Source organism: Bos grunniens, chromosome 19, assembly GCF_055505025.1.
Source record: "Bos grunniens cultivar Pamir isolate PY7600 chromosome 19, Bosgru_T2T1.0, whole genome shotgun sequence".
Lineage (NCBI taxonomy): Eukaryota > Metazoa > Chordata > Mammalia > Artiodactyla > Bovidae > Bos > Bos grunniens.
The window spans coordinates 19,435,477-19,575,372 of record NC_141183.1 but is presented as its reverse complement, the minus strand read 5'-3'; the positions used below and the strand labels follow the sequence as shown (position 1 = coordinate 19,575,372).

General features: G+C 50.9%; 5 protein-coding genes and 3 long non-coding RNA genes across 24 annotated transcripts; 3 read left to right on the top strand and 5 right to left on the bottom strand.

Moving 5' to 3' along the window:
• Window positions 1-1,322: 1,322 nt before the first annotated feature.
• On the bottom strand, window positions 1,323-1,791 carry LOC147351485 (uncharacterized). The gene is made up of 2 exons (XR_015147542.1): window positions 1,677-1,791; window positions 1,323-1,533 (listed from the first exon to the last, which is right to left on the bottom strand). It is a non-coding gene; the product is annotated as an uncharacterized LOC147351485 (long non-coding RNA).
• A 28,395-nt stretch (window positions 1,792-30,186) lies between these two features.
• On the top strand, window positions 30,187-35,995 carry NAGS (N-acetylglutamate synthase). Its single transcript, XM_086357447.1, has 7 exons — window positions 30,187-30,769; window positions 31,344-31,618; window positions 31,733-31,946; window positions 32,248-32,428; window positions 33,254-33,425; window positions 33,522-33,704; window positions 35,381-35,995. Exons 1-7 carry the CDS (start codon window positions 30,344-30,346, stop codon window positions 35,532-35,534), a joined length of 1,605 nt encoding a protein of 534 aa, XP_086213573.1. The 5' UTR covers window positions 30,187-30,343; the 3' UTR covers window positions 35,535-35,995.
• Window positions 35,996-36,935: 940 nt separating this feature from the next.
• TMEM101 (transmembrane protein 101) lies at window positions 36,936-40,449 on the bottom strand. Of its 2 annotated transcripts, none has more exons than XM_086357454.1 (4): window positions 40,282-40,449; window positions 39,784-39,964; window positions 38,769-38,915; window positions 36,936-37,988 (listed from the first exon to the last, which is right to left on the bottom strand). In XM_086357454.1, the coding sequence occupies exons 2-4, from the start codon at window positions 39,925-39,927 to the stop codon at window positions 37,680-37,682; spliced, it is 600 nt and encodes a 199-aa protein (XP_086213580.1). In that variant the 5' UTR covers window positions 39,928-39,964; window positions 40,282-40,449; the 3' UTR covers window positions 36,936-37,679. The 2 variants fall into 2 exon arrangements, with proteins under 2 accessions (XP_086213580.1, XP_086213579.1); XM_086357453.1 differs by having other exon boundaries at window positions 40,290-40,449.
• Window positions 40,450-42,404: 1,955 nt separating this feature from the next.
• Window positions 42,405-43,468, bottom strand: LOC147351482 (uncharacterized). The gene is made up of 2 exons (XR_015147541.1): window positions 43,343-43,468; window positions 42,405-42,687 (listed from the first exon to the last, which is right to left on the bottom strand). It is a non-coding gene; the product is annotated as an uncharacterized LOC147351482 (long non-coding RNA).
• Window positions 43,469-53,429: 9,961 nt separating this feature from the next.
• LSM12 (LSM12 homolog) lies at window positions 53,430-73,370 on the bottom strand. Its single transcript, XM_086357455.1, has 5 exons — window positions 73,183-73,370; window positions 71,236-71,369; window positions 57,394-57,503; window positions 55,862-55,988; window positions 53,430-55,071 (listed from the first exon to the last, which is right to left on the bottom strand). Exons 1-5 carry the CDS (start codon window positions 73,304-73,306, stop codon window positions 54,979-54,981), a joined length of 588 nt encoding a protein of 195 aa, XP_086213581.1. The 5' UTR covers window positions 73,307-73,370; the 3' UTR covers window positions 53,430-54,978.
• Window positions 73,371-75,887: 2,517 nt separating this feature from the next.
• On the top strand, window positions 75,888-80,688 carry G6PC3 (glucose-6-phosphatase catalytic subunit 3). Of its 4 annotated transcripts, none has more exons than XM_086357448.1 (6): window positions 75,888-76,233; window positions 78,587-78,693; window positions 79,097-79,187; window positions 79,376-79,494; window positions 79,674-79,815; window positions 80,034-80,688. In XM_086357448.1, exons 1-6 carry the CDS (start codon window positions 76,016-76,018, stop codon window positions 80,395-80,397), a joined length of 1,041 nt encoding a protein of 346 aa, XP_086213574.1. In that variant the 5' UTR covers window positions 75,888-76,015; the 3' UTR covers window positions 80,398-80,688. The 4 variants fall into 4 exon arrangements, with proteins under 4 accessions (XP_086213574.1, XP_086213575.1, XP_086213577.1 ...); XM_086357449.1 differs by having other exon boundaries at window positions 78,426-78,693; XM_086357451.1 differs by lacking the exon at window positions 79,376-79,494.
• A 1,864-nt stretch (window positions 80,689-82,552) lies between these two features.
• On the bottom strand, window positions 82,553-119,768 carry HDAC5 (histone deacetylase 5). 13 transcript variants are annotated; one of them, XM_086357439.1, is made up of 28 exons: window positions 119,634-119,768; window positions 119,382-119,402; window positions 113,688-113,898; window positions 106,789-106,863; window positions 94,571-94,830; window positions 94,345-94,489; window positions 94,118-94,232; window positions 93,594-93,724; window positions 93,318-93,464; window positions 93,116-93,228; window positions 92,687-92,818; window positions 92,247-92,469; window positions 90,783-90,994; window positions 89,826-90,119; window positions 88,921-89,086; window positions 87,920-88,053; window positions 87,256-87,376; window positions 86,749-86,798; window positions 86,500-86,607; window positions 86,064-86,119; window positions 85,848-85,935; window positions 84,874-84,993; window positions 84,519-84,616; window positions 84,240-84,358; window positions 83,439-83,572; window positions 83,071-83,155; window positions 82,762-82,927; window positions 82,553-82,674 (listed from the first exon to the last, which is right to left on the bottom strand). In XM_086357439.1, the coding sequence occupies exons 3-28, from the start codon at window positions 113,707-113,709 to the stop codon at window positions 82,635-82,637; spliced, it is 3,354 nt and encodes a 1,117-aa protein (XP_086213565.1). In that variant the 5' UTR covers window positions 113,710-113,898; window positions 119,382-119,402; window positions 119,634-119,768; the 3' UTR covers window positions 82,553-82,634. The 13 variants fall into 13 exon arrangements, 12 of the variants coding, with proteins under 12 accessions (XP_086213565.1, XP_086213569.1, XP_086213568.1 ...); XM_086357443.1 differs by having other exon boundaries at window positions 94,571-94,827; XM_086357442.1 differs by having other exon boundaries at window positions 106,789-106,860.
• Window positions 119,769-133,689: 13,921 nt separating this feature from the next.
• LOC147351478 (uncharacterized) lies at window positions 133,690-134,958 on the top strand. Its single transcript, XR_015147539.1, has 2 exons — window positions 133,690-134,343; window positions 134,431-134,958. It is a non-coding gene; the product is annotated as an uncharacterized LOC147351478 (long non-coding RNA).
• Window positions 134,959-139,896: the final 4,938 nt, after the last annotated feature.

Here is a 139,896-nt window from a genome sequence, read left to right as displayed (position 1 = left end):
CCTTAATATTGGTTAAATCTGATCAGCAATGGATTAACCACCTCTCAACAATCCCCACAGTGGACTTGAGGCAAACCCATGTCACGCTGGGCAGAAATTGTCCGTGGTTATATAATTTATACCAGGGTTCTCATCTACAAGCCTCAAACTGACCACAGCTCTTCCATGCAGACCAACAGACAGAAAACCACGGACACCAACACAGATTCACATCGTCTCACGCCTCCAACCACAAAATGAACCAAAACTTGAGGCAGCCATGGCATGGAGTGGTTTTAGGGGTTGGTTAGAGTAGAGGAAAGAAGACAGAGGAATAATGACAGGAAATGGGTCTCAGACAGTGGAATGCTTTAGGAAGAGGAAACCAGAGAAAAGAACTAACTCTACCTTTCAAAGTAATCAGGGCAGGCTTCAAGGAGGAGGTAGCCACTACCCTGAAACTGATCTCCAGACTGAAATGAGAAAGGGATCTACAGCAGGGGGAGTGATCAGGCCAAAGGCTTAGAGCATTGGAGTCTACACGGCCTGTGACCTGACCAGGCCCTCGACCTGCTTCCATCTCCCCTTTCCACCCTACCTTCTGGGAGACTAGAGGGCAGTGCAGGGAAGGGAAAGTGGTAGAGCCCAGAGACCCCAGGGCAGGTGGTGTCTGACCAGGGGTCTCTCCTCCCGTGATGGCAGAGCCAGCTTGAGGCTCCTCTCCGAGTCACCTCAGGAGGGCATCTCTCTCATGACCTTGTCCCCAGGACACCATGCTTGGTGACTTACCTCCTGAGTGTGAATTCAGAAAGGGGAGGGTGGCAGCAGAGAGAAAGGGCGTCCTCCACACTCCCATTGCTCCTGCTGGGGGAAGGGGTCACTTCCAACACCCCCATTGCCTGGGCAGGGGTAATCTGGGGTGTTGGTACCAAGCCCATTCTCCAGACACTTCCCTCTTGGGGGATGGCGCAGCTCTGTCCCCAGCTACTCTCCTGGGCTGCCTAGCCTGCTCCTTTCCACACCCTTCACCCTCCAGCAGCAATTCTTCCTGCTCCTCCCTAACCCTTTGGAAGAACTTTCAACCTGCCCCCACCCCACCTGACTAGAGCGCCAGAGGACCCTTGTCTGGGTGCCATGCACTCCCCTTGCAAGGCGGTAGCATTTTCTCTTAGCTCAGAACAGAGAGAGACCCAGCCTGAACTCTGCCCCAGCCCTAAGCTCCTTTTGTCTTAGGCATCATCTTCTACCCTCTCAACTCTATCCTCCTCTCCACACTACAACTCCCACCTGGATGCCACCTCCACGAAGGATTAGGTAAAGCAAATAGATAAGCACACTTTCCATTTCAAAGAAATTTGCACTTTATTTAGGGAACAAGGAAGGACCATTCACAGCCCTCCAGCCCAAGGGAAGGGACACACTCCTCAGACATAGCCAGCCTGGAGAAGAATCCAGGTTCCGGGGTCAGGAGCAAACATGGAAATGGGGTCGGTGTCTTGGCATATTTCTCTCTGGAGGCCGTAGCGGTCTTCACCACAGTTAGGCTCCTCTGGCCTGCAGGAGGGAAAGGAAAGGAGCCAAGCTCGGCGTCGGATCTGGGTAGATGAGACTGGGGGAAAGTACTAGGTGGCGGGGCTAGGGTGGCAGGAGGATCAGGCCGCGCTCCAGGGGACAGCCACGTGGCGGGGCACTTTTACCGCTACTTGACTGAGCGATTCCCGCGATCACTGATCCATTTGGAGAGGAAAGTTTCTAAGAGTTTAGGATTCGCAAGTCTGTGGGGCGGGGCCAGAGAAGGGCAAGATCATGAGTGATCACGCCCCTGTCGTAGACCCTGCCCCGCCCACCCCGCGCACTCGCTCACGCTACCGATTGGCCAGCTTGGCATAGCGGCTCAGCGAGAAACGATGATGCTTATCCGGTGAGGCTTTTTCATCTGAAGGCTGGGGTTTGGAGTCGACCAGCTCTCCCAGGCAGACAAGCAAGGCCAGCAGCACTGTGGCCATGGCGGGCCACGATCTGCGCCCCGCCATCATCTGGAGAGGGGCACTAGATTCAGCTAGAGCAACTACTCCTGAGGCGGGAGTCTGAGGCTGCCATCTGGTCCAAGCTTCAGCGACCTGTCTGGTCGCGCTGGTTCCCGACCAAGGCTTAGCCGTCTGCTGGCTGTGTGTTCTCAGGCACTGCACCATCTCTGGCCTCAGTTTCCTCATCTGTTAAAAGGGCATAAGCCCTGCCTGCCTCCACCATGTTTACCCAGAAGGGCAGATGGAGGAAAAAGACTATGCTGGCAGCAGGGACTCCCTGGCTTCTCTGCTTCCCACTTCCGCTGACCCCCTTCCAAACCAGCTTCTCACCACTCAGTCCGTTTCCACCTTGCTAGCCTCAGTTTCCCCACAAACTAGCCTGGGATCCCCCGACCAGACCATTGCTGGGTCCCAGGCCACTCACAGCGACAGCTCTAGAGGCAGAGTGGTCAGGAGATGGAAGGCCAGAGGAGTCCGAAGGGCTGGACTTCTACAGGTGGGGCTGTGGCCTCCTCAGCTCAGTGCATTCCGTGTGGGGCTTATATCCTGGTCTGAAAGGGGAGGGGAGTTGAAGGGAGGGGGCCCTTCCTCTTCCCCCCCCCCCCCACAGCAGATCGCTGTGATTACACTCAGACAGTACATGATATCTCCACCTCCAAGGAGCCGAGGAGGGAGCCCCCACACTTTTACTCAGGGTACCTCTGGACAGGATGTCTAGTCAGAACCCCATCTTCACCCTACAGCCCTCCCCCAGCAGGTGTAGCCTCCTGAGGAAGTTAACCATTCTGTCTAGATTTCTGGGACGACCCCTAGGACCAGGGTTGACATTCTGTCTTTTCTAGCCTGTCCATGGTGGGGGAGAGGAGATGCAGGCAGGAAGCCAGAATATTTTTTCCAGTCTGTGGGACCTGTAGCTGCATCTTCCAAAAGCCAGTCTTTTCAGCCTCTGCTTCATAATATGTTGGAGGAGAACTGAGGAGTGACAAGACCTGTGGGGGGAAAATCTCTCTCCACTGGAGGCAGGATGGGAGAGATAACCTTGGCTCTTGACCTGCTGTCTGTGAAGTCTTGGACGAGGGACCCCTCTGGACACTCCACTATGTCTCCCTCTGTTCAAGAGTTGGGAGAGGGGTGGGAGGAGGCCAAGGTCAGTCCCCTCCCCAGAAGCAGCTGAGTCAGCCACCTGTACACCCAGCCTGACACATACACATTCAGGTCCAGCAGGCCTGGTATACAGACCCCTTGCAAGGCAATGTGCCCCCATTTCCATCCAGGGGTCACTTGGGCACTGATGTCTTACAGGACTGAGTGATGCCAGGAATGCCCAACAACATGCCACCATCCCTAGCCCGTTACAATCTCCACTGGGCTCAGGGTCAAAGATCCCCAGCAAGGGAAAGACTCCTGTTTGTTAAGCACCTACTGTGTACTGGGCAGTACATGATTTCAGGCACAACAACACAATGAGCTGAGTTTCTCCCCACATTACAGATGAGGAAACTAATGCTCTGAGAGGTAAGGAAGCAACAGCCAAGGTCACCCAGGATTCAAACCAGAGAAAAGGGCTGAGGCTGACCCCAGGGAGAGGCCCACTCAATCATGATGGACAGAAAGGCTTACTATCTTTTATAACCATGGGGCTTAGGAGTCAGGTATGGGAGTAGAATTAGGGAAGCTAAGTAAGTATGGGGTCTACCAACCCCATCCGACCCACCTGCCCATACCACTAAAAGAGAGGAAAAGAGCCAGACTGCCACTCCACAATTACAGGACCAACCTATTGATTCATTAATCACCACTGCCTCACTGAAGAGTATTAACTTTCTGATTAGTGGAGAGGATGTCCTAGCACTTGATCAATGGGCTCAGCTGCCCCACACACACACTCAACGCCACTATTGACCCATGATTCAGTCACTATGAGATATGTCTGGAGGATGGGGGACTGACATCTGTGAGTGGAGAAACTTCCAAATGGTTGTTATTATAGACTTGTATCCAGCACCTGCCTCCAACTTGTCCTCAAAGGGAAGTAGGGACAGAATCACTAGAGTTCCCTTGATCCCCATTTTCAGAACACCTAGCAAGGCCACCTTAGGGGTCAAGGAGGCCATGGTCTTAGACCCCAGTTGACCATTGCTCTTGCCCAGTGGACTCAAGGGCTACTCATCAGGAGAGTGTCCATGCCACCCCTGCCCTAAGTCTTAATTTTGTGTATCCCACCACCTGCCCACCCTCCCCTGTCTCCCCGACTCTCTGATATCCCAACCATTGAGCAGCACTAATCTACTACCGTCCACCCTCAGGCAGGACCTCATGCCCAAGGATCTAAACACAGCAAATGGCCATGCAGCAAAAGTGACCAATCCTCACTCAATGAGCACTTATTGGGCCCCTACTCTGTGCCAGACACTCTTCTAAGCACCCAGGACTGAGCAGTGAATGAACAGGCAAATCCATACCCTCTTGGAGTTTGCATTCTAGTGGCAGGTATCACCTATATGGCACTTGCCATCTGCACTTGACATTTACCTCTACAAGGATTTAAATCATGTACTGCTGCAGCTGCTGACCTTCAACACCCCCCGGAAAGGAATTCAGGGTGGAGCAGATATGAGGCACTCTGTACTCTGGGAAAATCTGGCAGAACAGATCTTCAGATAGTTAGATATTTTCAGGAGCCGATTTTATGAGCCCAATTCTCCTATCTCCTTATATCTAGAAAAGCACGAAAAATCCTTCATGGTGACAACTGTGTCTTGTGACTAACAGAAACCTTCTGCAAAAAAAGATGTGCTTGATCATATCTACTCCCTTTTTACCAAAATCACATACTTACTGACCTCCCCCTCCTACCTCTTTGGAGCAGTTTCTAAGAGCTACCTGAAATGTTGCCTCCCAGGCTATAGTCTTCATTTTGCCCCAGTATAAGGTAACTTGCAAATCTCATGTTGTGCATTTTTTTAAAGTTAGCCCAGGAAACGAATAAACAAGAAATCATGTATTAATAGTATGTCTGATTTCAATAAGTGCTGTAAAGTAATTAGCCTCCAATTAAAATAAATTTTAAAAAGAGAGAGAGAAAATAAGTGCTATAGAAAAAAAATCCAGGTAAGGATAGAGTGCTGGGTGCAGGGGACTTGTTTTATGTTGGATGGTCAGGGAAGACCTCACCATCAGATGGCATTTGAAGGATGTAAGGAAGCAAACCATGAGTCTACCTTAGGAGGAATGTTCTAGGTGGGGGAAAGAGCAAGTGCTAAGGCCCTGAGGTTGAAGTCAGGTTGACAGTTTGAGGAATGGTGAGGAAGCCTGTAGGGCTGGAGTAGAATGAGCAATGAGAAGAGTCAGAAGGAGCTGAGCTAGGGAGGCTATTTCAGACCTTGTATCTGTGATTCCTGAAGTTTCACGTGGAACTGGCACATCATGGGCATCTAGGAAATGGTCATTGAATCAATCAGTGATTCAATTGGTTAAGATGAATGCATGCTCAGTCGCTTCCCTCGTGTCTGATTTTTTTCGACCTATGGACTGTAGCCTGCCAAGCTCCTCTGTCAATAGGATTCCCCAGGCAAGAATACTGGAGTGGGTTGCCATGCCCTCCTCAACCAACGTCTCCTGCGGCTCCTGCATTCCCGGCAGATTCATTACTGCTGAACCACCAGGGAAGCCCGTTAGTTAAGATACAGCTGCCTTATAGAGACCAAATAACCGTAGCTTAAATACCACCGAGGTTTATTTGTCTCTGACATAAGAATCCAAGCTGTACACCTGAAACTAACACATCATTGTAAATCAACTATGAAGTGAAGCAAAGTGAAAGTCACTCAGTTGCGTCCGACTCTTTGTGATCCCATGGACTATACAGTCCAGGGAGTTCTCCAGGCCAGAATACTGGAGTGAGTAGCCTTTCCCTTCTCCAGGGGATCTTCCCAATCCAGGGACTAAACCCAGGTCTCCTGCCTTGCAGGCAGATTCTTTTACCAGCTGAGCCACCAGGGAAGCCCAAGAACACTGGAGTGAGTAGCCTATCCCTTCCGCAGAGGATCTTCCAAACCCAGGAACTGAACCAGGGTTGCAGGTGGATTCTTTACCAGCTGAGCTACCAGGGAAGCCTTGCCTTAATAGAGACCAAATAACAGTAGCTTAAATACCACCAAGGTTTATTTTTCTCTTTCATAAGAATCCAAGCTGTACACCTGAAACTAACACATCATTGTAAGTCAACTCTACCTTAATTTAAAAAAAAAGAAGAAGAAGAATTTAAAGTCTTTCCTGACCTACAGGATATACCAAAACATGTCCACAGACTATAGTTTGCTGACCCTCGGTGTGAAAAAACAGAACTCTCTCTGTACTGAGTTGTCTGTTTACCAAGAGTAAGCCGGGTGTGTTCTCTTGCTGTTTATACCAGGTATACTTTCACTGATGCCATGTAACACTATAATCTATTACTACACACACAGATGAAATGTGAGTGCATAAACAATCAGTTCCTAGAAAACTAAGTTGAATGCTTTGGAAAGACTCAACAAAGGGAATGACTGAAATGTGAGATTAGGTGTGAAAGATGACTGTAAAACAGGGAAAGTCCTAACAAATTAAGGCAATTCTGTGTGGGAGAATTTCACACGGGTTTTTAAGTTCTCAGCCCATTTAGTGAAACAGGAAATAGTAATGATAGATTGTGGGACTGTCAGTGTGATTTATGCAAGAAAGACAAGGGGAGCTCGAGTCAGGAGATCCAGAGAGAGGTGGGCACCTGAATGTGCATGATATGTTTGAAGTCCAAAGGAAATGAATAAGGCCTGTTTGCATCTCTTTTTCTGATTGCCCAACTTTAACTGAGTTTTTCAAACCCAGGGTCCCAGTCTTGCTTATCTTCAAACAAGAACCTCTCCAGTATGTTATCCACTTTCTATCTATAGTTTGCCAACAAAGGTCCATCTAGTCAAAGCTATGGCTTTTCCAGTAGTCATGTGTGGATGTGAGAGTTGGACCATAAAGAAGGCTGAGCGCCGAAGAATTGATGCTTTTGAACTGTGGTGTTGGAGAAGACTCTTAAGAGTCCCTTGGACTGCAAGGCGATCCAACCAGCCCATCCTAAGGGAAATCAATCTTGAATATTCATTGGAAGGACTGATGCTGAAGCTGAAACTCCAATACTTTGGCCACCTGATGCAAAGAACTGACTCACTGGAAAAGATTCTGATGCTGGGAAAGATTGAAGACAGGAAGAGAAGGGGATAACAGAGGATGGGATGGTTGGATGGCATCACGGACTCAATGGACATGAGTTTGAGCAAGTTCTGGGAGTTGGTGATGGACAGGGAAGCCTGTCGTGTTGCAGTCCATGGGGTCACAAAGAGCCCGACACAACTGAGTGACTGAACTGACTGATCTATAGCTTTGAATGTTCTTATAGGGTGTATATACATTACTTTAATAATTTAAATCACAGTTACTTTTTTTTTAACTAAAAAACTTTTTAAATGCTGGCCTGTGTCATGAATCCTGGAACAAGATAATGTAAGGAGCCCCGGGCTCCAGCCCCGCCCCACCCCCCGGGTCCCTGTGTGCATTCCTACCATGGAAGCACTCCTGATCTTAGGAATGAGCCTCCTGTCTGAGTCTGAAACTCCTCAGGGGCCAACAGCCACAGGAAACTTGTGCTGCTGGTGCAGAAACTCACGTCCTAAAAACGGTGTGAATTGAAGGACAGTCCGCTCCCTGATCGCCCAGCATTTTCAGACCTTGTATCTGTGATTAACGATGTTTCACATGGGCTGGTATATCGTTGGCACTAGGAAATGGTCATTGAATCAATCAACAGTGAACACATTAATTAAGATATAGCTGCCTTAATAGAAATCAAATAGCAGCTTAAATACCACCAAAGTTTAATTTTCTCTCACATAAGTGTCCACACTGGCAGACAGTCCAAAGGGTAGATGCCTCTGATCCACAAGGAGCCCAGACTCCTTCTTTCTTGTTACCCCAAGACTGTTGCACCCATCTGCATGGTTGAAGAACATTCATCCCCCCACATCCCCATTCTAGCTCATGGAAATGAGAAAAGAGGAAGTAGAAGGCAAGCATTTTCCTTTTAAAAATTTGATGGGAAAGCTGCACACCTCCCTTCTGCCCCTACCCCAGTGGTCAGAACTTGGTTGCATCCACCCCAAGCTGGGAGGGAGACTGGGGTATATAGTTCCCACTATAAGGATATCATCTACCTCTATGGTTTTAACCACCTCTGGGATGTTTTCAGTACCAACAACCAATTCTCTGATTCTCCTGACACTCCCTGGATGTTCAACAATTCGATTCGATCCTGACAGTAACAACCTGAAGTTAACACAGACCCAGAACTTACGAGCTCCATCCCACAAGAATGTCCTCCCCATACCCCTTGAGAACCATCACAAGTCTTGGGCCTCCTGTACTTCTGGCCAACTGGTTGTAAATTGAGAATTCCCTCACCCCCTCCTCAGGTTTGATAATTTGATAAAAGAGCTCAAAGAACTTGGGAACACATTTCACTTCTACATACTGATTTATTATAAAGGACGTTATAAAGAACACAGATAAAGAGGTACACAGGGCGAGGTCTGGCATGTCCCAAGTGCAAGAGATTTTGTTCTATGGAGTTGGGGTGTGCCACCCTACTGGCACATGGATGCTGTCATCAACTCGGAACCTCTCCAAACCCTGTAATTTAGGGAGTTAGGAGAAGGCAATGGCAACCCACTCCAGTACTCTTGCCTGGAAAATCCCATGGATGGAGGAGCCTGGTGGGCTGCAGTCCATGGAGTCTCGAAGAGTCGGACACGACTGAACGACTTGACTTTCACTTTTCACTTTCATGCATTGGACAAGGAAATGGCAACCCACTCCGGTGTTCTTGCCTGGAGAATCCCAGGGATGGGGGAGCCTGGTGGGCTGCCGTCTCTCGGGTCGCACAGAGTCGAACACGACTGAAGCGACTTAGCAGCAGCAGCAGCAGTGACCACATTAAGAGGCGGGGGGCCTTTGGTGGGTGATGAGGTCATGAGTCATGAAGGTGGAGCTCTTATAAATGGGATCAGTGCCGTTATAAAAGTGACTCCAAAGAGCTCCCTCCCCTCTCTGCCATGTGAGGACTCAGTGAGAAGGCAGCCTTCTTTGAACTAGGAAGAGGGCCCTCACCAAATACTGAATTTGTAAGAGCCTTGATCTTGGACTTTTCAGTCTCTAGAACCATAAGAAGTTTAAAAAAAAATAATTTTTTTGGGCTGCATTGTATAGCATGTGAAGTCTTGTTCCCCTACCAGGGATCAAACCTATACCCCCTGCAGTAGAAGCACAGAGTCTGAACCACTGGACCACCAGGGAAGTCCCTACAGTTTGCTTTTTAAGCCACTAAGTTTGCAGTAATATGTTACAGGAGGCTGAACCAACTAAGATGCTATTAGAATGTTGGTCCCATGAGGAAAGAGGTTTGTCTGTTTTCTTCAGAGACATATGTGTATCTAGAGTAGGGTCTGCCACATAGTGGGGGTCTAGCAATACTTGAATGAATGAATTCACATCCTTACTTTCAGTGGCAGCACAGTTTCCACAAAACCACACATATAAATGTGTATACACCCATACATGAGTTGCTCAGGGCCCCTCCCTGTGATCCTCACAGCATAGCCCTCCACACCCCGCATCAGGAGGACAGAGGTACCTGTCCATCTGGACCCTCGACCATGGGCACCTTACATGCAATGCCTTTGACTTATTCCTCTCCATCCTGGCCACAGCCCAGTGCCAGGTCAGGGAAAAGCCTCAGTAAATGTATGTCAGATGAAGACATGAATGAGTCCCCATTTCACAAAGATATGAGACACATGGAAGTTAGCTGACTTGCATTACCTGAGGTCACCTAATCTTAGCCACTGACCCTAGGCTCCCTCTTCCTGTGCAGATAGGGCGGTGTGTGCTCTTTGACTCTTCCTGGTGACCCCCAGTTCTCTTCTTCATGAGTCAGAGAACTCCTGACTTAGCTGTCACCTGGTCATCCAGAAAAGAACAGTCTCAGCCTCATTTGCAGTTAGTTTTATACATGTAAACTAGTTCTGGCCAAACAATTGCAAATGGAAGTGCTGATTATAATTATAATTTCCAGGAAGTTTCTTTAAAGACATTTTAAGGCACCATAACGACATGGGTTTTAGGGGTTTTTTTTATTTTTGTTTTTTTTCCTGCTTCTTCCTCTTTCCTGTTTACTGGAGGAAGACCTAATGGTTGGAGCTCAATCAGCCATAATGAACCATGAGGCAGGTGACACATGAGGCAGACAGAAAGAAAAGTTTAAAGTACCCTGGGTCCCTGACAACTCACTGTCACACCACTTGGGTTCCCAACCTCTGGGGTTTTTATATGAGAGAATAAAACCCTGTGTATTTATGGCAGTCATTTTCAAAGTGCGGTTTCCAGATAATAGCAACACTATCACCTGGCAACTTGTTAAAACTATAGTCTCAAGGCCCATCCTAGACCTACTGAATCAGAATCTTAGGGTGGGGTCCAGAAATATGATTTTTTCTTTTAAAATCTCACACTGTTTATTTTATTGTTTTAACTTTTTTTTAAAAAAATTGAGACATAGTTGATTTACAATAGGTGATCTGTGTTTTAACAAATCCTCCATGTGATTCTGATGCATGCTCTAGTTTAAGGACCACTGGTTTAAGGCATTGTTGATTTGAGTTTATCTTCACTCAAAGTGAACCTAATTCCAACTGATAAAACATCAAATGGGAAATAAGACTTCCAGGCAAGGACTGCACTTGCCTATACAGCATCTTTGTGAAAAACAAATTTAAAGCATTCCTTCCTCTAACAAAAAAAAATTTAATATATTTGGATATAATTATATGACCTGAGAAACCAGAAGCAGGCTGGTCCTGGAGGAAATGAGAATGTGGGCATCTAGATGAAGTCCAAGAGTAGAAAAGGGCGAAAGGATGGGGGTGAGGACAGAACAGAGAGAGTTGAATCAGTGGTGTAGAGCTGAAATTCATCCAAACAGGAGCTCCATATGTTAAAAAAAAATCCACTTTTTATTTGAGAATAGTACCCACACATTAATATGCACAAATTGTAAATGTTCACTTCAATGTGTTTTTTTTTTTTTTTTTTTTGTCTGTGCCAGGTCTTAGTTTCAGCATGTGGGATCTCCTGTGGAATCTAGTTCCCTGAACAGAGATTGAAGCTGGGGCCCCTGCATTGGGGCCTCAGAGTCTTAGCCACTGCACCACGAGGGAAGTCCCTCGGTGGGTTCTCACCACTGTAACTTTCACCAGTATCACTTGCACCCAGCACAAGAGACAGCACGTTACCATTGCCCCCCCAGAAGTCCTACTAGCGCCCCCCCATCACGTCCCTGCCTAGTCACTTTACCTCTTACATAGCAACAGAATCACATAGGTGTTCTTTTATGTCCAGCTTCCTTCACTAAACATTATGCGTGTGACATTCATTCTTGTGTGTAATTAGTTTGTTCATTCTCATCTCTATATAATATTCTGTGAATATTGTGTGAATATGTCACAATTTATTTCTTCATTCTACTGCTGATGGGTATTTGAGTAGTTTCGAGTTTGAGGACATTATGAAAACTGAGGTTATGAACACATCCTTGGAACTGTCTTTGGGTGACTGTGTACACACATTTCTTTTTTTAATTTATTTTTGGCTGTGCTGGGTCTTCGTTATTGCACACAGGCTTTCTGTAGTTGCAGTGAGCGGGGCTACTCTCTAGCTGTGAAACAAGTGACCTAGGGTGGGCAGGATCCAACCGTTCTGGCACACAGGCTCTAGAGCACAGGCTCAGTGGTTGCAGTGCGTGGGCTTAGTTGCTCTCTGGCATGTGGAATCTCCCCAGACCAGGGATCAAACCTGTGTCCTCTGCATTGGCGGGCAGACTCTTAACCACTGGACCAGCAGGGAAGTCCTGTGTGTACACATTTCTGTTGAGTGTATATCCTTAGGAGTAGAACTGCTGGATTATAGGGTGCATATGTTAAGCTTTAGTAGATAGGGAAGACAAACAGTTTTGCCAAAATGGCTGTACCAATTTATGCTCCCACCAGCAGGATAAGAGTCCTGGTTCCTCCACATCCCTGTCAATACATAGCATTTTGGCCATTCTGATGGATGTGTAGTAGTAGCTCATTGTGGTATTAATTTGCATTTGCCTTTGACTATGCGGATCACAATAAACTGTGGAAAATTCTGAAAGAGATGGGAATACCAGACCACCTGACCTGCCTCTTGAGAAACCTTTATGCAGGTCAGGAAGCAACAGTTAGAACTGGACATGAACAACAGACTGGTTCCAAATAGGAAAAGGAGTACGTCAAGGCTGTATCTTGTCACCCTGCTTATTTAACTTATATGCAGAATACATCATGAGAAACGCTGGGCTGGAAGAAGCACAAGCTGGAATCAAGATTGCCGGGGGAAAAAAAAAAAAAAAGATTGCCGGGAGAAATATTAATAACCTCAGATATGCAGATGATACCACCCTTATGGCAGAAAGTGAAGAGGAACTAAAAAGCCTCTTGATGAAAGTGAAAGTGGAGAATGAAAAAGTTGGCTTAAAGCTCAACATGGCATCTGATCCCATCACTTCATGGGAAATAGATGGGGAAACAGTGGAAACAGTGTCAGACTTTAGTTTTTTGGGCTCCAAAATCACTGTAGATGGTGACTGCAGCCATGAAATTAAAAGACGTTTACTCTTTGGAAGAAAAGTTATGACCAACCTAGATAGCATATTCAAAAGCAGAGACATTACTTTGCCAACAAAAGTCCGTCTAGTCAAGGCTATGGTTTTTCCAGTGGTCATGTATGGATGTAAGAGTTGGACTGTGAAGAAAGCTGAGTGCCGAAGAATTGATGCTTTTGAACTGTGGTGTTGGAGAAGACTCTTGAGAGTCCCTTGGACTGCAAGGAGATCCAACCAGTCCATTCTAAAGGAGATCAGTCCTGGGTGTTCACTGGAAGGACTGATGCTGAAGCTGAAACTCCAATACTTTGGCCACCTCACGCAAAAAGTTGACTCATTGGAAAAGACCCTGATGCTGGGAGGGATTGGGGGCAGGAGGAGAAGGGGACAACAGAGGATGAGATGGCTGGATGGCATCACTGACTCAACGGACGTGAGTTTGAGTGAACTCCAGGAGCTGGTGATGGACAGGGAGGCCTGGTGTGCTGCGATTCATGGGGTCGCAAAGAGTCGGACACGACTGAGCGACTGAACTGAATGACTAATAAGGTCTTCCCCTGTGGCTCAGTGGTAAAGAATCAGCCTGCCAGTGCAGGAGACTCCAGTTCGATGCCTGAGTCAGGAAGATTCCCCTGGAAAATGAAACAACAACCCACTCCAATATTCTTGCCTGGGAAATCCCATGGACAGAGGAGCCTGGCGGGCTACAATCCATGGGGCCACAAAGAGTCGGGCACTACTTAGCAACTAAGTGACCACAACAACAATCACTAATAAAGTTGAACATCTTTTCATATGTTTATTGACTTCTTTTGTGAAATTCCTGTTCACGCCTTCTATCCAATTTTTTAAATCAAATTGTCTTTTTCTTATTGATTTGTACAAGTTCTTTATATATGTGTGGATATGAGTCCTGCACAAATCTCTTCTTCCACTCTGTGGCCTGCTTTTCCACTCTCTTAGTGGTATGATCACTACAGTCCAATGTTATCAATTTCCCTAAACATGTTAAGTCGGCAAAGAACATATGCATTCTTTAAGGAAATGGATGAAATTATCACTGCATAGACACACCTCCAGCTCTGTCTAGCTCTGCCTGGGCAGGGACGGGATCTCCAGAACCCCAGAGGATGGAAGCTCTAGCCACATGCACACTTGAACCCACTTTCTCACCCACACGCATTTTCCCAACCCTGAATCTGAATGGCAGGTCAACACTAACCGTCAAGCATCCCCACTTCAGAGTGAATGGGCTGAGAATTACATCTCAGAGTCGCAGGCTGTCAGAAAAGGCCAGAAGACTCTGGAGCACAGATTGGATGGGGTCAAAGCACTTGTGCGTGTGTGAGCCATTACTGTGTTCTCCCATGCATATACATGGCCCTGGGTACCTGTGTGGCCTCCCCTCCTGATCAAGGACTCATGGGGAGGTTGCCGCATGCTCATATACACTACTCTATGTCTACAATGTGAACGGTGCCCCTGAGAGTCAGTGCTCTTGTGCAGTGCACAACCTGGATCCTAGTACTTGGCGGTCTTGCTTTCAAGCAGAAATAGAGCAAAATCAGAGAAAGTTTGAGCCATGGCTCAAGCCAAAGTAAGGAAATACAAAGACAGACTTAAGCATGTGGCAGGCTCCTGTGTCTGCTCAGACATGACTGGACAGAATTGGACCATCTTTCAACCTAATCAGATGTCAGTAAGGCTCTGTTGCTGTTGTTTAGTCGCCAAGCTGTGTCCAGCTTTTTTGGCCAGCTTGGGCCAAACTGGATTCTGTACTCAACTGGGAATCTGGGCCATATGCCTATGACCCATCTATGTTTGGCAGGTTTCCCTGGTCTGGGGCAGCTGCTCATTTTGTTCTAGATAAGATGGTTTCTCCCGCAGACAACCCTGGGCAGGGGGTGCCCTAAGGAGGAAGAAGAGGGTGGTGGCCCCAAGTCTGAGGTCCCCAGCAGTATGTTGAGATTCTGAAGGCAGCTCAGAGTGGAAGATGGGGGCCAAAGGAGGGATATGGGGACAGAGCTGACAGCCCTGGGACAAAGGAGGACGTGAAACTTGGGGGTGGCCTTCCAGGGGCTCTCTGGCCCTGACCCCTGCCTGGTGACATCCCCAACTCTGGGGTCTGCTCAGTGTCCCCCAGTCCCAGCCCTGCTGGAACACAGGCAGCCTGAGCCTCCCACTCCTGGAAACCCAGGGGTGTGGGTGCCTGTCCCCAAGGGCAGGAAGGTGAGGCTTGTCAACGGGCAGTGGACAAGTAGGTCCCCGCAGCCTGGCTGGAGGGGACGTGCTGGATGTGAGCCTGTGCCCTGGGAGCTCACACTACATAGGAGGCCTACTAGCGCCCACTGCCAACTCCCCCGCAAGCTCGGGCACCCAGCTCTCACCCTCAGGGACATGAACACAGCACACATGCTTACACTCTGACCCACACACCCCCCACCCCGAACCCCGGACTCAGGGGGAGACACTCCAGAAACTGACAGCGCCCCGCAGTTTGCCCCATGCCCCTCCACGCTCTCCCATCCCCCACACTGCTCAGCTCCGGCCAGGAAGCCACGGTCGCGCCTGCCCAGGGTCGTGAGCAGCCAGGCGAGCGGCGCCTGTTTGTGCAGCTAAGTGGCATCTGTGTACAGAGCTTCGTGCTTATCTCTCGCAAACACGGCGCCCACTGCCTGCCTGCATTAGGCCCAGGCCGAGAACCCTTCGTCCGGCGCGCTCATCCGGCCATCACTGATAAAGAGTGGGTCGAGTGGAGGGCACCACCCCTCCCCGGCACCCCACGGCCTCCGATTGCCCTGTAGGGCCAGGAAAAGTGACCGGATCCCTATCAGTGGAGCTCCAACCCCCGGGAGGCCCGAGCCCCTCCAGCGCCTCCCCCGCAGCTACCCCATACCTGCTTGTCAGCCCTGATGCCTTCCTCTCCAGACAGCCGGGACTGTGGCCATCAGTCTGGCTGCCCCTTGGACGCCTGCCTGTGCTGGCCTCCTTCCCCTTGTGGTACCCATATCTTGACCTGGATTCTCAATGAAAGGGAGCAGGAGACTCAACAAGAATTCCTAAAAATTACCCCCCCACACCCCCAACACCCCACTGCTGCTGCTGCTGCTCCAACTACTACTACTACTACTAAATAATATCATCATCAGAATAATATCTAATGTGACCAAAGCTTAACTGGGGCACAGGCCTGCCTGAGAAGCATCACTATCATCTGATTTCATCTTCCCAGCCACTGTCCAACAATTGAGTGAGGAAGGCATTGTTATTCACCCCCCCGTTTACAGAGGTGGAAGGGTGTCCGTTGTAGCTCAGCTGGTAAAGAATTCGATTCCTGGGTTGGAAAGATCTGCTGGAGAAAGGATAGGCTACTCACTCCAGTATTCTCTGGCTTCTCTGGTGGCTCAGCTGGTGAAGAATCTGCCCACAATGTGGGAGACCTGAGTTTGATCCCTGGGTTGGGAAGATCCCCTGGAGAAGGGAATCCACTCCAGTATTCTGGTCTGGAGAATTCGAAGAGTGGGACACAACTGAGTGACTTTCACTTCACAGAAGTGGAAACTGCTGACTTAGAAAAGTTGAAAAGCTTAGCACACAGCACTCGAACCTGATGCTGCATGAATCCAGAGCCTGCACCCACCTCACAAGAAACCAGCAGGTTCATCCAGCCTCCTGAGTCTACCGATGGAGAAACTGAGGCACAATCCGGAAGGCAACTCCCAGACAGCCCGTGGTGTGCCACGTCTGTGCCCTGCCCACTGCATTCAGGCCTCAGGCAGCAGGTTGGCTCTGGGGTTGCTGATATTGATCATCTAAATCTAGATCTGGACCTGCGACATTGTTACATCTTGGTTTTGCTCTTAATTAAATCCAGTCCAGTTAAATAACTCCATGAAAAAAGTCAGAGACCCCTGTTTTAAACTGTGATGAAGGGTAATGCACAAATAACTTACAAATGGAAATTGATTCTCTTCCACTGTTAATCAAAAAATGCAAATTAAAACAAATCGATGCTTTTTTCCTATTAAAAATTTCTGGCAAAGTTTTTTGTTTTTTTTATGATAATGCTCAGTGCTGCCCAGGCCCCTTTGCAAACACTAGAGATAAGACTACAAGAGAACTTTCAGAAGGCTGGTAACATGTGTATAATCTTTCATCCAGAGTTTCCATGTCTGTGAATGTAACCAATGGATTCATCCAGGGATAAGCACCCAGGGATAAACACATCACAGCCGCAATTAACAACAGCACACACACAATAAGGGAAACACAAATCCCCAAAAATGTCCAACAACAGGCAAATTATAGTATGTAGGAAATATGTACCATTAATGGAGCCATTAAAAATTATGTTTTAGAAAAATGTTAAGTGGTATGGAAATGCTTATGACATGTGCATAAATGGGGGAAAAGCAGAGTACAAAAATCATTCATATAGAATGATTCTGAGTTTGTAAATATGTTATGTATATATATGTACTTATATATACATAACCTAGGTTCAGGACCTGGATTGGGAAGATCCCCTGGAGAAGGACATGGCAACTCACTATAGTATTCTTCCTCGGAGAATTCCATGGACAGAGGACCCTGGCAGGCTACAGTCCATGGGGTCGAAAAGAGTTGGACACAACTGAGCAACTAACACATACATATATATTTATAAAAAGAAATGTTTCTATATATCTATTTCTAGGAAGAAATCCTGCAGGGATATACTATACATTAAAATGCTCATATATGTATAAATGATTCACTTTGCTGACAGCTGAAACTAACACAATATTGTAAATCAACTATATTCCAATAAAACTTTTTTAAAAATTAAAATTAAAACAAATATTAAGAGTAAATATCTCTTGGGATGGAATTATAGATTTTTTTTCTTTACATTTCTCTACTTTTTCTAGCTTACAATGAATATATATTTAGAATCAGAAAAGTGCTAATTGAAAAAATTAAAAACAAACGAAATGAGAACAAAAAATGTGGAACTGACCACCGTCTTCCTGGCCCAGTGTCAAAGTCCAAGCCCCCCCTCCCACCTCCTCCAGTCTCTGGTCAGGAATGAGGAGCCTGAGTTAGGACCAGACCCCAGAGGGGCTGTGGTCTCAGCTGGGAAACAGTAGCGACCAGACTCCAGACTGGGGAGGAGGAGAGACCCATGATTCGCCAGGATTAGGTGACAGGGTAGGTACACCCCCAAGGCCCATAGAGAAGTGAGTATCCAGCTCTTTCTCTCCTGAAGACACATGCCCAAGTGTATGTCCAGGAAGAAGGCCTTTTGGGTGACTGAGGAGGAGGCTGGGTGCCCCATAACTCCCCATGGAAGTGATGGGGCCTTGTGAACCCCAAGTTTCTATAACCTTGCAGCCTAAAGGAAAGGGTTATTTGAGGAATATGGTACCAGACAGGCCTAAGCTAGAATCCCAGCTCACAACCCTCTGGTTTTCAGTAAACCACTTTGCCTCTCTGAGCCTCAGTTTCCTCATCTGTAAAGGGGCATGAGAACACCCTTACAAGGATCACTGCAGGGACCACACGTAATGGATGTGGTTCCATTATATTTTTCACATAATGGGAAAAAAACAAACAAACAAAAAACCACAGAGTAAGTGTCTGTTGGCAGTACCCGATGCTTTTCTTCCTGCCCCAGGACTCAGAACCACAGACCACCGTCAGGGCAGCCTGCGAGTTCCCTGCTCCCCACCCAATCATCTGCTCCCCCAGGGACTCTCACACCCAGTTGTCGCAAACTACTTTTTGGATCCCAGCTCTACATGTCTGTGCTGCTTGCTAAACACTCTGCTCATTGTTTTACCTTTAATCTGCAGAGCAGTCCTGTGAGGTCCGAGTTATTAGCTCCATTCTACTGATGAGGAAACTGAGGCTCAGAGAGGTGAAGCAACTTGCCCCAGGTCCCTCTCCAAGCAGGTGGCCATGCCAGTCTACTAGGGCCAGAGCTCATTCCTCTGCTTCAGGCCGCCTCATGGAGCCGGGTGCCAGTGCACTCCTGGACCCCTGCCCCTCTGGTGTCAGCACAATCGTGGGTGACTGAGGCCGTGAGGCCGTGTCTCTATTACCTATATTCCCAGACTGGGCAGAGCTCTGCCTTCCTGTGCCCTGATTAATTATACTGAGAGCCTCCTGAGAAAATCAGGCCCTTCTCCCCAACCCCTGCTGCTCTCTGGCTTAATTACTTCTCCTCCTGGCTGTAATGAATGTCTCGGAGCCCCCAGACAGGAAACTTCATCAGGAGCGGCTGCCTCCATGACTCAGCCCCGCCCCCCAGCCCTATCCCTTCAGACCCAGACACAGGCCCAGCCCCTGCCTCTGACCCGCTTCAGCTACAGAGAGCATCTGTGGGAGGGAGACCCCCAGCCCCTCCACCTCCCTGCCCCCGATCAAATGCAGACCTGAAAACCAGACACAATGGATCTTCCCCAGGTCGGGGGGGAGGTAGGATCTTCAGTGTGCCCTCAAACAATCTGCTCTCCAGCTTTGGAGCAGATGCTCCGAAAGGCAGCTCCTCCTGGCCCCCTACCTGCCCACACCCCCCATAGGACCAGCCCGAAGAGGCCAACCTTCCTTCATTCACCCAATATTCCCTGAGCACCTGTTTGGTGCTGATCCCTGTTCCCACCACTGGGAACACGACAAGGAGCAAGGGAGACAAGGTATGCGTGTCCTCTAGGAGCTCACAGTCTAGCAGGAACACAGTCCCAAACCAGCAAACAAACAGATAAATAAAATTATTTCTGAGGAGGTGGAGAGTGGGAGCAGAGAGAGAACGATAGCTTGGGTGGCAGGGAATGGGCAAGGACAGATGACACATACACCTCCTCCCTATCTTGCTTGATCCTTATCCTGGAAGTTCTTACAGCAGTCTGCTCTGCATCTCTCAACCTGTTAGGCCAACATGGTCTTACTGGATCATCACCTCCGATGACCCAATGCTTCAGTCACACACCCACCCCGGCTACCACCTAAAAGAACCACGGGGAGTAGAGGGTGATCTGTGGGAGCCCGGGAGCCACCATGTCAGGAATGAGGACAGGGTTCCCCGCAGCCACCCAACCTCCCCTGTCGGTCTCTTTGCCCTTCCACTGGGGTCCCTTATCCCTGCGTCAACCACCAAAATAATTTCCAGGTAGATCAGAGAGTTAAATGCAAAAATAGACTGAACCCTAGGAAACCAGGAAGAAACAGGATGATCAGAACTCTTGAGGAAAGAGCTCTTTACAAGCGAACATAAAAGCACTGGAAGAAATTACAGAGAGAAAGGTCAACAGCAGCCGTGCCCATGGAAGCATTAAGCGTGTGCACCTGTCATAAAAGCATAGCCAATATTACGGCTCAGATCACCTCCCTCTGCCAGGCTAACTCCTAATGTGTCCTAGATTCAGCCCTGCAAGGAACTGTCCCTGACCCCCACCCTACCGCTCACCCACTCTGGGTCCCTCTGGATCGGCTGTCACCCCTGACTGCTCCCTGCACCCCAGCTGCTCGACCCTCTATTAAAGCAGAGATGAAGCTGTGCTGAGAACAGTGGTTTCTACTTTGATCGTCATGGTCTGTGGGCACCTGGATGTCTTCTTGTGTTTGTTTTTATTTTTGATGTTGCTGTTCAGTTGCTAAGTCAGGTCTGACTCTTTGCAACCCTGTGGACTGCAGCATGCCAGGCTTCCCTGTCCATTGGATTCTTCAGGGAAGTCCTAGGACATTATTTATAAGTGTATGTAAATTGGATGCAAATTAGGCATTTAATAATAGAAAGCTGATTAAGTCATAAATGAGAGAATTTTACCCTTGTTGAAGTCTTAAGGAGTCACTACAAGGCACTGTTAGGAAGTGCTATGGGTTGAATTCTGTCCCAAAAAGATATGTTGAAATTCTAACCCCTGTACCTCAGAATGTGGCCTTATTGGATCACATTATAGGATGGTTATCAGTTCAGTTCAGTTCAGTTCAGTCGCTCAGTCATGTCCAACTCTTTGCGACCGCATGAACCACAGCACCCCAGGCCTCCCTGTCCATCACCAACTCCCGGAGTCCACCCAAACTCATGTCCATTGAGTCAGTGAGCCATCCAACCATCTCATCCTCTCTCGTCCCCTTCTCCTCCTGCCCTCCATCTTTCCCAGCATCAGGGTCTTTTCAAATGAGTCAGCTCTTTGCATCAGGTGGCCAAAGTACTGGAGTTTCAGCTTCAATATCAGTCCTTCCAATGAACATCCAGGACTGATCTCCTCTAGGATGGACTGGTTGGATCTCCTTGCAGTCCAAGGGACTCTCAAGAGTCTTCTCCAACACCACAATTCAAAAGCATCAATCCTTTGGTGCTCAGCTTTCTTTATAGTCCAACTCTCACATCCATACATGACCACTGGAAAACCATAGCCTTGACTAGATGGACCTTTGTTGACAAAGTAATGTTTCTGCTTTATAATATGCTGTCTAGGTTGTTATAGAGGAGAAGGCAATGGCACCCCACTCTAGTACCCTTGCCTGGAAAATCCCATGGATGAAGGAGCCTGGTAGGCTGCAGTCCATGGGATGGAGAAGAGTCGGACACAACTGAACGACTTCATTTTCACTTTTCACTTTCATGCATTGGAGAAGGAAATGGCAACCCACTCCAGTGTTCTTGCCTGGAGAATCCCAGGGACCAGGGAGCCTGGTGGGCTGCCGTCTATGGGGTAGCACAGAGTCGGACACAACTGAAGCGACTTAGCAGCAGCAGCACAGGGTGTTATAGAGGTAATTAATTAAGACAAGGTCATACTGGGTAGGGTGGCACTTAATCCAATATGATTGGTGTCCTTATAAGAAGAGGAGAAACACAGGGAGAAAGCAGCCACATGACCATGGAATCAGAGATCGGAGGGACACGTCAACAAGGCAAAGAATGTCAAGGATTGCCAGCAAACAGCAAAAGCCAGAAGAGGCAAGGAAGGCTTCTTCCCTACAAGCTTCAGACAGCCCTGGCAACACCTTGATCTTGGACTTCCAGCCATCAATACTGTGAGACAAGAAGTTTCTGCTGTTTTAAATCACCTAGTTTGTGGTACTTTTTAGGGCAATCCTAGAAAAATGAATTTGTTGTTGCTGTTCAGACCCTCAGTTGCTTATCACTCTTTGCAACCCTATGGACTGCAGCATGCCAGGCCTCCCTATCCTTCACCATCTCCCAGAGTTTGCTCAAACTATGTCCATTGGGTCGGTGATGCCACTCAACCATCTCATCCTCTGTTGTCTCCTGCCTTCAATCTTTCTCAGCATCAGGGTCTTTTCCAATGAGTTGGCTCTTCCCATCAGGTGGCCAAAGTATTGGAACCTCAGCCTTAGCCTCAGCATCAGTCCTTCCAATGAATATTCAGGATTTATTTCCTTTAGGATTAACTGGTTTGATCTCCTTGCAGAGTCTTCTCCAACACCACAGTTCTAAAGCATCAATTCTTCAGCGCTCAGCCTTCTTTATGGTCCAATTCTCACATCCATACACGACTTCTTCCAAAAGCCTGGCTAGGATCTAGCCACTTTCCTCCTCAAAAGTCCTTCACTGGCTTCTCAGGCTCTTTAATCTGCACCCACAGCACCGGCCTCAACCCACCCTCGAGCTGAGCCCTTCCCTCCCCTTCGCCGGCCCCACCACACTAACAGTCCAGGCGGCAACACTGGTACTTTCCCCAGGGTGTTTCAGTCGACCCGGACTGAGTTTTTAGGGAAGAGGGCTGGAGTAACTGGATCCGAGAGAGGCGCGCTAAGATGGGGTGGCTCTGTGAAGGTGCTGGCTTGGGGTGGGGATGGCCAGAGCTCGCGGAGAAGGGCGTAAGTCGGGCCACGAAGGACGCCGGGGTCCACCCCCAGACCCACCGCCCAAGGGTGCGCTCCCACTGGCCCCTTGCACAGATCGCTTTACTGAGGAGATCGCTACACAGGCGGATGGGACGCGGCCAGTCGGAGGCTCACTAGGATCTTGTACCGCGTGGCCGGGCCGGCGTCACCCCCTGGTGGCAACAGTGTGTAATTACAGCCTGCGGGCGCACAGGGAAATCCGCGTCCACCGCCCGCTGAGGACCAGACGCGAAGTTTGGGGTGTGGAGCTGTGCCCTGAGTTTCCTGAGTCCGGAAGGCTGACTATTCACCCTTAGGACACTTTCCTGAAACTTGCTGCCCCTTAACCCGCTACCTACACGTTAACCTCACCTCTAGACATGCACATCTCAGGATTAACCTCATGAAATTTCCATTAGTTGACCTTTTTAACGTATAATGAACACACAAAAACATCTCAGTACAAAGGACACGCATGAATTCTGTCCCACATCTCATCTTCATACATGCAACACACACACACACACACACACACACACACTCCTGTCTCCTCTGGAGAACATAAGAGCTTTCAGCCAAATGACACAGAAATACCAAGTAGTACCACAATATCTTAGCCCTGAGTGCCACACAATACCTCAGTCCCTGGACGCCCATAAGCACACACACAACACCCCTCGGTCCAGCTCCCCAGCCCCACCCTCTGCACCTCTCCCTCTCCTCCTCCTCAAACTCACTAGGGACCTCCCCAAATCGAAAACCACCACTCCTGACCTCTAGGGACCAGCCCATGTCTCTACAGCACTACTTTTCAGACTTTAATGTCTATAGAACCCCCTAGGGGTCTCGTTAAACTGCAGATTCTCACTTGGTAGGCCTAGAGTGGACCCCAGATTGGGCATCTCTAACCACCCTTTGAGTTCTGTGGCCCTGCTTCTTTCTCCAGCCTCATATTCCCCAGGACTTTCATGCTATGGTCTTATCCCATACCCCTTCCCAACTCCCTGCCACCTGACTCCCCACCCTACCTCTCCACCACCCCACTGAACAGTCACCGATGAGTGAAGCCAATGGCCCTTTCTCAGGCTTTGGGACATCTCACAGAGGGCTGCCCCTTCCTTCTTGAAACATGGATTCAGGGTGACTCCTGGTGGGCGTCCTGCCCTGCACCCCCTCTAACCTCTCCTCTTCCTACAGCCCTCCTTGGCAGCTCATGCCCAGGCCCAGGGGCTCATCTATCACCCTCTCCATGCCTCTCCAGCCCTGACCTCTCTCCTGAGTTCCAGGCCCCTTTTCCAATTGTCTGCTAGGAAGCTCTGCCTATGCCCTGAAAGCACCTTACATCCACTTGTCTGAAACTAGCCTCCTAGGATCTCTGTAATAATGGTGGAAATTCCCTGGTGGTCCAGTGGTTAGGACTCTGTGTTTTCACTGCCAAGGGCATGGGTTTAGTCACTGGTCAAGGAAATAAGTTCCCCTAAGCTGCAACCTAGATAGCATATTGAAAAGCAGAGTCATTACTTTGCCAACAAATGTCCGTCTAGTCAAGGCTATGGTTTTTCCAGTGGTCATGTATGGATGCGAGAGTTGGACTGTGAAGAAGGCTGAGTGCTGAAGAATTGATGCTTTTGAACTGTGGTGTTGGAGAAGACTCTTGAGAGTCCCCTGGACTGCAAGGAGATCCAACCAGTCCATTCTGAAGGAGATCAGCCCTGGGTGTTCTTTGGAAGGAATGATGCTAAAGCTGAAACTCCAGTACTTTGGCCACCTCATGCGAAGAGTTGATTCATTGGAAAAGACTCTGATGCTGAGAGGGATTGGGGGCAGGAGGAAAAGGGGACGACAGAGGATGAGATGGCTGGATGGCATCACCGACTCGATGGACGTGAGTTTGAGTGAACTCCAGGAGTTGGTGATGGACAGGGAGGCCTGGCGTGCTGCAGTTCATGGGGTCGCAAAGAGTCGACTGAGCGACTGAACTGAACTGAACTGAAGATGTGTGGCACCGCCAAAAAAAAGTAATGCCTAACTTCATGGCCTTGTGTGAGAATCAAGTTAATACATATCACATGCCTAGAACAGGAAGCGTTTGCCTTATTTGTTTTGCTGCACTGCACAGCTTGTGGGATCTTAGTTCCAGGCCACAGCAATGAAAGCACCAAGTCCTGACACCTGGGCTACCTGAGCATTCCCAGAATTTGCTATTACTATAGTGCATGCTCAGTCACTCAGCCGTGTCTGACTCTTGGCAACCCTATGGACTATAGCCCTCCTTTGTCCAAGTGAGAATCTATAGGGCTCCTTTGTCCATGGGATTCTCCAGGCAAGAATACTGGAGTGGGTTGTCATGCCTCCTCGAAGGGATCTTCCCGACCCAGGAAATGAACCTGCCTCCTTGTTTCCCGCATTGAGAGGCGGGGGTCTTTACCACTAGTGCCACCTAGGAAGTCCAGTATTATAGTAGCCCTTCCTGAAATAAATATCCTCAACTCCTAGAGATTATAAACTCAAGAAAGACCCTTCTTATCATAAGGTTATGGACAAATCCCTCTTTCTCCCTCTGTTTCCTTCTGTCATCTCAGATAGAAGGGCTCTATCAGATGTTAACACGTCTGCATGCCAGCCTCATCTTTCTTAAACTGCGGATAATTTATTCCTTTTAACAAATCGCCAGGACAGCAGGGTGAGCGAGGCAGAGAGTAGAGAGTCCCCTGCTGGACAAGAGGCTCATGACACACTTAGAATTGAACATCTTAAATCCACAAATCTGCGGGTTTCCTCCTCCGCCTTGTACTATGTATTTGTGGAGTATTTAGTATCTCACATATTTATGCCTTGGAGGAAAACTGCCTGGAAGGAGAAAACTAGTTTTTATTAATTGTTGACATTATGTCAGACTGGGAACATACACATGTGGGAATTCATTGAATCTTGTATTTTGCAAATGTCCAAGCATTCATAGAGAAGGCAGTGGCACCCCACTCCAGTACTCTTGCCTGGAAAATCCCATGGATGGAGGAGCCTGGTAGGCTGCAATCCATGGGGTCGCTAAGAGTTGGACACGACTGAAGTGACTTAGCAGCAGCAGCAAGCCCATAAAAGTTGAGATTGTATAGTGAATCCCCTGGAGCCATCACCCAGCTTCAACAAGTATCTAACTTGTTGAAGTATCTAACTCATGGGCAGTCTTGTGGTTTTGTTCCTCCACCCCACTTTCCATTCTTTCGGCTTTTTTGAAGCAAATTCAAGGCATCTTATCATTTCATTTATAAATATCCCATATGTACACTAAAAAACATGGAATCATTTTAAAAAACATTAATGCACAATCATGTCACACCTAAAAATTAATATACAAAATATCTTTTGTGCTCCAATTTACCTGATTGTCAAAATGCTTACTGTTTGTTTGAATCAGAATCCAAATAAGAAACAACAAGGTCCTATTGTATAGCACAAGGAACTATATTCAATACCTTATGATAAACCAGAATAGAAAAGAATATGAAAAAGAATATACACATGGCTACCCACTCCAGTATTCTTGCCTGGAGAATCCCGTGGACAGAGAAGACTGGCGGGCTACAGTCCATGGGATCACAAAGAGTTGGACATGACTAACACACATACACACATATAACTGAATCACTTTCCTGTATAGCAGAAATTAACACAACATTGTAAATCAACTATACTTCAATTTTTAAAAAAAGGAATCCAAATAAGGACAAAAAGGGACTTTCAAAATACATCTTTTGACTTATATGTTCATCCTTTCCCCTCCTCCTCTTTTCCTTGAAATTTGTTGAACAAACAAAATTTACCAGGAATTGGCTGACTGCATGCCCACCGAGAGCTTTACATCTTCACCATGATTCAGTGAGATCAAGTTTTATGCTCTTTCCCCCATTTTACAGGTGAGAAAACTGAGGCTCAAAGAATACATGCCTTGCCCAAACCTCTATAACCAAAGAAGTGGCAGAGCCCAGGCCTCCTGTCTTCCATTCAGAAAAAAAAAAATGGAACCTCATCCTCAGAGCACCTAGTTCAGTACCTGGCACGTACGTACTGAACAGTGAAGAGGGCTGCCTCAGGGCAGCCTGTGAACAGATACCACAGACCTGGCAAACCATGAAGCCAACCTTTCCTTGCCACAGGCTCTGCTTTTTATTTTTATTTTTTGCCACACTACAAGGCCTGTGGGATCTTAGTTCTCTGACCAGAATGAGATCTGCACCCCCCTGCTTTGGAAGCACGGAGTCCTTAACCACTGGACTGCCAGGGAAGTCTCATACAGCCTCTGCTTCTTTCTCTCTGTTCTCTCTTCAATAATTCATCCAATAAATAGTTGCCGGACACTTCTCACATGCCAGATGCCATCACGGCATGTGAATGAGTATGGCTGTGTGCCTCTGTACATGGGTAGATGGGTGTGGCCTCAAGGAGGAGTGGGTTGGGCTTCTAACTCTGGATGTTGTGTGTGTGTGTGTGCATGTGTGTGTACACAAGTCTGTGTACATTTGGATCTCCAGATCTACATGTCCCTGAACTTGTCCATGACTACAGCTGGGTGTATACCTACATGCTCTCAGTACCTTTGCATATATATGTGCACGTGTTTCTGTGTATGAAGGTTGCTGAGAAAAGTCTCTGCAAATATGCAAATGTGTGTCTGAGCAGAACTGTCTCTCTCTCTACATTGGTGTGTCTACACTTGTGTATCTCTCCATGTGCACATGTGTGTCTGTGAGACCGTAGATGCTGGGAGTCTCCAGGTTATGTACTCTGTGTCTGCATATCTGTGTGCATCTTAATGGATGGTGTGGGTCTCTGCTTTTGTCTGATCTGTGTTTCTTCCTGTGCTATGATTGAGACTGTCAGCTATCAACCCTGGCCCTTCACCTGCCCAGATTCCTGTTACCTCCATGTCCACTTATACTAAGTGGCAGCCAAGGAGGACTCTAACGGGAAGGAAAACCCTGACCCTTCAAACCTGCCCCTGTGCCCAGGGCTGAGGCCCCTGCTGAGGGGAGGTGTCTGGAGGAGTTGGAAGGTTGTGTCTGCTCCCTGCATCTTGAGGACCCAAGACCTGATAAGTGCCCTGGGACTTCCCTGATGGTCTAGTAGTTAAAAATCCACCTTGCATTGCAGGGGATGCAGGTTGGATCCCTGGGCAGGGAACTAAGATCCCACGTGCCTCGCGGCAACTAAGTGTAGCTTGCTGCAACTACTGAGTCCCCGTGCCACAACACCACAACACAGGCTCCCACGTGATGCAACAGAGACCCCATGTGCTGCAAGTAAGACCTGCCGCAGTCAAATAAATACATATTTTTTAAAAAAAAGATAGTAGTCCAGTTCTGAGCCCATTGACAACAGATCTTGCTCCGAAAAATGAAACATCAGCCAGCTCCAGAGGGAAAAACAAAATTCAAGCTGGAACCATAGACCAACAGTGATCCTGCAGGCTTCAGGTCAGAGGGCGGGTTAGGCGAGGGTGCTGACCCCACACACCCACAGACATCTCCTCCAGAAGGCAGGGTCAGTTCCAACCATAGGCTGGCCTGCTCCAGGGATAGTGACCCCAGGCTCATCTGGCCTGGAGTTAATCATCTACTTGGGGTATCCCTGGGTCCCATTGGCTGTCTGCGGACACAGCCCTCTGGGCTGAAGCCCAAGGAGAGGGATGGAGATCCCCAGCCAGTGTCAGCCCCACCGGTCAGGGGAAATGGGGTGGATGCTCTTGGCTACTGGGCCTGGTGGGCCCTCGGGAAGCCCCCCAGCTGAGGACGGAGACACCAACCCTGCCCTCAGGGAGCCCAGTCTGAAAAGAGAGGTCGTCCTTGCCCCTCACAGGGGCCCCAAGTTGGCAAGAGGCAGGACTCAACTGCAGCTGGGGGGAAAGGACCTGGAAGAATTGACGAGGGGCCAGGACAGAGGCAGGGATCCAGAGCAGCAAAGCGGGAGAGACCCAGAAGCGGGAAACTGAGTAGGGAGGGGTTGAGGAGGGTGGGCACTCTAAGGAGGGGCTTGGATGGAGAGACCAGGAAGGGAAAGCACATTTGAGGGTGGGGCTCTCTGAGAGCAGAAAGAAGGAAAATCAAGATGCCCCAGTGGATTCTGGGAAGTGGGGGGGGGGAGCAGTAAAGAGAGAAGAGAAAGGCGGCCCTGGAGGTGGCCCCACAGGGCAAGGTGTACAAACCCTCCCTCTCATTGCTTCACTCTCTGTTGGAATCAGAATTTCGAAGTAGGGAAATGGAAAAGTCAGCGGAGATCACAGAGGTCAGCTCCTGTCTCCTGCTGACAGGAGTCTCCTGCCCAGGACAGTACGTGCATATACTGTGCTGTGTGCGTGTGTGCCTGCTTGTGTAACATGCACCTGTTCATGGGAATGTGTCTTTTAATGGGGGAGGCCCAGGAAGGATTGGTGCATTCACCCGGCATCCTCTGCGGTACTCAGGAGAGAAGAACCCAGACTGCGCTCCCTACGCAAGCAAAGCCCCAGGAGTCTTGACTGTGCGGGGGTGGGGTGGGGGAACCCAAGGGTGCCAAGGGTCTGGCCGTGACACTAACAAGCTGTGTGACCTCAGCCAATTCGTCGCCCCTCTGCAGTTGGTTTCACCCTCCATAAGGACAGAGGGTAGGACCCCATCAGAGGATAGTGTATCCGAGGGCAGGATGTGTACCACTGATTGTGCACTGGGTGTTTTTAAGCAGCACACGTATACAGTTTTATGCAATAATGAATCACATCCTATGAAAGTTTTCAAGTCCTTTGCACATCTTGCTTAATAACATGAATCAGGAACAAAACTGCTTTGCCTCAAAGACCACCTCCACTGCTCATGAACTGAGTGACCTTGGCCCTCACACATTTCTGTGCCTCAGTCTCCTCATCTATAAAATGGGTATAATAAGAGTGTCCATTCTGGAGTCATTGTAAGGCTTCAGTGAGTTACTATTTGTGAAGTGGTTTGCCCAGGGCCTGGTGTTCTGCGTGTCAGCAGCTATTCTACCAAGGAAGAAGCCTCAAGCTTGCTATGGGATCTCTACCACCTGGCACTCCCTAACCATCTTTGTTTCCAACAGAAGTCAACACTATCCAGCTGGAATTTATAATATTTTTTAACCTGTTTATTTGTAAGGCTTTCTTAACAAGTGACATCAGCCTTCTAGTTACAGTCCTGATTTATCCTGAGGATAAATTTAAAATTTATCCACAAAGACAAAATTCTTCAAGGTGGCACCCAGTGGCTGGGGTTTGGCAAACCCTGGTAACCTCCACGTGATTCCATCTTCTTTGAGCTCAAACGAGGCAGAGGCTTCCCCGACCTCCGGGCTTTCACTCTTGCCCCATAAGCCTCCTTCCTTGGTCAGGCGGCTGCTCTGCCCTCTTGCCCTAGTCAGACTTCTCCTTGATTGTTCAAGACCCTGGAGAGCGCCAGAGCCACCTTTGGGGCCCCTGAGCCCTTCTGAAACCGGCCTTGGCAGTAGATTAGACCCTCAGCCACCCTTTATCTCGGCCTCGTGACTCTCGCTAGTGGATTCCGTCACCCCCCTCAAGGGGCGGGGGATCCTGTCAGCGCCGCCCTCTGACCCGTGGCCCGACCCGCGGGCCCCTAACCGTCGTCGCCCCGCCCCGAACGGCTCAGCCCCGCCCCGCTGCAGGTTAAGAGGCCCCTGAAGGCAGGAGCTCCTGACAGACGGTCACTTGGTGGGGGGGCGATCCGGTCTGGTTGTCATGGCGACGGTGCGGATGGCCTGGGCCCTGTGGGCAGCGCCTGCGGGCAGGAGGCTCCGGGGCCCCCGAGGCACGGGGAGCGCCCGAAGGCTGAGCTGCGGCGCGCGGCGGCAGGCGACCAGGGGTACCAGCCCGGGACGCCGGCTCAGCACGGCTTGGGGGCCGGCTCAGCTAGCCCAAGAGGAGGCCGAGGGAGGCAAGGACGACGTCCATCCGTCTGCAGCGGAGGAGCCGTTATGGACGCCGCCCCCAGCGCCCCCGGTTCCCCCCGATTCCCCGGGGCCCCCCGCCGGCCGCTCGCTGGTGCAGCGAGACATCCAGACCTTCCTGAACCAGTGCGGGGCCAGTCCCGGGGAGGCGCGCCACTGGCTCACGCAGTTCCAGGCCTGCCATCACTCCGCCGACAGGCCCTTCGCCGTCATCGAGGTGAGCCGAGCCCGGCGTCGGGCTGGGTCACAGACCGGGCTTGGGGGCTGTGTGCCAATGTGTCGCCGGGCCTGGCAGGACGGGCTGTCGATTGGGGAGGGGAACCAGGAAGGGGATCAACGGAGCCCTAACGAGCGCCCGGGACTGGGAGAGGCCGCGGCCCTCTAAAAGCCTGGCTCCCAGCCCGGGTGAGGAGTCTGGGGTCTCCAGCCCGTGGAATATGATGCGCCAGAGTAGTCCTCCCACCCTGGGCACAGTTAGGGGTTCAGTTGGCCATTGGGGAACCTGGAGAGAAGCTGCCTGTGTCACCCCTCCCCCTAAGGTGTCCTAGAGTCCAAGGTCGCAGGGAGGAGCCGAGCGAGGAACGCTAGTGTGAGATAAGAGGATGATGGTAAGACCCAACAGGGCAAAGGGCAGAGCAGGTGGGCGCAGGTGACCAGAAATGGGGTCTGATAACTCCTGGCCAGGATGGGGATCCCCCAGAGGGGACCCTGAGGACCAGGCTGGAGGAACGAGCAGGTGAGGAAGGAGTCAGGGTGGGCGTCTTGCCCCCTGAACACCCAGTTCTCCGCAGGTGGATGAGGAGGTGGTGAAGTGCCCGAAGGCCGTATCCAGCCTGGCCTTCGCCCTGGCCTTCCTGCAGCGCATGGACATGAAGCCGTTGGTGGTCTTGGGGCTGCCTGCTCCCACGGCGCCCTCGGGCTGTCTTTCCTTCTGGGAAGCCAAGGCACAGCTCGCCCAGAGATGCAAGGTGCTGGTGGACGCCCTGAGGCACAATGCGGCAGCTGCCGTGCCTTTTTTTGGCGGCGGGTCTGTGCTGAGCGCTGCTGAGCCAGCCCCTCACGCCAGGTGAGTGCCGACCCTGCCTGTCCCGGCGTCCTCGGATCACGCCACTCCGCCTGCGCAGCCCCAGCCCCGTGGGGCCCGGAGGCGATCTCCTTGAGCCCCGCGTCTGGCCCACAGCTATGGTGGCATCGTCTCCGTGGAGACCGATCTGCTCCAGTGGTGCCTGGAGTCCGGAAGCATCCCCATCCTGTGTCCCATTGGGGAGACCGCCGCGCGCCGCTCGGTGCTCCTGGACTCGCTGGAGGTGACCGCGTCTCTGGCTAAGGCGCTGCGGCCCACCAAAATCATCTTCCTCAACACCACAGGCGGCCTGCACGACGGCAGTCACAAGGTGTGTCTCTTCCTTTCGGGTTCCAGTCCCCGTGCCTCCGCACCTCCGCTGAGCATCTCTCTTGCGGCCCCTGCACGCCTCCCTTATGGGTCGCAGAGTCAGTCTCTTCGAAGCCGCAAGGGTCGGGAATGGAGTGTCAGGGAGGGATTCAGCCTACGGTGTTTAGATCTGAGCTCTCCCTGGTGGAGGACTCCGGGAAGAAGTAAGGGAAAAGGGGTTAAGTGAGGAGAGGTCCGTAGGGCGGGGACGCAGTCCTGGTGCGGCTGCAGGTCGGAGGCTCACCCCCTAGTCCGGGACACAGGTCCTGAGTAACGTCAATCTGCCCGCTGACCTGGACCTGGTGACCAATGCCGACTGGGTGAGCACTAAAGAACGCCAGCGGATTCGGCTCATCGTGGACGTACTCAGTCGCCTGCCCCATCACTCCTCCGCCGTCATCACCGCTGCCAGCATGTTGCTCACGGAGCTCTTCAGCAACAGGGGTGAGGGCGAGGGCAGGGGCGCGCCGGAGTTTGGGGGGGCGGGGGCAGGAGAAGCCACAGAAAAGGCTTCCTGCCCTTGCCAAACCTGGGGGAGGTTTGCAAGGAGGTGGACCGGCCTGGGCTGGAACTTGGGTGCAACTAGGCAGGTGGGCGGGACTTGGCTGTATGGGAGGAACCACAGACCCAGGGGACCCAAGTGGAATGGGTAGCTCAGTTGGTAAATAATCCGCCTGCAAGGCAGGAAACCCCGGTTCGATTCCTGGATCGGGAAGATACCCTGCACAAGGGATAGCCTACCCACTCCAATATTCTCGGGCTTCTCTGGTGGCTCAGATGGTAAAGAATCCGTCTGCAATGCGGGAGATCTGGGTTCGGAAGATCCCCTGGAGAGGGCATGGCAACCCATTCCAGTATTCTTGCCAGGAGAATCCCAATGGACAGAGGAGCCTGGCGGGCTACCTCCAAGGGGTCACAAAGAGTCCGACACGACTAAGCGACTAAGTACACACACAGCAGAGGAGAGGTGGGCGGGGCCAGGAGCCGGGTGGGCAGGGATGGGCGGGACTAGGGGAAGTAAGTGGAACCACAGGTGAGGGGGGAACTCCAGGGACGAACTGCCTAGGAAAAGCATCTCCCTGAGTGAAAAACACAGACAAGTCTATGCAGACCATAGGAAGCATCTCATTGTGGAGAGCTCCCAAAGAAGGTAATTGTCCCACCAGCCACCTTCCTGTCTGGAACCTCCACCAGGCTGCGCAAACGTAGGAGTGGAGGGGACCTGGATCTCGGGCTGAACGAACTGCTCCTCCTTCATCCCACCCCCAGGTTCGGGGACGCTGTTCAAGACCTGCGAGCGGACGCTGCGAGTGCGCTGCCTGGACAGCCTGGACCAGGGCCGCCTCGTGAACCTGGTCAACGCCAGCTTCGGCAAAAAGCTCCGGGACGACTACTTGGCCTCGTTGCGCCCGAGGCTGCACTCTGTCTACTTCTCTGAGGGGTGAGCCTGAGGCCCCAGAGGGCAGGGGCCACGGGACAAGCCGGAGAGCTTTGGGTCAAGAAGAGGTCCCAGCCTGCCTCTCCCCCGCTGCGCCAGGTACAACGCGGCCGCCATTCTGACCACGGAGCCGGTACTGGGGGGGACCCCGTATCTAGACAAGTTTGTGGTGAGCTCCAGCCGCAAGGGCCAAGGCTCCGGCCAGATGCTGTGGGAGTGCCTGCGGCGGGACCTGAAGACACTTTTCTGGCGCTCCCGGGTCACCAACCCCATCAATCCCTGGTAGGTTCTGCCCTTCCTGGCTCCCCTCTCCAGCTCTCACCAGCCATGCCGGGGATCCACCAGCCTGGAAGGCTGGGCATCCCCTCCTTTCATTAGCCACCCTTCCCCCATGAGAGATGGCCCGCACATCAGTGTGGCCCCACATTCCCCAGGGAGCAGACCACACATGGAGCCTGAGATTTCTCTAGAGGCAGAGCACACTTAACTCTGCTTTGTCCTGTTAAGGTAGATGCCTTGAAGACAGTCTGCACCGGGCACACAGCCTGCCTCTCCCAGGGTCTGGAGAAATTCAGCCTCTTACCATTTTAGTCCAGGCCCAGCTGCCAAGCTCTGACCCCAGAGCTCTGACCCCATTGCATCTCCAGTGGGACACCCCCTCCTCTCTTTCCTTCTGCAGCTATCTATCCCCTCATTCCCCTACTACTCTGCTCTGTGGGCACCAAGAACAGAACAAGAACCCTTCCCCAGGCTGCACAGCCAAGGCAGTGTGGAGAGAGGAAAAGGCAGCCTCACTCTAACCCTCCTAGCTGTGTGACTCTGGCTAGTTAGCTAACTTCTCCGAGCCTTAGCTGCTCCTCTGTGAAAATAGCATAACACCAGGCTATTGGCTGGTGCTATGAGAATAAAATCAGATTACAAACCTCAGGTTCTAGCAGAGTGTACAGCACATACAAGCATACCCCAGAGATATTACCAGTTTGGTTCCAGACCTCCACTATAAAGTGAATATTGCAATGAAGCAAACCACATGAATTTTTTGGTTTCCTGGTATGTATGAATGTTTACACTATATTGTAGCCTGTTAAGTGTGAAATAGCATTATATGTAAAAAAACAATGTACATACCTCAAATTTAAAATAGTTTTATTACTAAAAACTGCTAACCATCACTTGAGCCTTCAGTGAGCAGTCTTTTTGCTGGTGGAGGGTTTGAAATATTTCAAGAATTACCAAAATGCAACAAAGAGACATGAAGTGAGAAAACGTCTGTTGGAAAAATGACACTGCTAAGACTTGCTCCACACAGGGTTTCTGAAAACCTTGAATTTGTAAAAAACACAGTACCTGCAAAGCACAATGTGCTAAGTTGCTTTAGTCGTGTCTGACTGTTTGTAACCCTATGGACGGTAGCCTGCCAGGCTCCTCTGTCCTTAGGATTCTCCAGGCAAGAGTACTGGAGTGGGCTGCCATACCCTCCTCCAGGGTATCCTCCATACCCAGGGATTGAACCCAGGTCTCTTATGTCTCCTGCACTTGCAGGCGGGTTCTTTACCACTAGCGCCACCTTAGTGAAACACAAAATGTGGTGTGCCAGTAGTAGGTTCTCAATAAATGAACCAGTGAGTAGTGAGCCCTGCTGCTGCTGCTAAGTCACTTCAGTTGTGTCCGACTCTGTGCGACCCCATAGACGGCAGCCCACCAGGCTCCCCCGTCCCTGGGATTCTCAAGGCAATTACACTGGAGTGGGTTGCCATTTCCTTCTCCAGTGCATGAAAGTGAAAAGTGAAAGTGAAGTCACTCAGTCGTGTCCGACCCTCAGCGACCCCATGGACTGCAGCCTTCCAGGCTCCTCCGTCCATGGGATTTTCCAAGCAAGAATACTGGAGTGGGGTGCCATTGCCTTCTCCGGTAGTGAGCCCTGGCCTTGCCTAAAACCTATCTCCCACCCCCACCAGGTACTTCAAACACAGTGATGGCAGCTTCTCCAACAAGCAGTGGATCTTCTTCTGGTTTGGTCTGGCCGATATCCGGGACTCTTATGAGCTGGTCAACCATGCCAAGGGGATACCGGACTCCTTTTGCAAGCCAGCTTCTGACCCAGGCAGCTGACCCTCTCTACCAGCCCTTCAGGCCCTGGGACAGCCAGTGTGGACTAAAGGCCGTGCCTGCTGGAGGAGACCCAAGGCCGCCACAGGCCGGACCAGACATGCTGGCTGAGTGAACTGCAGAGGAAGCAGCAGCTGTTACTCTACCCTGCCCAGAGAAGGGTACCCAAGGGAGGACAAGCACAGGAAGGAAAAGGGCCTGCCCAAGACCCCCTACTTGCTCCAAAGCCACAACCAGATGGCTCTGAATTTTCAGTCTAGGAATTTGGAGGGAGGAGGGCTTGCCTTTAAGGGCTCTACTCAAGGCTGAGGGTGGGCCAGTGTCTTTGACCACTGTGCTGTTTTGAGGCTTCCTTGCCCAAAATATCACCCACATCTGCCTTATATTCCACCATTCATTTTAATTCCTTCAGGTCTTAAAACATCTCAGGAGGCCTTGATTAAAATGCAAGTACTTGTCTGAAAGTCAGCTCACACTTGAAATTAGCACTGACCCTCTGGGAGCAACATCTTGCGGGCTGGGGAACCAGGGGTCTCCTAGAGGAAGAGAAGAGCTAAACGAGGCCCAGGCCCCGAGATGAATGCTGCCACCACCTCCCTCAGCCAACTGTCAGCAGCCCACTGAGGGGCTACCCTACCCCTCAGTTAGGAAACACCTTCTGTTCCACAAACCGGACTGACAGCAGCCCCACCTCCCTTGCCAGGCAGGGCTCAGAGCCAAGCCCAGACTGGGAGGTCTTCCCCTTGGCCCCCCTGGAGGTTGTGTCTCCATCTTTGCAGGAGTGGGACATCTCAGACAGGCCAAAGTCCAAAGCCTGAGGTTGCATTCGGCATTTCTGACCCCTACGATGTGCCAGGCTCCACAATGGCTGCTGAGGCTACTTTCTGTCAGGAGGTGTGTGGATGTGTAGGGAGGGGACCAGGGGCTGTTGAGAGACCAACTCCCCTAGAGCAGCCTGTCTTCCCTGAAGAGAGGGGTGGCGTCGAGCACACAGCTGGGTGTGGGCTTTAGACAGACTGGGCCTGGAATCCAGATCTGTGGTTTCAGGCTAGTAGCTCAACCTCTGAGCCTCCATCTCCTCATCTGTGAAATGAAAATTCCTCGGCCTCAGAGTGGACCCTTAATCAGTCCTCTCCTTCTAGTTGCCCTCGCCAAAGATTTCTCTCAAAAGAGCTGGCACCAAATGGGGAGGAAAAGACAAGCCATGAGAGGAAGTGAGTGAAAGGTCAAAGCGTGTACTGCAGGGAGCATTTGCAGACTTGAAAAGAGAGCCCAAGGACAGGGGCAAGGTCATGGGTGGGTCAAGGTGGGCCTTACCCGGGTATGGGCTTTCAAGAAACCCAAGATCAATCCCAGCCAATAGCAAAGTGCCCCGTGGGGAGAACAGAGAAGCAAAGCCAAACGTCTATATAAAATGTTTAATTTTGGAGGACTGTGTGGTCTGGTGTTTGGGAGGGCATTCACCCACAACAGGCCAACCACGGAGCTGGAAACAGAAGGCCAGAGGCAGGAAGCTGGCCACTGCCTGCCCTACCCCTGCACACTCCAGAGTAGACTGGGGCCTGCTCTGCCCTAGAGGTGGGTGACAGCTAGTGCTGTGTCTGCTCCTGGCACACCCTGAGAGCCCACGACTTGCGTAGTGCCCAGCCCCTCTACTCCACCTGGGCCTGATCCATGTGTCAATACACACACTCGGTTTCAGTCTCAGAAAAGCACTGCAGAGCCTAGCTGCATCTGCCAGGCTCAAAGAAGGATCTTTCACACTGGCTCACTTTCAGTTCCTGGTCTTCCTCCCTGTCTCCCACTCTCAGTGTCCCCCACCCTCAACCCCTGCCCCCATAGCCCTGCCTTACTCCATTTCCTGGGACAGGAGACCCAGGAGAACAGGTGGCCTCAGCTCTCCTCAGAACAAACAGGAAAAATAAACCCGTAGGGCAGAGTCATCAGGGCTCCCACCCCACCAAGGCCTGAGCCCAGGAACTGGGGAAGAGACCTGCCTCTTGCCAACATACACACACACACATGCACATAACGCAAAGGATCAAACAGACCAAAATGCATAAATAAACATAACTGGGCCAGCAAGGAGGAACAGACGGTGGCCTTTAGTGGCTCCCTGCACCCATTCTCAGACTCGTGCTGCGCAACTCAGCCGTCAGTGGCCAGGATGACAGCGGCCCCGAAGATGCCCACACTCTCTCCAAGGAGCTTCATCTGGTTCCAGAACTCAACGCGTCGCATGTTGTGCCAGTAGGCCACATTGCCATCAATGAGCAGCATGACCGGGGGCAGCAGGACAGCCAAGATCTGGGCAGCCAGGGTCACGTAGTAGCCCGACAGGAAGGCCAGGGCCAGGACGCCATAGAGCACGAAGAAGAGCTGGACCATCAGCTCCCCGCCCGGGAGATGGTTCAGATACGCCAGCCGGTCCTCCTTGCTGTGCTGCAGTGAGTAGGCCTAGAGACACACCATCCTCTGAGGCTCTGAATAGGCTGAGAAGCCTATTCTGGGAAGGCCACCCCTGAGATGCAAGCCAGCCCCTACCAGGTGGGCTTTCGACTCCCCTCTCAGACTTGGGACTTTCTGAAAATAAGACCTGTGTCTCCCATCAGACAAGGGAGCTCCGTGAGGCCAGGGTCTCTGTCTATCCTGACCCTGGGAGCTCAGAAGGAAAGAGGGTCCACAGTCAGGCTGGGGCTCTCACCTCTGAATACAGAGCTCTTCACATGGGAGATGGTGCTCTGTATCTAAGATGAAGCTAAGTGACTTGAGGCCCGTTGACATTCCCTTCCACACTGGCCCCACTCCCAGCACCAGGGAGGATATAACCGGCTCCCCCAGGCAGCCCCATCAGCTCTAAGTGGCAAAGCCCCAGGTGGGACCTGAACTCTACCAAACCTCTCCTTTGTCCCCTCTCTCAGTCCTCTGGGGGGTGAAGCCATGAGAGGCCCAGTCCCTCTTGTCCTCCTGGCTCTCAGGCTTGGGACTGAATGGTCAATTCACCCTCTTCTCTCCCTGGTGCAATAATGTTGGAAGAAGGGACTCTCAGCCAGGTCTCAGGCACTTGAAAGGCTCCCAAGGCCCAGAAGCTGGAGAGGGCAACTGCTGGGAGTCAAGCCCTCAGGAACTACATGCAAGCCTCGTTCTGTCCACCTCCCTGGGTTCTGCCAGGCACCAGGCATCGGTTCACAGCTCACTCCCAGTGAAGCACCTCCAGTTGACAATCCCCCAACCTACCACACAGACGAGGTAGACGCCCAGGAAGACCTGGCCGGTGGACTGGAGGGAACGGCTGCGGGGTTTCCGACGGTACAGCTCCCCAGCACCGCTGGCCAGCACAAGAAAGCCACCAATGATGGCAACTGTGCGTGAGTACATACGGACCTAGGCCAAGGCGAGGGGACCCCAATCAGAAACTGAAGCCATTGCACTTCTCCTGGCTGCCCGGAGTGCAGAACTGCCCATCTCTACACATCCCGGTTCATTTGATGAACCCTCTTTACCATTACCACGAGCAGGTAGAGCAGAGAAAGATAATTCTTTTTATCAGAAGTGGAAATTGAGGCCCAGAGGAGTTAATAAACTTGTCCAAGGTCCTACAGAAAGTGGCAGAACCCAGATACCAAGCGTTGCCCCTCTCCCCATCCCCAGGTCTGCACATTCAAAGTTCAATATTCTTTCTGCCATAGGGTATACTTTGTTCCCCAAACTAACCAATGATCTCACTGTCCAGTAGCTATTCTCACACCTGCCTCCCCTAATTGACTGCCAGTCCATCCCTTGCGGGTAATGCCTTGGTCCAGGCTTATCTCCAAGCCTGTAGTACCTGGTACAGGTCCTGGAATCTACAGGATTAAATGCTGCCCTCGGATTAGATAAATTTCATAAAATCTGATAGGTGGACTAGGTTCTCTCTAAGGTTCCTTTCTCCCTGGCTCTGATAACTAAACTAATGGTGTAGAGTTCTGGGAACCAGGTGACCTGGTTTCTGGTCCCACCTGTAATGCTAACTGCGGTGTAATTTTGGGAAAGTCTGTTTCCCATCTCTGAACCTCAATTTCTGCACCCTGAGGGGGAGGTTTGCTGGTCTCCAAGGTCCTTCCATTCTTGTCGTCTGTAATAACCGCCACAAATCAAGGGGGTTCAACCTTCCCAGGCTTCGCACTGTGCTCCTGGCTAGTTTGTCCAGCCGTCCCAGGCACCGGCTCCCCCGGCACTACAGCCAAGTCCCACCTAGGGGCGAGGTGCTCACCTTCAGCCAGTCCCCGTAGTGGACGTAGCCCCCGACGTAGGCGGCATAGGTGCTAATGGCAAGCTGGAGTGCGGCCCCCAGCGCGAACCAGCGCCGCTTCACTCCAAAGGACATGAAGCTAGCGCACAGCACGGCCGCCCCCATGTCGAAGTACAGGTAGGGTACTGGGATGTCGGGCTTCCTGCGAGTAGGGAAGGGGGAAGGAACGAGGACAGAGTTGAAGCACAGGATGAAGCGGGAAGAAGAGTCTTGAGACTCCTCGGGTTCCCGCAAGCTCCATTGCTTCTGCAAACCTGAGCCCCCTCTCATGGCTAGAACCCCCGCACTAAGCTCGATGCCCACCATACTCCAGACCAGAGTCCCTAACAAGTCCGAGGTCCCAGTTCCTCCCAGTCCAAGGGTCCCAACTTCTAGGCCACAACTTCTTCCCCACCTCACCGCACCCCCATTCCTGGGACGGGCCGGACCGCCCCCACCACATTCGGCGACCGCACGGACCCGCTCACCGGCGCGCCTCGGCCCTCTCAGCATACAGCATGAGCTGGCTGAAGCAGCCCCAGAAGGGGCAGCGTGTGAGCAACACAGAACCCAACTGCATGATCAGCTGCAACATCCACCGTCGCGAACCCGTCTTCGACGCCATCTTGAGAAAGGGCAGTCCGCCGCAGCCTCACCCGGCGGCCAGGGAGGCCGGCGCGAGGATGCGACGCACAACTTCCGGGTTTCGCGGGGGTTTTTCTTTCCTCCCCGCTTCCGTCGGGAAACAAAGCTCTCACTCTCTAGTTCTGGACTGAAGAAAGTATTGTAGCTGCAGGGTTCCGTTATTCTTTCTGCCCAGGGAGGCTCAGGAGTCCTTATAGGTGCAAAATTGAAAACTAGAGTAGAGGAAGGAACAGTAAGCGAACTAGCCTTTGAATACAGCTGAACCTGGGCTCCAATTCTAACGCAACTCTGTGACTTTCAATGTATCTCCTATACTTCCCAAGATTCATCTGGGAAACTGGAATGACATCGACGTCACAGGGTTGTGAAGTTTAAATGTTGACAGTGTTGGTCCTAGCACATAGTAGGGCTTCAGTGAATGGTGTACACAACACACACACACACACACACACACACACACAGAGGAAATCACACACACGAAATCCCTCTGCTTCTGTTATAACTTTAGAGTAAGAGGGTCTCCTCAGAGCCACTTGTAGAGAACTTTGGTCTTGGTTTGCCTTTCTTCTGTCCCCCGAGAGAAGAAAGACCTGACGAGGACATACGGGTCATCTCAAGCAGTCCGTTCCTCCAGCTCTAGCGCTCCAACTCTAGCCCAATCTACCATTTTTTGTCAGTTTAGCTGCATCAGGCTTCGGACTGGTCTCCCCCTTTGGCCTTGTTTGTTCTCAGATCCTCTATTTTGTTCTCATAACCATCAGGCACCTCTCCCTTGACTCACTTAGTACATTGCTGCCTGCCAAGTCGCTTCAGTCGTGTCCGACTCTGTGCGATCCCATGGACTGCAGCCTACCAGGCTTCTCTGTCTATGGGATTCTCCAGGCAAGAACACTGGAGTGGGTTGCCATTTCCTTCTCCAATGCATGAAAGTGGAAAGTGAAAGTGAAGTCACTCAGTCGTGTCTGACTCTTAGCGACCCCATGGACTGCAGCCCACCAGGCTCCTCCATCCATGGGATTTTCCAGGCAACAGTACTGGAGTGGGGTGCCATTGCCTTCTCCCACTTAGTACATTAGCAATTGTATATTTGTGATTTGTCTATTGATGACTAGATTAACACTAGATTGTGAGCTCCATGAGGGCAAGGACAATGTCTGGTTTCTGCCTATTATATCGACAGGGCCAGGTAGATGGGATGCATTCAGGAAATGTGTGCCAAATAGATAAGTAAATGAACAAAACGTGTTGCCACTATGTCATGTCTCAGTAACTGTTTGTTGAACAAATGAGCAAAAGTTCGAGGCACTCTGGGATTGTCACCACACGGCCACCCCCACCTATCTTCCTGCACCCCCTCTACCACCCTGCAACATACAAATTCATCTTCTAATATTGAAGACTCTGTAAGCATTTTTGTAAGGTCCTTTAATTCAGGAGGTGTGTTTCTTCCCTGGGGAAGGGAGAGGGAGCTTATGTTAAAGTAGCATTTCTGAAGACAGGAATTTAAAATTCCCAATCAGCCAGTGAAAGCTGGACAACAAAACACTTTTCATATCTTTTTTTTTTTTTACAAAGTCACTATGATTAAAGTCTAGGTGTATCAGAAAGAATGTGAGAAAGGGACATATCCAGGTAAAAAACTAGGGAATAAGATTGTGTGACTGCTGGGGTGGGGAGTTGAGGGTGAGGGTGGGAAAACTTCAGTCAAAGGGAATGAGAAAAAGAATGGGTTAAAGGTTATTTTGCCTACCCTTCCTACCCCCTACCACCACATGAGACAAGTTTTTACCAAAATACAGGCACACGTGTGCGCGCGCACACACACACACACACACACACACACACAATACAGGCACATACTACAGTATCAACTTTCCAACTGTTTTTCTTTTTCCAATCTCCTCAGCTATCCCCGATTCAAATGAGACAAAATGCACAGCCATCAGGAAGGAGCAAAGTGCTGAGAACTGGGATCAGTGTATGTCCACAAAATAGTTCTAGAAGCCTGCCTGGCTTGTGCCCATGGGAACAACACCGTTACCCACCCTACCTCCATCATAACTTTAGCAACCAGCTTCTGATCAAGTCCCCAGCAGCAGAGGCCAGGAACATGTGTGAGCAAGAGAAAGGAGACAAAGATGAATGCTTTCCTTATAGGGCTTCCCTGGTGGCTCTCAGATGGTTAGGAATCTGCCTGCAATGTAGGAGGCCTGGGTTCGATCCCTGGGTCAGGAAGATCCCCTGGAGAAAGGAATGGCAACCCACTCCTGTATTCTTGCCTGGAGCATTCCATGGATAGAGGAGCCTAGTGGGCTACAGTCCATGGGGTTGCAAAGAGTCGGACATGACTGAGCAACTTTGACTGTACCTGTCCCACCCCAGTTCCCTCTGGTCTTTCTACCTTTTAGTTCCCTCTTTCCCAAAGAGGTGTTGAGGACTAGGGGCCAGACTGCTCTTCCCAGGGCTGGGAAAGATGAGAGCATTATGCTAGATCAGAGGGAAATAGGTGAGGGAGGGGTGGTCGGTCCTAGGCCCTGAGAGTTGAACACAGCCATTTCTCCCCTCCCACTACTCCACCCTGCCTGGGCAGACAATGGAGCCCCAAAGACCTCTAAGGACCATCCCTTTTCCTTTATCACAGCTCCATCTTCTCTCCCTCCCCCAGCTGCCTCTCGAGGGCTCCCCTGCTCTCTGGTTCCCCCAGGGCCTCGCCTGCACTTGCACTCAACCATAACCACGGTCACAGCCACAGTGACCAGCCCAGCTGGGAATCCACACTGCTCAGCACCACCCCACCAGCTGCCCAGGCTACAAGTCAAGTAACCCAGGCTGGCTACACACAAGTGCCATCAGGTCATCCAAGTTCCTAACGGCCTGTTGCAGGCCAGTCACATACCCAGGGGTTTGAGGCAGCAGCAGCATCATGCCTGCTATCCAGATGCCCGTCATATTTTGAACTTGAGATGCTGCAGTCGGTTGCCTACAATAGAGACGAGGCCCAGTGCTCACGGGGGTACAAAGGTCTCGGCCTCCAGCTGACTAATGTCAGTCCCAGCCAGGGAGCACTTCCAGGCTGGCATGGGGGCCAGGGCTGCACCCCTGACTTGCTGTGCTGGTTCCCAGCCAGCTCTGCCAGCACAGGTGGAAGAGGCTCCCAACCCCAGCGGTGCCCAGCTCAGCTGGGTTGTGGCTCAGGTCTGGCTGCCCCAGGTTCCCAGGCTCCACAGGCTGCAGGGGTCCAGGCTTGCAAGCAGGTTGTAAGAGGTCTAGACAGAGTAGAGAGCACGGGGTGATGGAAAAGTCGGGCCGCAGGGAGGCCAGCTGGTGTGGCTGAGATACAGCTGCTCCAGAACACCTAGGCCCCCCAGAGCTCCACCAGCCAAGTCCCACAGGATACTGGGAGACAGCAGCAGCACCCGCAGTCCACACAGGCCCTGGAAGGAGCCACCTGCTGAGTGGCCAAGACCACTGTGGCTCAGCTCTGACAGCCAAACTATCAGGGAACCTGGAAAGGGTCTAAGCAGGTGGAGGCCTCCCCAGCCCACACAATGCCCAAAGCTGGGCAGTTTCATGGTGCTGGCCACCTGCCGCCAGACCCTAAGCAAAGCTGATGCCCCACTGTGGCCGTGGCCACACCTGCTCCACCCTTGCCCCATGATGAGATGGAGTGAGGATGGCACCAGACAGTCATGGATGCTGAGAGCTTGTGTTACTCTCCTCCATCCAAGATATTGGGAAGCGTGGTGATGCTAGAAGAGAAAAATAAATGCAGACACGACTCAGGACCTCACCATATGCCAGGTCCCCAATGTGGTCTCAAGGACACCTTCCCTCCATCTCTCAAGATCTTACCTGCTTACCTAGCAGTTAACAGCTAGGAAAATAGCCAAAGCTATTTCAGCCTGAGATCCCAGCCTCCTGACCCTCCCATCCCCAGCCACCCCTCATCCTGTTATTCCTACTAGGATGAAAGGCAATCAGGGAAGATCACCCTTTTAAATTCTCTAGACCGTTTTTACTCCCACTCCACACTCCACCTCACTTATTTCCCACACGATCACAGAAACTCCCCCTCCTCCTGCAAAGAGCTTCAACTAGATCTTGGCCTAATCTGACCACCGAGGTCAAGACCTCCAGCAGAACCCGTGTACTCACCTCTATTCCTGGCACTATACTTGCAGAGTGCAGCAGCAGCAGCAGCTCAGGAATGGAAGAGGAATCTCAGCTCTAGTTACCTGCCTGCCTGCCTCCTGCCAAGCCCCACCACCCAAAGCAGGAGCAATCAGCTCTCAGGAAGCCATCATCATGAGGGTGGGGATAGGGGACAGGTTGAGGACATCTCCAAGCCCTTTTGGCCTTCTATCCAGGGGAGCAGGACCCTGCCCTGCTTTTCTAAGAGCAGGTGTTCCCCTTTCCACCTCCTTCTCTCTTCTGGAGCCCCAGCCCTCCTCTATTTCTTATCAACCATGACAACTAGGAGAAGCCTTGGATCCCTCCCTCAAGTCATAAAGCAGACAGGTGTCTCTTTTTTTCATTCCTACTTCCTGCCTAAGACAACTGGACACAAAGGAGGGGAATGTTCTCTCTTGTTCTCACTAGGCCAAAGGTCAAAGTACTCCTCTCTGGCCCTCAAGGAGTGCCCAGCCTTTCCTTCTGAAACAGGGGCCTGAGTCCAGGGTACCCAGTGCTTCTGCCTTGCCCTGGGAGGCCAAACATTTACTTTCTCTCTAGGTTCCTGAATGTGCTCAGGAGCTCTACCCAGCAAACTTTAAGAGAATAACGGCCATATGGAAGAAATGGTTACCAAGAGCCAAGCTTCATTAGAGGCTTCATTTAATCCTCAACTGAGACACTCATTTCATAGATGAGGGAACTGATGCTTGGCAAGTTTAGGTAAGTTGCCAAGTCATACTGCTCATTAGTGGCAGAGATGAAATCTGACATGACTCAGGCCTGTCTGAATCCAGGCAAGCACCTAACCACTAAGCTACAGTGACCCAAAGAGTGGGCCATCATCCCTTGTGCCGTCCAAACACCCCCCCTAAGATGTCAAGGTCACAGGTGAATAGTACATATGATGCCCAGAATGGTAAGGGCAGCTGAGCCACCACCACCAACCTAGGATATTACTCTCAGCTTGTGGTTGATTAGACTTAAGCCCCTTTGATTTAATTCAAGTGATCTTGTTCGAGCAAATTATACCAGAAAAACTTCATTATCAATAATCTTTGAGAAAACATTACAAACAGAAGGTTGACATAGACTAGAACGGAACACAAGTATCAATTTTTAAGTCAGTTGAGTTAACAAAATTCAGAGGGCTCATGAAAGTCTCACCAGTTACCTAAACATGATGGCCACTAGGTGCCCACATGAGTCCACTATGCTATGCTATGCTATGCTAAGTCGCTTCAGTCGTGTCCGACTCTGTGCGACCCCAGAGACGGCAGCCACCAGGCTCCCCTGTCCCTGGGATTCTCCAGGCAAGAACACTGGAGTGGGTTGCCATTTCCTTCTCCAATGCATGAAAGTGAAAAGTGAAAGCGAAGTCACTCAGTCGTGTCTGACTCTTAGCGACCCCATGGACTGCAGCCTACCAGGCTCCTCCATCCATGGGATTGGACTGCAGCCTACCAGGCTCCTCCATCCATGGGATTTTCCAAGCAAAAGTACTGGAGTGGGGTGCCATTGCCTTCTCCGCATGAGTCCACTAAAAACAAGTTATACCCAAACAACTTTATTTCCCTTTTTGATAGAGTTGTCAGATGGCTATCACAAACATCTGGATCCTATTAAAGTCTCTTATACTATCCCTTTGCTGCTGCTGCTGCTAAGTTGCTTCAGTCGTGTCCAACTCTGTGCAACCCCATAAACGGCAGCCCACCAGGCTCCCCCGTCCCTGGGATTCTCCAAGCAAGAACCCTGGAGTGGGTTGCCATTTCCTTCTCCAATGCATGAAAGTGAAAAATGAAAGTGAAGTCCCTGTCATGTCTCTTTGTGACCCCATGGACTATAGCCCGCCAGGCTCCTCTGCCCATGGGATTTTCCAGGCAAGAGTACTGGAGTGGGGTGCCATTGCCTTCTCCTATACTATCCCTTTCAGTTCAGTTCAGTCGCTCAGTCGTGTCCGACTCTGCAACCCCATGAATCGCAGCACGCCAGGCCTCCCTGTCCATCACCAACTCCTGGAGTTCACCCAGACTCACATTCATTGAGTCAGTGATCCCATCCAGCCATCTCACCCTTCTCCTCCTGCCCCCAATCCCTCCCAGCATCAGAGTCTTTTCCAATGAGTCAGCTCTTCGCATGAGGTGGCCAAAGTACTGGAGTTTCAGCTTTAGCATCATTCCTTCCAAAGAAATCCCAGGACTGATCTCCTTCAGAATGGACTGCTTGGATCTCCTTGCAGTCCAAGGGACTCTCAAGAGTCTTCTCCAACACCACAGTTCAAAAGCATCAATTCTTTGGCATTCAGCCTTCTTCACAGTCCAACTCTCACATCCATACATGACCACTGGAAAAACCATAGCCTTGACTAGACGGACCTTTGTTGGCAAAGTAATATCTCTGCTTTTTAATATGCTGTCTAGGTTGGTCATAACTTTTCTTCCAAGGAGTAAGTGTCTTTTAATTTCATGGCTGGAGTCACCATCTGCAGTGATTTTGGAGCCCAGAAAAATAAAGTCTGACACTGTTTCCACTGTTTCCCCATCTATTTCCCATGAAGTGGTGGGACCGGATGCCATGATCTTCGTTTTCTGAACGTTGAGCTTTAAGCCAACTTTTTCACTCTCCACTTTCACTTTCATCAAGGGGCTTTTGAGTTCCTCTTCACTTTCTGCCATAAGGGTGGTATCTGCATATCTGACGTTATTGATATTTCTCCCGGCAATCTTGATTCCAGCTTGTGCTTCTTCCAGCCCAGCGTTTCTCATGATGTACTCTGCATATGTTAAATAAGCAGGGTGACAATATACAGCCTTGATGTATTCCTTTTCCTATTTGGAACCAATCTGTTGTTCCATGTCCAGTTCTAACTGTTGCTTCCTGACCTGCATACAGATTTCTCAAGAGGCAGGTCAGGTGATCTGGTATTAACCCATCTCTTTCAGAATTTTCCCCAGTTTATTGTGATCCACACAGTCAAAGGCTTTGGCATAGTCAATAAAGCAGAAATAGATGTTTTTCTGGAACTCTCTTGCTTTTTCCATGATCCAGCGGATATTGGCAATTTGATCTCTGGTTCCTCTGCCTTTTCTAAAACCAGCTTGAACATCTGGAAGTTCATGGTTCACGTATTGATGAAACCTGGCTTGGAGAATTTTGAGCATTACTTTACTAGCGTGTGAGATGAGTGCAATTGTGCGGTATGAAAACAAAGTTTATATAAACTGGAACACAAAACTGGGATAGATAAGTTGTACACCAGATTGTAGCACCAAGATTTTTTAAAAGTTCTTAGAAGAGGCTGGAATAGTTGGCTTAAAAAGACTACTGCACTGGAGAAAACAAGACAGCTCCCAGTCATATCTGCCTGCTTGGCTGCTTCAGTGCCCCTCACTCACAGGAATGGAGAGCAAGGATCAGAGCGCAGGAGACAGGAGCTCTTGCCTCGGTTCTAGAGCCACTGCAGGGAGGACAAAAGGGCATGGTACAGCTAGTACATGTTGCTTCTCAAAGTAATGAGCTCCCCACCAATGAAGGTGTTCAAGTAGGGGCAGCCAGGCAAGGATGCTGTAAGCGAGGATATTTAAACAGTGAGGCAGTTTAAATATCCACAGAAGCTCCAAGATCGTGGTCATTTCTAAGTGCTAGGACACCTGTGCCGAGCTTCATATACACACATGGGCCACTCCTAGAACTAGAAGCATGCTGTCTGCAGTTCACATAGTGCCTTCTGGAGTTACATGGCTGCATACCCTTCCCATAGCCAGTGCATGCGACTGACAGCAAGACACTTTCATAAAGGCTAATCTGAACTAGAACTGAACTGTATTTGACACCAGCCATGCACCTGGCTTCCCTTGTAGCTCAGACAGTAAAGAGTCTGCCTGCAATGTGGAAGACTGGGTTCGATCCCTGGGTCGGGAAGATCCCCTGGAGAAGGGAATGGCAACCCACTCCAGTACTCCTGCCTGGAACATCCCATGGATGGAGGAGCCTGGCAGGCTACAGTCCATGGGGTCTCAAAAAGTTGGACACGACTGAGCGACTTCACTTTCACTTATGCACCTGGAGGGGACAAGGGGCCACTGCTATAATCACCCTCTCTTGCGAACAACCTCAGTTGAACTCCCTGATAAACCTATTCTGCTCATACCAAAGAAGCCACTTGTCTACACCAAGTCACACTCAGTACAACTCCCCCAGTGGCCACGTGGTTACAGCATAACGCATGAGCATGCACCTCTAAAGGGCACTCAGCAACTTATGGGAGTTCCCTTGTGTGTTTACTGAACCACCAGCTACATACTCGTTCACCCTCGTCTCCCTGCCAAATTCACAAACACACCTGCAATGGTACTGTCTTCTCCTTCTTTCCTGTTTATTATGGAGGAAGGGACCCATTCAATCAGAGGCCAAAACCCCTACTATGGCCATGGATCTCACCCATTTCTCAGTGTTCAGGACAAGGGCACAACTCCTAAATGTCTAGCTCGTCTGGTCCTATCCTCTGAACTCAAAGCTCGTTACCCATTTGCCATCTGTTCTTCAGCGTTTCATGGGTGAGACAAAATAACAAAACAGAACCCCATTTTCCCACAAACCTCTTCCTCTCCACTGTTCACCATTCACCGAAAAGTCATCCTTAGTTCCTCTTTCCCTGACCACCTTGTCCTCACACCCAATCCGTCAGCCAGTCCAGTCTTGCACTCACGTTTGTCACCTCTCGCCCGAACCACTGCAATGGCCTCATAGTGCCAAGAGTCTTTTTTTTTTCCTTAATTTTTATCTTGGAATATAGTTGAACGAAGTCTTTCTACTTCCACTGTTGCCACTTATCATTAGCCTAAATCCCTTGACAGCTTGAAACCCTTTAACAGCTCCCACTGTGTCAAGAACAAATTCCATTCCCTAAGACAATGGCTTCAAGGCCCTGCATAATCTGGCTCCCGCCAATTTCTTCATCTTACTCACTAGGCTTCAGCTGCCTATAGTCTGCTGCTGCTGCTGCTGCTGCTAAGTCACTTCAGTCGTATCCGACTCTGTGCAACCCCATAGACGGCAGCCCACCAGGCTCCCCCATCCATGGGATTCTCCAGGCAAGAACAATGGAGTGGGTTGCCATTTCCTTCTCCAATGCATGAAAGTGAAAAGTGGAAGTGAAGTCGCTCAGTCGTGTCCGACCCTCAGCAACCCCATGGACTGCAGCCTTCCAGGCTCCTCCATCCATGGGATTTTCCAAGCAAGAGTACAGGAGTGGGGTGCCATTGCCTTCTCTGGCCTATAGTCTAGCAGTTCCTAAACATTCCAAGGGCTTCCCAGGTGGCATAGTGGTTAAGAATCCACCTGCCAGTGCAAGAGACATAGTTTCCATCCCTGGATCAGAAAGATTCCCTGGTGGAGGAAATGACAAGCTGCTCCAGTGTTCTTATCTGGAAAATTCCATAGACAGAGGAGCCTGGAGGGCCACAGTCCATAGGATCGCAAATAATAGGATGCAACTGAGCACACACACACAAACATCCCAAATTCCTGTCAACCTCAGCTTTAGTTCCTGCTGGTCCCTCTGTCCAAGCACCCTTGGTTGGCTCCTTGTTCTTCAGATTTCAGCTTAAATCACACCTCAGAAGCCATCCCAGAATATTTTCTTTAGAGTAGTACACAGACCTCCCTATAGTAAGCATAAGCAACTACTTTAATCTAGGAGACAGACCAGAAAGGAGGCCAGATCAGAAAAAGCAGCCACCACTTTTTAGTCCCTATGCTAAAGACTAACTGCTGGAGTCAGCATGAGGATTAGTTTAGGGAAAGAGAGGCTGGCTGAAAAGTCACTAGAGAATTGCCTTACCCACACCTTACTCTATTGTCTTTTCAACAAAACTAGAAAGATGGGAGGCCACAGTCCAACCTGCCTTGGTCCTAACTGCCAGTCTCTTGAGAAACCTGCTGCTTTTGAAGCTGAAACTAGGTATACCCACCTTCCCAGTTCCTCCCATGTTCTTTACTGATCCCTCATCAGTTTTCTAAACTTGACTCCAAGCTTTCCTCAAAACTCAGTCAGCCTAGACCACTTTTCATCTTGGCTCAGGCAACTCATCCAGCTATTAAAATGACGACACTCAAAATGACTTCAGTTTCGTCAATGGCTGAATGCCAGGGAATACTACATTATCCTTATCTTAGGGCCTCAAAATTCCCCATCAGACCATTAACGATAAACCAAAATAATTACAGTGCAAGTCATAAATGCCACATGTGAGTGATATAAATTTTAGGAATCACTTTCCATTTTCACTGTCAAGGATGGCTTCACAGGTGGCACTGAAGCAAGGCATTGTAGGAAAAGAGAAGATAAAACTGAAGATTATTGAGGCTGTAAGTAATCTCAGAGGTCACCCAGCCTCCATGCCTTTCATATATGTTAATTCTAAGATGCCCAGATTACAGAGTGCACCTGTGGACTGGGGATGAGGGAATTGGTTGGCAGGCTTCTTTTGACGCAGCAAAGCGTGCTGTGTTTTCAGAAATGTAAGGGGCAGGGAGAAGGGTGTTAACATCAAGAGGATATGAAAGATGTCAATAATGTTCTGAGTGATCCTGGATGGAACGTGTTTGCCTTGCTTTCTTGTGTGCCTGTAATGAGCCATGTAAGGCTTTTATAATATTACAAAAAGAAACTCATTTTGAAACTTTATTACCCAGCAGCAGTCTATCACCAGTGGATGGCAGCCCCACAGCACCCCTTTCTCACCCGTAAGGTACTTCATGCTGTTACATTACACCCCTGAAGTTGGGGCAGTACATGGCCAATTCAAGTTTCTTAAAGGGGAATGCTCTGGTACCAGTGGCCTCCAGCAGTGATGGGAAAGCAAATCTGCTATGTAAACAATGACCATCCTCCAACCCACATGACCAATCCCAGTTCCCAAACTCTGGTCCCCACCACTCAACCCATACAGTGCAGCTCCTAGTAGCAAACATGCTCATTATACGTTCTCAGCATCTGCCACGCTGGCAGGACAGGAGTCTCCATGTATGACTGAAAGCATCCTTGATCTTCCTTTATGTCTTATGGGAAAACAGATTTTGACACAATTTATAGCTTCAAAAACGTCAAGGAGCCGTTACCTTGAATCAGTGGTTCGCAAGCTGCAGCCCTTTAACTAATATTGAAGTGCCTGAGCAACTTTCAAAACACCAAACAAAAATCAGCAATCAGTTGTTCAGACTTACACAGTACAGATTCAGTATCAACTCATTGTGGGAAGGCTGTTTATACCGTACTGACCAGATGTTCTAAATAGAAGAAAACCCAAAGGCACAGATGTGGCTGTGGGGTGGTGACCAGGCACTGGGATATAAGGGTTTGTGTGTGTGTTTGAGGAGAAAAGAGAATGCCTCAAAACCAAGCAGACACTGCAAAACCACCAGTTCGTGTTCTATCAGAGATGCAAGCCCTCAACACTGCATCATTTCTTCAAATCTAGGTGACAATTCTTACCACACTCACCAGTCTTCTCTGTACACCATCCCAAACCTGGCTAATAGAAGTGAGTAATACGAAAATGCCATCAGTTTGCCAAGTACCAGGGCAATATTAAAGAGCCCATGAGTGCATAAAGCCTGGGGTTCATTCCAGCTCTGCCACTGTGGGCAGCGGCGGTACTCTCAGCAAGTCACTTAAGCCCTGGTGGAACCAACTCACTTTCTGTAAAATGAGTGGTTTTCATATAATCAAATTCCTCAGAAGCTTCAGTGAAGAGGTAGAGATGAGACCTGAGAGACAGAGAGGGCAGGGTTCTTAGGACCCCAAATGTTTTACCTATTAGTCTCACTTAAAATGACATCTAGACAAAGACTTCTAAAACAAGTTGGAGCTTCTGAAAACCAGTTAATCCAGTCTCATCTCCAGATTTAACCATCCTAGGAACAAGCTAAAATGCATACTAACATTTATAGAAGACCTTCTAAGTAGCAACCATTTTAAACCAACCTATCTGAACCTTTACAAGCAGCTCCAGATGAGTATTATTTCATGTTCACAACTGGGGAGACCAAAGCATGGACAGGTAAAATGACTTATCCAGAGTCAGAAGTGAGGAGAGGGAAGGGTGACAATTTGAAGCCAACGTTTCTGTCTCCAAAGCCCTTGTTCTTCCTTCTACGCTGCTTGTCTTTCCCACCATACTGATCCACCTCTTGAATTGCTTTAAGTTCCCCCACATCATTTCGTAAACTGAAACCAGAGTCAAAAAGTGCTTCCTACCAGAGCTGCCTCCCATTCACAGACCTAGAGACTAATGGGGAGGAAGTGACGACATGGGACACGTGACACAGAGCTCCTTTCCAGGAATGCCATTTCCCATGTATCACATTCACTGCTTTAAATGCATCTCTCAGGTTTTCTAGACCTTGCATGGTAGGTCTCCTCTCTGTTCCCTCTTTTACCTTCTCCAGAAGTCCACACTTCCAAGCAGACTAAATCAAAGGCTTGGTACTTTAAATCAAGTTCTGGCCAATGGCAGGTGATATGAAAGTATACTTCTTAGTCTTCTCTCACTTTTCCTCCAGTCCTGGAACAAAGCTCTTACATATGTACCCACCCAATTCATTCCTCTACTCCACTTACACACAACTCCCAACCCTGGATCCCCTTCTTATACACTTGGCACTGGATTTCTGGATGAGTTCTCAGGGGTAGAAGGAAAGAGGGTAAGAGTAGGAAGCAGAGAGTTTAAAGGTAAAGTTTAACCAAACACACACATCCTCAGACACCTCCCTCTGGGGCCTCTAAAGCAGGCACAAACCCGAGACATGAGTGATGGTTAAAAAAATTTGGGTTTTATTGTTTTTGCTAAACAATACTAAAAAAAAAAATTCATTTTGAAGGCAGGGCTTGAATTATTTAATTTTGATCCATTTATTTAATTAAAAAAAAAAGGAAGGGGAAAGAGATCATGGCCAAAAAAATATTCATTAACCCCCACCCCACCCCCAAAGCTCTAGCCAGTCACATGAGCATCACCCATGTCCCACGCCACAGTACCTGATACACTCTGCCCCTCTGGACTGCCTAGGCACAGGGGCAAGGGTGCCAGGTAGCTCTCAGCAGGTTAGTCAAACCAGACAAACTGGTGGGCTAAAGTCCAGAAATTCTTCCCAGGTTTTCTGCCCATTGGCTGAGCACATACAAACTGTCGTAAGCTTGTAAAATTTCAGGGGTGGTAGGGAAGGTCGTAAGAGCAGTAGGTTGGCAGAAGAGAAACGGCAGGTCACCCAAACTTTCTCCTGGGCTAGTGGCTCTGGATACAGACTTAAAGAGGTCAGGATAGGTAGACTCTGGGTTTCTTATGAAAGAAAACCATCCTTCAAGGAAGAGCTGAGATGTGCCATGCAAAATAGTTCTTCCTACAGAGGGCACAAGAGACGGGGCAGCTGACGTTCCCATCGAGGAGATAGGAGGGTGGTGAGAAAGTTCTTCTAGTACCATGAAGTAAGAAAAAGGCAAAAGGAGAATCCTGAGGTTTTTGCCAAATGTGAGACTGGTACACGTATAGTTGAAGACTAAAAAGCCACCAGGAACCCTCAAAGCCAGATCCCATCTGCAAACACTGGCTCTACAAAGTGCTGCGGGAGATCCTCGCTGTGCACTAAGTTAGGTGCCTGGCTATGGGTGGTGGGGAGGACAATACATTTTTATTCTCAGAGGGATGAGGTGGGAAGAGTGGCCATGATCTAGTAAAAAGAGACCTGCAAGAAGCAGAAAATATTTAGAGAACATTTTAATATATATTTTCATATATATATTTAAAGTTAAGAAAAATAAAACTAATTCAAGCCATGCCCTGTGCAAAAAAAGAAAAAAAGAAAAAAAAAGAAAAATTTAAAGTGAGACCTTTGTCTGCTGCTCTAGTCTCAACTTAAGTATCACAGTCAGCTTGTTACTTTTATTTTGGAAGAGAAGATGTAAAAGTTTCTTTCAATCACTCGGAAGGCAAGTGTAGCCACTTATAAAAACAGAATGGCAGAGACAGACTGGGAAAGGAAAGTCAGAGGTGAAAGGGCAGAGCAGAAAGGAATTTTCAAAAATAAAATTAACAAGGTGACTGTTCCAGAAGGGGGCTGTGAAAAGGACATGGTGGACCGAAGTCTGTTAGTCAAGTAATGATTCAACTTTTAAATTATTCTCTTGTTCTTTTTTGTTGGGTGTTTTGTTTGTTCAAGTCTAAGATTTGGAAATGCTGACCCTCTGTTAACAAGAGCCAACCGGAAATATAGGATCCCTTCCCTCCCCCGGCCTGCCTCCGCTGAAGCCACCACCATCGCCTCCTTGGCTGGATGCTGGAAGAGTCCTCCGTACGTGTGGACTCAGGATGACAGGGCAGCCTCCTTCTGTGGTTGCTGGGCTTGTGAACGCTGCAGTATCTTTTGGCTTTCCACGTCTCTAAAATGTTTTTCAACCTGAAAGACATCAGTCAGCCTAGATCAGAAAAGCAGATGGGCACACAAGGCCTCCCACACAGTTCACTCTAGACTTCACCAGCCTTGTGCTGGCTGTCCAGCTCATGGATCATTCAGCACTGTTCCCCTTGCTTGCTGTCTGTTGGCCTTCCCAACAAGGGAGGTGGGGGTCCTCTTGTATCAGCCACATTTTTTGCAGCTTCAGATAAGACTGTCTAAAAGAAGGTAAATCTATAAAGACGATGACGAAGGGAGACTATTATAAGCCAAACTCCCTCTCCTCTCCTTACACAAGTGCAAAATGAAAACAGGTAGGGAATTACAGTCTTAAAACTTTTTACATCCACCATGTTCGGTCTACCAATACTCAAGTCTGTTTTTACAAATGCTTCAACTCAATCTAGAAAGTCAGATGACGTATGCACGGTCATGGATTCCAACAGCCACTGATGTATACCAACCAGCCCTTCCTGAGAAGAATCCAGCCTGGGAGGAGAGGAACTGCTCAGGCCCAAAACCATGGAATGCTCTGAATAATTCCAAAAAGCCACAGTGCAGAGGACGTAGGGTTGACCACTCGCTTTATTCTGCATTGCCTGGTGGTTCCATCCCCACCAGAGTATCCACACCATGGCTGCAGAGCACCAGCATGCAGGGAGGCAAGGTGGTCAAGGCTGCTCACAGGCTGACCATCAGAAGACAGGGACTGTGGCTAACATCCTGCCGTGATGCTGGAAGAGAAGGCCGAGCAGTCATTCTCTCCCTAAGGTTTCTCGGCTCCTTTACTTACTATTTTGCGTACATGGCTCAGTGCACTCCCCTCTTTGCCTTTACAGTTTTCCACTTGATATGGGGGTGTAATAACAACTTCTTCCATGACTACGATGTTTTTTTCTTGCCATTTACAGTCTTTAATGCTGGAAGGAAAAGAGAGCAGGTGAAAGTTACCTCTTGCGAGGCATCCCACACTTCCTGCCTGATGAATAAATAACTCCAGAAAGCTAACCCCAAGTTCCTAGCTTACTACTCAGTCAATAACTAGATGCCAGCAGCCCACAGAGAGAAGTAGCCAAGAAACACTTCCTGGGTACCACTGGCTAGGAAAAGCAATGGAACTGATGCACACTTATTCCAAGGATGATCCAGAGTGTTACTCTGAAGTTTCAGGAGCCTGAAAAAACACAGAAAACTTGGTGGCGACCTCAAAAGTCCAAACTAATTTAAGTTACAAATAAACAGCTAGGCTCAGGCCACTAGATCCAATTTAAACAGCAGCCTAGGACAAGAGTTGGCAAATTCTTTCTATAAAGTGTCAGGTAGCAAGTATTTCATGCTGTGCAGGCCATACACTCTCTGTCACAACTATTCTTCTGCATGCTGTACCTCAAAAGCAGCCACAGATGATACATAAGCACATCAGGAGATCTGGCCCGCTGGCTGCAGTTTGCCAACCTTTGGCCTAGGGTAATATGGCACCTTTAAAAAGATAGGAGAACAAACTCCTGCATCTTACTGCAATCTTTATACTCTGCTCCCTACTCCATAATGCCGCTCCTCAAAGAGGCCCCTCTCAATTATCAGACAGCTAGGTACTTGCCAGACTGGGAAAACCCATCCCATTTCACACTTAGGGGAACCCAGGGCAGCTGATATTACTAAGAGAGTTCCTTCACATACCTGTAAATGTTCAGATACTCACACCATGGCCTCAAATGGCTCTGATGCCAGCTGCCATCTGTGCACCAGACCCAGGTGGTTAAATAGGGTAACAGAAGGCAGCAGGGGGGAGGGGGAGTGTCAAATGTTTCAGTTTTTCAGCAGCTAGGGAAGCTAGTGGAGAATCAAATGACTTCTGCTGTGACAAAATGTCTTTTATGAGGTGGTAATAAGGTGGCCTTCTGCTCTCCCTAATTCCCTATGTTCACCCCAATGGATAATTGGGAAGACTGAGATAGATATAACTTTCCCTTACTAAAACTGCATCAGCTTTTAGAGAAAAGTACAAGATCAAAACAGTAAAAGAGAAAGAAATCACTAGTTCTAAATTACGGCACACAAGGTGTGGAAGGGACCCTCAGGGATAATCTAATCCAAAACTAAGTTCTACAGATGAAAACACAGAAGCCCAGAACAAATAACCTGTTAGTGATCTTCCAAATGGAAAAGCAACAAGCACCACATCCCTGGATGCAAGATACTGCCAACACACTACCCAACTTCCCTGGTGACATTCAGAAACACAACTACCCACAAATCAGCCACCAGACAGCTCAGCCAGGCAGCATCCCCAAGGCAAGGGACCCCTATGCTCCCCCAACTCACGTCTTGTGTATGGTCTGGAAGAGCTGCTGGCCCTCTAGGGAGACACCAGCGCTGATTGCATAGGCCTGGCTCAGCTTCTCCTCCTTCTCTGTCCGTGCTTTGCTGGCAAGCTAGGGTGGGCGAGAGGAAAGAGACTCAGAAAAACATTCACCTTCATCCTTCCCAACATCAGGACGTAAGTCGAAGAAAAGATGCTGGAAAAGACTGGTTTGGGTAGAGTCAGTTTTCTCAGAGACCAAAAGTGAAACAAACAAGGGATTTTTCCCTGACAGTCCAGTCATTAAGACTCCGCACTTCCACTGCAAGGGGCACACGTTCAATTCCTTAGTTTGGTCAGGGAACTAAGATCCCACATGCCTCACAGCATGGCCAAAAACATTTTTTTTTTTTAAATTTTAAAAAGTGAAACACACACACACACACACACACACACACACACACAATATACCTGAATAGTTTCTGCTATTCCTGGCAAATACCTATTCCTTTCAATACTTACTGAATGCCTACCATGTGCCATACATTCACTACACTAAGCCAAAGATACAGCACTGAAAGGGGCAGGGAGACAGACAATAAACAAAAACATAAACAAGATAACTTCAGACAGGGCTAAGTGCTGGGAAGAAAACAGAGCACGGCAAGGTTTTAGAGCATGACTGGGGGTGGGGTATACCTGATAGAAAGTGATGGTCAGAGACAAAAGGCAATGCATACATTTCTATGAAAGGAGAGAACTAAGGATACTTATCAGCTACTGTGCTGGAGCCTCAGGATTAGAAATTAATGTCTACCACACCTTCAAAGACCAGGATTTGAGGTTTTAAAAATTCAACCATTCTAGTACCATTATCTGTGCTCACATGGGGAGCCAGGACTCAAGGAAACCTAACCAGGCACCACTGACTTGGGCTACAGCTACCAGGCTCTTTTAAAAAAAGAATGATCCACATTCTATTTCATGTCTGTTCCTTAACTGCCCACTAGTGAAACAATCATAAGCTGACCAAGATCAAGAGTTGTAGTAAAATCTAACAGTCTACTCAAATCCAGTAAATCGCTCCCAGTAGGGGTAGGTATCATGTCAATCCCTGCTGCCCCTCTAATACATTTCTGGTCCCACCACACACTATTGGTTGCTGGATTACAAAAGAACAAATGTGTTTGAGTGTAAGACAAAAGAAATATACTGACAGTTAAAACAAAAGGCAGATAATGCATCTGAAAGTCAAACAAACGACTTGGAGATTTTTCAGATCCATGAACAAGAACATACACTTAGTATGCTGACGCTGCAGCTACTGAAGACATATGCACAAACATACACACGAGCACAGACAACCTGGCCCCAACACCAGCTCCTTAATGCAAGCAGAAATCATACCTCCAGCACATTCCCAAGTACCTAGATGCTTGGAGTTCTTAAACATTCATATTCTGCCTTAAGACTAACCCTTGACACCATAAACCAAATATAGATCCACCAGGGGGGAAACAAGCAAAGTGTCTAATTGTTGGCAAAATGAAGCACTTTATTAAGCAAGAGTTTGACTATGAAAAAGAGAGAAAGTGCCCTTCAATCAGGTTATGGGGAACTGAGGAGTCTCAACTGCCTCTGAGTTTCAAAGACTGTCTGAGAGGAGGGGGTGTGAGCACAGCTCACACATGCTGTCATTTCAGTCTCCTTAGGTAAAAGGGGGAAGAAAAGCCAAGACTCTGTAGGGATGTAAAGCCAGAGCTCCCTTTTCACTTGGTCCCCAGGATGTGGAGAGAGACAGATACAGCAGCAGTAAATAATCTTTCAAACCAGGGCCTGCCCCTCTGGATCCACCAGGCAATAACTTTACAAAGAAGGAAAAGCACGGGGCTGACGGCTTTCGGTGAGCACTGGCAATCCCAACTGCAGCAAGGAAGCCTGTGGCTGGAAAGCAGTCAGCCTCCATGGTACAAGAACAGCTAGGGGTGCATTTTTAAGCAACAACAAGCAAACCTTATTCAGTCACCAAGAAAACCCTGGTAACAAGGGGTTTCCTTGAGTCTCACTTTCCAAACAACCCTGTAGGAAGTCTGAAGTCTCCAAGTTTGAACGAAGGGAAAACTGGAGGGAAGCAGCATGCCCTTGGATTCACCAAGCTCCTGCAGACCTCCTGGGAAGTGGCTCATGGTCAGGCAGATGTTTACCCCATGAATAGGCAGAAGGGTCTCACTCTGAGGTCTTTTTAAAAATATTTGTCCCTGAAGACCAAAAACACCTCCCAATGTGGGTCAGACAGAGCTGCTTCTATAAAGCTTGTGTTAACTAGACAGTAACGTCACCCATTCAGGAAGACAAGAGTTGGTTCTGGAAAACCAGGCTCTATGCAGAATATTTAAGAGTGAAATAGACAAATTAAGCTGGGGAACCACTGGAAGAAGAACCACTTTTGAATTTTTGCCAGAGACAAAATAAAACGAATATAAATCTCAGCTGGAAGTGATCTGTTTGGATGGCCTGAGTTAAAAGCAACACAATGGTTATAGAACAATGATTTGAAAGTACACACTACCCCCTCCCCAAATACACTGCACAATCTCTTCTAAAGACTTTTAAAGCAAAGGAGAATGGACCGGATGATTTTTCATGTCAATCCACAGTGCAGACTGATCCCAAATACTAAATGATACAAAGGAGAGCCTTGAAAAAGTCAGCAGAAATCAGTGTAAACTGACTATATTACAATTTACCTCAATACCCTCAACTATTCCACCTGTACCTGCTGCAAATGTGGTTTGAGGACTTAAGATTCACAGCAAACCCTGAAGCCTCCAGTTGTTGGTTTATGAACTATATTTTCATGGCAATCTGAAAATGCGTAAATCTAGTATTCAACTACAGAGATCTGCTTCACTAAGAAGTTGTATAAACGGGGTAAATTTCTCCCAGAGAGGACTGCATCAAGTGGGCATGAGGAAGATTACCTTTACAAAAAGAAACTAGAAACGTTTTTTCTCAAAATTGGGGTGAGAGGGGAAGGGAGATTACCTTGCTCTTTTTAGACAAGTTATTGAAAACTCGTGAAAAATGTGGATAAGCCTCCTTTTGCAAAGCAAATGACTCTCTCTACGCTCAAGTCAGCTGTAGCTCTACATTTCCCCACATTGTATTTCTATAAACTAATGCATATCTATAAATGGTCCAGTTACTCCAAATTAGTAAGTTTATGGTTACTGTCAAATTGCCAGAGAACCAATAAAAACGCCTCCCAACAGAGAAGGTGTCGGATATGCCTTTTAAGCTTGGGAGGGTCATCAGGATTGCAATTTTTTTTTTTTTTTAGGATTGCAATTTTTAAATTCAGTAACTATCACCATACTTCCCCCATTTTCAATGCAAGCCTCTTCCAACTAAAACTGAAACCCTAATTGGTTAGAATCTTAAAGAATGTTAAAGGCACCAACCTTAAAAACACACTGGGTTTAGGCAAATCTCAATTTGCCTAAATCTACAAATACACGTTACTAATGTGCATGTGGCCTAACTGAAATAACTGCACAAGACAACCTACATTTACCTTCCTTTCCTTTCATTTTGTATGATTCCCAATGAAAAAATTCACTCCTTGTCGACAAACCAGTGCTTCCTCCCTTGGCCATTTTATATACAGGACCTTGATGTGGGCAACAGAAAAAAGTTCATGAACTTGACACCAAAGCACATCAATATCAAAAGGCTTCTAGTCACGCCTGCTGCTGGGTAACCTCGAGTGAGTGAATCAATGAACACTAACGTTATCTCTCTTCCTGCACTGTGACAAGAGGAAGCAGCCCCAACAACAACATAATCCAGGCATCTTGCCTCATCTGTTACTTGGTCACCAGCTGGGCCATCTTATTTCCACATACGCAGACCAGGAAGGCACAGGTGCTGTGGGGAATCCAGAGGGACTCCTACTGCAAGTATTTAACAGGCTGTGACAGCTGACCCCACAATGGAAGCAAAGTCCAGAGGAGAACCTGCTGGATATGACCTACTGACTCCACTAAGCCACTCTGGGTTTGTCTTCCCTGCGTAGACAACCAGCTGTCCTCACAGAGGGGTTAGGAAGCACTGCAGCAGCTGCCCCGAACTGCCAGTGCTGCCTGCAAGGCCTGATGGAGGGTGAAGGGCGGCAGGCCACAACAACTGTCATCCAAAGGGCCCCGCTTGCTCCTGCTGTTTTCATTCTGGGGAGTACTCTTGGAAAGCCCTCATTCTTTGTCACCAATAGGCAGCCTCAAAACTATGTCTTCCAACTATCAGTATTCCCAAGTCTCCCTGCTCCCTAGTTGAAAGGTCCTGTCTGAAAATTTCTAATAAAATACTGTTCTTTATAACCTCAGATAGCTGAGAACTCAAAAAACAGAGAACCCTGCTTGAAATCACATCCTGGGATACCTAACGGTGAACGAAAACACTGAATCAAACGAGGGAACAGTAGAGTCAAAGAGGCCGGCAGTTAACACTAAAACCCTAAGAGCTAACTTGCTCAGTGAGAACTTACTCCACGCAACACACTAAGCAACACTTAACGTGTATTAAACATTTCATCTGCCCAACAATTCTGTGAAACAGACTAAAATTACGCCTACTGAACAGACGGAGAAACTAAGGCACAGCTGGTAAGACACCTGCCTAAGTTTACCAAGACACAAGTGGGAGAGTCTAGATTTGAACCCAGACAGACCGACTCCAGAGCGTGTGTTCTGAACTCTGCACTATACCCAAACAGTTCCACTTAAGAAAAGTCTAAATTGTTGAAAACAGTTATAAACTTGAATGTAAAAGAAATGTTTTTTAAAAGAGAAAATATTTTAAAAGACTCAGCTGTCATCTTCTCTTCTTATCAGTGAATTCTGACATTTCCATCAAGTTTCCCTGTCCAGAACACAATTGTCCGCCTTTTAGTGAAGGGCCCCAGTCTTGCCCTAAATCTCAAGAACATCCTTTACTTGTTTTGTTAAAGGTAATTCATAGGAATGCTTTTAAGAAAACAGATCATGTGTGAGAAAGCATTTTGGGCCAATAACGATTAGGTACCCATCATTTCCTGCTGAGCCAAAACTAGAGAAGCTAAGTCAAGCAGGTCTCCTGCACTAGGAAGTTAAGGTACCTTAAGTGCTTTGAGCGGTGATGAAAAACACCCTGCAAATCCAGAGGCCACAGTGCCACCTCACTCTCCAGGCTCTGGCCATCATACTGTTGTCATAAAATAGAGGTCAGCCTCAAGTCAGTCAGCAGAGGCCATAAGCAAAGTTTGTGGCTCACCTGGCTTTGAACAAAAACTAGTTGTTGGTAAAGTCAATAGTTTTTCTTATTTGTAATTATGTCACCAAAAGCTGTCCACAGTTACAATAGACAACTAAACTTCCTAGACACCAACAGAGTAATTTTCTAGTCCTGAGACCCTGACACCAGCACTACTGTGGAACGTCCACAGGACTCTGCCAGGAAAGAAAAACAACTGGCTGGGATGTAAGCTGAAATTTGACCTGAACAACCTGTCTGAGAGTGTACACTCATATTAAACATCTCACACATGGCCATGAAGAAGAACACGGGTGAAAGCACTATGAGAGTTTAAAGCACTGTACAAATAGCACTGTTGACATTATTATTATAACATCATTATTACTAGCACAGAGAAGGTGGCTTGTAGGTTATTTCAAAAAAATTCATGTAATCCAACCTTCCTTTAGCCAATGAGCTCAGGGCTCGCTCTCTTCTGCTTTCTGTAAGAGCTGCTAGAGAGGCTATAAATCCTTAACAGAATCTCTTCCAAAATACAACTGGAATAGTAAGTTGGAAAATGCACTTTATGTGCCAAAATGGGCGCTTCACTTACAGAATAAAGAGCTGGTTTTATTCAGACAGTGAAAGGACCAGGTACTCTCATTTCCTGGGCTCTAAAGAGGGCAGAAAAAGCAACATAAAAAAGAAAAGCCACTCCCTTGTTTCTTACCCCCAAACAGAAGAGATTCCAGCTCAAAGCCGCACCTACCACTCCCTAGCTGCATGAACCTGAGCAAGATGTATAACTTCTCCCGAGCCTCAGTCTATCCATGGGGGCCCATCCTAAAGGTTGGCACTGGAGTTCACTAAGGTACACATCTAACACTACCAGCGCCAGCGCAGTGGCACTGGTCCTCTCCCTTCCTTCTGAGAGCCGCCACTGCTCTCACTCACTGACAAAACAGCAAAACTTTTTAAACTGCAGAGATGGACAAACTGATAGCAATCCCAATCAGCTTGATTCCATTTAACTTCCCTCCCTTTATCTAACTGTCATTTATTCTTCAAGACCCTACTCCATTGTCACATCTGAGAAGCCTTTCCTAAAATGTTCACTACTCTATGCCAACCATTGGCAAACTATACCTGTGGGCCAAATTCATCCAACCACCTGTTTTAGTTAAGTTCTACTGGAATGGTATCACCCCACTGCTGCTTCTGCTACAAAGGCAAAGTTGACAGTTGTGACAGAGACGTATAGTGCACAAAGCCTAAAATATTTATTAGTGGGCCCTTAACAGAAACAGTCTGCTGCTCCCTGCAAAAGTTAAACCCTACTGCCCCTCACAACTCCCAAACATGAGATTCTTGAGGGCAAAAGCAGTGGCTTAGTCATCGTGACATACACAGCACCAGGAAGGGAGGGGTAGGGAGAGGGAAGTGGGATAAAAGGAAAAGAAACCTCGACTATCAGAGATTCACAGAACAGTTCCTAATCGTTAAGTGACTAACACACGGTCACACAATTCATTAGCAGCCCAGATGTGAAAAGAATCTAGTTCTTCAAACTCCCCACATGCTACCACACCAGACTGTTAGCTTTTTGCACGGTACATAGCCCCACTAATTTTCTAGTTTGTGTACAATTTGCTTCACTCTCCAGGGTAGTCTCTGGTATTTACCTAAGCTAGTTTAAATTCCAATGCTATAACTTGACTGCACTACTTGTTTTTTCTTCCCCCCAAGCCTGATCTCTGCCAGGAAACTGTAGGTTAGAATGCCCCTTTCTTAACACTGTAAGAGATACTACACTGACATCAGTAAAGCACTTAGTTTGAATCATCCCTGTGTCAAAGAGACAGAATGTAGAGGGGGCTGCAACAACACACATGGCACATCTCTGCCAGTTGCTTGGGCCCAGCAATTTGTGTCTTCAGGTGGACGAATCTCCTCCTCCCCATCTCCCCACCCAGTGATGTCAAGAGAGCCCCCTTCAGAACCAAACTCTTGACCTAAGAAGGCCCCACCAAATCAGCAAGCTGCTGTGCACTACAGCCTGAACTCAGTCAGGAGCCCTAGCCTGGAATGCTGCATCCCCTACTATGGCTATGACCCCAAAGTTTGAATGCTACTGAACGTGAGCTCCTTCAAAGGCCAGTGATTTTTAAAGTGGCATCAATCACTCTACCTCTGATTTCATCTCACACCACTCACTACTTATTGGGCCCCATTAACTTAGCAATGATAGGGTCTTCCTCTTCACCTTACGCTTTTATCTTCATGACACTTCTGTGAAGAAGCAGCTGTCTGCTCAAAGCCAGATACAAAACTTACTGGTGGGCTCTAACCTGGGACTGTGGCCTTGACAACATACTCTAATCAAGTGAGCCAATAGGTAATATGTAGCTTCCAGGAGCTAGAAATTTTCACCTGATAGAAGAGTCTTGCTTCCCCTAGACAAGTAGTTACTTCCCTTCCTGTTTTTTTTTTTAATTTATTTATTTGGCTACACTGGGTCTTAGTTGTGGCATGAGGGCTCTTTAGTTGCAGCACGCGAACTCTTAGCTGCAGCCTGTGGGATCTAGTTCCCTGAGCAGGGATCGAACCTGCATTGGGAGCACAGTCTTAGCCACTGAACCACCAGGGAAGTTCCTTCCCTTCCTACTTTTATACATAATATGAACACATTCTACCTGTTACTAATATATCTATACCTACGCATAGGGTGGCTAGGTCATCTGATCCTTCTGCTGCTGCTGCTACTAAGTCGCTTCAGTCGTATCCGACTCTGTGCGACCCCAGAGACGGCAGCCCACCAGGCTCCCCCATCCCTGGGATTCTCCAGGCAAAAACACTGGAGTGGGTTGCCATTTCCTTCTCCGATGCATGAAAGTGAAAAGTGAAAGTGAAGTCGCACAGTCATGTCCGATTCTTCACGACCCCATGAACTGCAGCCTACCAGGCTCCTCCGTCCATGGGATTTTCCAGGCAAGAGCACTGGAGTGGGTTGCCATTGCCTTCTCCGTCATCTGATCCTACTTGCTGACAAATCCATACCTCAATACACTAGGGTCAAGATATGGTCAAGGGCCCAGATAACAGACTATGTCCATGAATACAGGCCACGATGCAGTAGCTACCAACTACCTCAGGAATTTGCTAATACTTGAGGATTATCCCTCACATCAACAAAAGCCATAAGGTTATGCTAAATCTTAGCTTTCAAACTTCTTAGAACTCAAAACAAAAACCAAGTGAAGTCTTCCCTGTGTGACACCATCCCTAAAGGTAAGCAAGGTCAGTTACTTTTTAAAGTGAACGTTGTGACTTTCCCATTTTCTCAGCCTTTCCAGGCCCTTCCACAGACCAAGCTCCAAGTGTCATTTTTATCCAAAGGCAGCCAACTTATTCTTCATTACCATCTGCTGATGAAAAAAACTCTTTAAATCTCTTCTTCCTGGTTCTTCTCTATTTAATCACTGCCGTTTAGTAAGGTATAAATGGGCAATAAATACTCACACCAGGCTGATAAATCAGTCAGTGGTTTGGTAAGGGAGGTAGATGCCTTATCTGTGAAGTTCAATTTTCCATGCTTTGTCTCTTTTCCTGCCTCCCCTCACAACATACAAATATTTCCTCCAGAAAGTCTTCTCCAAGTCAGCAAAGTGATAAGACAACTTATACCTCATTTGATGTACTGGAGGCATTTATCTAAACAGATGAGTACATACACTTGCCTCGGCTGTCTCAATGAGTTTTTTACCTCAGAGTCTCAGAAGTTGAAAGCATGACCTCCTAGGTTCTGTGACTGCTCACTCTAACCTTCTGTACTCAGACAAGTGTTCGCTTAATTATGCCTCTTGATAACACTGCCCTAGAAATTCAAGTTAATTCTGGTCACCAACAAGAGGAATCCATATACTATTTTGATTTTCCCCAGTCTTGGGATGGCAAGTTCTGATACCTGAATGAATGTCAGATCCAGTATCAGGAAAGACTGATACAGTAACTAACACTGCCCATGTTCTTGGCTGCTTTCCTTTGTCATGATGCCCTCCTCCCCCCATCCTGCTCCTAAACCATAATTCAAGGAACATCCACCCACTGGCTGCACATAGCTAATGTGGGAGAATAGGACTAACATGTGTCAACGCTGGTCAACCTAAACCAATCCTCCAAACAACTCTATGAGATAGGTACTAACAGGATTCCATTTCTGTGGTGAGAAAACTGATGCTTAGTGACATAAGAGACATACCCACTTGCTTTTAATGTTCTTTCTGACCACACAACACAGACATTTCTCTTTACTCAGAAATATTACTTAGGATTATAAACACATACTCATTTCATTTCACCAACCTACTCTGAAAGTTCTTTGGGTAAGCACACAGAAGCAGAATATACATGGGACTTGGCCATCAAAACATCAGACTTGAGTTCAAATCTCAGTTCAATTACTTACTAACTGGTGGGCTCTAACCTGGGACTGTGGCCTTGACAACATACTCTAATCAAGTGCGCCAAGAGGTAATATGTAGCTTCCAGGAGCTAGAAATTTTCACCTGATAGAAGAGTCTTGCTTCCCCTAGACAATAGTGACTCATCCAAGACTCAGTTTACTCTTCTGTAAGACGGTGATGGTGAGTCAAAGTGAAAGTCACTGTTGTGTCCGACTCTTTGCGACCCTACAGACTATACAGTCCATGGAATTCTCTAGGCCAGAATACCGGAGTGGGTAGCCTTTCCCTTCTCCAGGCGATCTTCCCAACCCAGGGATCGATCCCAGGTCTCCCGCATTGCAGGCGGATTCTTTACCAGCTGAGCCACAAGGGAAGCCCAAGAATACTGGAGTGGGTACACTATCCCTTCTCCAGCGGATCTTCCAAACCCAAAAATAGAACCAGGGTCTTCTGCATTGTAGGTGGATTCTTTACCTACTGAGGTATCAGGGAAGATGGTGATGGTACCCACACCATAAGAACTATCGTTAGAAGTAAATGAGATGTTTGCTGATTGCTATTTCAGAGGGTGGCATGTAAAAATATTGGTTCCTACACTACTTGCCATATAACCTAGAGCAAGTCACTTAAACTGCTAAGCCTGTTTATTCATCTCTTAAACTAAAAGGAAAAAAGTGTAAGTGAAGTCACTCAGTCGTGTCTGACTCTTTGCGACCCCTACCAGGCTCCTCTGTCCATGAGATTTTCCAGGCAATAGTACTGGAGTGGATTGCCATTAAGCATGGTTGTGAGGATGAAACAAGATGTGTCAAAGCTCTCTGTAAACTGTAAGGCACTAGAAATACGTAAGGAATGGTCCCCAACAGAGCTTACCACAATGCTGTGCATAAAATAATTTTCAGTAAATGTTTGATAAATGCTACAAACATAAAACTTTCTTAATGTTGACATGAACCAAATTATCTGAGAGCACTAATAACTGATGGTCAATCTTTATGCCCAGAGAACAAGATGTGGAGTCAATTCAAAAAAACTTAAGAAACATTTTACTTCACTCAACCACACGGACCCTGGACTCTCACCCTCATGCAATATTTAAACCTTCCTCATGAAAGGAAACTAATAAGGATATTTTCCTGGTGGTCCAATGGTTAAGAATCCGGCTTTCAATGCTAGGGGCAGGTTCCAATCCATGGGTTCAATCCCTGGTCAAAGAATTAAGATTCCACATGCAGTGGGGGCAACTAAGCCCATACGACAACTCCTGAGCCCACGCGCCACACAAGAGAGAAACCTGTGCACCACAACTAAAACCCGACACAACCAAACTATTTTTTTAAAAAGTAAACTAATAAGCCATGTGTGCTTTTGTACTTTTTAAAGTCAGAAAATTCGAAACAATTTTTACAGAGTACAATGTTACTGTGAAGTAGATAAAACAATATTCAAAGCTTCCACCTTCTGCAACCCCACTGTCCTCTTTCAAGCTTCCTCTTACATCCCACTGCTGTGGACGGACATAGGACATCTTAGCTACAGTGAAAGTGCCAATCGAAAGCAAAACAAGCTCATCTCCAAGAACTGCTAGTTCACACCGTCCTCAACTTGAGCTGGAATTAAGTATTTCCTTTAAAAGGCCTGCTCTTCCATTTCCTGTTGGGTCAGAGTAAACATCCAGTTTGTATCAACAGGTTTAATTGAACACAGCACTTACTATTTCAGCAAGATGAGCCATCATGTGATGGCATCTCCCACTGCACAGGTAGTACTCCCCAAGACCACAGTTTTCTTCCAGGGATTTCAGGGCATTTTTAGTTCCCTTCTAAAATGCTTAAACAATCCTCCATCTTAAAAACAAAACAAAACCCAGGCTCATGCTCTTAAATGAGTTGAACTTTTCATGTCCTTCCAGCAACATGTAGCTACCCAGATTAGCTGTTTTCAGTAACATAAAGAGCCCAACAGGCTCTTCTAAATGAACCTCAGCAAGAATCACAAAGCATCCTCAAAGGTTCGTTTCAAGGAAAAACCAATATAGCTTACTCATAAACATCTCAACAAATGAAGAATGAATAAATAAGACCCAAAGAGAGCTCTTCAACCTAATTTTAATCTTTGTTTCAGACTCCTTTTTCAAGACTTGGCAATCAGACCTTGTGGTAAGGTCTGAGAGTAAGAAAAGTAAAGATTTCTGGTATTCCCTAATCTATTACCTCCTGCTGTTTTCTGAAAGACTGGGTAAACAACTAGTTTACAATAATACTAGAAGACAACTGATCAGCAGAAAGCAAAACCTTAAAGGCAAAGATAATCCGCAAATTAATAACCAAGAACTATTTATACCTAAGGTCAAATGTAAGCAAAGAACTGCTTCTTAACAGCTCCCACATTTAACAGTCCCATCCATGCCGCTCCAGCCTCTCTCACACAAATGGTGGCACTTTGTGGTACAAGAGCAGAATCCTAGTTATCTTTTAAATTTGAAAAAAAATCTATCTTCTTTCAGATAATCTTTCCTCAACTACTTACTAAAGGCTGTTACTTGGTGACAGACTTCTCATACCCTATAAACATTAAAGAATAACACAGAGCCTTTTCTCCCTTCAACACACCAGGCATAAGCTATTTTATTTAAACCTTTTAAGATCTCTTAGGAGGAGTAAGCCAAGGTTTCAAAAATCCACAGGTATAAGAATGAGATAGTCTGTATGCAACAGTCTTTAATATGAAACCCAAGACCTTTCTGAATCTGTCCTGAGACATCACTAAAAAAAAAAAAAAAAAAACACATGGGGCATTTCCCTGGAATTTAGAAAAAAGGGAGCTCCAGATTTGAGGCAACTACACTCTGCCAGCCTCAGTTACCCTGTGTTCTTTCAGCTGCCTGAGTGTTCCCTTGCTTTGCTGAATTGCAGCAAACACACTACATTCCCAAGTGGGGCAAAAGAATATACATTATTATAATTTTATAGAGGGAAAAATTTCATCACACTAAGTCAACAGACTTAATGAAAGACAGCTGCTACAAAAACTGAAGCCCTAACTTATTCATTCAACAAATATTTATGAAGCACCTACTCTGTGCAAGGTTCTATATATTCAGTAAGGAACAAAACAGGTATAGTTACCATTCCCACAAAACAAAGTTTGGTGAGATAGAAAAGTATACACAATTATAATTACAAAAAAGCTATGAATAGGATAACAAGTCCCAATTTGCCCAGGATACACCAATCTAAACTTGTCTCAGTGTAAAACAAAAGCACTGCCCTCCTCTACTCTCGAAAATGTCCCATACTGGACTGGAAATGATACGTCACCTTATCTCTGAATGCTAGAGTACTGTAAGAGAAAATAACGGAGACACCACTTTAGCCTGGGTGATCAGAGAAGACTTCTTGAAAGATGTGCCATTAAACAGTCCTGATGGATAGGTTCTAGTCATTTTGAGAAGGTGTTCCAAGTAGAGAGAACAGCAAAACTCAAACAGGGCTTGGGTACTAATACCGATCAACGTGAACTTCGGCTGACGGAACTGAACAATCAGAAAAGTTATTTGAAAGTTCCCAGAGACCAATTTACATAGCCAAGATTAAAATATCCTAAGCCTCTAAATTTGTTAGACCTCAAAATTCAAGCACAAAGACAAAAATGAAGCTCTATGTCAGTAGTTTTCAAATTTTTGTAGGTCATGAATCCCTCTGAGAATCTGAAAAATACTCCAGATCTTCACCCAGCAAATACATGTATATTCTTATGTGCACACATACACAATTTCAGGAGGTTCAGAAGGAAAGCCCACAGCCAACCCCACCAACACTAGAAGTTCACACATGGGCTACAGGTTAAGGGTGAGGGGGGAGCTCTCTTTCACAAAGGACAAAAGCCAGCTCTCAATTCTATTTCTCTATTCAGCAGACATTAAGACTTTTCTTAAAATCTTCGGAAGATATCAGGGAACAAAGAAATAAAAACTACAGTGATATAAATATATTTTTAAATATGTCAAAACAAGCCAATTGTAAATCACTGAAAAAAAAAAAAAAAAGGACAATATATGTACCATCAAGAGTCAATGAGACTCAAATTTCCCATCATTTTGGAGATTCAGAACTGCCCTCAAGTCCTTACCTTACTAACGTTGAGTGAAGCTAGGGGAGGAGGGGTTTCTGTTCGGTCATTAATTATTTCCACTTCTGAAACATACTGTAAGTTTATAAGCAAGATATCTGCGTGGTTGGGCTTTCCACTGGAAGAGGGACATTCTGGTGAAAAAAAAGAAAGTTAAGGAAAACAGGGGCAAGCAGAGCACTGACACATCCCAAAGGGGCATGGAAAACACAGTTCTCATAAGGCTTGTGTAAAAGGTGTGCCACAAGCAAAAGGTGGGAGTCCCACAAGAATCACAGCTCTTCTCAGCAAATCTTTGCCTATCACCTTCCTCCCGCTCAACCCCATAACCAAAAGATCTCAAGCTTTTCAAAGCCAAACACAACCCAAAACTTGAAGCCTCAACAGGGTTTCCGTCACCTTCTCTCTACTGGTTTTACAAAGAGGCTTAATGTAGTTTTAATGCTGTATGTATACTGTCTGTCTTGAACCTAACGAACCACACAGGAGAGCAAGTACCTTCTGTTCTTGGTATAGTTCCTATATCTGAACAACTCTTTTCACTTTTTCTGATCTGAGACTTTCCATTTTGCAGAGGCAAAAACTACAGCACTGCAAAGGAAGCTCACTCAAGGTGACCCAGCTAGTTAACCGACTCATCCATCCATTCATTCTCCAGCCATTTCTCAAAAGCATATTGCACATCAATTGAAAGAGTAATTCCTCATTCCAAAACCCTTCCAACTAAACCACTAATGCAAAAGATCTTATATGGTCCAGGTACGAATTCTTGTGTTTAAAAAAAACGAGAAAACGCAACTATTCGAGCTGTAATTAGTTTCAAAGGACATTTTCCTAAGCTAGAAATCTACAATCAGTGTTTAAATGAAGTGGTTAAGTTTAAATGAAGTTGGTTAAAATACTTGCCAAAGACAGCAGACCCAGTAAGAAACTTCCTTTTCAAAGGTGCCACAAAAGATAACTCTTAAAAAAAAAAAAGAAAAAAATCCAAATAAATCCACCTGTGGCTCAAATATAAGGAGGAGGTGATATTACAACCAGGAAGTATTCTGTTTCCAAGATTGAGCTTCCTGGAGTAATTCAGAAATCATTTCCACACCAAAGAAAGAGGCCACCTTTTCCATTCTGTTTAACACTGCCACATTTAAAAGGCAAGGCTACTACTGTGAAGTCAGGATTCCTTGTGCTGGCCTGAGCAAAAGATAACTTACTCTTTCACCTGTAACCCACACGTCCATACACAAGCCCCTGAAAAACGTGGTCCTCTCTCTGGACCAGGTTTCCAGTACAAACATCTCCAAAAGAGCAACTTCCAAATGACTGAGAAGCCTACAATTCATCACCCCGTCCCCAGTGGCACCACGCACACACCAGCACCAGCAAAACAAGCCCCTATCCCCAGTTCTGCTACAAACTCTTTCCTGCAGTAACTCTCCCCCAAACAAGCGAGGCCCATTTGGTCACACACCACCGCCCTTCCGTGGACCACGTCCTATCAGTACACAACCCCTCCTGAACTCCATACCCATGTCCCACTCACTAGCAGTTCCTTACTCAACACACCCCCTCCCCACTTGATTCCACCCGCCCCTCTTCCATCCGGGCTCCAATCACCAGCCCTCTCCCACGACCACCCCTCTCCTGATCACTGGGTGCCCTCTCCTAGCGTTCCCCCCGAAAAGCCATCCGCGTGTCAAGTCCCCCTCCACCCACCCTCGTTCGCGGCCCAGCTCCCACAAGGGGAGGGCGACAAGGGTCCCCAAGGCGGACCAAGGGTCCAGGGAGAGGGGGAGGGGAGCTCAGGGTCGTGCGCATGCGCTCCGGGCGCCGCGGTAGCCGGTCGCCCCTAGGCCCGGAGAGGGCCCCAGCCACCGCCGTCGTCCCCCGCCCCCCCACCACCGCACACACACGCCAGCCCGGCCTCGGGCTCCGCGCAGGGAAGGATACTTAAAGCCAGCATTTTGGACTGGTAGTCGAAGGCTACCACCTCGCCCTGCAGCCGCTGCTCCTGGCACGTCCGGCACGACACCTGGCTCCCAACGCTGAAGTACTCGCCCGGAGGAGCCGCCATCTTGGGAGAGCAGCCGCGGCCGGCGGCGGCGGCGGCAGCAGCGGGCGAAAGCCGGGCCCCCAGTGAGCGCCGCGCCGCGACGCACGGGGCGTGCTGACGTCATACGCCAGGGCGTGGCCTGGACTGGGTGGGGCGGGAGCCTAGGTGGAAGAGCAAAGGAGAGGAAATAAAAGAGGGGTCTGAATAATTATGTTTGTGCAGCTGCTCCGGCTTGGTGAAGCGCTTGCAAGGTCCATTTTAGAAGTTAAAGATAAATGACCTATGTGGAATGAAAAGGGGAGACAGGAGAGAACTGCAGTCTCCGTTATGTACACACCTTGACACGAGTTTAATGAATGAACTCTCTGTTACATATGAGGAATCCGAGGTTCAGAAGACTAAACGAAACTTGCCCAAAACGATTACACCTAATTAGAGTGGTAGTGGAAAGGACATTGGCTACAGAGTTAGCTAAACCAGAATCGGAATTCCACTGAGTTACATGACCTTGAGCAAATTACTAAGCCTGATTCTGTTTATTCCTTTATTGAGCATCCAACAACGCTTCGATGTAGGAATCAATAGCCTCATTTTACAGATGAAGAAACTAAGTCTTAGACTAAACTTTGTCCAGGGTTGCACAACTAGCAAAGATACAGTCTGTTTCCAAAAATGGTACTATTAACTTTTATGCTGTATTAGGTAACACTTCACATAGTAGTTAGGAGGAGTGGAAGATAATGAAATAATGTGTACAAATGCATGACATGTAGTTACTACGTGGTAGTTTCTCCAGGATCACCCATTACCGTTGAAACTCAAGATGCTTCCCCATCACCCCTCTTGCCCTCTCCAGAGCCAGGAGGAGCAGTGGTGGTGACAAAGGAAGTCTTGGAGCAAGAGTTTTGGGCCCCCCCATTAATGACTATCTAATATATAAAACAGTTTTCTTAACATGTAAGTGAGATGCAGATGTATTTTCAACCCTAATATCACCAGTCGCCATCCCTAACCCAACTACCCCTCCACTATAGAAATTCTAGAGCCTCATGTAACAACAGGCAAAGAGAAGATGGCAAAGGACCAGTCCTGGCACTATTTAACATGAACAAATTTCAAAAGTGTTTTCATGCCTTGCAAGGGACATCAACTTCATATTACTACAATCATTGTAACAGAAATAAGTATATTTGGGCTTATTTCAGAGAACTTTCTTGTCTCCCCCATAACAAGTTATATGTAACTGCCACTCAACTTTTCATGTAACATTGTGATTATAGGTTCCCAGGCACAAAGCCAGGCACTGTTAGGAAAAGCTTTCTGAAGAAGTGATAAATCTGAGACCTGATGGACAAGCAGGGAAAGAGTGGCCAGGTACCAGCAAGAGGGAACTGCAGATGCCAGGACCCATAAAAGGAAAGAGCTTGGTGCTTTCAAAAGTAGCTTAGAAATATATCATTAAACTGAGTGTGGGACTGGACTGATAAAGGCTATCTTAGCTTGAGCACTAGTAAACTTTCAAAAGACTTAGAAAATGTGAATTTTTTCCTTGGGGCAATTGAAAAACATTTAGCAAGGGAATGAAATGAGATATGAATCCAGATTCCCTTCCCCATACCTTTTTAATTAGTGAAATTAATCTCTTCCCATTTAGAACCCAGATTTATATCCTTATATTCACCTTCCAAAGAACTCACGAAGAATAAAGTTGCTTGAGGTAGGGAAGCAACCACTTCAACAATCTCCTCCCACCTCAACTCTGCCTCTAGGTAAGACCTCACCTAGACTAGCTGAGATTTCTGTTTTCTGTGTGTGTTCCTCCAGAGGATTATTCTAATTTTTGTCGTAGGTGTGTGCTCCTTCTCCTCCCTCACCAACCTAGCTATCTCAAGGTTTACCTCCCCAGAGGGGTTTTGGAAGGCAAGATGACAGGACGACGAAAGGAGAGGGACAAGGCGAGCTTAGAACTGGGAGGAAGTGTGACTTAAGTCTATGCTACGTGTAAGAACTCTCAAAGCCTTTAGGAACGACCCCTCAGAATCAAGAAGCTGATCTGTCGGCCACCAAATCAACAGCGGATGAATTCAAGCAGGAAAGTCTTGGACTGGTGGAGGAAGGTGTGGGCCGGCTTAGCCACCTGAGTGTGCAAATTTAGGGTCCCACTTCAGCGCTGACAGGGGATGCCTGGCTTCCCGGAGCAGGGGTTGCCTTCTCTCCAAGACATCTCCAAATATCTTTGGAGGGTAGCGGTACTGGAGGAGAAAAGTCTGGTCCGGAAGGAATCCTAGCTCTGGATATTACATGTCCGTCTTCACAGCAGCAAAGCAAGAACCCTGGACGCACCGCCGATCCTCAGGTTAGTCTGTCCCATGACCCGGAAGAGCAGCTAGAGCCGCCTCTACGCCCTACGTCCACGTGCCGGCAATAGCAGCCACGTGGGGCTCTGCGGAAACGCCTTCGCAAAGATTTGTCCCCTACGCTGCCCAGTAGAGAGGAAGGGCTGGGAAGAGCGCAGGAGGAAACGGTACCGGCTGGAGGCCCGGCTCGCGCGAACCTAGGGCTGCGAGGGGCGGGGTCGAGGGCGGGGTTTACACTGGTCGCCGCCAGGGGGCGGGGCCTCGGTTCCGAAGGGTGGGCTCTGGAGGGCAGTGAGTAGCAGTTTACTCGTCGCCTGGACTCCTCGGCTTCCGCCTTGCATCAAACCCTGGCCGGACCAGCCCGGGAGTCGCCATGGAGTCCACGCTGGGCGCGGGCATCGCGATGGCCGAGGCGCTGCAGAACCAGCTGCCCTGGTTGGAGAACGTGTGGCTCTGGGTCACCTTTCTGGGGGACCCCAAGAGCCTCTTTCTGTTCTACTTCCCCGCGGCCTACTATGCGTCTCGCCGGGTGGGCATTGCGGTGCTCTGGATCAGCCTCATCACCGAGTGGCTCAACCTCGTCTTCAAGTGGTGAGACAGCGAAGCCCTCCGGCGGCCTGGCCGCCCACCGCCAAGGGCCCTGAGCCTTGTGCAGACCCTGATTCCTCTCAGAAATTGCCTCAAAGGCCTGGCTCCCCCCTCCACCCCTACCTCCACCCCTACCCCCACCCCCAGGGAACCTTAAGACCTCCCCACCCCTACCCCATGGCCACTGACTTTTCCTCTTTGAGCATCTTTGTGCATCTTGAACTCAGACCTCAGAGTCCCCGTCCTAATCATTAGACTAGTGTTTAACGGGCCTGATCAGATAAATCACTTAAGGGGGCGTGTTTAAAATGCAAATATCCCATCCCATCCCAGACACACTGATTTTGAAACTCCAGGGTAGAGCCTGGGAATCTGTATTTTTAAAAAACATCAATGGTGACTTAAGTAGCAGAAAGTCCTGCTTCTCAACTCACTCTTTAATTCATTTCTTCATTCATTAATTTGATAGAGTTTTTAAGAAGCTTGCTTTGTGCCAGCTTCAACACTGGCTTTTCAGGACAGAAAAGGCTTCCAAGTTAAGGTGTGGTCACCAGGCCATGGCCATCAACATAAGGAGCATTTGAAAACTTGCTAGAAATGCAGAATCTCAGGCTCTAGGTGGGAGCTCCTGAATCATTATCTACATTTTAGCAAGGACCCCAAGTGGTTCGTGTGCACAGTAAATTTCAAAAAGCACTGGGGCTAAAGCTTTGCCTTTTAGGGAACACTTTCTCTTCTCGCTTTTCACCTTCATTCACTAGTAGGCTCTGACACAGACTCAGGCAAGTGGGTAGGGCCCTTGGGGCTTATCTGTTTGTGCCACCTGTTCTCTTGGGTGCAGAAGGGAGCTATACTTCCCACTGGGCGTGCAACTGCACCTCTCCTCACCTCACCATCTATTGCCATATTGCCAGCCTGGGGGAGGGAAGGGGGTTTCATAGGAGACACTTGAATGGGCTAGAATGACTTGGTGAAAAACCAAATACCTTCCCTTCCACTTCTCTCTACCAGGCCTTCATCCCTACTATAAACGGTAAAGCAGTTGTCTAATCATTTCCTTCCTACTGAGTTGCCCTTTGCTTTGTGCTGTTCTCCCTCAGAGTCTGTATCAGCCTTCCCGTCTCATCCTGTTCCCCTAAGACCATTGATTCCCACATGGCAAAGCCCCTATTAATTTCCTAAGTATGTGTTGAGCATCTGGTGTGTGAACCAGACTCAGTTTTTGGCGGGGAGAGGCAGGTCCCTTTCCCAGCCCTTGGCTTCCTGGTCAGCATCTCTGCTGTTCTCCCAACCTTTTCTCTTTCTGGCCACAGCAGCCTCTTAGTCTGCTGTGTGTTTTCCAGGGTCCAGCGAAGCACCTAGCTAAGCCAGGGGATTTAAAACTGTTTTGTCTTCTTTGTTTTCCCTCAGCTTCCCTGTGCATTCCTTGCCTCCATTTTTTTTTTTTTTTAATAGAAGGACTTTATTTATTATTTTGGCGGGCACTGGGTCTTCATTGTGGCAGGGGGCTCTTAATTGTGGTGCATGGGCTTTCTCTAGTTAAGGTACATGGGCTTCTCCTTGGGGGATGCTCAGGCTTCTTTTGCTGCGGCGCGTGGGTTCAGTGACTGCAGCACATGGGCTTTGGCCCTGCAGCATGTGGGATCTTAATTCCCCAACCAGGCATCAGACCCACATCCCCTGTGTTGGAAGGCGGATTCTTAACCACTGAAGCACCAGGGAAGTCCCGCCCCGTTTTCTTATATTTGTTTTATTTCTTAGTTGGCTGTGTCAGGTCCTAGTTGTGGCACATAGTATCTTTAGTTGCAGCACGCACACTGTTCGTTGCAGAAGGGGATTCTAGTTCCCTAACCAGGGATCATACCTGGACCCCCTGCATTGGGTGTGTAGAGTCTTAGCCCCTAGACCACCGGGGAAGCCCCGCCCCACTACCATTTTCAAGCATGAGAGACTTTCCTAAGTAACTGAGGCTGGAATTTGGGAAATGGAGAACAGAGAAGCAGCAGAGTGAGGGTCTGGGAAGGAGAGGGAGACTCAGGTCCCGGGCTGTCTGTAAATGACAAGAACAGAGCTGGCCTTGCAGTGGGAGGGATAAGAATGGGACTTCTGAGCATCTCAGAGCACGCCCACACACACCACAATCTCTTGTCTCCTTACCACTTTTTTAAAAAATGCACACTTTCTTCTGTTCCAAGGTAAAAAACCGTGGCAAGGCAGTGACCCAAGATCAGATGTCCTCTCTGACTCCACCCTATAAGCCCTTCGGAGTATTCCAGGTGTCCATCTGCCTCACCCCCATTCCCCTGGCCTTTGTGTGTCTGTGTGTGTGTGTGCAATGGCATCTGCTCTTTTCTAGGTTTCTGTTTGGAGACAGGCCCTTTTGGTGGGTCCATGAGTCTGGGTACTACAGCCAGGCTCCAGCCCAGGTTCACCAATTCCCCTCTTCTTGTGAAACTGGCCCAGGTGAGAAGCCCCAAACCTCCCTCGCCCAATGTGGTTAGCGTTTGGTGAGTGTTCGATAGTACTTTTCAGCCGGGACCACCTAATCATCAGAAGCCTAGTCTCCCAGTTACTGGACCAGAGAACAAAGAAACCCACGGAAGAAATGTAGGAGCGCCCATGCCAGTGTGCCAGTTGCTTACCTTGTATTGACTAGAGCCAAGTTGTCAAGGCAGAAGTCTGACAGCAGTGACTGCAGGCTTGGGGGCTGGGGGAGGCTTCAGGGCAGAGGGAGCTATGGCCAGCGCTGGAGGAAGGCTCTCTCGCGGCCACAGGGAGGCAGTTGTGTTGAGCTATCACCAGGTGCACCTGGGCTCCCACCAAACTCAGCTCCGACCACGAACTGAGTTTCTGAATCCCCCGGCAGGCAGCCCTTCTGGACACTGTATGATCACAGGAGCAGCCCTCTGGCCCATAATGACAGCCGTCTCTTCCCAGATGGCCACTCGGGCCCACAGGTACACCTTGGCATCGCCCACCAGTGGGGGTGGGGTGACGGTACCCTGGACCCAAAAGCCCTGCAGCAGGGTGGCCTGAGAGCTGGAGTTCTGGGGACCCCGGGTTATTTGGTCCAAGTGCCTGGGTGCTCAGGGAAGCCCAGCAGTGCGTGGACATCTCGTGAACCATCTGCTTCTCTTCTTTTTAGCCGCTGGGTGAGGGTGATTCCTAGCTTGGCTTATTGCACCTTCCTGCTGGCGGTCGGCTTATCTCGGGTCTTCCTCTTAGCACATTTCCCTCACCAGGTGTTGGCTGGCTTAATAACTGGTGAGCAACTGGGGCAACGGGGTGGACCCAGAGGGTGCCATTGACAGTGGGAGGACCAGTGTATCATTTTCCCATTGTACGGCCAACCCCAAGTCCCACTTCTGACAAACTATCCTGCTGTTCGGGGTGAGGGTCATAGCCCCAAACTCCTTGAAGCTGCTGTCACCCTGCTTCCCTAGGTGCTGTCCTGGGCTGGCTGATGACCCCTCAGGTGCCCATGGAGCGGGAGCTAAGTTTCTATGGATTGACCTCACTGGCCCTCTTGCTGGGTGCCAGCCTCATCTACTGGACCCTCTTTACACTGGGCCTGGATCTTTCTTGGTAAGTTCTGCTTTGAAGCTTGGGGAAATAGGGGCCTCTCCTGCCTCCCCTCTATCTGGCCTGGTGGCTCTCTGGTTCGCTGTTGTTAAATAGGGACACATTACCAGTTCACATACAGTCTCCTGAACATGGCGGTAGACCCCAAAGGGATAGAAAGCCATCCACCCTCTGGGTCCCAGGGGAATCTCTCTCCTGGCAAAGACTCTTGCTCTCCACAGGTCCATCAACCTAGCCTCTAAGTGGTGTGAGCGGCCTGAGTGGGTGCACTTGGACAGCCGGCCTTTTGCCTCCCTGAGCCGTGACTCAGGGGCCGCCCTGGGTCTGGGCATCGCTCTGCACTCTCCCTGCTATGCCCAGGTACGGCGGGCACACCTGGGATATGGCCAGAAACTAGTCTGTCTTGTGCTGGCCATGGGGCTGCTGGGCCCCCTGAACTGGCTGGGCTACCCCCCTCAGATCAGCCTTTTCTACATCTTCAATTTCCTCAAGTACACCCTCTGGCCATGCCTGGTCCTGGCCCTCGTACCCTGGCTGGTGCACATGTTCAGTGCCCAGGAAGCACCACCCATCCGCTCTTCCTGACTCTGGTGCCTCCTGCACCCACCTCCCCTCACAAAGCCCATGCTCTGTGACCTCCACCCTTGGGAGGCAGCTCCGTCCACTTCCAGCCCCCAGCAACCCTGCTCATGTTGAATTTTCTACTTCTCCCACCACCTGGTCACAGCCCCAAAGAGGGGCCTTTTCTCTCCCAGGAAGGTCCTCCTGCCTTCCCTCCCAAGTCCCCAAAGAGCAAAGGCAACAGTGAGAACAGTGGATTTCTGTAACACTGTGAGGGGCTCGGAGCAGCCCCAATAAAGCCCTTCCACACCTCTGGACTCCTCTCTTGCCTCCATGAACATCTCCACCGGACTTGGCTATGCGCATGCAGGGCAACCCTTGCCAGACTGCTTGTTCTGCACCCGCTCCAACCTTGTGCCCACAGAGGCTGAGAGTCAGAAGGAAAAGCAAGCCCTTTAGCCCTGGGCCCCCTTCCTACCACCACCACCTCAGCCACACAGAGGTCCCAGGAGATGCTGTGGCTACATTCAGGGAAACCTTGTTCTTTAACCTACAGGACAGAGATCCCACTCCCTCCCACCCCAGCCTCTGTTTCCTAAATTGTTTAGTCCAGGGACTGGAGAAGAGAAGAGTAGGAACCCCAGAGAACAGAGACATTGGCCCCAGAAGGCACTGCCAGAAACAAGTTTTATTTCCACAAGGACACACAGTGTAACAGATTACAGGATACTCAACTGAAATCTATGTCCAGGGAGACAAAGCAGGGAGTGGGTTTACATGAGAACCAGACAGGCCATGGGAAGAGGGAGGGGAAGGGGCCCAGAGCTGGGGCTCAGCCCCACACCCCAGGAAGATCTAGAACACACTAACAACATGCAAGACACAGTGCATGATAAACCTGTGGTGGCGGGACTCCTGCCCCTCCCCTGGCTCCCTCAACCCTGCTCAGGCCCCCAGTAGGATAATAAATATGTAAACAGATTGTTGGGGCCCTGGGGAGGGGAAGAAAGAAAGACTATGCAGGGTTGGGGAGAAGGAGGGAGGAAGACTTAGCCCCCCAGGAGCTTCTTCCCATCTTTGGTTTCCCACAGGCTGGACAGCATTCCCTGAAAGTCTTGTGGGCTTCTAGCCCTGGAAGCAAGGCTAGGCCGGGCTCCTGGGAGAGCAAGGACAGCTCCTAGCCTCATCCAGGTCTTAGTTTCCCTGGGCGTGGCCCACAAAGGAAGCCCAGAAGGGAAGCTGAAGCTGAGGGCAGGCTCCTGGGTTCTGTCCCTGTTCCTTCTAGAACCCACACCCACTCTTACCCTCCCCAGGCTTCAAAGCCAAAGGTCCTAGGAGGGAGTTGGGCCCTGACCCTTCTGCTTGCAATATGCTGGGTGGCTGGGTAAATCTGGTCCTGAACAGCAGGGGGGCTCTCACCAGCCTGGAGTCCCCCCTGCAGGGACCACCTTCTCCCCCTCCCCACACCGTGCCAGCGGAGGGGCAGGGAGGCCAACAGATTATGAGGGATAGCAGGCCTGGTTCCGCAGCTCCTCTTGGTCCCGCAGAACCCGAGAGTCCAGCCCCCTCGCTCCCCACACATTTTCCCTCTCTCCAGCCCGAGAAGGGGAAACAGGCCCTGAGGAGTGCAAGGCAAGGCTGCCCTGCCCACAGACCTCAGGCCCACATCCTAGAGCACAGAGCTGAGGCCAGGAGAAAGATGGAGGAGAGGGGGGCTCTGTGGAGATGCTGAGGACACCAGGAAAAATGGTGAGAATCGCAGGGTGGGAGCCCACCTCCCCTCCCCTCCACATCTTAAGACTGTAGAGAGACCCTCAGGATCCTCCCCTGGGGCTGGAGAGGGGAGGAAAGTGAAATTAAGGCATTTCTCCCTAAGTCAGCTGAAGCCAAGGCACCAAACTTGCTGTTCCCTCCTCACTCAGGGAGCCCCCAGAGCCAGAAGGTGCTTTCTGGGCCCCGTGCCCACCTGAGCTGGCCCAGGCTCCAGGGGGAACAAGAACAGGATGCAGGAAGTGGGTGTGGGAAAGAACATGGGAGAAGGCCTGGACAGGATACCCCTCACCCCTCAGAAAGAGCACACTTCTAAGCTGAGACCTGGGCCACGGAGGTGGAAGGGGGGCCTGAGGCAGCTTAGAGGAGCAGCAGGGGTGAGGCTGAGAGACCCACACAGCACACGTTGTTGAATGTGTGACTTTTTGTTTTTAATAGAAAAAATAAACAAAATCACAATGATGAAGCCCAGAGAGATGGGGGCCAGGGCGTCACAGGGCAGGCTCCTGTTCCATAGGCTCCTCTGCTGGCCTGTGGGGACAAGCACAGGGAGAGGCGTTGAGGCAATGGTGGTGGGGGCAGCTTGGGCGAGGGCTGCGAGATGGGGGGGAGCCTCACCTGGGGCTGTGCTCCCGGGCTGCAGCCGCCTGGGCCTGCTCGGCCCCCACCGACAGCAAGGCCATGGCGCTCACAGTCTCAGCCTCCTCTGTCTCACCTGCCTGGGCCTCCCGCAGGGAACGGCCTAGGCCAGCAGCGAACCTCTGCACACAGCTCCAGTGTTTACCTGTGGATGAGGGGTGGGCAGGGGGTCAAGGAGGGGCAGAAACCCCCAACCGTATGGACTTTCCCCAGCCCTGGTGTGCAGTCAAGTTTTTCGCCTCTACTCAGCAAGCTGGGGCCTGAGCCTCTCTGCCTGTCCCCACGTACTCTGGATCTCAATGACTTTCTCCAGCGTGGCCACTGCGTTGATGTTGGGCTTTTGCTGCAAGACTGCCTCGTCCAAGGGCTGCAGCTGGCAGGAGAAAGAAGAACAAGCTTAGGGTTGGGAGTGGCCGTGGCTGCCCCTCTAACCACCCGAGTCAGCCCCATGACAGGGGCAAGCATAGCCTTTTGAGAAACCTCTATTCAGAAAGTCTTCTCTGGCTACCAGCGATCCTTGGGAACCAAAAAAAAAAAACCTCCCCAAGGACCCTGGGTGCTGCCTGACCCAAGAAAGGGTCCCTCCCCCACCCCACTGGCCCCTTGGTCCCTGACCTACCGGCCCACCTCCCCCAGCCCTTCTGTGCACCCCTTACCTCCACGCTGAGCAGCGCCGAGACACAGGCCTCAGAGGCATCACAGATGGCGGTCAGGTCGTGGCCTCCCTCCAGGGCCAGCACCACCCGGCCCCCTGCCAGCGTCATCAGCTGCCTGGTCAAGTGGCCAAAACCTTCAGGGATGGGTGAAGGGAGGAAGATGAAATGGTTAATGAAAGAAAATCAATTCAAAAAAAAAGAGAAAAAGAAACACAAGAGATGAGACAAACAGCTTTAAACCTTAAAACAGATATCCATAATAAAACTCAATGTCATGGATTGAATGTTCCATTAAAGACAAAATGAAGAGACTAAAAAGATCCAGTTATACATCTCCTAAGGAGTATCATGAGAAACCACCACTGAAACACAAAGGATCGTCACTCTACAACTTCATGAGGAGGTACACTCCCCAACCTGTCAGCCCCTCAAGGCCAGGGCTGCAGAAGAAAGGAGGATGCTGCCAGGATGATTCCAAGTCCTAGACCTGTCCCCGTGTTCCTCCCATGGCTTCCCAGGTGGCGCTAGTGGTAAAGAACCCACCCACCAATGCAGGATACATAAGAGAAGGGGACGCTCCCGTAAAGAAGGAAATGGCAAACCACTCCAGGAAAGTACTCTTGCCTGGAGAATCCTATGGACAGAGGAGCCTAGTGGACTGCAGTCCACAGGGTTGCCAGAGAGCTGGACACGAATGGAGCGACTTGGCATGCAAGCACGCACAGCACTCCTCCCAGCTTCCCGCTCATCCCCACCATCATCACTGCTCCATAGCCTCCCTCAGTCCCCCAGCAGGCTCACATCTGGCGGTGACAGAGTAGCCACCCAGCGGAGACAGGTGTCCCTCAACAGCATCAAAGCCAGCGGAGACCAGGACCACATCAGGTGAGAACTCGTGGGCAATGGGCATCACCACTGTCCTGCAAAGGGAGGGCCCGAGCTGACCCTGGCAGATGACTCGGCCAGGCCTGTCTCCCCACAGGGCCGACCCCTCCACCCAGACCAAACTCTGTGCTTTCTACCCCTCCCACGGCAGGGCCCAGAGGCTTCCACCCCTCCCCGGCCCTTCTCAGTCCCCACCTGAAGGCCGTTAGGTACTCCACGTCTCCGATGGGGGGGTCCACACCTCCCGTCCATGCCACGTTCACATTGTACCCCACGCCCGGCCCTCCGCCAACCTGGCAGCACGGTGGGGGGGCAGGGGGTTACTCTCACTGCCTGGGGAGTCCAGACGTCGCCCCGCCCTCAGCCCTGCCTCCAGCCCTTACTCCACTGACCTCTGTTCTGCATGGAGGGGCAGCTGGCCGGCGTGGTCCTCCCACTAGGAGCCCAGACTCCCCAGGTTACCAGCACCACAACGGGCCTCCACGGCTCCCTGCCAGGTCCCATTCTGCTACCTCCCCGTGGGCCCCGAGTTTGAGCCCAGGAGCTGTACCTCTTCAGGAGCCCCAGAGCCCGGAAAGAAGTTCCCGTTGTCATAGCGATGCAGGGAGATGTAGAGCACAGAGGGATCGTTGTAAAATGCTTGCTGGGTGCCATTGCCATGGTGAATGTCCTAGTGGGGAAGGGTGGAGGCGTCAGGAAAAATGGCCCAGGCTCTGACCCAAAGGTCAAAATTCACCTTGCCCCCAACCCTCACCCTATGGTGAACTCTGGGAGTGCAGCTTGCCCCTAGATACAGGGCATCCATATTCCATTCACAATGAAATCCCCCCACGCTTCTTTAACCAGGGTCCGTGGGCCAGGATGTGGCACTGCATAGAGGAGACACAAAGCCAGGGGATGAATGGTGGTGGCTCCCCCTGCAAGGCCCCTCTACCCACGCAGAGGGGGACAGTAAAGTTAGGCAGGAATTGAAACATTCTGAAGAAGAATCCAGTGTGATGAACCCTGAAGCCCAAGCTAGGCTTTAGAGAAATCAGATCCTTTCTTGCCAAGGCTTGCTCCTGGCTACTCCCCAGCTCACCGGGAGCAGTAGGGGCCTCTCCCTCTGCTGAGAGACACAGGGGTGGAGAAGCTAAGTGACTTTAGTTGGGTGAGTCCCCCCAACAGCCCCGTGTCTCCATTTATCAAATAGACATTCCACTTCTTAGGAAGCAAGGTGACCATGAAGCAGTACCATGTGTCAGTCCCCAGTCAAGAGGGGTTCTAGCAATGGCAAGGGGATATCTCTATCACTCAAGGCAAAAAAACCTCCTCGGCTGTTCAAGGCTGCGGGGGATGGGGGGGCAGCAGCTAAAACCACTTTTGAGTCTCCCCCAGTGAAGAGGGAGCCCCAGGGGACTGGGAGGGCTGGGTTAACACCCCAGAGTCAGCAGCCCAGCCCATTCCAGGCCCTGAGGATGATGGGACGAGATTGGGGTGGGGGACTCCTGAAGGCTGACCCTGGTCCCACCAGGCACTGCCTACCCAGTCCACGATGAGAACCTTGCCCACGTTCAACTTCTGCTGCAGGAGCTTGGTTGTGATAGCTACTGAGTTGAAGAAGCAGAATCCCCTGCGGGGTGGGGAAGAAGAGGGCAGGGCGTCAGCCTTACTGGACGTTCGCGCTGGGAGCCACAGATACACAGTGTCAGCTCTGCTGAGAGGGAGAGGGGGGCAGGGCAGGGCTGAGGTGGCACTCACATGGCTGTGGATTCCTCCGCGTGGTGTCCTGGGGGCCGGATGATGGCAAATCCATTCTGAAGAGGTGTGGACAGAGGAACAGAGACGAGAGGCAGACAGGCGGGCAAGGTGGCCATGGATCGGGGTAGACACAGACGAGAAGCATAAGCCAGGAAAAGAACATATGTGAGAAACATCAGTCACACAACCTTTAGGAGTGTGGCCAGCTGAGGGCGGCATGGGTCAGAAGCGACCTTCTGAGGTCGTCTCTCTTTACCCCTCACCCCCTAGTCCGCCTGGAGCTGTCACCTCCTCCTCACACCTGCACCTGCGAGGTGAGATTACAGAGGACGGTGCCCTACTGGTGGGAAAGCTGAGGCTGCCCAATCCCCTGCTGCTCAGGCAGCAAGACCAAGTCATCCCCCACCCCCGCCACAGCCAGCCCACACACACTCACCTTGAGCTCCCCTGCAGCCACCTTGAATGCCAGCTCCACCAGGCAGCCCACCGCCATGCGCACGGCGCTGGAGGAGTGCATCTCGTTCCACACAGTGTCGCTGTCCACCTGCAGGGGCAGGAGAGTGGGCTTCAGTGTGCCCCCTGCAGGGGGAGGGCAAGAAGGGGGGTGCAACCATGGTGGGGGGAAGGGAGGGGCTGGAGCTGGGAGCACCACCCGCCCAACCCCATGGGCCGGTGCCCTACTCACCCCAATGCCCCCGCAAGGCAGCATGGCGTACATCTTCTGGCTGATGGGGCCTGAAGGGAAGAGGGACAGAGCTACGCTAGAAGGCGCCTCCGCTGCCAGGGCCGCAGGTGGGCATGTGCAGTGGGCAGGGAGCTCAGTCACAGAGAAAGAAGGTCAGACCCCAGCAGAGAACAGGCCATTGCACCCCACGCCAGGTGGGAGATGACTGTCCCCCGTCCTGAGGGGCGATCCTTCCCCGGGGGCAGGCGGCAGGGAGAAAGGGGCCTGACAGGTGAGGCAGAAGGGCACAGCCCATCACCAGGTCTGACCAGTCTCTTCCTGCCCTCCTGCACACACCCCACTCACGTGCTGTAATCTGTGTGAATGGCGCCCTCTGGAGGCCTGTGATGTGGCAACCACGGAGACCCACTTGCCTACCAGGGGATGGTCCTCCTGACAGCCCCTGTCCCATCCGGGCAGCAGACCCAGCCTGGCCCACCACCCCTCCCTGCTGGCCACTCAGCTCACCGAGCAGCTTCTTGCTGTCCAGCTTCTGCCGGTTGAGGGGGCTGGTACCGTAGAGCAGGGTGTGGTACTCGGAGTGCACCGTCTGGATCTCATCCAGCGTGGCTTTACGACCCCGGATTCGCTGTCGGGAGAGGGGGGAGCAAGAGGGGGTTGCTGGTGATTAGGCTGGCGCTGCAGGCCCAGCACCTCTCTCCACCCCACAGTCTGGGCACATGAAGCCACCCTCTAGCCTCAGGAGATCCAAAAGTGGTTGCGGTTTTTTTTTAATCGATGGGACATTGCCATTCTTTTTATTTTTGGCCATGCCATGCAACACACAGGATCTTAGTTTCCCAAGCAGGGATGGATCCTGGGTCCCCTGCAGTGGAAGTGCCGAATCCTAATCAATGGCCCTCCGGGGAAGTCCCAGGAGATGCAAAGTTTTGAGAAAGTATGCCTCAGTCCCCCTGGGACCCCAGCCCAGGACCCTCCCCCATTCAGCTGGGGACCATGGGGGGCACCAGGCCACAAAGGATGGAACTGGGAAGCACACGGGGGCCTGACCCTGAAGTCAGGGGTTGAAAAGAGAATGAGGAAGAGACACAGACAGAGGCATCCTTGACACGAGAAACAGGACTTTCACTGGGTTTGAGGTGCAGGCTGGAAGGAGGGGGGACCCCCTTACCTCACACTTGCTGAGCAGGCCTGTCTCCTGCAGCCGGGACCAGATGCTCTGGATCCGGCCAGCGTGCTCGGGGTGCACGTGTGTGTTCCCGCACATGCACTGGTGCTTCAGCATGAACGTGTCGTAGACCACACCTGGGCCGGAGACACACCTGTCAGCCAGCACAGCTCCGGGCCGTGTCACAGCCCGGCCCGCCACCCTCAGCAGAGCTCACCGAGCTCTCCCTGGCCCACCCTGGTCCCAGCCCCTCCTCATGGCCACTCCAGCTGCCCTCCCACATGCCTGCTCCTCTTCTCTTCCTGAAATTCCTTTCCCCCATCACCGCCTGTCAGCAGTCTCCCTGTTCCTCAAGCCTCCACCAGGCTGCCTGACACCACCATCCGCTTTAACCTCATGGCACCTCCTCCTTCCCTTCATCCCCCGTCAGAGCCTCTGTGTGCTGCCCCCCACCCCCACACCCCATTGGTGAGTGGGGACCATCCTCAAGTGGGGCCCCTCAAAGGGACCATCCGTGCCCCTACAGAGCCCAGCTCTGGCCAGTTTCACGTGGAAGAGCCTTCTGGAATTGACTGAGGCCTTCACTCTTAACCTTAAAGGGAGGGGAAAGAGCTAGAGGAGCACGGCCCCACTGAGATAGCGGGCTCCCTCCACCCAGGCCTCCAGGGCAGAGGTATCGAGGAAGCAAAATCAGTGGTCCCTCGGTGTGGGGCGGGGGTGCCCTGAGAAAGATGCTGCTCCCGGAGTACATGGACATTCACCCACACCTGCCCAGTGAAGCAAAGGCTGCCACCATGACCACAGGTGGCTGTGCACACAGGGAGACAGCCAAGGCCTGTTCCCTCCCTTCAGGGTGTTCTGAGGGTCCCTGGCCATCCCTCCAGGGCAGAGGCTATATCTCATCCCTTCACAACGCCCAAGACCAGATGCCATGCCATGCACAGCATGCCACCCCCTGCCGCAACACACACAATGGAAAGACGGCTCATGGGGGAAGGGCTCACCTGTGGTGAAGAGGTGCTTAGTGGGCTGGTCTGGGGGGCTCTTCATGCCCCCAGGGGCAGCAGGTGAGGACTGGGTGCGGCCCAGGGCCTGGTGGGGCACAGTGGCCAGGCTGAGGGGTGCCTGGTACACCTGCAGCGGCTGCAGCTGCTGGGTGTCTGCAAATGCCTGGGAAAGAGAGAGCGGGAGGGAGCCTGGGTGAGGCCGAGGCTGAGACGGAAGTTAGGACAGGTGCCCTAGGGCCTCCCGGGGGGCCTGAATCCAACCCTCTCTTCCAGATCTCCTCCTTCCTCCAGCTCCTCCCTCCAGGGACAGGAGACACTCCAGTCTTAGCCATCTCCATCTTCATCTCCATCCCTGAGGAGATGGGGAGGGATGGGGGGACGAGATGAGTCATGCTACCAGAGAAACATTGAGGTAAGCTGCTGGGAGGGACGGGGGCGTGGGAGGGGGTGGGATGAGTCAGGCCCAGAGGGCTCAGCTGTGTCCGCCATGAATGGAGTGTGCGCTAGCTCGGCGCCAGGGCAGACTGTAGTAACAGCGGGGGCGGGTGTGTACACACGCACGCACGCAGAGACCGACGCACAACCGGCCCTACGTAGGCAGAGACGCAGATATACACAGGCCACGTGCATCCGAGTGTGCGTGTGCGCACGCACGCGCACACACACACACACACAAGCAGACAGGCGGGGGCAGTCACAGTCAGAGGGAGGGGCTGGCAGACAGGGCAGAGAGAGCTCTAAGACTGACACCACCTCTCTCCCTTCCGAAGCCCCTTGTCTCTTTCCTGCTCCCCTGGGCACAGCCTGGAAACTGCAGACTGAGGAGAGGGAAGGGCAAAGGCGGAAAGAGGAGGCGGGAGGACAGACGGCTGGTGATCAAGGGCCGGGGCGCAGGGGGCCACCTTTTTGTAACCAGCACTGGACTCCTCCAAGTCGGGCCCCTCTTCAGCACCGCTCTCGCGCTCCTCGTCCTTGACCTGGATGCAGTCCTCCTCCTCCTCCTCCTCCTCTTCCTCCTCCTCCTCTTCCTCCTCCTCCAGGTCTTCCTGGGTGCTCTCACTCTCCGTGGAGCCTTCTCGGGGTATGGTCAGGGCTCCCTCCCCCAGCAAGGCGTCCTGCTGCTCCGTCAGCTCCTCCTCTGTCTCCTCGGGGTGGGTGGTGGGCTGCCGTGGCAGCTCCCCCGTCTTGGTAAGGATCTGGAAGCAGAGCCAGGAGGCCCATCAGCTGGGAGCAGGGCACAGCCATGCAGCCCAAGGCCCCGGAGAATCTATTCCTGCACTTCTCTGTGTGGCCACCCAGCCCATACAGAGCTTTGATGTGGACAGAAAAAGGCAAGGTGGGGACTTCCCTGGTGCTCCAGTGGCTAAGAAGCCACCTGTCAACCTATGGGGGACCACAGGTTCGATCCCTGGTCCTGGAACTAAAACCCCACTTTTCAGAGGCAAACTAAGTCCTCATACCATAACTACAGAGCCCTCACTCTAGGATCCATGCCTCACAACAAGAGAAACCACTGCAGTGATAAGCCTGTGCATTGCAACCAGAGAAAGCCTGCAGCCAAAAATAAATAAGTAAATAAAATAATGAGCTTTAACAATACATAAATATTCCCCCCCCCCAAAAAAAAACACACACACAATATATTCTCTAAAGAAAAAGGGCAAGGTGACTCCTCTGATGCAGCAGGGAGTGGCCGAGGAGGTCAGATGTGCCTCCCTCTCTGCCAGCCTAGCACCCTCTGTCCTGCCCCTAGCAGAGCCCCGGATGTTGGCTTCTCCCAGCTCACCTTGCCCAGCCAGCCCAGCACCCTTGTGTCCTGCCCCCAGCACAGCCCCGGATGTCGGATTCTCCTGGCTCACCTTGCCCAGCTGCAGCTGCTGCTGCTTCTGCTTCTCCAGGAACTGCTGGTGCTGCTGCTGCATGACCAGCTGCTGCAGGGCCTGGGGGCTCTGGGGCAGCGGCGAGGATTGGGTGCGGCTCAGGGGCCGGTGCCGCGGGAGCTTGCCCACTGTCCGCATGCTGGTGGCCACGCGCTCACCCGTCACCAGCGGGGACTGCCCGTGGAGCGGCACTATGAGGTGGGGGAAGGGGAGCAAGCATTACTGTTAGGGCACCAGGCTCCCCACTCCCACCCCAGACTCTCTTCCTTCTGGAACAGCGCCCTACCCCCTGGGGCGGGGCAGGGGGTGGAACCTGGGAGGGGCCTGGAGCACCTCTGCCCCCAGATGAGACCTATTCTTCCTCCTCCCTACAACTGAACAGTCTTGCTGCTCAGAGTCACCACCTCCAGCAAGACTTCCTGGATTCACTGTTCCCTCCCTTTAATTCATTTAGTCAAACTTTTACGGTAGGCCCAGGAACATTTTTACCAACTATCAGAGTTCCTGGGCTTCTCTGGTGGCTCAAAAGAATCTGCCTGAAGTGCAGGGACCCAGGTTTGAGCCCTAGGTTAGGAGAAGGGAATGGCAACCCATTCCAGTATTCTTGCCAAGAGAATCCCAGACAGAGGAGCCTGGCAGGCTACAGTCCATGGGGCCGCAGAGTCGGAAACGACTAACAAACACACACTACATACTCCCTTTAAGTCACTTACAAATACACAGTTTTGGGCCCTCCTTGTGCATGAACAATGACTAGTTCTCCCCAGCTGTAAGACCTCCCTGATCATGGACATGGATCCCACAGGGCTGAGAAGCCTAGGGGCCAAGATCATGAGACTTTTAAGCAGAACCTCTTCTGATGCTGCCAGGTCCTTATAGGCTGTCTGTCTAAAGCTATGCTGTCCAATCCTATAGCTGCCAGTCACACATGACCACTGAGCACTTGCAATGTGCCCTGTCTAAACTAAGATGTGCTCTAAGTATGAAATATCCACCAGGGTTAAAAGACAGTATGAAAACAAAATAAAATATTTCACTGCTAACTCTTTACATTCATTGTATGTTCCGATAATAACATCCTAGATAGACTGAGTTAGGTATAAGTTATTAATTTCACCAATTTCTTTTTGCATTTTTTAACGTGGCTACTACAACAAACACTTTAAAGTACATGTGCCGCTTGTATTATATTTCTACTGGATGGCACTGCCCTGGAATAGGAGCTCCATTAGGATGGTAGAGGTCAGGTACAGTGCCTGGCTGGCTGCAGGGACTCAATAGCATCTGTAGAATGCGGAAAAAATCAATGATGCCGCTGAGGGGAGCTGTGACATGCCTGGTGAGTATCCCTGGCTACTTCTCCCTGATAAGTGGTCCCTCCAGCTGAGCCCTCAGGATGGGGTCTGGCCACACCCCCTCCTCGCACAGCTGCCTGCCACTCACCAGCAATGAGGGTGCTCTGCTGCCGGGCTTGTTCCAGCAGCAGCACGTGCTGCAGCAGTGAGGCATGCCCGTGGGGGCTCGAGTCGCCCTCCAGTGCCACGCCCAGCAGGCAGCCAGGGATGGAGGATGTGCTCATGAACTTGCCCGTCAGTGCACCGCCCTGCCGCAGGGACTGGAGGGCCTGCCTCTCGGCCTCCTGCTGCGTCGACAGCTTCGGGGAGGCCTGGGGTGGGACAGGAGATGGCGATGAGAGAAGGGTTTATAACTGCCCCCCAAGGTCTGCCAACGTTGAACCAGCATCCCTCACCTACCCTCTGCCCACCCCCACCTTTGGGGAGGACCTTCTGATCTCCCTCAGGACCTTGGGAGGACAAATGCGCCAGCTGGGGGGATCCAGGACCAAAGATCTCAACACCAGAGGGGACGTGCCCCGTACTCACGGTGAGGTGCGAGTTGGTGACAGTGACCGTGGCCTGCAGCCCTAGGGAGATGTTGGGCAGAGAGGGAGACGTGTAGAGGCTGAACTGGTTGGGGGAGGTGTCCGGAGGGAGGGCCCGGTGCTGGGGGAGCATCTGGGGAGCAGTTGGGAGAGACAGGCATGAGAGCAGGCAAAGGACAGCCACCTGGGGCCAGGGCAAGGCAGAGGGCTCCGAATGGCACCCCACTTCCCACACCAAGCCCCACCTGGGGGAACTGAGAGGTCAGAGCCATGCAGAGGCCCACAGGACACATCCCACTTCGGGGCAAAAGGTCCCTCCAGTCTGTCCATGCGGGGCAGAAAGGCCCCTGCTGGGCACTCTCAGCCAGACAGACCGCACGGGACAGGAAGCAGCTCTGGCCCACCCGCTCAGTCCCTGGTGGGCCTGTACCTCGGTGGGGATGTTGGGAACCGAGCCCGTAAAGCCATTCTCCGCGATGGTGCTGTGGGAACTGTTGGGAGAGCTGGGGCCAGAGCCTGGTGCGCTGTTACACACGGCGGACACTACGGGAGAGGCGGCTGTCACCTGGGCCGCTCGGAGCAGCCCCCCCACTCCCCGGCCCTCAGAACAGGGACAAGAGACGAGCCCTTACCCCCAGGTCCGGCACCTGTGATCTCAACAGCTCTCTTCTTAAAGGTGCTAATGACAGTCCCATCCTTGCGACGCAAGAGGGGACTGCTTCTCCGCTCGGCCACCTTCTGCTTTAGCCTCGAACGTACTTTTAAGTTGGGTTCGGAGGCTGGGGAGAAGGCAGCTGGGGCTCAGACACGTCCACACAAGCGGACACACCTGCAGCCTGGCCCTTCCACATTCCCACCTCTGCCTGACCCCACCCCCCCATTAACCTGGGCGGCCAGGCTGTACTCACCTGTTTTGCGGAGGGGGAAGTCATCGCGGCTGTCGTAGGGCCCAAGCAAAGGCAGTTTGTAGGAGGAAGGCGTCCCAGGGGGGCCGCTCTGGGGAGGGGAACTCTGGTCCAAAGAAGCATGGTGGGTTCCCCTGCGTGGTGGAGAGAAGGAATGGGGACATGTCTAGAGGATCACCCAGCCTTTGGGGTAGAGGGAGGAGATGGAGACAGGTCTAGGGGATCACCCAGCCTTTGGGGTAGAGGGAGGAGATGGAGACAGGTCTAGGGGATCACCCAGCCAGCTGGACCCGCAACCGAGCAATCTACATTTATGAAACATCCACTGCCTATGGTGATACGAAATGGATCTTGGGGAGGGCAGCGAGGAGAGAAACCAGGAGTGCGGGGGACGGGGGAGGGTCCCATCTCCTAGGAGAGATTGCAGGGCCCCTACATGACTTCAGCCCAGAAGCCCCATGTCTGCCTGCAGCCAGGCAGCCCTTGAGCTGGGCACCTCTGCAACCCATGCCTGTCAAGGGTCATACCAGCATTTGGGATGCTGTGGGAGGGAATGGTTGAGGCCGCCTGGTGTGGGCTCCTTTGACTTCGACAGGAGGAATTCCTGGAGCCGTAGCTTCACCTCAGTGCTGGCGATGGCACCTGTGGGATAGGCCACAGCTGACCCAGGAGCTGGGGGCCAGGACCCCACGGCTGGGGGAGGGGCAGTAATCCCAGCTGTGACCCCGCTAACCCAGAGGCGCCCCAGCCTCACTCTCTTTGCTCTTCTCCTTGTTTCGAAGGATGAGCAGCTGCTGCTCGAGCCGCTGCTTCTCCAGCTCCTCCTGCCGCTGCTGCTCCCGCTGCCGCTGCTGCTCCAGCTCCTGCTGCCTCTTGGCTGCCAGCATCTCCTGCTGCTGCTGCAGGGGCAGTGGGGAGGCAAGGTGAGCTGAGTCCAGGGCGGGGCTCGGAGGTCTGGGTGCCCTGGCCCCCACGCTCACCTTGAGGTGCTTCTGCAGCTGGACTTCATGCTGCCGGGTCAGGTGGTCATGCTGTTTCTGGAACTCAGCGAACAGAAGCTGCTTCTGCAGTTGCTGCTGCTGCTTGAGTGCCAGGAGCTCCTGCTGCAGTTGCTGCTCCCGCAGCGTGGGGTCCACAGGGCCTGCCAGAGCCCCCCGCAGCTCCACGGGGCTGGGGCTGCCTCCTCCCCCGCCCCCCATGGAGCTGGGCATGGCTCCTGGCAGCACCGGTTTCACCTCTACTGTGGAGAGAAGAACCAGGAAGGGGTCAGCAGGCCATCCGCACCGGGCCCTGGCTGCCATGCCTGGGGCCCAGAAAACTACCAGGCAGGATTACTAGACCCCAAGAGAATGGAGGATGGGGGTGAGGGGAGTCAAATCCCTCTGCTCAGTGAATACAGCCTTCTGCCTTCATTAAATGAGACTGAAGCCATGAACTTCACTACAAAAATGTGCATAAGTACAGCAGGGTACCTGGAAGATCATGAGTATTTAACAAAGATGACCACTGGACATTTTATGTGAATTTGGTGTGTGCGTGTGCTAAATCACTTCAGCCGTGTCCGAGTCTTTGCGATCCCATGGACTGTAGAGACTGCCAGGCTCCTCTGCCCATGGGATTCTCCAGGCAAGAATACTAGAATGGGTTTCCATGTCTTCCTCCAGGGGATCTTCCTGAATTACTTTCGTGATAAGGAAACTGAGATTTTAGAGAGGTTTAAGTAACATGATCAAAGACAGACAGCCCAGGTGATCAATGAACTAAGATGTGAATCCAAATCCTATGCTTTTAACCACCATCCTTCCTGTGCTTCCTCCCCCACCTCTCAACACCACACTGTCCCTGCCAAAAAGCCTATAGTACAGGAGAAACCAAGGCATCGACATTGGTTCTAGAACTGATGGGGCTGGCAGCCAGGGGCCTCAGTAAGTCTAGGAAAGGTCTGTGGACACCCCCATGGACAATGGACAGTCTATCCATTCTCCTGTTCCCTACCTCACACTCAGCTAGGGCAGATGGGGTGGGAGGGTGAGGCTATGGGAACAGGGAGTGGGGTGGGAGCAGGAGGCTGCAAGGGAAGGGGGTGCAGGGCGGCACCAAACCAGGGACTGGAGGGGGCTGGGAGTCAGACTCGCTTCCTTTGCTGGATTATCTCCTTTCAACAGTTTTATTGTAATTACCCTGAAAATGCCGCTATATATAGAGTGAGCCAAACAGCAGCTGTGCCTGGGGGGAGGGGGGAGGAGAGAGAGAGAATGGGCGGGCAGGCACAGGGAGGAGGTGGGAGGAGGAGACAGGAAAGGAAAGGGAATCAGACAGGAAGAAGGGTAATGGCAGGGGTGCGGGGGGCTGGAGCCTAGGCAGAGATCTCAGAACTCCAGTCCCAGGGAGAACCCGCTGGGAAGAGAAAAGGAGTGGAGGGACCTGCTGGGCCCCCAGACCTTGGGTCCAGGCCCCCAAGTGGACAATGGGCCAAGGGGCCCCAGGGAACGGCAACAGATTCCAATGGACTTATGGGAAAAGATGGGTCTCGACCTCTTGATCCCTGTACACTGTCCTCTGGCCGCTCAATGTCATCACTCCCCACCACTGCCCTGTGGTTGCCAGGGCAACTGGGCAAACACCAGGCCAGCAGGGAGCTCCAAGCCCAGCCCAAACCCCACAAAGCCTCCTGACGCCTGCAGGAAAGGGAAGGCAGGCTACCCACTGCCTGGGAAGGAGGAAGTGAGAGAGGCAGAGCCAAGCCGTCTTGTTCTTTTCCATTTCTTTCTCCAAAGACAGCCCTCACTTTCCCCACTCTGGTCCAGGGAGGTCACGGGGAGCTGGGAAGACTTTCCGGTGGCAAGGAGGCCCACGCCAACCCAGGCCTGGAGACGGAAAGACCCTACCATTCTCATGGCAGCCAGAGTCCCCTGCCCTCGCAAACAGGCCCAGGCCTCTACCACCATCCCTTATCAGGAGTGGAGAGGGAGCTGGGAGGGGGGTGAAGGGCTGAGCTAATAAGAAAGGCTCCCACACCCTCTGCGGTCTATGAGCCTGGCTCTCCCTAGGAAGCCTGAATGAATGTCATCAAGGCAGGGGCAAGGCCTGCTGAAGGCCAAGGTCATGCTATCCTCATGGCTGAACGTGGCCCCCAAGCCCACTGGAGGTGGGAGAGGGAAGGTAGCCTGAGCACAGGATCTCCCTCGCTCCCCAGCAGCCCTTCTTCCCCCAGCACAGCCGGGCACATTCCTCTGTGGTTTGCCCGCCAGCCACACTGACGACTCTGCGGCCACAAGGCCAGAGCCACATCTGCAGGAGTGGCCAGATGTGGCCAGGAGGGTGGGGTTACACACACACACATGCTCGCTCACTTTCCTTCCCAACCCATGTCCTGCCCCAGCACCAGGAGGAAAGACCCTGGGGAACTACAGAGGCCCTTTCTGGAGGTGGACGGCCCTGTCCGGGGTGCAAAAGCAGGGTGGCAACAAGAAGCCAGCAGCCAGCCTCGGGTGTCCCCAGCCCTGGAAATATCCAGCAGGGCCCCAGGCTGGCTGGAGAGTTATCTGTTCCTCGGCAAGGCTGGCTTGGCCTGTGGTACTCTGATCGCTTGGCCAAGAGGTGGACAGGCTTCAACCTGCTGCTCCCGGCAGCTCCAGAGCTGCAGGAGCCGGATGCCAGCCCGCCCATCCAGGGAAGGGCAAGGGTCCAAGCACTCCTGGCTCCCAGCAGATAACCCTGCTTGGGCTGGAACTGCTGCCAGCAGTGCTGGCTTCCCCTGCCGGAGCCCTGCAGAGAGGCCATGGGCTCAGCCGTGGGGACTCTCCCACCGGGGCCCCTGTGCGGCCGCCGCCGCCACAGCAGCAGTGGAGAGGGTGGGTCCTGTGCTGCCGTTGCAGCTGCAGCCCCGCTGGAATGCAGGTGGTGGGGTGGCCAGCGGGCTCCACAGCAGTCTTGCTCCCATACAAGCAGGAAGCACAGGCAACTGGGGAATATTAATCTGCAGGCCCTGTGGGGCCCAAACAGGATGCGGCACCCCCTGGGTCTGCCAGGTAGTAACCCAGCTCCATCCAAGATGGACGGTGCCGAGACTGGACAGCTGGAGTCAGGGAAAGGGTCAGCGGTGGGGTGGGGGGGACACAGAGCCCCCCAGATGTAGTTTTCTGGGCACAAAATCTAGAGCCTGCCTCCCCTCAAGGGTCTGCGCCCTCACCCAGTTTGGCATGAGCAGAGCAGGTGGCAGTGGCGGCCATGAGAACCAAGCACCTGGAGGGGAAATGGGTGTGTCATGATAGGAAGCTCTTGACCGCCTCCTGGTGGGAGGAGGAGGACGGGAGGACTCCTGGAAAGGGAAGAAAGGAGATGCAAGGACTGCTGGACCCTAAGAGGGCAGGCTGGGGACCCTGGCTAGCCAAGGCCAGGGAAGGGATCACGTGGGAGGGCACAGTCCCCTATCCCATGCCTCCGCCTGACAGAGTTGCAGGAAGTCGAAAGGAAGCCAGCAGCTGGCTCAGGGACCTCCTGCAAAGGGAGACAGAAAGGACCAGGTCTGCCCTGCTCCATACTCCACCCCTTCCGGGAGCTCTGACCTTGCCGGCCGGGAGCCGCGGCCGTAGGAACAAGCAGTAACAGCATCCTGTCCCCCAGCTTTCGGCAGGACTAACCAACACTGTCTCCCTGGAGAAGCCCCAGCCCAGGCAGCTAGGTGGGCAGCTGTCAAGAGTGTGGCCCTGCACACACCAGGCTCTGGCTCAGAGGGAAGCGCTCTGCCCTGCTCATGTGGACAACTGAGCGCCAGTGACACTTCAGTGGACACTTCCTTCCCATCTCGCCGGGCTTCCAGTCTCTCCACGAACCCCATCACCCCATCAGCCCAGTGGGGGCTCCCACAGCAGATTCTTTGGGCGGTACAACCAGGGATAGCCTGGCTCCTGGCGCACCAGACGGGTGGTGGGGCAGCGGGGGGGCGGGGGAGATGACGCAGGTGCTGACAGGGTAACCTCTGGGATGACTGCCAGCACAGGCTTAGACTAATAAAGAGAGTGCCCAGGCAAAGGGACACTGCCCCCAGGCAGACAAGGGATTCTAGGACATGAGGAGCGGGTTTCAGCAGCACCTTTGGGAAAAGTGTTCAAAATAAAAAACAGATGGAGCTGCCCAAGGGCAAGGTCAAGCCTGCCTCCTGCTCTGAACAGACCACAAGCTATGCCCCAGCTCCCAGGCCTTCTCTTGGAGAAGTCACCAACTCCAGTGTGCCTGTGACCCAAACTCTAGCAGCAGGTACCTTGAGCTCCCCCTGGAGAAAAGTCCTGGGGCACTCCACAGTGTGTGGATCCACCCGGCAGACCTAAGTGGCAGAACACTTGACTCTAAAAAGACCCTGCTCCTGGAAGCCACCAGCCACAGAAGGCTAGGGGAAGGAGGGGAGCCAGGGCACAAAGATTATGAGGGAAGAGCGCATTAAGCAGTTTGGAATGTCTACACACCCCCAACAATAAGAGGGAAGGGACTTCCCTGATGGTCTGGTGGTTAACACTCGGTCCTTCCGACGCAGGGGGGATGGGTTCGATCCCTGGTCGGAGGACCTAAAATACCACAGGCCGTGTGCCGTGGCCATATAAATAAATTAAATCGCCAAAAAAGAGGGGAGAGGGAGAAAAGGAATTCTGTTTCAGCAGGCTCGTAACATGGACGAGGAGACCAAGCCTCTGAGGCGGCTCTGCAGAAGATCCCTCCAAGGAAGTAGCAGGGCCTCAAACCCAGGTGTCTTGACTCCTGGCTCAAGCAGGTTCACGAACCCCAATGGGGCATCCCAGGCCCTGGAGAACTGACCCCTCTAGAGAGTAACAGGCTAGCAGCCCATCCTGGAGGGCAGTGCCTTCCACCAGCACCCAGGCCCCCAGGAGCTCCCTCAGCAGGCCAGGGAGTCAGCAACTTCCTTAAACATCCAGTGACCTCGTTCTGTACCTCTGGAGAATGGGGAAAGGCTCTCATCCCTTTCCTGGCCTGGAGGGATTTTGGAAGAAAGCAGGGAACAGCATTTCATACTCCTCCCCGTGACGCCGATGACCCCTCCCCACCGAGGACGGTTTCCCATGATCTATTTCTGTGCTCTTACGTGACTAGAGAGGCCAATTTAGGTTCGACAGGTTCTACCACAATGCAGACAGTATTTCCACATGTGCGAGCTGGGGATGACTCTCACCTAGCAATTTTCCCAACTCCTCCTGAAACGCAAGCCAACACACATCACGTAATGGTGAGGAGCGAGGGCTCTGGGGTAAGAGACGCCAGGGTTCAAACCAGGCTCTTTCTGGGGCAAGACACTGAGCCCCCTCCCTGGGCTCAAGGCAAGCATCTGTGAAATGGGAGGAAGCACCCACCTCCCAGAGCTGCCGGGGCTCCAGAGAGATAAGACATGCAGTGGAGCTTGGCACAAAGCCTGGGAAAATCTCAGGAGGTACTGGTGGAGGCTATTAATGGCTCCTGACATTTTTTGTGTGTCCTGGACCACTTCGGCGGAGTCTATGGACCACTTCTCAGAATGTTTCTAAAGTGCATGAAATAAAATACTCGGGATTCCATGGGGACAAGTTCATAGATGGCCTGAATTCTAAGGAAGTCAGGCTCAGACCTCTGCCAGGATGAAGCCTTAGCTGTCTCATGTCAGACTGTCCCAAGGTCACTCTGTGGTCCTGTCCCAATCAAATCCCTTCCGGTGGGCCCCGCACAACACAAGCTGGTGTGGCTGGAAACTGGATCCCAGAGCTGGAGGAGGTACCCCTTGGGAGGAGCCTTCCCCCAAGGGCAGCATGTCTCTCCCGCCTCCCTTGCCTTGCTACCTCCAAGAAGGACCACACTGTCCTCTGAGGCTCACCCGCCAGCAGTGGGGTCCCTCCGTCCCTTCAAAGCACTTCTTAACTCAGATGAATACAAGTTTTGGTCTGTGCCCTTGGGGAACCAGGGTCTAGCGGTGGGAAAGCCTATAAAGGCATCTAACTTTTCTGTACCTGCTGCAGACAACACTCCTCTCCCCAGTACCATTCTACATCCTCCTGAGGCCAGGACTCAGGGGACCCTAAGCTCCCTCTAGTCAGAAGCAACATGAAACCTAGAGGGGTGGGATGTGGTAGGAGGTGGGAGGGAGGTTCAAAAGGGAGGGAATATATGTATATCTATGGCTGACTCATGTTGACGTATGGAAGAAAACAACACAACATTGTAAAGCAATTATCCTCCAATTAAAAATAAGTAAATTTTTTAAAAAGCAACATGAAACTGATTTCAAAGACTCTTAGAATGTCACTGAAGGAAGGGCCAGCAGGATCCGCGACTCAACTCCCCCAGTTGACAGAGGAGTAAAGTAAAGCCAGAGTCGGAAGAAATTCATCCAAGGTCACCCGGAAAGGAGGCAGCAGGGCTTAATCCTGGGTCTTCTGGTTCTCTCTTGCTGCTGTTGTTTAGTCACTGAGTCGTGCCTGACTCTTTTGTGACCCCATAGACTATAGCCACCCAGAGAAGGCAATGGCACCCCACTCCAGTATTCTTGCCTGGAAAATCCCATGGATGGAGGAGCCGGGTCGGCTGCAGTCCATGGGGTCGCTAAGAGTCGGACACGACTGAGAGACTTCACTTTCACTTTTCACTTTCATGCATTGGAGAAGGAAATGGCAACCCACTCCAGTATTCTTGCCTGGAGAATCCCAGGGACGGGGGAGTCTGGTGGGCTGCCGTCTATGGGGTCGCACAGAGTCGGACACGACTGAAGCGACTTAGCAGCAGCAGCAGACTATAGCCGCCAGGCTCCTCTGTCCATGCGATTTCCCAGTTACGAATACTAGAGTGAGTTGCCATTTCCTTCTCCAGGGGATCTTCCTGACAAAGGAATCAAATTCACTTCTCCTGCATTAGCAGGCGGATTCTTTACCACTGAGCCATCAAAGAAGCCCGGCTCTCTCTTGCCTTGCACCAAAAACCAAGAGAAATCTAGAAAGTTGTTTCTAAATTTAATGAGAGATGGGGCAGAAAGCTAGACTCTATGAGGGTCCAGGGATCCAGACGGGGCACCTGGCTGGCCCCCAGAACACCAGAACCAGGAGTGCAAGGGAAAAGGGAACCAAGTGAAAAGAATCCCAGAAACCTTGAGGTAGACTGTGCCTCTCAAGGGCAGCAAAGTCTTAAGCATAAGGGATGCAGAGCCCTGGGTGTTGTTATTGTTCAGTCGCTCAGTCATGGCCGACCTTTGCAACCCCATGGACTGCAGCATGTTAGGCTTTCTTGTCCTTCACTATCTCCCGGAGTTTGCTCAAACTCATGTCCATTGAGTCCATGATGCCATCCAATCATCTCATCCTCTGTCACCCTCTTCTCCTCCTGCCCTCCATCTTTCCCGGCATCAGGAACTTTTCCAATGAGTCGGCTCTTCCTATCAGGTGGCCAAAGTATTGGAGCTTCAGCATCAGTCCTTCCAGTGAATATTCAGGGTTGATTTCCTTTAGGATTGACTAGGGCCCTGGTGGAAGGCACAAATCATCTCTCACTAGTGAAGACGGAAGGAGTCACTGGTCTTGGGCTGCTCTCTGGAGAAGTAGCTTCACTTCTCTCAGCCCAGCCATTTTCAAGAACCACTCGGGCACTATACTAGAGGCAATTAAAAGGCACACTAAAGACATTCAGAGTCTGCAGCTGTTGCTGGGACTGCTTGCTCCACACCTGGGATGGACAGCAGGGGCCCCAGGGCAGGAGCTCTGTCTCTCCTCCACAAGCACAGCCCAGCCCTGAGCCCTGTGCCCTGTGTCCCTGGCCACTTGTCCTAATCCCCAACCCCGCTGGCATTTAGACACCTGCTCCCCAGGGTCTCAAGATGCCCTCCGTCTCAAGATTGCCAGGCTGCTGGGGGCTGGGTTTGACTCTGACCAGAGCAAAGGCCTCCATCCCTCTGTTGTAAGCCCTTCTCCCAAGAGTCCCAAAGTTCACCGAGGCCTTCTAGGGAGACAGGCGACACCCACTGGCAGGCTGCTAGGCCCCACGACCCCTGTCCACGGGACCCCTGTCCACAAAGCCCTTACGCCAAGCATGGTCTGAGCCTACCTACTCACATCGGAATCATCTGAGATGTGTTAAAAATGCTCGTTCCTGGGCCGCCCTGTGGAATCTGAAACTTAGGCTTGAGGGGAGCAGTAGTTTGGAAATCTGCATCCTAACATATCCGCTTGGTAATTCTGTGGCTGGAAGTTTGAGAAGTACTTTCTCACAGTGTCCCCCGGCTGGCGACACTCATTTCTGCTGCCAACCTGACAGCTGTTACAGCTGTGTGCGTGGACACAGTTAATTTGATTTCCTGTCTGGCAGCTGTGCAGCAGGGAAGGGACAGCTGAGGGTCTCAAAAATAAGAGGAGAGGATGAGGTAGGAGGGGATGGGGGCAGGGGAGACTGTCTGAATGGGATGACAGGGCGTTCAACTTTGTTCCTGAGCCAGCTTCTCTCCCTTGGGTCGAAATCCTTACACGGAGGAAAACAGCTGATCCAGTGGCCCCCAGGATTTAGAGAAAAGAGTCTCCTCTCAGAAACCTCAGGAGTCCGCAAGGCCAGACTGGTCTCTCTTGTCGAGGAGCACAAGCTTTGGGAGCACAGACACAGGCACACCACGTCCGGTGGTTCAGGCTGTGACTGTACAAGGGCCCCCGACTGAACGGTCAAGTTGGGGGCTGAAATCTAGCACATGCTCCAAGCATGCTAAGCCATCCACTCTGGTATGAGTATATAGCCACCTGGAAGAAAGGCTGCCTTTTAAAAATTTGCACAGGGAAGCTCTTGTGTAGGTTAGCGGTAGCCCTACACAAAAACCCGAGTCCAAAGCCCAAAGTCATTTACTCTGTGACCTTCGGCAAGTTCCATAACCTTTCAGATCTTTCTCAACTGTAAAACGTAACTATTAATACCTTTCCAAAGGAAACAGGTAAGGAAAGCACCGATACCCATCATTTAGTACATTATAATATTAATTTCCTTCCCACCTAGTTTCGCCCTTTCCATCGTCCCACACCCTGACACCTACACACCCACCTACATAGCCAAACTTGGAATGGTATGAAGAATGTGAACAAGAATGTCCAGGGGAGAGGACTATCTAGGGGTGGTCCAGTAGCTAAGCATCCGAGCTCCCAATGCAGGGAGCCTGGGTTCCATCCCTGGTTAGGGATGCTGCAACTAAGAGTTCACATGCCCTAAGACCTGGTACAGTCAAATAAATAAATAAATTTTTTTAAAAAAAAGAAAATCTAGGGGAAACCCCAATACCAAACACAAACCCCACGGCACTTCCCAACATCCACAGCATTCCTTCCCGGCATAAGCGGAATTCACACCCTCCCTCACTAGGGAAAGAGAACTCCTCCTCCATGCCTGCTTTTAACATCCTGCACATTGCCCAAGCAGCAGCTCTGCCCAATCCAGGCCAGAGGGAAATCCAAGGCCCAACAGAATGGAGGCAGGGGAACCCCCAGCACCACATCCCTGGGAATCCCACACCCAGAGTTCAATCTCCTGGGTATCCTGAGCCGAGACCAAGCCTGGATGAGAAGGGTGCCCATTGTGGGCTGTTGGGGGAGCCAAGGCAGAGACCCCATCCATCAGGGAAGCCCTGACAGCACTAGCAGAAGCTGTGGTTTGTCCCCCTCCTTCAACAGGAATAGTGGAGAGCACCCGGAATCCTTCATGGGCTCGCCTGCCAGGACTCTGGCTCACCCACTGGGGCAACTTACCATATCTGTCTACTCACCCAGAGGGCCAAGCCTGAGAATAGAGCCCAAGGATCCTGCTGTCAACCAACCCCGGATGCCAGCCCCCTCAAGCAACATTCATTCATCCATGTGCCAGGCACTGTGCTAAGAGTGTACAAGACAGTCCAGAGAGCCAAGGGTGCCCCTCAAATAGGATTCCAAAGACTTGCTGCTGGAGTGGGCAAAGAGCTCAGGGCAGACGCCCACCCTGGAAAGCTCCCCTTCCTCAAACCCTAGGGTTGGGGAGGCCTGGCGACACACACTACCCACGAAGTGCTCCTGGACACCTGCCTTTTTAGCCACAGGCTTTTGCATCCCGTCTGGAGACTGATCAAGAGATGAAGAGAGGGGGTGGGGCGGGGAAGGGGGTGGGGCGGGAGGAGGGGATAGTAGAGGGGAACACCAGGCTGCCTGGCCCTCATGGCTGTGTTTATCCAGGGTGGATTTTTTTTTTTAACCCAAAGGTTAAAGCGTTTCTATTTGAAACATCTATTTACATTCCAGAGTCCAAAAAAAAAACAAGGCAGCCGAGATCCAGGCCTATATCTGTCCCCAGCCGCGTCACAGACACAGCATCAGAGCTGCACAGGGGGAACATTCTTAGCCCTCTCCCCGAGCCGCTGAGGTGACTCACGCCTCCCTCCTGCCAGCATGGACCACGCCACCGCTCAGAAGGCTAGGCAGCGCGCGTGTGTCGGTTTCGGTGGGGGGTGGGGGGACCCACAGGGATCTAGAGAGCCGGGCTGGCTGCGGGGGCCAGCGGGGGTCTATGTAGAGATGGGGAGCCTTTAGGAAAGGGATGGGGGCAGCAGGGATCCAGCCTGCAAAGATTCTGGGGTCCAACTTGAAAGAAGAAGAAAGGACATGCTGAGGAGGAAACTTCAGGCCAACGGCCAACTGCTTCTGGAAGGCAAGGAACAGTGGGAACAGGGCAGGATGGGTGGACTGATACGGCATTTGCCAAATGGGGTAGAGCGGCTCCCCCAAGCAGAGATGCTCTGCACAGTCATCCCTTTGCTCTTCAAGAGACCACTTTGACTCCCAGGGGGTTCAAGGCAGAAGTCAGCAGATAGGGTCTTCAGCTAGAGCTGTGGGCTCGACTGGACCAGGGCTAGACTGGCCCCCTGTGTTTACACCCTTTCCAGGGGACTATGCAGACTCTGCACCACTGGCCCTAGGGTTTCAGTCCCATCCCAGAGGCCTGCACAGCGGGCATCCTCAGGGCTGGTCCCCAGGGTTATGCCACGACCTCAGGAGACCGCATGGGCATCCCTGCCCAGGCAGATGGCTGGCCTTGTTTGAAGGGTTTTCCAATCTTCCCCAAACCTTCATCCTCTGACACATCTCAGTCCAGCTGCAACCTTATCCCTGGACAGCTTAGAGCCAAATCACGGGTGCCTCTGCAGGCACATGGCTCCTACCTTCCAATCCAAAGCCTGGGACCCACACCCACCTACCCAGAGGCAGACTCCCCATACATACACATACAGACACCCACACCCACACCCAAGTGCCAAGCCACTGCCAGGAGGGGCCAAGCAGGCATGGGTCCAGCAGGCCCCTCCCTAGAGGAAGCATCTGGTGGTGCCGGCCTGGTGGGGAGGCTGTGCCAGGAAGGCCTGATGCTGCCAACAGGTTCCTGGGAGGGAGAGAGGGAGTGGCTCAGCCCTGGGGGATCCCACCCCCAGCCAAGAGTCCCTGCTGAGAAGGGGGCAGGGTTAGGGAGTCCTCAAGCCCAGTGAGCCTGAGTAACATTCCTTCATCCTCATGTGTTGACAATAAACCAAGGCCTGGGGGAAGCAGAGATATGGGGACGGGGGTGGTCAAGGGAGCTAAGGCTCCCAACATCCCAGGTGCCAGCCTCTGCCTAACTCAACCAGACTCCTCCTCCTCGACCAGACTGGACAAGCCTCCTCCCTAGGTGTCTGATTCCCAGGATACTCTCACCTATGGACCGGCAGAAATCACTGCAATGGACCCTCTGACCCCAAGAACCCACCAGAGGAGCCGGCGGGGTGGCGGGGGGGAAGCCTTTATTCTTATGGACACTCCGGCTCTAGTTTCTTCTCTTGTCCAGACCTGGGAAGCAGACGGCCTGGAGGCAGGTCACTGACCCACTTTCTCCCCTCTTGACCACGGTGCCAACTAGGCCAGGACCGTCTAGTAATCCACAGCCCCCAGCAGTGGATGCCGACCCTGCCAGCGGCCAAAGAGATGCTGCGCAGTGCAGCTGGAGGGCGTGGTGGGAGGGCAGGTCTAGGAGAGCAGGGAAGCCCACCTCAGAGAGCACACCTCCCCTGACTGCACATATTCTCAACAAAGACCTCCAGAAAGATCTAGGCAGGACCCCAGCTGGGTGAGACCTGGAGCCAGACGCTCAGCCGCAGAGACGAGGATGCCCAATGGCAGAGGGCAGGCGGGGACACGGAGGCACTTACCTGTCACGGGGATGCCGTGCAGAGGGGTCCGGGGCAGGATTTCCAAGGCTGGTTCCCGGCCTGGCATCCCATCTGCTGAGAAACAGGATTCCGTTTCATAGATGGTCTGCAGCATCTCCACCAGCCCCTGAGCCTTGGGCACTAGCAGCATGCCCAGGAGGGGCCGCCCGAGGCGGGGAGTCAGCCACAGGGAAGGTGGTCGGGTGGGGCCCTCGCGGCTGCTCAGGGGCTCCCTCAGGCCACGGCTACTGGGACCAGCACGATGGGGAGGTGCTTCATCCGGCCTGGGCACTTCTGGTGGCAGGAGGAGCCAGGAGCCCCAGAGCTACGGGCCCAGTGCCCCTCTAGAGGGGCATCCGACCACTGGCCTCTCCAGAGGTCCCAGGAGCGGGGTCTGGCTGAGCACTCAGGGGACAGGAAGGGGAGCTGGGCAGGCAGGCGGGCTCTCTGTGTTCCCTCCCAGCCCTGGGTGACAGCTCTGGGCCCGGCTCCCTGCTCCTCCTTCCCGAATGAGCCGCCGGCAGCTGGCAGGAGACTGAAATAGCAGTTGGGGGAGGGCCCTGTCTATAAATAGGTGGAGCATGCTCAGGGAGCCGCCGGCTGACTGCCAGGAGCCCGGGCCTGGCGGAGGCCCCATGGCGGGAGGAGGGGGAGGCGCGTTCCACCCCAGGAGGAAGCGCCAGGGAGGGGGATGGGAACCGGGAAGAGCCTGCACTCAGGGCCAAGGCCACAGAGCCGGGTGGCCAGAGGCTGCGCTGGGGCAGGGCTCGGGCTGGAATAGCCACACATCTGGGAGCAGCTCTGGGATTGCTTTTGGCAGACAAGGGGCTAGAGCCCCAAAAGCCCGACTCCGTCCTCTATGTTCCCTCGCACCATCCAGAGCAGATAAAGCAACTGAAAGGGTCTGGACAGGTGGGCAGACAGGGCCACCAGGCCAAATCGTGCATCTTCCCGGTAATCCTAACAGCCAATGGGAGCTGATTTACCTTCTGCCCTCTTTTAGACCTGGGAGGTGCCTCCCCGCCCCCCTTGACCAGCAGGGAGATCCCTGAGCAGCAGCTAAGTAGTGGCTCCCTCCTACCTATTGGGGTGTCACTTCCAGAGGCTGCTCAGCTTCCTCCCAGGGGGCAGAGAGACCCTTCTGGGACAGGCCTCACTCCACCCAGAGAAGGGAATCTGGGAGCACCTGCCTGTGCTCAGACCACAGGTAGCTCTTCCCGCGGTGAGTGCAATGCTAAGTAGCACATAGATCACTTCGTTTATTCTGCACAATGACCTCAGGAGAGAGGTGCAGACAGGGAAACAGAGGCACAGAGAGATGAAGTCACTCAGGTCATACAGCCGCTTGAATGGTAGGGCTGGGACATCTGAAGTTCATGTCTGAGCTCTAACCACCACAGCCCCTGCTTCCTGCACAGGAGGCACATGAAACTGCCCCAGGGTTTCCAGTAACAGGTACAATGACCACCCCCCCGGGACCCAGGTAGGCGGAGACCTGGGGTTGCAGCCCCTGTAAGAAGAGTTGAGGGGCTGCCAGCATCCAGCCCTTCCCCATCAGCCTCAGGCCTGGCACAGCAGGGCCCGCTCCTGAGACTGGTGTGCCATGAGGACTGGTGATATCCCCACCTACGCTTCCCACTGCTGGCCCATCCCTTCTCCTGAGGTTGTGCCTCCCACTGATACAGAGATCCCACTTGGCCCCCTGACCTCACTGGAGCCTTTTAATAGCCTGGTTATTCCTGGGTCTGTGTCCCCCTCCCCCTTCCTGATGTCACAGCTGCTATTTTGGAGCCCCCTCTTGGCCCCTCCTTGCCCCCAACTCTAGGCATGGAGCCAGGGACACCTGTCCTCTCCCTGGACTGGATGACCTCACCCTCCCGTCGGGAGCCCAGGAGGAGCTGGCCAACCAAGGACACGAGAGATGTGGCTCCTGCCAGCTGGGGAGAGCAAAGGGGCCTCCTGCCCTCAGGTGGAGAGATCACATGGATGGGGAAGGGGCAGAGGTGGGCTGTCCCAGGTGCTAGACTGGCGGGTAAGATGGGTATGAGGGAAGCTGGAGGTTAACAGGAGCTAAAGAAAGCTCTGAGCCTCAGCTTCTTAGTCAGGACAGACTCCAGAAAACTGGTGATGGAGCAGTGTTCCCCACAGGGGTCTGGAGCTGGTGGACACTTCAGAGTAAGTCTGGGGACTCCGTTCGGCACAATGCACCCCAAACTCATCCTGGCCAACCAGGCTTCCCAGAAAGCAAGGGGAGGGAAGGTCAAGGTCTCCTCAGCAGGGTGACAGGCAGCAGTCTCGATGGAGCCCAGAAAGCTGGGGGCAGCAGCCCATCCCAGCCAAGACTCCACCCACCCACGCTGAAAGCAACCAGAAGGGCTGGCTAGCCCTGTCCTGGCTCTCTCTCTGCCTGCCCCAGGCACAGGAGAGTATGGTAGGGGAACCCTGTTCTGGAAGAGAGGAAATCATCAGTTACAATGACTCAAAAGGCAGGGCCCCCGGAACGTGGAGCAGTCAGAACCCTAAGGAAACACAGCTCCCTGTTTAAGGAAGCTGAGAGCCCCCGGGAGGCTGGGCAACCAGAGGTGGCCAGAGCCAGGGTTTCAGGGCAATTCCCAGCACTGCTATGACTTTCAGCAACAGCTTGAAGTGGGAAGTAAAGTGTCAGACACAGCCAGATGATCCTCAGCATAGTTCCCAGAATCCTTCAGGGCAATAAGAGAGGAGGCCTGTGATGGGGACAAGTTTCGTTTTATTTCTTCTAAGGTTCAAGTGATGCAACATCTTCCTAACGTCTAACCTCAATCCTTCCTGCTTTATAGCTCCTCTCCTCCGGGTTCATGTCTCTTTTCCATGCCCCCTCCCCAGCTCTCCCGTGCATGTGTCACCCCACCGATCTTACAGAGCACCCACCAAGAACGGCTCACAGTAGCCTCATGAAAAGCAGGCACCATCCCCTCCAGAGCCACCATGACCTCATTTGCTCCCTCCCTCCCTCAGAGGCTGGGCTCAGGCCTCCTAACCCTTTAAATGTGGAGAAGGAGAACCTAAAGTGGTTCCTTGAGCTTGCGAAGGCTCCCATCTTCTGGGCCCAAAGGCCGGGGTGGGGCCCTGACTGTAAGGAAGAAAGTGAAATCCGCTTTGTGCAGAGTATAAAAGCCGAGGGCTGTGGGGGGAGTGCAGGATGCAAGCTGCCATGGGGCCCTGGAGGCAGGCCTGCCTGCCCTCCAGTTCTCTCCTGTCCTCGGAGTCAGTCATGCTGGAGCCTGTCAGCATGGCCCGGGAGCCGCCATATGCCAGGTCCCATGCTGGGTGCTGGCTAAACCCTCTCATTTGAGACCCAGCCCAGAAAAAATGTGAACACCTACTGTGGCATCTTCCACATCCCCTCAGGGTTGACCCTGCCTCCTCCGACTATTCCATGCTAAGCCTTCAATCCCTTTGGAATGGTGGGACAGGGGAGGATGGCGCTGATCTCAATCTACAGTGAGTTCAGAGGCATGCCAGGGGGCATCAAAGTGGAGAAGGGACACCAGAGTCCACTTCCCAGACCCCTGCCCCATGACGCCTGTGACCCACTTTCTCTTCCTTCCCCGGCGGCACAGAGGCAGAGGCTGAGCCTGAGGCTGGGAGGCAGGACGCCGAGGTTCCTGGCTCCACCCCACGCCTATGCCCCAGTTTCTCTGGTCACCCAGAAAGGAGGGGGCAGCCGGGAAAGGGAAGGAGAGAAAGTGTGCAGCGAGCTGGGAGGTGCTGGGCAGGCAGGTATTGTCATGAAGCTTGTCTCCCTCCCACGCTGGGGCTAAGGAACCCGGCCGCCGCCTCCTGGGGCCCTGCAGCCATCTAGACTGGCTCAAGAGGCGGGCCTTCCCAGTGCCCACGCCTCTTGGCCACAGCACGGAGGACAGGGCAGAGAGGGACCAGAGTGGGCCAAGGCCCCAGGATAGCTCCTCCAGGCTGGCAGGGGGCACATCCTGTCAGTCCTTCACACCCACTGATGGGAGCAGGAGTGAAAATGAAGCCTCAGTCCTCAAGCCTCCCGGTGCCTAAAGAGAAGCCAGATATCAGGGAGTGGCCTCCTCAGGGAAGCGGGCAGCCCCATCAACGGCCTCTGCTTGTCCTCCCAGGACTGCAAAAGAGGCAAATCAGGTCAGATGCTGGCATCTGGCCCAGCCCAGAGGGAAGTGGATCAGCTCCCACTCCCCAGGGAAGACTGGGGAGCCCCAGAAGTAAATCTCTCGAGATCTCCACCTGCCACCCCTCACCTGGAAGACACTTTCTCACTAACTTGTCTGCTATGAGGGCAGGGATGGATCATCTCCTACTTTTCTTTTCCAAACAGGAAAGCTCCTGCCCTGAGACCAAAGGAGGGAAACTGCCCCTCACCCAGGCCTGCCCTTCTGAGTCCTGAGGAAGAGAGGGGTGAGTCTTCAAGGACTTGGGAGAGGGTGGGGTGCTCAGAGATCTGGGGAACTAACCACTCTCCTCATCCCCACTTTTAGCCCCAGGCCTGTGGCTTCACGCTGTTCCTAAGCTCCCTTCGAGGGACACCAACTACAACTCGTGGTTTCATTGGACTTGCATGGAGTTCAAGCAAGCAGTTTCCAGGCTTTTGCCAGGTGCCCAGCACCCGCAGCCTCAGCCCAGATGACACCCTGAGCTCTGGGAATGGCAGATGTTGGGCCCCTCGATGGGGGAGGCTGTGCAGAAGTTGGCCCACTCCCCCAGTCAGAGCAGCTAGAACTCCACATTGGGGAGAGGAGGCCTGGAGCCCTGGAAAAACTCAGTAGGAAGGGCCTCGGGACACTGCCCCTGAAGAATGATCCCAGTCTGAGCCTGGCAACAGTCCTAAAACCAGCTTTCCAATCTCTGGCCCCCTGTCCTTCTTCTTCCTTGCTGAACACAAGCAGACGGCATCTCCCCCTGCTGGGGGGAGCGAGAAAGCCAGCCAGGAGGCGCGGCCAATTCGATGGGCCCCTCCCGGCCAGGCTCAAGGTTGATGGACCCCTCAAGCCCCTGCCAGCTCTGGGACAAACGGCTACATGGAAGATTCAGCCCACTTGCATCTACAAAAACCCCTCTGACCTGATCCAGCCGAGGTTGGATCGTCTTAGCCTTTCACTGTAAGGCACTAAAATCCCAAAGCTGGAAAATGTCCTTTTGGAGCCACCAACAGATGCCTCTGGCCAGCTCCCGTTCCCCTGGCCACCAGTTAGACCCCAGGCCTGGTGTGCCTAGATATGGCTCCCAAACAAGTCAGTGTTGTAGCTCAGTTGGCACTCTTGTTAGGCACAACCAACCCTGCGAGGGGCAGCATCCAGCTGAGATGGCCAAGGGACTGTTGAGAACCCACCAGGCCTCTCCTTCCCCTTCGCCAGCCCAGCCTCATAGGAGGAAGCAGGAAGTCAGAGTAGCCCACCCTCCAGCACCAGAGTCACACAGACCTCTCTACGTCTAACGCCTGGCACAGCCCCTGCAGGGGAAATGAAGGCAGGCATTAGCAGGAGGTTCGGAGGGGGGACCACAATCCCAGCGGAAGGGGGCCCATCGACAAAGCTGATTTGGTGAATCTCAGGAGCCCAGCCTTCCCCAGCTGGCATTCTACTCTGTCTTGTGCCCGGACGATGTCACGATGGAAAGGGCAACAGGAGGGGGCACAGGCTTAACCAAAACAAAGGTCACAAAGCCAACCAATCCCACCAGCTTCTGGCTTCCCTGAATCTGTTGGAAGCCCTGGGACTGTGGTCAGGGCCACACGTCACCAGCACGCGGTCCTCACGACAGGAAGCCACCAGATCGAACACAGTGATGATGACGGGGAATGAGATGGGCCTCGACTCCTCCCTGATCCTGCTTTGCACTGTCCTGCTAACTGGTTTCAGTCTCCAGGCCCTAGTTTCCCTGTCTGTAAAAGAATGAAAGGTATCTCCCACCCCTGTAGAAAAAGATGTACTAGGAAGGGCTTGGGGGGTGGTGGGGGGGGTGGTGGTTAAAGTTGAGCAAGATGGACTCTGACCCTTTTAAGTCTGTGCCGAAGGAGACAGCCAAGGAGGGAAAGCAGTTATTACTCTGACCACACTGACCCATGACCCCCCTGTGAAACCCCTGAGGGTCCAGCTTAGGCTGCTTGGACACAACCACATGGGCAGACATCCAGACTCACCCGTGCACAAAGCTGCCTGGAGTCCCACCCACAGACTATTTCTGGCAGCACTAGGCAGGCTCCTAGGAGCAGAGGGGAATAAGAAATCTCAGAGTTGGAGACCCCAAATTAAGAATCTCCCCTGTCCAGGGCATGTCTACTTGGACTCAAAGAAGAGAGCCAAGTCTCCTCTGCCAACGTGTCACTGCCCACTCCTCACCCCAAAGCCACTCATCCCAGCACAGGCTAAGGCTGGAGGCCTTGCAAACCTCCACCAAGAAAAAGAGTATGGAACACAGAGTATGGAAAAAAGTATGGAACTTCAGCAAGAAGAAAGGACACCACCACGACAAGGAAGCTGGGCATTCAGCTATCAGAGGGAACTTCTTCCAACATTATCCCCAGACCTCCCAGAGGGACTCAAGGGCACACAGCCCCCTTACCCCTGCCTGTCTTGGTGAACAGGGGCAGGGTGGCATGGAATTGAAAGCCCCTAAGTCAAGAGGGCCAGCCTGGGATCACAGTTGGACCCATGCCCTCCCAGGGCTAGGCTGGACCATCAACCCATCAACTTCAGGTCTACCCCTTAGTCAATCACTCCAGGCTTGCCTCTGTCCTTTTCTCACTATGCTTCTCCACTGCTGACCCCTCATTCCCTTATGGCTCAGACCCTGAAGATCAGCTGGCCTGGGGTGGATATACCCATACAGCCCATTACATCCAAAGCCACCCCAGGTGCCTCCAGCTTCCCAACTCTTACCCGACTCGGTGGGAGAGTTCATGCCGGCTCTGGGCCTGCAGGAAGCTGGCGTTGGGGGCTGGGACGGGAGGGGGTGGAGCTGCGGTGATGTCAAGAGAGACAGACGATAACAGACAGACGGACGGGACAGGAGCCCGGGGCCGCTGTGCCTCTAACGCCCATCCGAGGCCATCCTTCGGGGCGAGGCAGTCAGGCATTCAGAACGGCATTCCTGGGGAGAGATGGAGCAGGGTTAGCGGGCCCCAACTCAGGAACCTGAGGGTGGAGGGAGACCTTGGAGCTTGTCAGTTACACCTAGGGAACAGACGGAGGCTACCTGCCCAGCAGCACAGCACTGGACTAGACCTAGTTTCTTCTCTTTCTAACTGGTGAGACTGCCGGCTCTCACGGGAAGGGAAATGGCTACGGTAACCACATCCAAACTCCCTTTCAGGTGACCACGTCCACTGTCAGGTGGGGACACCTTGGAGACTCCCAAGGGTGCCCAATGCGGGATAGGGTATGCGCCAAGGTAAAAGTGCAGGAAGGCTTCTGAACTCTGTCCAGGGCAGTGGAGAGACGCAGGGCTGATCTGGAGCCCCTCAAAGAACTTAAGGGCGAGACTGGTCCTCCAGCCCCACAGCCTGAGCTTGGTGCTCATCTTCTCCCTACTCCCGGACCTTGACGTCACCCAACCCTGAAAACGCCACGTGCTTCTTTCTGTCTTGGTCTCCCCCATTCAACAATAGGTTGCCCTCAGAGAAACAGGGCAACAACTGCTCTTTCTCTACCCATTAACCATGCTGTTTCTAAGAATTTCGAAAGACGGACACATTTATCCCACATCCGGTGCCCTCTGGACTAGGGGTCCAACGCCTGCACCCAGGGCCTTGCATGTGTTGTATAGGTTGTGCCCCACGCAACGAGGTCTGAAATCCAGCCTCTGCTCTGCCTGCCAAGCTACACAGGCTGAATCCACCCAGAATAAGGGACGCTGTTTTCCAGTTTGTACAAAGACACCAAGAGACCCAGCAGCAGGCCTGCTGAGGCCAGTAGAGTAAGAAAGGATGTCCCAGTATTACAGAACCATGTGTCTGCCAACTGTCTCCACTCCTCCAGCTCCCCAACCCCCTCTGGCCCCACAGCTAGCCCTCAAGCTTCAGACACTATACACGCACCCACCTGGGCCCATCCCTAAAGAGTTCATGATCCACCCTAGACATGATCTCATTCATTTTTTTCCAAACGAAGGCAGGCCTTCCAACACCTAGTGAAATGGAGGGAACAGGAAGCAATAGGCAGGGCCCAAGTTTTAAACCCTAACTCTGTTCCCAAAACTAGGAAGAGGCAGTCACTTCTGCCCCTGGACAGCCTACCTCCTGTCCGGATTAATTCTTGGTAAACTTTGCATTCTCATCAAGGATGGCCAGGCATGAGGTCCATACGGGGCCGAGGAGCCCAGGACTCAGCCATGGCAGAGATACAAGAACACAAACATTGACACACACACAGGTGTACTGCACATATACTAGGAAGATCTCAAGTCTTCTACTGCCCCCTGGGACTGGCCAAGGGACTGTTGAGAACCCACCAGGCCTCTCCTTCCCCTTCGCCAGCCCAGCCTCACAGGAAGAAGCAGGAAGTCAGGGTAGCCCACTCTCCAGCACCAGAGTCACACAGACCTCTCTACGTCTAATGCCTGGAACAGCCCCTGCAGGGAAAACGAAGGCAGGCACTGGGAGGAGGTTCGGAGGGAGGACCACAATCCCAGCAGGAAGGGGCCCATCGACAAAGCTGACTTGGTGAATCTCAGGAGCCCAGCCTTCCCCAGCTGGCATTCTACTCTGTCTTGTGCCTGGACGATGTCACGATGGAAAGGGCAACAGGAGGGGGCACAGGCTTAACCAAAACAAAGGTCACAAAGCCAACCAATCCCTGACTCGGTAGCCAGGGAAAGGTGCGCTCAGATTGGGAGATGGGAGTAGGCCGAGAGAAGGGGCTGAATGGCTCCCAGCAGGCACAGGTGTAGGGCAAGGTCAGAAGAGGCTGTGCAGGGTTGGGGCCAAGCTCAGGAATGCAGCAGGTGGGGCTGTTGGTGCCCTGGCAGGGCCCGCGTGGGCAGACAGCTCAGCCCATGCCCACCCCAGGGCTGGCGCCCGGTCCTGCTCACACCCTTTCCCGTGGGCTGGGGAACACAGGTTCAGAATTTCCCACGATTCCCAGCAGCCCGAGTGACCCAGCCCGTCTCCTCAGTGAAAGGAACCTCCACAACAGGGCTCTCAGGAGCGGCAGAGTCTCCACTGGCCAAAAACTAGGTTAAGATCCGCCCTGAGCCCCCATCAGTCCTCAACCCCTGGAGAGAAGAGGAAGGGAGGGGCTCCCAGAACTCCCAGGAGGCTCCGGGCTCTGAAAGGCTGCACTCCGGCCCACCCTACCGCATGTAACAGGACCCCTGGGCCCCCGTCCACCTGCAAAGAGTGTCTGCCAACACTCCCAGGAAGCCTCCCTGGGAAACAAAGCAGCGTTCACTTTGATCGTTCATGGGGACAGGCATAGATATTTGACTGGGGGTGGGGGGAAGGGCTGAAGGGGGAAAAGGGGAGCTTAATGGTGAAAACCTGAGCTGTCTGGTCCCTCCTCAGCCGGAGAAACTCACTGCTGACCACTGATATAGGAAGGTCGAGGGCGGGGGGCAGTTGGGGACCAAGAGCTCCGTGGCTCCCTGCACGGGAGCAGTGAGCAGCCTGGCTTCCATGACATCACAAGCAGGAAGACCCCAGGGTCCTGTCCGCACCCCCTGAGAACTCTTGTCTTCCAGTCAGACCTCTGTCCCACTCCAGGATCCAAACCCACCTCCCACCTCCAGCCAGGGCGGCAGAAAACCAGCTGCATCTCACCCTACAAGTTCATGGCTAAGCCGGGGAAGGAAGGGCAAAACACCCTAGGGTGATACGCCTCACTCCACTCAGAGGCAATACAATCTCCGGTGGAGGGTGGGAGGAGAAGGGCAGACAAGTGAGGGACAGGCAAGGATGCGCTGCCTCAAAAGCCCCAAGTTCACAATGCAGCCCCACAAGTATTTCATCCCTCAAGGAACCTGAACTCCACCACCACGAGGCAGTTCCCTCTCCCAACACACCAGCTCCAGCCCTGCTCAAGACAGGCCCAAGTCTTGAGCACTGAGGCCGGCCAGGGACCCCTCCCCTCCCAGGTGAGCTGTCCAGACCAAATCCTGTGAGACTACTCCCAGTCTGAGATGTGCCCCCAAAGTCTTCATCAGAAAGCCAGGAGCCCAAACATCCCATCCTAAGGCACAAAGGAACTCTCATCTTGACCCCTCCTGACCAGGGCCCTGGTTGATCACTTTCTCCAGCCTGGAGCCTTCCCACAAGCTGGCCCACCAGAAGCCTGGAGGCTGATCAGAGCCAGGAGGGGTGGCTGACTTGGATGTCAGGGCCCAAACTAAAGGAGGGGGGAGGGCGACAGGGGAGGAAAAAAGGCACCAGGCTGACAAATTCATTTTTGCAATCGGCCCATTTCTGTTTGTCTGCTCAGACGCAGCTCCAGGCATCTGCACAAGCCAGATGGAGGGAGGCTGCTATTTCTAGAAAAAAAAGATGGGGGGTGGTGAGAGGGGAGGGAGGGATGAGGCAGAGGGCAGAAGACCGGGTCTGTTTGCCCTAAAACCTCAGGCAGAAGGATACCCCCTCACCAGCAGTACCAGACAGGGTCCCCATTCAAGAAAAGGCTGGGGCTGGGGCTGGGGTGAGGTGGGGTGGGGGAGAAGAAAGGCAGAGAAAGTTTAATTAGCCAAAGTCGGCTACAATAGGCCTCCTCACGGGCTGCATCAGGTTTTCATTCATGAGCAAGCGACAGTGCTCCAAAAATGCCAAGAACCGCCCCCCCTCGCCGTCTCCCCCCCACCCCCCACCAAGAGGAGTGCGTCCTCTAGCAGGCTGGCTGAGCCTGATGCCGTGTTCCAGACATCCCTCCTCAAAGGGATGTGAGTAGGAAGAATTAATTATTAAAGAGCAGCTGGTACTTCAGCACCAACTGCACTCCCCCCAGCTCCTATAGCTGTTGCCCCCCTCCTCCCTGCAGAAACACAAACTACCCGTGCCCCCCCCAACATCCCCAGGCCCCATTTCTAAACACACAGCTAACATGCCACCCCTAGGGAAGGGAAAGCAAACCTTTGTCTCTGCAGCTACTTAGAGTGGGTGGGGCATGTGATACTGCCAGCCACCCCCCCACCCCCACCCGGTTACTCCATCCAGCCACAGAGGAGGGTATACTGGGAAGGGGAGGCTGGCACAGAGCTAATGTGCCCTCCATCCTTGCCCCCAAGTAAACTGCACCCTGTATCTGCTCTCCGGCCCCACACAAGCATACCTTCCCAGGACAGAGTGGAGATGCTGGGGACCCAGTCCTCTAACTTAGAGACCCCCCGCCTGCCTTGTCTGGACACAGCCCACAATCAAGTCCAAGGGAAGAAAAGCAAAGGGAGGTTTCAAGAGAAGGGGCAGAAGGCAAACCAAGAGCTCCCCAAGCTTTGTGTTTAGGAGGAAGAGGAAGGAGGGAAGACTGAAATGAAAAAGCAGGCAGCCCCCAACATGGCTCACCCACCAAGCCCAGCCCAGCCCAGCGTCTCAACAGCCAGCACAGGCTGAGGAACTCTGGTGCCTAGAACTCAAACGGAGGACCCTTCCTGCCTACATCCTCTAAACCTGAAGAGGCCCAAGGCAGGACCCATCTCCAGGCTCCAGTTCTCCAAAGCAAACTGGTCAGGGGTCCTTTTGGCTAAGACTCCTGGATCTCTCATCCCCTGCCTCCTTTTGTTCCTATGGTCTGACTCCATCCTTCCCTCCCAGTTGGACCTGGAACCCAGTTACCATCAAACCCACTTATCCCAACCGCCGAAGCTAATTCCAGGCCCCAGAAGCACAGTGGTCACTGTCAGAGCGGTGGGTCTCTTGAGCACCCCAAAGCAGCTGCAGCTGCCACCCTTCCTCTTTAGGGATACACCTCACCTCAGAAGGCCAACCGGGGAGTATCAGGTGGTCACCTCCTCCCCAAAATGCGGCACTCCCACCTTCCCCTCTTCTCCCCCACCAACCAGCCTCCCAGATTAATTACTTATTACCCAGCCAGTTCTCGTCTCCCCCAGGACCCCAGAGAAGGGTGGGGTAAGGAAGCAGCTCCCCCCAAGTTAAAAGGCACGGGCAGCGCCCCCTCCCTCTGTGAGACACAGACCCAGGATGAAAAATGGGGGGCATCCACCCCAGACAAGAAGTGTGTGGGGGGGGGGGAGGCGGGTAGCTTTCATCTCCTAGCTCTCTCTCTGGCTCCAGGGTGTCAGACGGGAGAAGAGGGTGGGAACAAACGCAGTAACGCCTCACTAGGGAGGGGGTGCGAATAATGGGAGAGAGAAGTAAGGTGGGCCCACCGGCCCCCTCCTCGGGCATGTAAGTCAAGGACACAAAATCAAGGATGCGTTCCGAGGTATGGGTAGAAGCGCTGTGGGGTGGGGGCGCCCCTCACCTCAGAGTACCAAGAAAGGCTGTCCAAGAAGGGTCTGCAAAGAATTCGGGTGCAGGGCTCAAATCGCTCTGCAACGCACAGCGCGCCGCCCGGGAGAGGGCAAATCAGACAGCCCCGGCCGGTCTCCCGGCCATTTGGGGGTGTGGGTCGCGGGAAGACGGGCCCCTCCCTTACCTGTAGGGAAGGCGCCCCTGCCTGGGAGGGGCAGGGAGGGGCGCGGGTAGTAACCCCGAGGCCCGGCTCCCGGGCTGGCGATGCTCCCGGGGGGCGCCGCCTGGCACCCGGGCGCCGGGAGGAAGGAAGAGGGGCGCGGAGCTCGGCGCGCGCTCGGGGAGCCCGCGGGCAGCGACGGCAGGAGGAGGGGGCGCTGTGTCGCGTCCGGGGAGCCTGGGGGAGATGGGATCGGGGCTGGTGCGGCGCGCTCACCCCCTGCGGCTCGAGCTCCGGCTTCGCGGGCGGCGGCGGCAGCAGCGGCGGCGGCAGCAGCGGCAGCACCTCCTCGACGGCTCCTCCATCTTTGCGGCGGCTCCTCCGGCTCCGCTCGCCGCCGCCACCAACAACAACATTCGGAGACGTCACTCCCGTCACGTGACCCTGCCCAGTGCTAAAAATAGACCCAGACCCCCCCCCCTCAACTTCAGCCGCCACCAACCCCTCCCCTCTTTCTTGGCCCTCCCCGCCGGGCGGGGCCAACAACGCCACCGTGACAGCTTCTTAAAGGGCCAGTACCCGCAAAGGGTTGGGCTGGGGAGGGGGAGGAAGGCAAGGGATCCGAGCCCTGTGAGCAATGTTGGAAGGAGCGTTGCGGGCTTACGGGTTTGGTTCCTGGGGGCTCGGCCCTTGGGATGCACGATTTTCCTCCCTGCGCTTCCTCCACTTCCTTTTCAGACCATGGATGGTGCAATCGTTGCCTGCTTAAGCTTCTCCCTAACACGCCCTCCCGCGGTGGGGGAGGGGACCTGGGGATGGATTCCTAGGGGCTGGGAGGGCCTTGGAGGCCCCAGCTAGGGGGCCATGCTGGGGGTGGATGTCTGGGACAAGCCTCGAACCCGCCAGCTCCGACCGCACACACTAAATCTGTGTCAAGCCAAAAAAAAAAAAAAAGACTGGGAAAGGCCAGGACAGGGTTGTAACAGTCCAAGGCCTTCAAAAGGAAGACTTCCGGTCCCTGGCTTCGGTGCCATCCTCTTCTACAACTCAGTAACTCACTAATTCCACTAACTAAAATGTATCCTAAGGAAATAACATTGCTGTGCTCAAAAATGAGTACGGAAGGAAAGAGATTGCTTCTAATGATGTGAAAAGTTGGAAACAACCTAACTATCCATCAGGAGAGGATTAGCAAATAAACTAGGGCGCATCCACTCAGTGGAATCCCATCCAGATCCAGACATTTAAAATGATACAAATCTGTATAGACCTTAAAAGATGCTCAAGATACGTGGTTTTCTTGAAAATCAGGAAACAAGTACTACAGAATTGTTGCATTATTTTTTGGTCCCTCCCTCTTCCATTATTATAAACAACAAACTACATACTACATCCATACGTCTGAATATGAATGTGTATTAATAAGCCTATAAGAATTTATGCCAAAATATTTACCTTTGCTTTCCTGTTTTATCTTTTTCTGTATATCTGAAATTTTGCAACTATCATGTATCATTTATCTGATCGGAAAAAGTGAATATATAAATGTTTCTATAATAAATAATAAAAGGTTCTTCCTACAAAGTAGCTCATGAATAAGTCTCACCCATCTTCACCCCACACCTTTTTTGAAGTCAAATCATCTCTCATTTGAGAGATTCTAGCCGCCGCCCTGGCCAGTCCACTCGCTGCATCATCCCAGCCATCTCCCACAGCCAGAATGACCTTTTCAGAACCCAAATTTAATCAAGGGAGGGCTTAAAAGCTGTCCATTTTTGTCACTAAAATCTGTATCTGGCCCAGAAAACTGGCTTTCAAACTTTAGGGTACTCACAAATTACCTAAAGAACATGTTCAAAATGCTGACTCCTGAACCCTAGTCACAGTGTTTGTTTTTCAGTGAGGATGGGCCTAGAATCTTCATTTTTAATAATTTTGCTGCAGCTGGTCCTCTCCTCATATTTGAAAAAGAAAAAAAAAAAAAACAGCCTAGAAATTTCTACATGGATCTGGTCCCACCTCACCTCTCTTCCTTTAGCTCTCTGTACTTCAGCCGTTGTGGCTTTCTCTCACAGCCTTGAAAAGCTAGTCTCTTGTTCCTCAGGACCTTTGCACAGGGTGGTCAGTTTTTTCTCTTTCTGAAATGCTCCCCTCCCCTCTTCTTGGCCTGGCTAACTCTTATTCATCCATAGCGCTCAATTAAATATCACTTCCTTAAGACCCCATGCTTTCACTGCCAAGGGCCTGGGTTCAATCCCTGGTTGGGGAACAAAGATCCCACAAGCTGCATGGGCATGGTCCAAAAAAATATATATATATAAAAAACTTCCTGTAAGAGGCCTTCTTTGGTCCTTTTAAGTTGGATCCTCTTGTTATGTTAAGGTTGCATGCCTTCATTGACCCTGATAACAATTTGTAAATATACATCTATTTATAGCGCTATTGGATTAGTGTCCATCTCTTCCTCTGAGGAGTATTAAATGATTAAGCAAAGGTGAGCAGTTTTTTTTTTTTTTAAGATAACTTATTTTTTGAAATATTTATTTATTTGGCTGCGTTGAGTCTTAGTTGCTGCTCACAAGCTCTTTGTTGTGTCATATGGATCTTTCCTTGCATCAGGCAGGCTTAGTTGCTCTGCAGTTTGTGGGATCTTAGGTCTCCAACCAAGGATGGAACCAATATCTCCTGCATTGCGAGGCAGATTCTTAACCACTGAACAACCACCACCGAAGTCCTAAAGATAAACAGTTTTTGACTGTGGACTCTGAGCAGAAAGGCCACCTCAAAAAGTCATTCCATGTCACTCCAAGACAGGGGTCTTCTTGTGTCTGTCCTATAATGATGGTGCCATTTGCTGTCATTCTTGTTTTTTTCCTAGCCAAGCCACACGACATGTGGGACCTTTGATCTCTCACCAGGGATCAGACCCATGCCCCCTGTGTTGAAAGAAGGAGTCTTAACCACTGGACTGCTAGGGAAGTCCTCCATTTGCTGTGATTCTTATGCAATCTATGACATCTCTTGGGTGGTTAGGTTAGGTTGAAGTTTTGCTTTTTCACTGCTTATGTTTTGCCTCCCCAAGCAGAGTACGAGTTGCCTGGAAAAAGCACTAGGATCATATATATTTTTTTGCCTTTCTAGCACCTAGCACTCCACCTGACACATAGCAGATACAGGTTCAGGGACATTGAAGACTCTAGAATTTTTCTCTCAGGATCTCAGAAGATGGGGAAAAATCTTCCCATCAGGTACAATAGATGTCAATATATGTCTTATGGCCAAGCCCTTCCCATTCCACAGATGAAGGGACTGAGAATCTTGCCCAGAGTCACAGAATTCATGCAAGCAAGAACTCGGATTCAAACTCAGATCTCTCTGGCTATAGCCCAGATACTAGGGAAAGGACCTGGGGTAACTGGACTCCCAAGTTCAACACTCTAGCCCCAATCTCTGGAGGTTTCTGAGATGAACACCTTGTCCCTGCCATAGCCAAATGCCCCAGAAGTTAGAAAAATTCACCACATCTGGCCCTGATGAGTCCAGATTTTTTCTTATCTGGTAAGTGGGATGGAATATCAGACCACCTGATCTGCCTCTTGAGAAATTTGTATGCAGGTCAGGAAGCAACACTTAGAACTGGACATGGAACAACAGACTGGTTCCAAACAGGAAAAGGAGTACATCAAAGCTGTATATTGTCACCCTGTTTATTTAACTTATATGCAGAGTACATCATGAGAAACGCTGGACTGGAAGAAGCACAAGCTGGAATCAAGATTGCCAGGAGAAATATCAATAACCTCAGATATGCAGATGACACCACCCTTATGGCAGAAAGTGAAGAGGAACTCAAAAGCTTCTTGATAAAAGTGAAAGAGGAGAGTGAAAAAGTTGGCTTAAATGGCTTCAGAAAATGAAGATCATGGCATCCGGTCCCACCACTTCATGGGAAATAGATGGGGAAACAGTGGAAACAGTGTCAGACTTTATTTTTTTGGGCTCCAAAATCACTGCAGATGGTGACTGCAGCCATGAAATTAAGAGACGCTTACTCCTTGGAAAGAAAGTTATGACCAACCTAGATAGCATATTCAAAAGCTGAGACATTACTTTGCCAACAAAGGTTCGTCTAGTCAAGGCTATGGTTTTTCCTGTGGTCATGTATGGATGTGAGAGTTGGACTGTGAAGAAGGCTGAGTGCCAAAGAATTGATGCTTTGGAACTGTGGTGTTGGAGAAGACTCTTGAGAGTCCCTTGGACTGCAAGGAGATCCAACCAGTCCATTCTGAAGGAGATCAGCCCTGGGATTTCTTTGGAAGGAATGATGCTAAAGCTGAAACTCCAGTACTTTGGCCACCTCATGGGAAGAGTTGACTCATTGGAAAAGACTCTGATGCTGGGAGGGATTGGGGCAGGAGGAGAAGAGGACGACAGAGGATGAGATGGCTGGATGACATCACTGACTCGATGGACGTGAGTCTGGGTGAACTCCGGGAGTTGGTGATGGACAGGAAGGCCTGGCATGCTGCGATTCATGGGGTCGCAAAGAGTCGGACACGACTGAGCGACTGAACTGAACTGAACTGAGCTGAAGTGGGATTAAATATTTCCCCATGAATTCTTCTTATGTTTCTTGAGTATAAACAGAAAGTGCTGGAGATATAGAAATGAAACTACCTTTAAGGATCTTAGAGGTCTCTCACAGAGAATAAAACTATCTTTTGTTATGAGTCCCTGTGCTGTGCTGTGCTTAGTCGCTCAGTCATGTCCGTCTCTTTGTGACTCCATGTATTGTAGCCCACCAGGCTCCTCTGTCCACGGGGATTCTCCAGGCAAGAATACTGGAGTGGATTGCCATGCCCTCATCCAGGGAATCTTCCCAACCCAGGTCTCCCATATTGCAGGTGGATTCTTTACGGTCTGAGCCACCAGTGAAAGTGAAAGTGTTAGTCAAGTCTGCTCTTTCTGACCCCATGGACTGTAGCCTGCCAGGCTCCTCTGTCCATAGGATTTCCCAGGCAAGATTTCCCAGGCAAGACATCTCCTCCAGGGGATCTTCCCCACCCAGAAATCAAATCCAGATCTCCTGCATTGCAGACAGATCCTTTACCAGCTGAGCTACCAGGGAAGCCCTAGGAGTTCCTAAGGTGAGCCATTGCCAGGACCATTCACCATGGAAATGGGAATTACAAGGTTGTCTCCTTAACCAGTGCCTCAGATTCCCCATGTAGAATGATGAGGCAGAAGAGATCAACTAGTTGACTGGAAAACTTCTGACCCTGGGACCCAGTAGTGAATTTGGATTCTTGGTAGAAGGACATTAATCTTGGAGAAGAGCCAGGTGTTTAACCTATAACCTGACGGGTTGGCAGCACCATTGGACTTTGAGAAGGAGGCATCAGGGCTGGGAAGAGGAATGAGGACTGGTGAGCAACACTGCCAAGGGCTCTGGGAGCTCCTACTCCTGTTGGAAGTCACCAGAAATGTCCTGGCCAGTTCTTGGAGCAAGACAGAGGGCAGCCTTCCTCCCTAATCAGTGGATGCTGTGGAACTCACAGATACCCCCATCTCCTCCACCCTCTCTCACTCACCCAGCATCTAAAGTCAGCATTGCCTGGGGACTTCCCTGGTGATCCAGTGACTAAGACTCTATGCTCCCAGGGCAGGGGGCCCAGGTTCCATCCCTGGTCAGGGAACTAGATCCCACATGCCACAACTGAATGCTGCCAATTCCTCATGCCACAACTAAAGATCAAAGATTCTAAGTCACCCAACTAAGATCTGGTCCGGCCAAATAAATATTTTTTTAATTAATAAATAAAGTTAGTATTGTTTGGTGGAACAGATGAGGCACCCAGTACCAATGTGCCCTCACCTGAAACTCTCACCCAGATCCGTGGATAGAATTCTAGAGGCTCTGGGGCAACCCTTGTAGAGTATTCCAGCCTACAATTCTGGTCTCCAGTGGAGGAACACTTTAGGTGGCCCTGCTGGCCTCCAAAGACTGCCTGGTGGGGAAATAGTCACCACAGCTATGCCTAAATACAGCATCAAGTGGAAAATAATACAGAACAAGGAAGAACTAAGTGGATAAACTCATGCAACACACATTTACTAGATATTTATCACAGGAAATAGGCATTCTTTAACACTTTTGTCAATTACCAAGGGCAACTTGTTCATAGAAACATGTTGTTTTTAGTTCATTCAGTAAGAATTTATTGACCTCATTGAAAAATCATGAGGTCAGCACAATACTAGTTACTTTGGGGGTGGCAAAAAATAAGAAAACAGGATGGGAGACAAGAAAACCTGGGACCTAGGATCATTCAGGGCTTTCCTGGTAGCTCAGCTGGTAAAGAATCCACCTGCAATGGCAGGAGATCCTGGTTCAATTCCTGGGTCAGAAAGATCCCCTGGAGGAGGGTATGGCAACGCTCTCCAGTATTCTTGCCTGGAAAATCCCCAGGGACAGAGGGCAGTAGTCCACGGGGTTTGAAAAGAATCAGACAGAACTGCGTGATTAAGCACAGCACAGCACAGCACAGGATCACTCCATCCCGGTGTGCTATTGGGTAAGTCCCTCTAGGCTTTGGTGTCCTTATCTGGGAGACAGGACTGGACTGCTGTTTTCTGTGGTCCCTTTCAGCTCTGACCCTCTGAAAATCCCAAATTAGATGTGATGACGGCATCCAGAGTAGTGCTGGGCTTCAGAGTTTAGGCTGGATCTTCATTCCTTCAGGATGCTTTAAGGTTCAGTCCTGCCCATGGGTGATTTACAATATGCCCAAGAGCCAAGGGGCTTCCCAGGTGGCGCAGTGGTAAAGAATCCGCCTGCCAATGCAGGAGATGCGAGAGACGTGGGTTCAGTCCCTGCGTCAGAAAGATTCCCTGGAGTAAGAAATGGCAACCCACTCCAGTATTCTTACCTGGACAAGTCCATGGACAGAGGAGCCTGGCAGGCTACAGTCCATGGGGTTGCTAAGACTTGGATATGACAGAGCGACTGAGCAAACACACAAGAGCCAAAAATGAGTTTATTTCAGGGCAAACAATTCATGTGCCCCAAGACACAAAGCAAAAGGCATGTCACAGAGAACTGTAACGCAAACTGCCCTCAGGATGCCTAAGTATGGCCCAGGTCTCCCAGTGTGACCCTGGACAAATCCCTTCATCTCTGTGAGCCTCTATTTCTTGTAGGATGAGAGTGTTGGACTAGATGTCCTTCCTTCCAGCTGGAGACATTTTTGGAGGGTCCAACAGGTGAGGTTGAGAAGGATAGGTGGAAAAACCACTTTTTCTCCCCTCTCTCTCCTGCTGTCTTCCCAGGGCCCTCTCCTCCAGATTTGGGGCAAAAAGAAACCAATTTCAGGCCAGCATCCAGGTTATAATCATGCTTAACTAGCTGAGATGTTTGGGGGAAGAGCAACAGACAGGGGCCTAGGTAAGCTGCTACCCCTCTGGACCTCAGTTTGCTCATCTGTAAAATAGTATGATTCAATGGATGATGTCTAAGGATTTTTCCAGCTCTGTGAGCTAAGGATTCTAGAGCTGGAGCTTAACAAAAGCAAAAACAAAACAAGTGTGTGTGGTGGGGGGAACTTGCCTGGTGGTCCAGTAGTTAAAACTTCACCTTCCAATGCAGGGGGTGCAGGTTCAATCCCTGGTGGGGGAGCTAGGATCCCACATGCCTCTTGGCCCGAAAACATCAAAACAGAAGCAATATTGTAACATATTCAACAAAAGACTTAAAAATAAAACAAAAAATAAGTGGGCCCTGGAAGGAGATGCAGGGCCCAGTCATGCCTCACTTGAGAGTCTTACCTGGTGTTTGACACCTTCTGTCCCTTCCCAGGCCTCCCACCTCCTGCCTTCCTGGCCCAGAGACTGGAAGCAGGTGACTGTCTCTTCACTCAGCAATGACCAAGCCTTGAGAAAGCCACCATGGTGGCTCCTAGAAGGAGCTATGAATTTGTTTAAAAATAGAGACTGTTCTGGGTGCAGCTATCACCACTTGTCATGGTACCTTTACTATATATGTTACCTAGAGACAAAGCTGAAAAAAGCTGCCAGTATACGGACCAAGAGCTTCCCACAGCAGCTAAAGGACAGCAAGTGACCAGGAGGCCTGGAACAGAGGTGAGACCTTACGATAAAATTTCTCAGCCCGACTCCCCAAGCTAGGGACCCAGAGTGAGGCGTCTCACTGAGGCTTCTTACCCTGCTAGCAGCAAGACAACGAGCAGGAGGTTGCTCCAGGGGGCTGTAGCTGAAAAGGAAACCTACCCTCTCCTCCACTGCCCTGCTGGGAGCTGGAAGTGAGGCCCAGATTTCCTGAACTGTACGGGGTTCCTGCCTGCCCGCTCAGGATTCAAGGCCACGTGAACAGTGCTAGGGCAGCTCTGGCCAGTCACATCCTGGACGTCCACAGTCCCTCTAGAGTATCGTCTCTGGGCGGGGCATGCACACCAGGGAGGGGATGGAGGGTACAAACATGCCTGCCCTCTGGGAGCGTATGAGCCTATGGAGACAACAGAGCCCCAAGAAGCAGAATGAAGCAGTGGTAAAGAAGGGAGCCTGGGAGACACAAGCCAACTCGGCCTATAGAAGCTCAGGCCAACCATTTGCCCTCTCTAAGCCTCAGTTTCCCTCTGTATCGGGAGGACTGGACTCTTTGATGCTGGGAGACCCTCTTGGCCCTGAGGTCATGAGACAACAGAGAACAAGACACATGGAGGGGTCTGGGCCCAGCCACTTGGCTTCCCTGGCCCAGTTGGCTTCCCTCCAGCAAGTCATCTACAGTTGACATACATTTTGCCCCCTTTCTGCATAAACATGTATTGAGAGACTTCCTTTTGGAAGGTTCTGTCACATATATTACCATTCTCACCACAATTCTACAAGGTAGATGCTATGTATTCCATCTTATAAATAAGGAGACAGAGGCCCAGTGATGTTAAGCAATCAGTAAATGGCAAGACCAGGGCAGAGGGAACTTCCTTGGTGGTCCCATGGCTAAGACTCTGTGCTCCCAATGCAGGGGGCTTGTGTTCAATCCTTGGTCAGGGAACTAGATCCCACATGCCACAACTAAAGATCTTGAATGTCGCAAGGATCAAAGATCCTGCGTGCCTCAACTAAGACCCAGCAGCCAAATAAATAAGTAAAATTCTAAAAAAAAAAAAAAAAAAAGACCAGGATAGGACCCATGCTATCTGGTGCGGTGCCAGATGAGGTCTCCCCAGGTTTGAGGGGTCTCTTCTGTATAGGCAAAGACATCTGTGTCCTCTTTCTCCTGGGAACTCCTTGTGGACCCAGACACCCCAACAGGAAGGGCTTGAGTTACGTGTCTGGAAGGCACATTCCATCATCTTTAAGCAATAGGGGCTCTCTGGCATATCCATTGAGGATTCATCCCGTCCATCAGACAGAGCAGCAGACTAGACTTTACCCACCCCACTTGACTTCATCCTGCCAACTCCTCAAGATGAGTGTTGTTGCTATTGTTATTATCATCATCCCCACTTTAAAGATGAAGGATCTGAGGCCAAGGAGACTTAAGGAACTTGCCCAAAGCCACAGACTCGGTAAGTTAAGATACAGGGATCTGACCCCAGGTTATTAGAGCCCAGAGCACGATTAGTTTAACCACTGGACCCAAGCCCACTGAAAGAGTAAAGATCTAGACCTAGATTGAGGCTCTGCCACTGAACCAGCTATGTGAACTTGGAAATTCATTTGAGACTTTATCTCTTAGAATTTCCTCACCCATATTAAAGGACAGTAACCTCTGCCACTCTGGGTTGCCAGAGCAGGACATGAGGGTACTTGTGTGAAGAGCCAGCACAGGACATGGCAAAGGGTAAACCCAACCCTCATCTCCTGCCTTGAAGTTATCACCCCTTGGTTTGAGCCAGCTGAAATGCTACTGTCACTCCCACCCCCTGAGCAAGGAGCTCACCTTCTACACCAGAAATGACCACTGCCCCACACTATCTCACCTTACTATTTGCAGATCCTGGGTTCCCATCCCACTGTCCCAGACATTGTAGAATTGCTCTAGGGGTGGATAGGGGTGCAAGCCTAGATGCCCCAGAGATGCTATAGGAACAAGGCTTCCAGACTAGGGTTGCCAGAATTAGGAAAAAAAGAAAAGAAAGACTGCACAGTTAAATTTACATTTCAGATAAACAAGGAATAATTTTGTGTACTTATATAAAGAGTTCATGCCTTTCAGTTCAGTTCAGTCACTCAGTTGTGTCCAACTCTTTGCGACCCCATGAACTGCAGCACGCCAGGCCTCACTGTCCATCACCAACTCCTGGAGTCCACCCAAACCCATGTCCATTGAGTTGGTGATGACATCCAACCATCTCATCCTCTGTCATCCCCTTCTCCTGCCCTCAATCTTTCTCAACATCAGGGTCTTTTCAAATGAGTCAGCTCTTTGCATCAGGTGGCCAAAGTATTGGAGTTTCAGCTTCAGTATCAGTCCTTCCAATGAACACCCAGGACTGGTCTCCTTTAGGATGGACTGGTTGGATCTCCTTGCAGTCCAAGGGACTCTCAAGAGTCTTCTCCAACACCACAGTTCAAAACCATAAATTCTTCGGCGCTCAGCCTTCTTCACAGTCCAACTCTCACATCCATACATGACCACAGGAAAAACCATAGCCTTGACTACACGAACTTGACTATTCCAAATCCTGAAAGATGATGCTGTAAAAGTGCTGCACTCAATATGCCAGCAAATTTGGAAAACTCAGCAGTGGCCACAGGACTGGAAAAGGTCAGTTTTCATTCCAATCCCAAAGAAAGGCAATGCCAAAGAATGCTCAAACTACCGCACCATTGCACTCATCTCACACACTAGTAAAGTAATGCTCAAAATTCTCCAAGCCAGGCTTTAGCAATATGTGAACCGTGAACTTCCTGATGTTCAAGCTGGTTTTAGAAAAGGCAGAGGAACCAGAGATCAAATTGCCAACATCCGCTGGATCATGGAAAAAGCAAGAGAGTTCCAGAAAAACATCTATTTCTGCTTTATTGACTATGCCAAAGCCTTTGACTGTGTGGATCACAATAAACTGTGGAAATTCTGAAAGAGATGGGAATACCAGACCACCTGATCTGCCTCTTGAGAAATTTGTATGCAGGTCAGGAAGCAACAGTTAGAACTGGACATGGAACAACAGACTGGTTCCAAATAGGAAAAGGAGTTCGTCAAGGCTGTATATTGTCACCCTGTTTATTTAACTTATATGCAGAGTACATCATGAGAAACGCTGGACTGGAAGAAGCACAAGCTGGAATCAAGATTGCCGGGAGAAATATCAATAACCTCAGATATGCAGATGACACCACCCTTATGGCAGAAAGTGAAGAGGAACTCAAAAGCTTCTTGATGAAAGTAAAAGAGGAGAGTGAAAAAGTTGGCTTAAAGCTCAACATTCAGAAAACGAAGATCATGGCATCCGGTCCCACCACTTCATGGGAAATAGATGGGGAAACAGTGGAAACGGTGTCAGACTTTATTTTTCTGGGCTCCAAAATCACTACAGATGGTGACTGCAGCCATGAAATTAAAAGACGCTTACTCCTTGGAAGGAAAGTTATGACCAACCTATATTCAAAAGCAGAGACGTTACTTTGCCAACAAAGGTTCGTCTAGTCAAGGCTATGGTTTTTCCTGTGGTCATGTATGGATGTGAGAGTTGGACTGTGAAGAAGGCTGAGTGCCGAAGAATTGATGCTTTGGAACTGTGGTGTTGGAGAAGACTCTTGAGAGTCCCTTGGACTGCAAGGAGATCCAACCAGTCTATTCTGAAGGAGATCAGTCCTGGGTGTTCATTGGAAGGAATGATGCTGAAGCTGAAACTCCAGTACTTTGGCCACCTCATGTGAAGAGTTGATTCATTGGAAAAGACTCTGATGCTGGGAGGGATTGGGGGCAGGAGGAAAAGGGGACGACAGAGGATGAGATGGCTGGATGGCATCACTGACTCGATGGACATGAGTCTGGGTGAACTCCGGGAGTTGGTGATGGACAGGGAGGCCTGGTGTGCTGCGATTCATGGAGTTGCAAAGAGTTGGACACGACTGAGCGACTGATCTGATCTGATCTGACTAGATGAACTTTGGTGACAAAGTAATGTCTCTGCTTTTGAATATGCTGTCTAGGTTGGTCATAACTTTCCTTCCAAGGAGTAAGCGTCTTTTAATTTCATGGCTGCAGTCACCATCTGCAGTGATTTTGGAGCCCCAAAAAATAAAGTCAGCCGCTGTTTCCACTGTTTCCCCATCTATTTGCCATGAAGTGATGGGACCAGATGCCATGATCTTAGTTTTCTGAATGTTGAGCTTTAAGCCAACTTTTTCACTCTCCACTTTCACTTTCATCAAGAGGCTCTTTAGTTCTTCTTCGCTTTCTGCCATAAGAGTGGTGTCATCTGCATATCTGAGGTTATTGACATTTCTCCTGGCAATCTTGATTCCAGCTTGTGCTTCTTCCAGCCCAGCGTTTCTCATGATGTACTCTGCATATAAATTAAGTAAGCAGGGTGACAATATACAGCCTTGACGAACTCCTTTTCCTATTTAGAACCAGTCTATTTTCCATGTCTGTTTCTAACTGTTGCTTCCTGACCTGCATACAGGTTTTTCAAGAGGCAGGTCAGGTGGTCTGGTATCCCCATCTCTCAGAATTTTCCACAGTTTACTGTGATCCACACAGTCAAAGGCTTTGGCATAGTCAATAAAGCAGAAATAGATGTTTTTCTGGAACTGTCTTGCTTTTTCCATGATCCAGCGGATGTTGGCAATTTGATCTCTGGTTCCTCTGCCTTTTCTAAATCCAGCTTGAACATCAGGAAGTTCACGGTTCACATATTGCTAAAGCCTGGCTTGGAGAATTTTGAGCATTACTTTACTAGTGTGTGAGATGAGTGCAATGGTGCGGTAGTTTGAGCATTCTTTGGCATTGCCTTTCTTTGGGATTGGAATGAAAACTGACCTTTTCCAGTCCTGTGGCCACTGCTGAGTTTTCCAAATTTGCTGGCATATTGAGTGCAGCACTTTCACAGCATCATCTTTCAGGATTTGAAATAGCTCAACTGGAATTCCATCACCTCCACTAGCTTTGTTCATAGTGATGCTTTCTAAGGCCCACTTGACTTCACATTCCAGGGTGTCTGGCTCTAGGTGAGTGATCATGCCTTTAAAAAACTTATATTATTTATTTTTATATTTGTATTTAAAAAATTATTCCTTATCTGAAACTCAGATTTAAGTGGTTGTCCTGTATTTTATCTGACAGTTCCTACTCCTAGACCTCAAGGTCAAGTTGGAAGACAGCCCGTCAAATGATTTTTTTGTTTCATTTTAATAATTTTTTTTTATTTATTCATTTTTGGCTGTGCTGGGTTTCGTTGCTGTCGACGCTTTTCTCTAGTTGTGGTAGCACATGGGCTCAATGGTTGCGGTTCCCTGGCTCTAGAGCACAGGCTCAGAAGTTGCTTGTGGCTCAGGGTCTTAGTTGCTCCACAGTATGTGGGATCTTCCCAGATCAGAGATTGAACCTGTGTCTTCAGCATTGGCAGGCAGATTCTTTCCCACTGAGCCACCAGAGAAGCCCCCAGGAAGTGGTTTTTGTTGAGAAATTTGAAACAAAAGAACCCATTTTACGTATACAATTCAACATTTTCTAAGTAAATTGACCAACGTGTACAGTCACATAGTCTGGTTTCAAAAACATTTTTATCACCCGATAAAATGCCCATTTATAGTTAATTCCCATTATCTCCCCCACAAGTAGCTTTTTAAAATATTTAATAAATAATATTTTTTCTGCTGTAAAAATTCATACACTCTTAATGTAGAAACAAGGGGTGGGAGGGAGATCAGAGAAGTACAAATAAGAAAATAAAATCACTCCTAAGTGCATAATTCAATGAGAACAATTATTAGTAATTGGGTAAATGCTTTTCTAATTTTTCCCATGTTCATATTTTTTCAAGAAAAATTATATCACATTATATCACACAGTATCTTACTATTTATTTTTTTGTAATATATCATGAAAATATTCCCATGGCATTAAAGCTTCTTCCACAGCCTCATTTTTAAAGGTTGAGCAGTATTCCATTGTTTTTTTTTAATTTTTATTTTTTTAATATTATTTATTTATTTGATTGAGCTGGGACTTTTATGCTGCAGTAGGCATAAGCTTCGATTCTCCTTGAGGCACTCAGGATTTTTAGTTGTGACATGAGAACTATTAGTTGCTGCTTGTGGGATCTAGTTCCTTGATCAAGGATCAAACCCAGCTGCCCTGCTTTGGAGGGAGGAGTCTGAGCCATTGGACTACCAGGCAAGTCCCCCATGGTGTTGTTTTACCAGTTTCTTTATTCAATCCCTTTTTGATGGACATTTGGGTTGTTTTCAATTTTTCACCATTTTAAATAATGCTGTGATCCACCTTCTTATAGCTAAATCCTTGCACACATCAATTATTGTTTTCTTAGAGGTGGAGCTGTTTTGTCAAATATCTTGCGTGACTGCTCAGTTGTGTCTGACTCTCTGCAACCCCTTGGACTGTGGCCCGCCAGGCACCTCTGTTCATGGGATTTTCCAGGCAAGAATACTGGAGACAGCTGCCATTCCCTTCTCCAGGGGATCTTCCTGACCCAGGGATCGAACCTGTATTTCTGGCATCTCCTGCACTGGCAGGTAGATTCTTTACCACTGAGCCACCTGGGAAGCCCGTTTTGTCAAAGGGTCTACGCACTTTTAAAGGTTTTGATGATTTATTTCCCACCTTGTAAGGGACACCACCCTGGGACCCAGTTGTCCAAGTCAGAAGCCTCAGGTGAAGTTCAATCCTAGAGAAGGCTGACTGATACCCGGTGGTGGGATTCAGATTGGTCCTTGGAGGAACTGGTCCCGGGAGTGCAGAGGAGAGAAGCTACCAGGTTCTAAAGAATGTCAGGTACTGGGGGGACACTGTGGGATCTCCCTGGAAACCAGAAGAATACTCTTGCCCATGGGTAATACCCCATCCTTTTCTCACCACCAGCCACAGGTGCCCCAGACAACAAGCTTGAGCAGCTCCTTCCCTGCCGCCCCCTGTTTGTCTCCGTGCTCCAGGCAAGCTGGACATGGCTCGCAGGAATCCAGCCAGCTGCAGTCTGTCCTGAGCCCCGCCCTCCCCCGCGGTCCGGAGAGAGTCAGCGTCGCTTCTAGGGGCCGACCTTGGCACCCCCCCACCCAGGGGTCCAGCCTCCCTGCCTTCACCCAGCAACCGTGGAAGACCGCACGCGGAAGGCTTGGGGAGGTGGGTGTTGGACTGGAGGCGTAGATCTTGTGATGACTCACATGCCCGCGGAGAGGGAGAAAGGGGCTGGGGGAATGAATGGATTGCAAACCAGAGGGGAGGGGCCAAGGAGAAGAGCTTTGGTGCCTCGATTCCACCGCGTCAGTTTCTTCAACATCTGCAGTGCGTGGGGCTGAGCGATCCCACTGGGGAGTTAGGGGGGGTGGGCTGGCTGACGTTTGCTTCCCGCCCGCTGGGTTGGCCCGAGCAGTTCATGAATGACTCACCTCATTGTCAGGCTGATTCACTGCTCGCCTGGGGACTTGCGGGAGGGTGGGGGGGATTGGGGGGAACTGGGGCGGGGGCAGAGGGGGGGCCGAGGGGAGGGGAGGCGGCCGCAGCCTCCCTGCAGGGGTCGGGACGCGATGGATGGGTTTCCGGGATAAGAAGGAGGGGCGTGCACATGAGTTGGTCCGTGGAGAACAAGCTTGAGGTTCTGTCACTAGTCTACCTGTGGCTATTTACACTTAAATTAATTAAAATTAAATCCAACGAGAGCTTCAGTTCCTCCGTGTCACCAGCCACACTTCAAGCTGTCAGTAGCACGTGCTGTTGTCAACAGCTACTATATTAGATAATGTGGAAAGTTCTATGCGGCAGTGCTGGTCTACACAGCCTTCACATCCACAATGCCACACAGACCAGACCTTCAGCCACCCCTGTACACTCAGACCCCACCTCTTTGTAGGCAGCACATAACAAACACAGTTCCACACACATTCCACACAGTCATTCAACACGTAACAGCCACCCACCGACACATCCCTGCAGAACTCTCAGTGTGTGTATACACTTCCAGTATATACCCCTGTCCATGGGAAGACAAATGTGAACACATACACATGCCTCATCACTGTGAACTGCATACAACTGTTAATACGATCAAAATACAAATTAGGACAAAATGGATTTGCAAGTATGCTGAAATAGATACAAACTCAAGCCATGTGGTTCCCACAACAAACCTCAGCACGTTTGCAGACTCGAGTAGGGGGGAAGGGAACCCACGTTGCTGAGCCTCTGCCAAGGTGCTGGGCATGGAGTTAGCCATTTCAATGTGTTAATTCATTTAATTCCACAGCAATCCTGTGAGGAAGTTGTATTACTCTATTTGCATAAAGGGGGACAGCTAAGTTCAGAGAGGTAAAATAACTTACTGAAGGTCACACAGCCAGTTAGCAGTATGGTCAAATATGAAGCCCCATTTATCTAACTCCATAGACAATGCAGCATGCTGTTTCCAAACACTCCCTCTAAACACACACACACACACACAAATACAGGTGTGCTCTCTCCTGTACTTAAGGTGAGGCTCCTCATCCAAAAAGTACAGGTATTTGGGGAAGTGAGCATGGAGTTGCCTAGACTCCTTTGTAGTCCCTTCTGACAAATAGCATTAGGTCATTCAACAAACACTTGCTAGTCTTCTGTGTGCTAGATCATGTGCCAAGTGCTGGCTCACAAAAGTGAAAAGTCATACTCGGTTGCTCTGAAAGAGTTCAAAGGCCACCAGAGAGGTATGAGAGAAACTTGAAGACAATACAGAGTATGCAAGAGACCTAAGCTATCAGAGCCCTCAAGTCCAGGGAGCCAAGGAAAAGGAAACCTGAGTCAGTCAAAGAAGGCTTCTTGGAGGAGGCAGCATGTGACCTAGGGCATGAAGAGTGAATGGGGTAGAGAGGGATTGGTATTGATTGGGACATTAGTTGAAAGATGAGATCACTTCCTAGCTGCAGGAGACACAAGAGACCTTCGTTTGATTCCTGGCTTGAGAAAATGCCCTAAGTAGGAAATGGCAACCCACTCCAGTGTTCTTGCCTGAAAAATTCCCTGGACAGAGGAGCCTGGCAGGCTATGGTCCATGGGGTCGCAAGGAGTCATAGCACAAATCTGCGTGAGAGATGAAATAGGACAGGGAAGCAGATTCCAGAGCATTGTAGGTGCTGGGGAATTTTTTTCTTTTTAACCACACCATGTGACATGAATCTTAGCTCCCTGAGGAGGAATTGAACTGGTGTCCCTTGCAGTGGAAGCATGAAGTCTTAAGCACTGAGCCACCAGGGGAAAAAGTCCCAGCCCTGGGGATTTTATATATCATCCTCAGGTGCCTGGAAGGGATTAACATTTTTTACGATAGAAAAAATAGTATCCTGCTTGCATGTTGGAAAGAATGGACAGAAGGGAGGAGAGCTTGGACTAGGGAGACAGTGCAGTAGGCTAAGGGGATTGTCCAGGCAGGAGATAGTAAGGCTTGATGTAGAGTATAAGATCTGGACAAAATAAGAGATACAGGAGGATGAGGGATCAGAGTGCATCCTGGCCCTGAGACAGTGCAAGGCAACAGCTTTCCCACCCATGAAAATGTAATGAAAACTATGATTTTCTTTCAGAGCAAGGCGTATGTGCATAGGCACATGGTGTTTTGGACATAATTATAGGGGATTCGTATTCCCTGAATCCCCAGTTTAAGAGCCCAGTTCATTGGAATTCTAAAAGGCAAAACAATGTAGTGGTTAAACTTGTGGATGCTGGTATCAAACTGGCTGGTTAATTATCTTAGCTGCAACACCTATTAGCAATGTGGGCTTAGCCCAGACATTGCCCCTTTCCTCCTCTGTAAAACAGAAGTGATCCTAGCACCAATATCAAGACCTGTTGCTATGAACAAGTGAGCTAATTCATGTAAATGAATGAACCTTGCCTGGAACACAGAAAGTGCTCAGGGAAGTCCAGGTGGTTATTACTACAGACTGTTGTTACTCTTTAGTCCCTCAGTCACGTCTGACTCTTTTGTAACCCCATGGACTGTAGCCCACCAGGCTCCTCTGTCCATGGGACTCTCCAGGCAAGAATACTGGATTGGGTTACCATTTTCTTCTCCAGGGGATCTTCCCAACCGAGATATTGAACCCCCATCACCTGCAATGGCAGGCAGATTCTTTACCACTGAGCCACCAGGTAAGCCCATTACTATAGATTAACTCAGTACTAATGAAACATTCCCCTTTGTACTTGACTTCACAGCTGAAGTTCTGGTGTCTTCTGGTATGGGTCCTCCTACCTGAATCCTAGAACCCACTTTTCCGTTTCCCAGAATCTACCCTTCCTTTTTGGTCTGAGTCTCCATTATCCTCAACCCTGGTTATTAGTAGTAAGCCCACTAACCCCTCTTCTAAAAGAAGGAAGAAGAGGACCAGACTAGATCACCATGGGGATCTAGTCTTTGCTTTTATTTTGGAGGAAAGTGTCAGGAAGAAGACCTGTTATTTGGAGGAGAATCCTTCAGCATGAGAAAGTGAAAGTCATTCAGTCGTGTCCGACTCTTTGTGACCCCATGGACTATACAGTCCATGGAATTCTCCAGGCCAGAATACTGGAGTGGGTAGCCATTCCCTTCTCCAGGGGATCTTCCCAATCCACGGATTGAACCCAGGTCTCCCGCATTGCAGGTGGATTCTTTACCAGCTGAGCCACAGCGAAGACCAAGTATACTGGAGTGGGTAGCCTATCCCTTCTCCAGCGGATCTTCCTGACCCAGGAATTGAACTGGGGTCTCCTGCATTGCAGGCGGATTCTTTACCAACTGAGCTATCAGGGAAGCCCAAGTCAAATCAGCATGACTGTCCTCCCCAAATTTAAAATCATAGACAACTTCCTCACTGTGGCCTGCCAGCCCCTCTCCAAAATGTCCCTGGCCCACATTTTCCATTTACTTCAGCCATCACTCCCACACCCATCTAAGTTCTAACAGGAGGTGGGGGTGGCATTTGCCAAGTTCACTGAACTCAGAAAGGCAATGGAGGAGAAAGCATAGGACTTCCAATCAGAAGAGCCACCACCGAATGACTGTGTGACCCTGAGGGTGTCCCTTCCCCTGTGGGCCTCAAGTTCCTAATCTGTAAGTAATACCCACCCTTCACTCTTCGTGGAATCTCGTGAAGACAAAATGAGCCAATGGTTAAAACTGGAAGATGGAAACTACAGTGTGGGTAGGAGTTGATAGTATTCCTCTTGGCCTTTTGGCCTCTGTGATGTCCCTTTAGCTGGAGCTGTCTGAGCCCAGATCCACAGGAAGCCCTGTAACTAGGTCTCTAGGACTATCCACAGTTGGGTTGCCTGGGTTCCCTGGGAGGAGAGGGGGCCTGTAAATGGGAGGGTTGGGGGTCTGTCCCCTAGTTCAGAAGCACAAAGGCCTTGAAGGAATTCCTAACTTGGATGAGAGTTAGAGGTTCAGGTTTCCTCTCTCATCACCATTATGGCCTCCATTCTGACATATGACAGGTTAACTGTTCCACAGGGAGCAATGATAGAAGTCATAGGCTTCCAAGAGGTCAGACCAGGCCAGGCAGTCTGCCCTTGGGAAGATGCATGGCTGGTTCAGATCAGATAGTTAAGAACTCACATCAGCTACCTTCCTTCTGCCTTTTGAGTCCTCAAAACTATGCAACCTGTGCTGTCTCTCAACTGTTTTCATGAAAAGCAAGAAGGGAAAACGAGGTCAGGCTGAATCAGTAACCACAGTAGGCTTTAGTGATAACAACTGGACTTCCCAGATCACTAGGCCCTCTCCTGGTCTCTATCTTTTGTTCTGTGTCTCCCTGACTTGTTCATATTTTATTTATTTATTTAATATATATATTTTTGGCCACTGTGTGGTTTTCAGGATCTTAGCTCTCTAACTAGGAACTGAACTAGTGCCCAAGGCAGTGAAAGCATGGAGTCTTAACTACTGGACCACCAGGAAAATTCTCTCCCTGACTTGTTCATGAACTTGAGAGTACAAGGAGTCATTCTTTTCTCTATCCCCAATGTTAAGCACTGTGCCTGATAAATAGTAGTCCCTGTGTCTTTCATTTATTAATTCTATAGAGCATTGTTCTAAGTGCTGGGGATACAGAGTTGAACAAGCCAGACAATGTCCCTATCCTTATGGAGTTCATATTCTAGTGAGGAAGACACACAATAAAGATGTAAACCATGACGATTATCAATAATGAAAAATGCTGAGAAGGAAATTAAGCGTTGCGATGGGGTGAGGGATGTTACTTGAGAGATTAATGTGACAGGGAAGATCTGACATGTAAACTGAAACATGAAGGATGAGAACAGCCCAGCAGCGAACATCTTGCTTAATAAATATGTGTGGCAAGAATAGACGGATGGATGGAT

Coding starts and splice junctions, on each gene's coding strand:
- G6PC3 (XM_086357448.1), top strand. CDS start 76,016: ATGGAGTCCACGCTGGGCGCGGGCATCGCGATGGCCGAGGCGCTGCAG. Junction 76,234..78,586: donor CTCAACCTCGTCTTCAAGTG/GTGAGACAGCGA, acceptor GCTCTTTTCTAG/GTTTCTGTTTGGAGACAGGC. Junction 79,188..79,375: donor ATGGCCACTCGGGCCCACAG/GTACACCTTGGC, acceptor TCTTCTTTTTAG/CCGCTGGGTGAGGGTGATTC.
- TMEM101 (XM_086357453.1), bottom strand. CDS start 40,426: ATGGCGTCGAAGACGGGTTCGCGACGGTGGATGTTGCAGCTGATCATG. Junction 39,965..40,289: donor GAGAGGGCCGAGGCGCGCCG/GTGAGCGGGTCC, acceptor CCCTACTCGCAG/GAAGCCCGACATCCCAGTAC. Junction 38,916..39,783: donor ACTACGGGGACTGGCTGAAG/GTGAGCACCTCG, acceptor GCCTTGGCCTAG/GTCCGTATGTACTCACGCAC.
- HDAC5 (XM_086357446.1), bottom strand. CDS start 106,939: ATGCTGCTAGTGCCCAAGGCTCAGGGGCTGGTGGAGATGCTGCAGACC. Junction 92,819..93,115: donor TTCCCAACATCCCCACCGAG/GTACAGGCCCAC, acceptor ACTGCTCCCCAG/ATGCTCCCCCAGCACCGGGC. Junction 90,995..92,246: donor GCAGAGCACCCTCATTGCTG/GTGAGTGGCAGG, acceptor CCCACCTCATAG/TGCCGCTCCACGGGCAGTCC.
- NAGS (XM_086357447.1), top strand. CDS start 30,344: ATGGCGACGGTGCGGATGGCCTGGGCCCTGTGGGCAGCGCCTGCGGGC. Junction 32,429..33,253: donor GGAGCTCTTCAGCAACAGGG/GTGAGGGCGAGG, acceptor TCCCACCCCCAG/GTTCGGGGACGCTGTTCAAG. Junction 33,426..33,521: donor TCTGTCTACTTCTCTGAGGG/GTGAGCCTGAGG, acceptor CCGCTGCGCCAG/GTACAACGCGGCCGCCATTC.
- LSM12 (XM_086357455.1), bottom strand. CDS start 73,306: ATGGCGGCTCCTCCGGGCGAGTACTTCAGCGTTGGGAGCCAGGTGTCG. Junction 71,370..73,182: donor GTCCAAAATGCTGGCTTTAA/GTATCCTTCCCT, acceptor TTTTTTCACCAG/AATGTCCCTCTTCCAGTGGA. Junction 57,504..71,235: donor CTTCACTCAACGTTAGTAAG/GTAAGGACTTGA, acceptor CGCCCACCCTAG/CTTGCCAGCAAAGCACGGAC.